This window comes from Arvicola amphibius, chromosome 12, assembly GCF_903992535.2.
Source record: "Arvicola amphibius chromosome 12, mArvAmp1.2, whole genome shotgun sequence".
NCBI lineage: Eukaryota > Metazoa > Chordata > Mammalia > Rodentia > Cricetidae > Arvicola > Arvicola amphibius.
Genome location: NC_052058.2, coordinates 120557145 through 120679040, shown reverse-complemented (window position 1 = coordinate 120679040; position 121896 = coordinate 120557145). Strand labels below are relative to the sequence as shown.

Below are 121896 nucleotides of genomic sequence, written 5' to 3'. Positions count from 1 at the left end.
GACAGCACCCTGCAAGATTTACCCACACCATACTCCAACTGCCTGCTCAGATCTGCCCACAGAAGCACACGGTAGACAGACAAGCGTGCTGTCTGAGAGAGCTCACCCACCCCCTGTCCATCACAGGTGTGCACACCTGTTTGACTGCACACCCCACTCATAGCACCCCCTCCACAGCTATCCCTGAGTACGGGTGCCAGATTTAGGGACTTCTTTCCTATTCAAGCACAGAGAGGCTAAGTAGCTTGCTGCAGGTCACCCAGCTCTAAAGAGGTTCTGTCAAGAATGAAGAACATAGAGGATGTCCCTGAAGTCTCCAGTGGCCTGCTATGGTGTCCCAAAGAACATTGTGTATCTTCACTCATCATATATCACCTCTAATTTCACACATATGGGCACATAAAGCTAAGAGTGTGCAGGGGGTTAGCGTCTGGTGCTTGGTACATTTATAGAGGCAAGGCAGATCCATTCATCACCCTGCAGCCTTCTTCAGTCCTGACTTCTCCTTCGTCCCAATTCCAGCTGCATCCCTAGAGCCACGAGGGAACACCATCACCTACAGATGGTGGTTCCAGGTAGCTTCTGGGTCCATCTGCAGCTGCGGGCTCTCGGGAGCATCCTGGGATAAGCCGAGTTAGTGCCTGAGAGGCCCTCATCTTGATGTACCCACCCAGGTGCTGAGCAGCTGAGCCCATGGAGGACAGCTGTCGGTGCTGGCACCAGGACTGAGTGGCTATGCACACTCAACAGTTTACAGGGCTGTTATTATGTGGAGGTCTCCAGCCTCTGGTGAGGGACCTCTGCGCTATTGACAAGCATCTGAGAGGCTCTGAGGGAGCCAGGAGGCTGCCCAAGGTCACTCTGCCCTCCATGTTCCAGGCTTTCTTGAAAACTGGTGTGTTCCTTTCCAAGACCCCTCGTAGGGCTCCCAGCAGCCAAGGGCTGATGTAAGGCACCTGCTTGGAGCTAGCAGTCTTGGCTAGATGCCACTATAGGGCTCTATAAGACTGCCATGTCCCCTCTCTGAGCTTCATTGCTTTTTCCATGCAGAGCCTGGGCCCCTAGAGCTCTGGCTCATGAATTGGCGAGACCTGCTGGACTATAGTTGGAAAAGCCCTGCAGGACTTATGGTGCGGGCATGGAGTGAGCATGGCACAGCCTTCTACTTCCCCAGCACTGGATCCTCCCACGGGCTTCAGTACCTCTACCTAGGCAGACACTTTGAGAACTCAGGTGTAACCTAAATACAAAAGTCTGTCTCTGAGGCCTTTGACCAAGCTGTTGTTACTCTGCCAGGAACCTTCTTATTCAACAGCTTTAACTGAGCACTTATTAGGTTCTTGGAAACCCTGCTTTGACTTGGGGATACAGAACTACCCGAGAATCCAAGCCTTGGTCTGCAAGAAGCAGATGTAAATAAACAAGGCCATACTGGTTGGATCATACCTTGAAGAAAAGGGGGCGTTTTAGAAAAGCATCTCATATGGCGCTCAGAGCTGAGACTCCAGCGATGAGGAGGAGCTGAGGGAAGAGTCTGCAGGAGGAAAAGGATAGGGAGGACACAGCTGAGGTGGAGGGTGAGGGGAGATGAGGTGAGCCTGCAGAAAATGCTTCTCTCCCAGGCCCTAGCGCTGCAGGCTGTACTGAGCACTGAGGCCCAGGTTTGGCTTCTCTCCTGCTTCTGATGGGAAGGTGAGGAAGCAGGGGCGTGGGGAGTAATGTGATCTGATTTATGGTTTGGAAGGATTGCTCTGGCTGCAGCAGGCAAGCAGCCCAGATTGGAGGGGCTTGGAGGAAGGAGGGGGAGAGCAGGGGGAGGGGACTGCAGTGGTCTAGGCTGGGGTGAGGCAGCTTGTAAAATGTTCTCTGCTCAGAGCCCAGTGCTTGGTTAGTTCACTTCCTGGAGATACCTGCTCTGACTGTCCACCCCTTCTTCTCTTTGATGGGGACCACTGGGCCCACCACCACCTCCCACCCCAGCATTAGCCTGCTCAGGGCCTGGCCTGCAGGGGAACCTTGGAGTTACAGATTTCAAGCTGTACACATGATGCTGTTCACACATGTCTCCACAAGCAGGCATACACAAGGGCTGGCAGGGCAAGGATAGACCATCGGGGTGGGGTCTGGGAGAACCTGGAGCCTGAGAATGGCAGAAGAGTCTCCTTCATCAGGCTGTGTGGTCAGTAGTGACCATGGATAATAACAACCTTAGCATACCCTGCAGTCTGCTCCCTCCTCAGGAATGGCCAGGAGGCGGAGAAAGGAACAAAGCCAAAGCCAGCATCCTATTGTGGCCTGCTTTGTTCTAAGAAGGCTCATGGACCAAGGCTGAGGCCTGCCAGTATCAAGGATGCCCTACAGAATGTTCTCCATCTTTCTTCTGTCCATCTAAGTGCTTATACTTGCAAAAGGGAGCAAAAAGGGGCAGAAACAGTTCTGGAAAGTGGCACGGAGTGGGTGTGGGGAGACCCAAGGCGGGATCAAGCTTTGGAACGTTGGAGGTTTCCGGCCACAGAGGCAGAGCCTCCTGGAAGCCAAGAGGGGCGGGGAGACACACCAAGAGAATCTGAGGAGACCAAAAGTTGAGACAGACCAGATCATCGGGAGGGAGGCAGAAGAGAGAGACAAGCAGAGTGGAGGATCAAGAGGCTAGTGATTTGCCCATAGACAGACACTAGCCAGTCTGAGAACCCCTGCCCCCCCCCCAGTCCTATCTATCCCAGTCATTCTGACCTTTACTAGTTTGAGTGCTGGGAAGCCCAGCTGGATGCAGGCAGCCTGGCTTTTGGGGGCCCTAGTGGTCCCTCAGCTTTTGGGTTTTGGCCATGGAGCCCGGGGTCCTGGGAGGGACTGGGAGGGAGGCTGGGGAGGTGCCCTGGAGGAAGAGCGAAAGCGGGAGTCACTGATGTTGAAGGTGAGTGTTGGGCTTGGGATGAAGGGTTGCAGAGATGGGCCAAAAAAATATATTGGGGCTTAGATGGGGCAAGGGGTTCAGAGAAAGAGCTGAGAGAGTAGGTGAGGAGACTGATGTGTGTTCTCTGTCCCACAATTTACAGGAGGCCCTGGGGCTGCCCATTGGGATGGGAAGTAATGACAGTCTTGCTGGAAATTCTGAAGGCGAAGAGGTCTTGGGGACCAAGGAGACCCAAGGGGAAGAAGAGGAAGAGGAAACCACATCACCTATTTCCAGTTCCAACCCTTTCCCTAGCCCTTCTCCCACACCAGAGGACACCATCAATTACATCTGTGAGTATCCAGAAGCCAGGATGGCCTGTCTGCCAATCACTGACCCATATGTCTCTCAGACATATCAAGGGAGCCCCAGGTCTCCCCCCATACATGCCTGTCAAGACCCCAAACCACTGAATCTCATCTATATAGTCAAGATTACCTCACCCATTCCATCTTTGGGAGTCGGAGGGCCATGTCCTCCCTTTTCCTTAGGACCCCTGATGGTGCCTCCAGTTGACTATGACTATCCTGTCCCTTCACAGTGAGCCGCTTGTCTGGCCTGGATGCAGGCCTACACCAATTGCATATTCGTCTGCACACTTTGGACACCCGTGTGGTCCAGCTGACCCAGGGACTGCGGCAGCTGCGAGATGCTACAAGTGATTCCCACGACTCCGTGCAAGCCCTAAAGGAGGCACAGGTCCGGGCTGAGCAGGAGCACGGCCGCCTGGAGGGTGAGTCTCAGCAGCACCAAGAGTGCATAGGTGGGAGGAGGCGCCCCAGGGAGGTCTGAACACCTGGGGACCAAGGGTGTCAGGAAACTAGAGGTTTCTCACAGAACTGGGATGTGCTGGCACATCTGTAGCTGGATTATAAAGTGGGTGAGACACTCCTCGCTTCAACCTGTGCCGCACCCTTGAAGCTCCACCCACTCACTGTCTGGTACCGCCACACCCCGGCCACGCCTCTCTAAGGCCACTTCGTTAGACGCTGCCGCTCTAATAAGACTGCCCTCTGACCCCACCCTTTTATAAACCCACAAAACGCTTGGGTCCTGCCCCTGACAGCATGGCCAGGCTTCATTGGTCTCTGAAGTTCTAATCCCTCCCATTATCCACGCCCTCTCTGCCCTCAATGCTCTGCCTCCCCTAATTAGCCACGCCCCTACCACCCTTGTCTTAGCTTCACTTTTTACTCTGACTCCGCCCTCTTCAGCCCCTAAGGCTCTGACCCCGCCCCCTGCAGCCCTGGCTCTGCTTCATTGGTCTGTCTTACCCCAGAGTTTTGCCCCCGCCCCCAGCATGCCTGCCTCTACCTCATTGGCCATCGCAGTCCAACTCTTATTTACCTGGCCCCTCCCTCCACCCTCAGGCACCAATCAACTACTTTGGCTCCTCCCTTTACCTACAGGCCCCTCCCTCCCCGCCTCTCGAAACCTTGGTTCCGCCTCATTGATCATCCAGAGCTTCGCTCTGGCCCCGCCCCCTCTTGCCCCAATGTTCTGACTCCGCCTCACCATGCACACAGGCTGTCTGAAGGGCATGCGCCTGGGCCACAAGTGCTTCCTGCTCTCGCGGGACTTCGAGACCCAGGCGGCCGCGCAGGCGCGGTGCAAAGCGCGGGGCGGGAACCTAGCGCAGCCGGCAGACCGCCAGCAAATGGATGCACTAGGCCGGTACTTGCGCGCTTCGCTCGCCCCCTACAACTGGCCGGTGTGGCTGGGCGTGAACGACCGGCGCTCGGAAGGGCTCTACCTTTTCGAGAACGGCCAGCGCGTGTCCTTCTTCGCCTGGCACCGCGCGCCCAGCCCGGAGCCTGGCGCCCATCCTAGCGCGGCATCACATCCACTCAGCCCGGATCAGCCCAATGGCGGCGTCCTGGAGAACTGCGTGGCGCAGGCCTCAGACGACGGTTCCTGGTGGGACCATGACTGTGAGCGGCGCCTCTACTTCGTCTGCGAGTACCCTTTCTAGAGAGCCAGTCCTTGCCTCAGAGCTCTTAAGACACATTCTGCTCCGTGTACCCTGCTGTCTGGAGTCGCTCAGAAGTTTACAATAACCATGAATAAATTTTAATAAGAAAAGGCTTTATATTTTAGATATTGGCACCCAGGGTGGTTGAGGCCAGGTGTGCCCTTGAGAGAACTCCAAAGATGCAGCCCCTAGCCATATCAGCCCTGAGCTTATAAAGGCAAACTCCACAAGATTACATGTAGTCTGCCTACGTGTAGGGCAGGGGCTTATTTGCAGTCGTCCTGGTCATCTTTTGAGTAGACTAAGCAAGTTTGATTACAAAAGCAGAAATAGCAGTCTTACTATCTTGCTAGAACAGCACATTTTACATGATCGGTCACTTTAAGAAGAGTCTCACATCTGGGGTCGGGATAAGGGAAGTGGGCTGACAGGAGCTCATCGTGTTAGAGGCACTCTTTGCTTTTGGTCTCTCAAACAGAGTAAGTCAAAACTTTTCAATGTAATGTTCACCACACCTACGTCGTGCGCCCTTAGCCCCACGCTTTATGCCTTGCGCTTTGCACCCTATATAGTGCACCATGCATCTTGAACCTTCCTTGGGCCCCCCAAGTGCCACCAATCCTGGATGGTTGGGCTCCCCTGAGACATAGCCTATGCAACGTCCCCATGTCCCCATCTGTCCTCGAAGCTTCAAGCTGTCCTTGAAGCTAAACTCAGTGCCAATAAACCCTTCTATAATATAATTTGAGGGACTATGGTGACATCTGACCTTTATTTTGCTGGGGGAAATGAGGAAGCACCAGACCCTGACTTTGGATACTTGTACTTGTCTTTTTCAAATACAGAATGTTGGGGAGCACATGCGCATAGGAACACGTAGTTGTGCACAGATGTTTGGTGTACTCGTGCACCCTGAGCCCTGCCATTGCTCAGCAGAGAGATAAGGAAAAATGAAGGTGTGCTCTAGGTCCTACCCTTTAATCTTGTTTTGTGTTGACCAGGGTTCTCAGACCTGCTTTCCCTGGGCATCGGTTCATCAAGCTCATTCCAGAGAGTAGAGACATCCACTCCAACCTTACGTCTCACAACTTCCAGAGCTGTGGTCAGACACTGGGAACACTCGGGTTCCCTCAGTTACTTCCTATCTGGGAAGCTAGGTCAGTCTTCCCCTCTTGAAGCCCAGGTCTCAGGCAGGTCCTCTAGCAAGCCCCACCTTCTCCTTCCATGTGGTGTTGGCCTACATTTCCCAATATGCCTGAGGACCATAGATCAGCTGTCTTCATCGAAAACTGAACTCTCTCCATCCACCGGGCTTGCCCCATGCACCTAGGGAAATGTAGTCCAGTCCAACAAGAGTTCAAACAAACAAACAAAAAATTGGGAAACTTGTGAATTTTCATTGACAGATGGTAACAATTTTTTAAAAGTGAAATTGCTTCATATTAAATATATACATATGTGTAGGAAATGGTTAGAAAATTTGGGTGTCAACTATTGATCCCAAAGATTTGAGGAGAAAAACCACCATCCTAAATCATGGCTAAATTAATAAAAGTAAACACGCAATTAAAGCAAGTCTTTATTTGTGTACACCAGCTGCCTCCCCCTAAGGTAGGATTCAAGAGTTCAGGCATTGACTGTGAGAAAGGACAAGGTTTTTAATAGCTGAGGGGTTTTCAAATGTGGGTTCTGGTGGGCAAAATGGGTGGGGTTACAGGAACAGAACATAGCATGAAGGTTAGTCATAATGACCTAAAACAAAGGCAGGTTGCAAGGGGCAAAGTGGGCCTAACAAGGTAGTCATGGCAACAGTGGAAACAAAGGTAGGGTTACAAGATGGCTATGAAAAATCTTTTGAAACAAAGACATGGTTGCCATTTCCTGGAACTGGCAGTACAGAACCACTTGTAGATAGGGTTACAGGGAGGGCATAGCCCAATCCGTGAAAAACAGAGTTCAGTCGTAAACAGGAACACACCCTATAAAATGGATCTTAAACCTAAGATGGAGGCAGGCTGTTTCTTTGCAACACTACTGAGTAGGATATTAAAAACACACACGAAAATTCTTTGCAGCCAGAAGCGGAGGCTGACACCTGCAATCCAAGCTTTTGGGAAGACAGGAGGCGGGGCCTAGGGTTTTGGGGCAGCCTGATTATAGAGTGAACCCCTGTCTGAACAACAAAAAACAAAACAAAAACAAAACAACAACAACAACAAAAATACCGCAAAACCCAAAGCAAACTGAAGAGGGCTAGGAAGATGCTCAGTCAGCAAAGTTTGTTCTGGAAACGTGAGGACCTGAGCTTTTATCCTCAGCACCATGAAGGGCCAGGCCCAGCAGAGAGCCTGCAACCCCAGAGCCAGGAAACAGAGAGAGACAGGTGGAGCAGGGAGATTTGGCGCTCCACTGGCCAGCCAGCCTTCCCAGCCATGTTCAGTGACCCTGTCTGAAAGTGCTAGGAGGAGAAGTGACGAAGGAAGTCACTTGATGTCCACCTGAGATGGGATGGGGGCAACAGTCTTTTAAAATATTTTTCACCTGCTAGTGGGAGTTAAACCCAGAGCCCCATACACGCTAGGCAAGCACACTACCGCTAAACTTGACTCCAGCCCTCAAAAATTTTATTTTGCTTGGAAAGTAATTGCTTATACTACACCACAACAGTTTAAAAAGTGACAAGAAACTAAGATACATCTTTTTATTTAAAAAATTTTTCAGGGCCAAGGTGTAGAGAGGAAGAAACAGAGAAGGAGGGAGCAAGACCCAATAGAGTAGAGCTGGCCACGATCAACTGTGTGAAGCCTTGCTCTTCTGAGATCAAAGGCAGTCTCTATGGTTTTTTTGTTTGTTTGTTTTTGTTTTTTCGAGACAGGGTTTCCCTGTAGTTTCTAGAGCCTGTCCTGGAACTAGCTCTTGTAGACCAGGCTGGCCTCGAACTCAGAGATCCGCCTGCCTCTGCCTCCCGAGTATTGGGATTAAAGGCGTGCGCCACCACCGCCTGGCAAGGCAGTCTCTATGTCTTCTGAAGTTTACAGGAACAAGGGCCTGAGGGAGCTGAAGCGTAAAATAAAGATCCATCCCATTGTTTTGAAGTTTTGGAGTGAAGGGTGATGTGGGATTTCCTTCTGTATATGTACTGCTTTTATTGGTTGATGAATAAAACTGTATAGGCCACAATGTCTTAGCAGAGTAAAGTCAGGCAGGAAATCAGAGTGCAGAGAGGGGGAGGGCAGAGTCAAAGAGATGCCATGTAGTTTCCAAAGGAGAAAGAAGAAAGATGCCGCTGGAAACTTTCCAGAAAACCACAGCTTCATGGTGATACATAGATTATTAGAAATGCAAGATGTAAGAGCTAGGTAGGACTATACTTAAGCTACTGGCTGAACAGTGTTGTAATTAATAAAGTTTCTGTGTGCTTATTAGGGTCTGAGTGGCTGGGAAACGAACAAGCAGTCTCTGTTTACAGATGGGTTTAAGATGCCAGCAGTATATTCTGTTTGGAGAGGCCCTCGAGTTTAGCAGCAGTAGGAGTGGTGAGGATGACTCTGAAGGGGCCTTTCCCTTAGGGGAGAGGAGTAGGGGGGTCACTGATCTGGGAACGAGAAAAGAATCAGGTTCCCAATATTAAAAGATGATGGGTTGGAGTGGTCAGATGGCCAAGGTAAAGAATGGTTGGTGAAACCTACAGTTCACAACCACAGACAATCTAGATAACAATGAGGACCCTAAGAGAGACATACATGGGTTTAATATACATGGGAAGTAGAAAAAGACAAGATCTCCTGAGTAAACTGGGAGCTTGGAGACCATGGGAGAGGGATGAAAGGGAGGGGGAGAAAGGGAGGGGAGCAGAGAAAAATGGTTGGTGACTATCTGGAGCATAGAGTGCAGGTAGGTGAGCAGGAGACTATTCAGGTGAGTGGGGAGATGTAAAGGCTGAGAAACTCAAACAAAGAAATGGAGAGAGGCCGTTTGGGGAGGACCCTCAGCCTAGGAGAGCGAGGGGCAGAAGCTTTACCCAGTCTAGGTGAAGTTCTTGTGAATACATAGTAAGAAGGTTTTGGGTCAATGATTGGTTTGCTTGACCTTCCATGAGGAGTAGGGATGATAAGGGATATGGAAATGCCAAGGGATCTTAAGAGCTTTGGATAAAGTCTGAGGAATTTGAGAAGTAAACTCAGGCCATTGCATAGTTGAAGGGAAAGTGGAACTTCAAAGTAAGGGATGATTTCTCAAAAGAGATCTGAGACTATTTTCCTTTTTTTTTTTTTTTTTTTTTTTTTTTTTTTGGTTTTTCGAGACAGGGTTTCTCTGCAGCTTTTTTAGAGCCTGTCCTGGAACTAGCTCTTGTAGACCAGGCTGGCCTCGAATTCACAGAGATCCGCCTGCCTCTGCCTCCCGAGTGCTGGGATTAAAGGGAGATCTGAGACTATTTGAGCCCTTTTGTTGGTGGTAGGGAATGTTTCCAGTCACCCTGAAAAAGAGCCCACCAGAACCAGGAAGTATCAGATTCTTCTGACAGTGGGCACGTGGGTAAAATTGAGTTGCCAGTCTATCCCTGGGTGAGATCCCCTGACAGATCTTGCAAGAGGCAGTGATGGCCTTTAAGAAGGACAAGTCTAGTCAGGTGTGGTGGCATGCGCCTTTAATCCCAGAGCTTAGTAGGCAGAGGCAGGAGGATCTCTGTGAGTTTGAGGCCAGCCTGATCTACAAAGTGAGTTCCAGGATAGCTAGGGCTACACAAAGAAATCCTATCTCAAAGGATGAGGAGGAAGGAGGAGGAGGAAGAGGAGGAAGAAGAGGACAAATCCTTGAGAAGGAGCTGTAGATGGGCCTCAGTGAAGTGAGAAGTGAGACAAAGCCGGGCTATCAGGGTGAAGAGCTGGTGCACACAGTGTAGGATTTGCTGAGTGTCTGAGGATGATAGTGAAGACGTTAGCTGTAAAGGATGCCACAGGGAATGTGAGAGGGAGCCACGCCTCCACAAGCTGTAGCTCTGGTCACCTCATTGGCTCAGTTATTTCCCTGGAGATGACGGAGTTGTCCACTGGTGTGTTTGGCAGTGCACAATTTCTATGGCCTTCAGCATGGCCATGAGCTGGTTATTGGTCCTCCCTTTGTTGTTAGCAGTCCATGCTCCTTCCAGATGGCTGTGTGTGACAGAGGGATATGAAAGGCATACATGAAGTCTGCGAAGAGATTTAGAGAGTGTCCCTTTGCTAGTTCAAGGCATGGGTAAGAACTAGGAGCTGGAGAGATGGCACCAGCTGTGCTGTCCAGAGGTCCTGAGTTTTAAGTCCCTAAGCAACCACATGGTAGCCCACAATCATCTGTAATGAGATCTGGTTCCCTCTTCTGGCCTGCAGGCACACATGGAGGCAGAACACTGTATGTATAATAAATAAATACATCTAAAAAAGAACTAGTAGTTCCGTCTGTTGGTTTGTGGCTGAGTTGGGAGGGCTCAATAAGGTGGTTCCTTAAGCACCTTGGGTGTCCCAGATGATGGCGCATCCTGCCTTTTGGAACCCCTGCATAGGAAGTAGCTGTCATCTGTGTATCAGGTGTAGGTAGTCTGCGGTGCAAGGCCCTCATGTATGTTGTGGGATGACGTAGTAGCTATTCTAAGGTCTCAGTGCAAGAATGAGATGAGCAGTATCCCGGTATTGACGAGTGGAGGAGCTTTGAAATGTTGAGAGGTGGGCATGGCTGAAAGGTAAGTGTGGCATCCTTTATTGATGCTACCTGAAGGGAGAGAACTTGGGAAGAGGGTAGTGTTTGGAAACCTTGTACATTATGAGATAGGATAGGTGGTGAGAAGAGAAGATAGAGGTAGGTGACCTGAAGGTTAACTTGTGTGCGTGTGTGCGTGTGTGTGTGTTTGAGACAGGGTTTCACCATGTAGTCCTGCCTATCTTGGAACTCACTCTGTAGACCAAGCTGGCCTTGAACTCACAGAGATCTCCCTGCCTCTGTTTCCCAAGAGCTGGGATTAAAGGTGTGCGCCACCACGGCCCAGCATGGTTAACATCTTTGATTCACAAATAAAGAGTTTGGCCATGGTCAGAGCACACAGGAAAGGTGTCCATCATTAGACAATATGATCTAGTTGTTTTGATAAATATGCAATGGGCACAAAAGAAGGTTCCCAGTTGGCGATCCAGGACCCTGAGCACATATCCCTCCGATATCTGGAATGTGTGGAGCCAGGGCCTGGAGGAGGGGCCTGTTGAAGCTTGCAGAAAGGCTTGCCAGTGGGTGAAAGGATGGACTCATGTGGAGGCCAAGAGCCATGTCATATATAGGGGTGATCAGGAAGGGAGAAAGGGAGTCAAAGAGCATAAGGAAACAGCCACTCTAGAAAGGATATAAGGACTAAGAGTGACTGGATTACGTCTTTTCTATCTGGGCTGATGGCCTTAAGAGTTGGAATAATAGTCCCACATAAGCAACGTGAGGGTAGACATCTGGACCTTAGAGGGTGAGACCCTATGTCTGCAGACGGACAGGAAGTTGAGTAGAGAAGATGTGTCAGCCTAGCTAATTTGTAGGGATGGATACAGAGAAGATCATCTAGGTATTGTATAAGCTTGGAATTAAGAAAAGGCTTGAGTGTAGAGAATCTCTCTTTATTCCCCTGATTATTTACAGTACTTGTAAAGATTCCAAAAACTACTGGGATCCAGAGTGCCACTAGGCAGCCATTTGGATTGGGATAGTGAGGCCAGATCCAACTGTAAAACCAAATAAGTTTGGGATCCTTTAGGTTGGATGCCAGGTGAAGGGTTTGAGGTTTTCTAAAAGGCAGCACAAGGGGAAATGGACCACCCCGTTCCAATGGATGACTGGCTTATGGTTTGGAGGTTTAGTCCATTATTGTCATGGCAGGAAGCATGGTGTAGACATGGCGCTGGAGAGGTAGCTGGGAGTTCTACATCTGGATCCACAGGCAGCAGGAAGAGACAGTGAGCTGCTGGGCCTGGCTTGAGCTGCTGGAACCTCAAAGCCCCCAGTGGCATACACACATCTTCTGCAACAAAGCCACACTTACTCTAACAAGGCTACACCTCTGATAATGCCACTCCCTATGAGTGTCATTTTAACTCAAACCAACACACACACACAGAGAGAGAGACAGAGAGAGAGAGAGAGAGACAGAGAGAGAGAGAGAGAGAGAGAGAGGAGAGAGAGGAGAATGGTACCACAGTTTGTGGTTGAGGGCATTCCCAAGACTCAGAGAGGTCTAAGAGAAGACCTATGAATAAGTGGATCATCACCATACTTGGTGGACAGTCAGAGAAGACTCAGCTCCTGGTACCAGGTCTTTTAAGTGATGCTAGAAGGCAGGAAACTGAACTCAGGGATGAAGTCTCATCCAGAGAAAAGGTCAAGAACAGGGTTAGTAAAGGCCAGCCGTAGCCTTAAAGACTACTCAAGGGGACTGGAGAGATGGCTCAGTGGTTAAGAGTGCTGGCTGCTCTTCCAGAGGTCTTGAGTTCAATTCCCAGCAACCACATGGTGGCTTACTACCATCTGTAATGAGATCTGTCACCCTCTTCTGGTGTGCAGGCATACATGCAGGCAGAATGTCGTATACATAATAAATAAATAAATTAATTAATAAATCTTTAAAAAAAAAAAAGACTACTCAAGGAATCATATACACCAACCGAGGGGGAAACTTACCAAATTGCCACTGGTTGGTGGGGTGCTGAGCAATTGGTGAGCCTGTCTCTGGTGGACGGGAGATGAAGGAGAGGGTTTCTCAGATCCCAAGGGGGAGCACAGACACAGAAAGAGCCTTATCCAAGTCATGAAACTAATGGAAAGGTTTTCCAGCACATGGGTGTCTTAGGAACTGGGAGCCAAGAAACCGCAAAGTCGAAGACCTCACACAAGAGATCTGTTGGGGGGTAGCACAGAACGGTGTCTGCCTCCGAGTGAGAGCAGCGGGCAAGCTTTCTAGGAGAGCATGGGCAGCGAGCTAGCTAATGGGAAAGTACAGCGCAAATGGAAGTGTTGTTTGGCCTTCAACCCTAAGTTATGGGAGTGGGAATTTCCAAGCCACGGAGTTGGGGGCAGGTCAGGGGGGTTTTCTACCGGCCTGTTACCCTACCTTTGCTTCCAAAGAACAGAGGCAGGCCTGATTACTCAACCCACAAGCCTGGTATTTGCACAACACTTTATCTCTTGACGGTCTTCTAATTTGATCTGTACACACACACACACACACACACACACACACAGAGAGAGAGGGGGGGGGGCGTTCTCCCCCAGAAGTTAAGGTCCTGTATATTCCTTAGTCTCTCTCACCTTAATTTCTGATTCAGGGTCATTCACTGATTGGCTAGGGTGGCTGACCCTAGTCAGCCCCTAGATCTGCCCATTCCTTCCTCCTCAGCATGGGATTACATGCCACCATCCACAGCTTGTGGATGTGAGTGTTGGAGGCTTTCCTCACGGAACCCTCAGCCTGCAGTGCCCTTGGTGGGTTTGTCAGGGGAACTTCCCTTACCAGCTGAGGGTGCAGTTCGGGGTCAGCATTAGTTTAGTAGTAACTGCCTGAAGCCTCCTTTACAGAAGCTGCCTCTTGTTTCTTTTTCTGTTTCCTTAAAATCAAGTTTCCCTACATAGCTGGGGCTGTCCTGGAACTTTCTGTCTAACCCAGACAGGTCTGTACCTTGAATGTCCTCCTTCCTTGGCTTCGCTCTCCTGGGGTGACAAGCATGCCCCACTGCACCACACTACATAGCCTCTTTCAGTCTGGAATGCCTCCATGTTTGGGATACTGACATTTTGGAAGAGCATCCCCTCCCCCCTTTAAAAAGTCCCTCCACTCAGTCTGAGAGTGCCTCTTGACAAAGGCTTTACCACACAGTCTCTTGTAAGTTAGCAGCGTCTCTCTGAAGATGCCACAGTTGGGCACAGCCAGTGTCCAGTCACCTGCTATGCACCATAACATTGTTTTGAGGTTGTTTGTTTGTTCGATTAGATTGCTGTGTAAGGAACGGAAATTTATTTTAGCTCTTGGATTCAGAGGCGTTGGTCTATGATCAGCTGACTCCATTAATTCGGATCTGAAGTGAATCAGAACACTGTGGTGTGTATTGGCTGGAGATGTGGCTCAGCTGGCCAAGTGTTTATTCAGCATGCACTGAGCCCTGGGTTCTGCCCCCACCACTGCATAAACGGGATGTGATGCTGCATGCTTTTAATGCCAGCACTCCAGAGGTGGAGATAGGAGCAGGAGCTCAACGTCATCCTTACAGACATAGTGAGCTTGAGTCCAGCATAGGCTATGAGACCCTGTCTAAAATATAAAGAAAGAAAAGGAAAAGAAGAGGCTAGAGAGATGGTTCAGCAGCTCAGAGTACTCTCTCAGCTCCGAGGACCCGAGTTCAGACCCCAGCACCCACATGGTGGCTCAAGGGTAACTATAGCTTCAGGGAAAACAAACAACATCCCTTTCTGGCCTCTTTGGGTATGTCACCCATATGTGGTACATGTGTGTGCATGCACGCACACGCACACACACAATCAAAAAACAAATCAATCTTAAAAGAGAAACAAGGGAAGGAAGGGTCAAGAGTGGAGCTTAGTGGTAGACTACCTGGCATGTGCCAGATTCTGGGTTGGGTTTCTAGAACCAAAGACTAGAAGGGAACCAAGTAAGCTGTCATTATTTGAATGTGACATAACTATGCACTCACTGTCAATCAACCCGAACAAAAACTAGGACAAACATGCAGAGATCAGAGAGTCTCGAGAACAAGAGTAGCACATGGAGTCTCCGCAAGGGGCTGGGGACACAGCTCAGGAGGGGAGCGTGCTCGCTACACCACATGTGAAGGCCTGACTTTGCATCCCCAGAACCCAACTATTTGGAAAGCTAGCATGCCTATCCATGTCTGTAACTCCGGTGCTGATGGAAGTGGACACAGGAGATGTCCCTGGCCTTGCTGGCCAGCCAGGCTAGCCCCAAATCTTCAACAACAGTAAGAAATCCCATCTTGACAGAATGACCTGACATCTTCCTCTGGGGTCTGCATGCAGCACAGAAACACACACACACACACACACACACACACACACACACAAAAGTTCATTAAGGAGATAACAAAATCATTTTATTTCTTTACAATGTCAATAAGCAATTATAAAATGTTAAAGTAACATTCACAATCCCAACAAAAGCAAGATTTAAAAAGGAAGAAAACATGAAATGTCATGTAGCAAACTTGATCTGGCCCAAGGAATCTTCAAAAGGCTGGGAACGAAAGCCAACATGCTGTGTGCTGCCCTGCCTTGAGTGATGAGGGGGGGGGGATATGTCACCACATCCAGCCCCTCAAGGGGGATTCTAGGCAGGGCTCTACCACTGAGCCACACCCCTGCCCCTCAAGGGGATTCTAGACAGGGCTCTACCACTAAGCCACAGAGACATTTCTGCTCCTGTATTTAACCTTCACCCATGTCTCTGTGCTGCGGTCTGCAGGAATCATGCAGTGAGACTGCAGCTGATGAGGCAGAAGGCTGACCCACAAGAATGAATGCATTCTGATGGAGGCAAACCCAGTTCGCAAGGCGCTAGGCCCACCACCTTTTGCATACCGACTGATTCTCACAGTGGATCTCTGGTGAAGCCATGAGCACTCTTCCTGGGTGCAAGATTCAGCAGAGTATGACTTCCTGGACACAACTCTTTCCTGTGTAGTGGTATATCGGGTCATCCCCCCCACCAACTCTGTGCGATCTCCAGTGGGAAATTTAGTCACATAGTCTAATAACTTTGGTTCCCACAATCAAATCTCTGCTTCGTTCCCTAGATACATCAGAAACCACCTCCCTGCAACCACCTTCCATTTGGCAGGATAGACAGTCAGGAAAAGAGTCAGATATGAAGGATATAGATCACATTGGGACCTTCAAAGATAAAGTGTGTGCAAGCTCAAAGAATTGCCTTTGTTTTGTGTGTGTGTATAAACTGAAAACTTTACAGGAGACCAGCAGGAGAGGAATAAAGAAGCTGACACAGAACAGTACATAGTGAAGAGTTCATTTTCACCCTCAGATCTGAGTACCGTGTGACTCTTCTGAACCCCGAGGGGACACTGAGGCTGGCACCCAAAGGTCCCCGACATCCCTGTACGTAATCTCAATAAATCTCATTGGTTCATCACGATGGACTTTGGTGGCATCCGTTCTTTGGTCTGTCATCAGTTCCCTATTTAGGGTGAATAGATGTTTGTTTATATGTCCCCAGGAATAATGTCGCACATTATTAACAGGGACTAGTAGGGAAAGGAAAGCATTCAGTAGGAGTGGGAGGACAGGAGAAAGAAAGAGGGATGGATATGATTAAACATTACATTATTATAAACATGAAAGAACGTGTCATAATAAAACTTACTATTGGGTGTAAGTACTATCTGCTAATTTAAAAACTTAAAAAAGCAAAATAAAGAAGAATCAGGAAGAAACTAAACAACACGACAAAATAGTCCATTTTAGGGAGTTTCCTGAGTCTTCTGAAAGCCTTCATAAGTGTGGATCATGATATTTATGTGGGAATCCTGCAGCCTCGAGTACTGAGTACTGAGAACAGGGACATTTCAGCTGAACAACCACAACCTCACACCACTGTCACCCCAGGAAGCTCTAGGCTGCCTGTAACTCCAGCTGCAGGTGCTCTGATGCCCTCTTCTGACCTCTGTAGACAATGCACTCGCGTGCACACACCCCACACAGACACAGTCACAGCAACAGAGAACAAGAGAGACAGTACAATGGTTACGAGTTACTGGCTGCTCTTCCAGAGGGCTCCAGTTTGACCCCAAGCCAACATGGCAGCTTACAGCCATCTATAACTTCAGTTCCAGGGGCTCCAACCCCCCTCTTCTGGTTTCTGTGAGGGCACTGTGTGCACACAGCACACAGACACACAAGGGGAAAGGCATCCTGGCAGTTGGGAGCCAAGAAATATCACAGACACAGCACAGCAAACCTCACACAAGTGGTTTACTGGTAAAAACACAGGAGGGAGGCTGCCTCTGCTTGGGAGAGAAGCGGCGAAGAACTGAGTAGGAGGCAGGCTTTACATAGGGTTTCTTGGGGGCGTGGGCAGAGATTTTCAGAGTGGCCTGGCATTGGTGGGATTTTGTGGCCTGATCTTGGGCCTTGTACTCTATAGGGTGGAGCTTGTTTGCCCGCATCTTGAGGGCTGTGTCCCCCTGCTAGAGTGTTCTGGGGAGCAGGGCCCTAGCAGGTTGGGAGGTTCTCAGGGGTGGGGGGTGTGGAGTTAGCTACTCCCATGCCTTAAGGGGCTTACAGGCAAAACCACCATGATTTTTTTTTTAATTTATTTACTCATAAAAGAATTTTTTTTTTATTTTAAGAAAGGGCAAAGGACTCTGACCTCCTTGGACACTGGAGAATGCCCTTTGAAAGAATTGTGCTCTAGGGATACGCAAGCAAAAGCCACACTTCATTCAGGAACATCAAAGTTATACACAGAGGAAGATCTGTAGATTTAAATCTCAGGAGGAGAAAACAAGGTCCAAAAGGAAATTAGCAATGGTTCAAGAGCGAGGAAAAGAATCAGAGGATAAGTGCAAGACAAGTTGAGAGGAGATATTGAATAGGCACGAAGGGGGAGACGGATTCTCGGGGAGAAACCAGTTCTGTGGTGTGGGGCAGCCATTGTTGATCCTGTTCACATGCCTTCCTTCCTGTCTTCAATCGCTCTTTCCTTGGGACAGGGCCTCATGTAGTTCAGGCTAGCCTCAACCTCACTATGTGACTGTGGTTAGCCTTGAACCACCTCTGAAGTGCTGGGATTAGGTGGTGCCTAATATATGTGCACCAAAGCTGAAAGGGAGAGTGGATGGGGAAAATGGTTTTTTACCTAGTGAGCCTTGGAGACAAGGCTGCTATGGGGGCAGCTCCTGGAATTCAGGTCACAGGGTGATTCCAGTATGGTTTGACCCCACAGGTTCTTTCCCAGGGTTCTCTTACTTCCCACAGTTCCCATGTTTTCCTCAAGTCCCAGGGTCCACTCCTAGGGTTCTCTCATTTCCCAAAGTTCCTATTCCCTTGACTCCCTCAGTTCCCACTGTCCCCACCCCCTCAGTTCCCACTGTTTCCACCCCTTTAGTTAACAACTCCTCAGTTCCCACTGTTCCCACCCTTTCAGTTCCCACCCCCTCAGTTCCTACTGTCTCCACCCCCTCAGTTCCCACTGTCTCCACCCCCTCAGTTCCCACTGTTCCCACCCCCTCAGTTTCCACTGTTCCCACCCCCTCAGTTTCCACTGTTCCCACCCCCTCAGTTTCTAGTTTCCACTCCCTCAATTCCCACTGTCCCCACCCCCTCAGTTCCCACTGTTCCCACTCCCTCAGTTCTCACTGTTCCCACCCTTCAGTTCCCACTGTCCCTACCCCCTCAGTTTCCACTGTCCCCACCCCCTCAGTTCCCACTGTTCCCACTCCCTCAGTTCCTACTCCCTCAGTTTCCACTGTTCCCACCCTTCAGTTCCTACTGTCCCACTCCCTCAGTTCCCACTGTTCCCACCCCTTCAGTTCCCACCCCCTCAGTTCCCACTGTTCCCACTCCCTGGGATCCCACTGTCCCCACCCCCCTCAGTTTCCACTGTCCCATCCCCTCAGTTCCCACTGTCCCCACCCCCTCAGTTCCCACTGTTCCCACTCCCTGGGATCCCATGGGTCCCTTCAGCTTAGCCACCCTGTTAGTCTTGGAAGGCAGAGTAGGATTCTGAGCAGGCTTCCTGATGACTCCTCTCTGTGGTTGCAGAAGTCACAGGGACCTTCCTGGGTCTGCTGCCCTTTGGCAGTGGCCTGAAACATCTCTAACGAGATCCCCATAAGAAGATGACTCCTTTGTCAGACAATGATGTTCAAAGGTGCTCACTGCGTCCTGAGTCCCAGGCCCCAGGCAGCCGTCTGTGTGCCTGTAAGCTGTGGAGTGAGCGCCTGGACCCTCTTGTCACAGAGGAGGGTAGTTAGCAGAGAGATTAAGTCACTTGCTTACTGAGGGTCACATAGCAAGGAGGGTGTGACTCCATTAATACATTGAATCAAGTTCATAGGACACCTGTCAGGTAGATGGTGGACAATCAGGGGAGGAGCCAATATCTTAGGGTGGTGCTGATATTTGTGAGAAAGGGCCTGACAGCTAGAGGAGGAGTTAGTATCCTGGGGCGGGGTTGGTTCACCCAGCAGGCCCATTGCTGGGCTTGAGGGCTTGACTTCTCTCACTCTCCTTTCTCGCAAGCACTGACCTAGCACACAGTAGGTACACAGACCTTGTCCTGTGGAGGGAGGCTTTGCCCTTTAACACCTCCTGTGCATCTCTCCCAGAAAGTGGCAGGGGAGGCAGAGCCCCCAGTCTGGGCTGTTTTTATCTTCTCAGCCAGAGAAGACAGTCACAAGCTCTTGGTCCCCTGACATCTCCCCACCCAGTGTGGAACCTGCTCTGAGAACAGGTGCACGGCTATGGCTGTTCCCTCGGAGCCTGCCTGTGTTTTCTCATCCTGTGTCTGAGCAGAGGCTGGGTCTGGAAGGACAGGCAGGGATGCGGGGGGTGGGAGGGACAGGGTTGGGGTGGGATTCGTCTCACGGTTTGGGGGGGTTGTGTGAGGTCTGTGAGCAGAGAGAACTGGAGGATGAAAAGGTGCCTCTAGGGCCCACGAGTGGGTGATCAGAACAGGAAGAGACAGGGCTGGATCTAGGGGCAGAGGAGGCAGACTTTGGGTGGAGAGCCCAGAGCAGTTGATAGGCAGAGAGCAGGTTAGTGCAGGGCTAAGGTGGGAGCTGACTGCAGGCTCAATTCTACACCCCATCTCCTTCCTTGCCCCCTCCCCCACTTCCACAGCAACCCCAAGACAAAGCCTGGTTTAACCTGCTACCCACTTCCTCTTCTTCAAAACCACTATTGCACCCACCTACCATAGCCTACCCAATGCCCTCCAGGCCTCCCCTTTTTAGGCACCTACATGGGGCAGAGAATACAGGCAGGCAAAACACTTATAAATAACAAAATCAAAATTTAAACTTAAAAATTGCATTTATTTATCTTCTGGGAGTGTGTGTGTAAAAGTACGTGGTGTTTGTGTGTCAGACGGAGGACAACTGTGGTTTCCCAGGATCCAGTTCAGACTGTTAGGTTCTGGAACAACTATCTTCACCTGCTAAGCTGTCTTGCCTCCCTCCCTCCCTCCCTCCCTTCCTTCCTTCCTTCCTTCCTTCCTTCCTTCCTTCCTTCCTTCCTTCCTTCCTTCCTTCCTGTCTGTCTCCTTCCCTCCCTCCCTCCCTCCCTCCCTCCCTCCCTCCCTCCCTCCTTTCCTTCCTTCCCTCCTTCCCTCCCTCCCTTCCCTCCCTCCCTCCCTCCCTCCCTCCCTCCTTCCTTCCTTCCTTCCTTCCTTCCTTCCTTCCTTCCTTCCTTCTTTCCTTCCTTTTTAAGACAGGGTCTTATATAGCTCAGGCTGGGCTCAAAGTTGCTATATAAGTGAGGATGACCTTGAACTTCTGATCCTCCTGTCTGCACCTCCCAAGTTCTGGAATTGCAGGCCTGTGTCACTAAGCCCTGGGACCCAGGGCTTCCTGCTAATTAGGCCAGTGCTCCACCAACTGTGTTCACCCAAGGTCTTGTGTAGTCTAGGTGTTAAGATAATAGTATCCGGAGCTAAGGAGGTAACTCAGAAGTTAAGAGCATAGGTTGCTCTTCCAGAGGACCCAGGTTCAGTTCCAAGCTCCCACATGGTGGCTTACAAACTTCTGTAACTCCGGTTCTAGGGGATCTGCCACATTTTCTTGCCTCCACAGGCATTGCACACACATGGTGCATAGACATACATGCAGACCAAATGCCCGTGTGTGTGTGTGTGTGTGTGTGTGTGTGTGTGTGTGTGTGTGAGTGAGTATGTGGCTTGTTCTAGGTACTACAGTGCAGGAGAAAGGGAAGTGATGACCAGGAGGCTGCTGAGGTGGGTAGAATCACAACACACAGACCCTGAGGGGCTCTGACCCTACCTGGGGATACTCAGATAAACAAGGCATTCCTTCCATTCTCAGAGTGGGGAACTGAGGCCCAGACTCAGTCTTACCGGGTGGCCTCTCTGGTTTCCAGCCAGGTCTGAGTCCCTGTTTTGAGAACTCACCACCCATTTAAACTTTGGATCAAGAGAAGACCGACCAACAGCTGCTGCTTGGGTGCCTGGAGACACCCCACACCCACTGACCAATAACATTGTCCTGGAGATACCCTACACCCACTGACCAGTGACAATGACCGGGAGACACCCACACCCACTCAATGGTGACACTGACCTGGAGACCCCCACACCCACTGACCGGTGACATTGACCGGGAGACACCCCACACCCACTGACAGATAAGCTCAGGGCATGAGGGGATCTAGAGTAAATGGTAATAGAACCTGAGTCTAAATCCTGAGCTGACACACCCAAGAGTTAGAGGACTGAGGGATGGGACGAGGTCCAAGTCCTGAATCCCCCTCATGGCCTTGGTGAGGCTTTTCATACTGGCAGTCTGGGACGTGGACCTTGAAGTGCCTGTGTTCTTCAGAATGGAGGGAGGTGGTAGGGGTGAAGGGGAGGGTCTGGGGAGTGAGGGTCAGACAGCAGGGGGCGTATTGAAAAGGGGAAGGACTCAGGGACTGAGACTTCTCACAGGAACAATGGAAAACATAAGACCATTAGGACAGGGGAGGGTGCAGACAGAGGTCAGCCCTGCATATCAGGACAAACTGAGGGGTCATTGTAGGGCAGGGTGAGCTGGGTCAGGGTGATGAAGGCATGATTTGTCAAGATGACCTCGTGGGAGGTCACAGGAACAAAGGAAGAGAAGATGACACCGGGATCTGGGGGTGCTGGAACGGTCCCTGAGGTGCAGGTCTGAGAGGCTTGGGACAGTGTGCTCTGATGTGGAGGCTTTGTTTGTTCCTCCAGCCCCACACAGCCATGGAGGACCCTGTGGAGATGCAGCAGCCAGCATTTCTGGGGACTCTATACCTGCCCTGAGTGATTCTCTTTCTCCTTTACTCTCTGGTGGCAGCTGTCTCTTACCTCCTGGACACGGTTAATCACAGCCTGCTGGCCAAGGCCAGAGAATCCCTTCTTCTTGTTCTTCTGTCTGCAGCCTGTTTTGGTCACCAGCTCATAGCTGGCATCATCTTCTTCGGGCTCCTACCTCTCAGCTTCATCTGGTCCCACACATGCCGGCCTCTGAGCCACCTGGATCCACATCTGGCCTTCTTGACTTTCAGTGCCAGTGACTGACTGCTGACTCATGTGGCCGGTGACCACTGTACCTCCTTGTTCCAACCATCGGGCACTGGGTCATTATATAGTTCGCCAAATTGTTATCTGGGCTGGTGAGTTCTGAATCCTTCTACTGGGCCTGCTGGCTGGAAGAGCCCTGGGAACTTTGAGGAACTGAAATAGCTAGAGTGACCCTTTCAACAGGACAACTCTGGAACCCTCCAGGCACGGCCAGGACTCCTCGGCCTGGAACCCTGCACTGGATCAGCTAGTTTCTGGGTTTGGGGTGCTACTGGGGGTGATCAGAAGCAGCTGCAGCTGGCCAGGGTCTGCTGAGTTCTCCGGGGGCACTGCAGCCAGCTTGTCCATCTCTTGGTTTCCCTTCCACTTTTGCTGCTGCTCAAGTCCCTGGACATGTGGGGGTCCGGCCTGCAGTTGGGGGATGTGTGGGTGTTGCTGAGCCCTCTGGGGCTCACTCTGCTGTGATCGACTTGCTTCCTCAACCCATTGCTCTATGTGTGTGGGGACAAGGAAATCCAGAGATGGCTGAGCCAGATCTTGAGGTTCCCTCAAGGGGAAGGAGAAGAGGAGGCAGCAGAGGAACCCAGAAACTGGGGGTGGAGGCTGAGAGGCTCTGGAGCAGCCCGAGGAAGAAGGGTACAGTCTGGGGTGGAGGACTCCTGTCCTCTGAAAATGTGGGGTGGGCTGAAATGAAGGCACATGAAGTGGGGTGAGGAGAGAGACTTAGAAAAGAGGGACAGAGACCCAGAAAAAGAGAGACCTGGGGGGTGCATAGAGCACCCAGGTAGAGGTGAGCAGCTGGTACTGTAGAGTCACAGGGAATGTGGCAGACAGAGGTCCTGACAGGGAGCGGGGTGACAGACAGGGCAAGCTTACAGGGTAAAGACAGAAACCAGGAGGCTCCCATGAGGCACATAGATAGATCGATGTGAGGGAGAAAGGGAGAGAAAGGGCAGGCAGGTGTGAGGGAGACAGGGAGGGGGGCAGGCACTTGTGAGGGAGATAGGGGGCAGGCAGGTATGAGGGAGACAGGGAGGGGAGGACAGGCAGGTGTGAGGGAGACAGGGAGGGGGGACAGGCAGGTGTGAGGGAGACAGGGAGGGGGGACAGGCAGGTGTGAGGGAGACAGGGAGGGGGGCAGGCACTTGTGAGGGAGATAGGGGGCAGGCAGGTATGAGGGAGACAGGGAGGGGAGGACAGGCAGGTGTGAGGGAGACAGGGAGGGGGGACAGGCAGGTGTGAGGGAGACAGGGAGGGGGGACAGGCAGGTGTGAGGGAGACAGGAAGGGGGGAGAGGCAGGTGTGAGGGAGACAGGGAGGGGGCAGGCAGGTGTGAGGGAGACAGGGAGGGGGCAGGCAGGTGTGAGGGAGACAGGGAGGGGGCAGGCAGGTGTGAGGGAGACAGGGAGGGGAGGCAGGCAGGTGTGAGGAAGACAGGGAGAGGGGGCAGGCAGGTGTGAGGGAGACAGGGAGAGGGGGAGAGGCAGGTGTGAGGGAGACAGGGAGAGGGGGGCAGGCAGGTGTGAGGGAGACAGGGAGAGGGGGGCAGGCAGGTGTGAAGGAGACAGGGAGGGGAGGCAGGCAGGTGTGAGGGAGACAGGGAATGGGGAGCAGGCAGGTGTGAGGGAGACAGGGGGTCAGGCAGGTGTGAGGGAGACAGGGGGGCAGGCAGGTGTGAGGGAGACGAGGGGGGGGGCAGGCAGGCAGACTGGCAGATAAGGCAGGTGTGAGGTAGCCAGCTGCCCTGTCCTGGACATGAACACAGGAACAGAGTCCTGGTCACCAGCCACCCTTGCTGACCCAGGACTGAGCAGTTCGTGAGCCGCAAAGCCCAGTACTGGTGCTGGGACAGTCGCTCACACTATCCATGAACCTCGACCTTCGCCACTACACGGTTAGGAGAGAGACTGGCAGCTCTGGACCTCTGGAGGAGCTACTTTCTGGCCAGGTGTCAACTACCTTTCTTCTGGGTCTCCTCTAACTACACCTCCCTTTGGGGTCCAACCCAAGGCTTTGAGCAGGATAGGGAAGAGCCCAGTCTCTGAGTCACACCCAGCCTCTCACTGAGAGACTCTAGGCAGGGGCTCTCCCACTGAGCCATGTACCAGCTCGCTGGGGGATCCTAAAAAGTGTTCTCCCTCACCATCTCTCAAACCCGAAGGGTACCACCTAGCTCTAGTTTGTTTGTTTGTTTTTAAAGACAAAGTCTCATTCCGTAGCCCAGGTTGGCCTCAAACACATGGTGATCCTTCTGTCTCGGCCCCCTGCCAGCATTGGCATGACTAGAACACACCACCATCACATCGGCTGCCCTGACCTTTGGCACTGTCAGATGAGGCAGGGTAGGAAGAGGGAAGGAAATTCAGTGGATGAGCATGGAAAAGGAGAGGAAGCTTCACCAGACCAGAGTCTGGCTGAGTTGTCAGCGAGAGTCAAGTACTGCAGCCTGATCAGAGTTTTCAGGCCAGCGTGACCGCTCAATAGCTAACAAAAGACACCGTCAATTCTGCGACCCTGCATCCCGTCCCCAGGGGCTGCACCAATTCTGCGACCCTGCATCCCGTCCCCAGGGGCTGCACAGAGGAAGGAGAAACTGACTCCCACACCACACCACTTCCTCCCATCCAAAAACAAACACACCTTCCTCTCCCAAAAGAACCAAAACCAAAGCCTATTGGTTCCGATGGCTGCCTGCAAAGAAACACAAAGGTTCAGACAGCTGCGAACCCCTGGGAGTCGGCAGGCAGCGTTGGTGGCTATGCTTCTTTCCTGAAGTCGGAAGTGTTGGAAGGATTTGTGGCCATGCTTCTTTCATAGCCTCAAACAGCAAACTTTAAAGAATTTTAAAAGCAGTTTTCTGGGAATCTCACAAACAACACTATAAACTTTGCATGCAAAGTGAACCATCACCTAGCTCCCCTGTGTGCTGCAGTTTCATCTTCAGAGGAGTAATCTTTTCCGATGAACCCCGGAAAGATCTTGTGATTTTTCAAGAAAGGGGAAAAAAATAAGTTCTGAACAAAGTAATGTCAGAAACTTCCAAAAAATAAACTAAGTTGAATACATGACCAGAGCTCAGACACTTGGGGGTGACAATGTCCCCTAGGCATTTGTCTGTGTCCGGATCTTTTCTTGGCTCAGAAGCTAAGAGCTGCTCTTCCAGGGACTGTGGCAGCTCACAACCACCTGTGACTTAGGTCTGGGGAGGGGGCCTGTTCCCTCTTCTCTCTCCATGGGCACTGAGAGAGAAAAATGATATTTAAAAATTTTTTTTGACTGGGCGGTAGTAGTGCACACCTTTAATCCTAGCACTCAGAAGGCAGAGGCAGAAAGATCTCTGTAAGTTTAAGGCCAGCCTGGTCTACAGAGTGAGTTCCAGGACAAGCTTCAAAGTTACAGAGAAACCCTGTCTCAAAAATAAATAAATAAATAAATAAATAAAATAAATTGGTATGTGCTTATGATGGGTATGCACTGGTGTGACTGCAGGTCTGCATGTGACATGACATGCGTTGGAGGTCAGAAGCCAACCTGAAGATACTGATCTCTGCCTTCCACCTTAATTGAGACAGGGTGCTCTGATGGTTTGGATGAGAATGGCCTCCAAAGGTTCATATATTTGAATGCTTAGTCACCAGGACTGGCACTATCTGAGAATTAGGAGGAAGAGGAGGCATGATCTTATTGGAGGAAGTCACTTGGGATGGGTTTTGAGGTTTCAAAAGCCCACAGCAGGCCCAATGAGCCCCTCTCTGCCTGCTGCCTCTGCCTGTGGATCAGGATGGAAGCTCTCAGCTGCTTCTCCAGCACCACAGCTGCCTATATTCCCCGCCACGATGAGCATGGGCCAAACCTATGAAACTGGTGTGTTTGTGTTGTCACCGGGTGTACCAGAGTAACTGCCCTCCGAGTGTCTGGGGGTTCTCCTGTGTGTACCTTCCCTCTGAGCTCTGATCCCAGCTTCATGCTTCCACACCTGGCTTCATGTGGGTTTTGGAATGTCAGACAAAGGTCCTCATTTTACCTAGCAAGCACTTTTAATCCACTGAGCCACGTCCTCAACCCTACACTTTTTTAGAGATTTACTTTTAACATTTTGTGTGTGTGTTTTGTCTGTACTATGCCATGCACATCACATGTGTGCAGTGACCACAGAAGCATCAAATCCCAACACCGAAGTCACAGAAGATTGCTGTGTTTCCTGGGAATCCTACCCAGGCCGTTTGCTCTTAACCTCTGGGCCATCTCTTCAGTCCTAAGAACTTAATTCCAACTCTGTTTCACACTGACTCACGAGGCTGGAGGGATGACTCAGTGGTTAGGAATGTCATGCCTAAATCCGCAAAAAGTCCCCGCTAAAGCCAACAAGGAGACCGAGTCCCGTTTGTAAAAGCAAAAAGCCTTTATTTTAATCTTAATTTAATTTTAAAATAAATTCTATATTTTCTCTGGTATACACAGGGACAGCGCAGAGACAACTGTCTAAGTCACTGTTTCAGCGCTGTGACCCATGGCTAAGGCAAACTCCGTCTCTCCGCATGGCCAACGTATTGGAACAAACGGAGAGCCCGGAGCTCAATTAAAACAGGGTTTTATAGTAGTAAAGGTGGGGGTGAGGGGTCTCTGAGGACTCTCAGGACTCTTGATTGATTGACGTTTGTCTAGGGACGCCCTGGTGAATGTGTTTTGGCAGGTGTCTACAGCGGTTAGAATGCCAGGTATTTCCTTTGAATGGTCTGTCCTTGGGTGGAGGTCAAGTAATCACAGCTTGTGGTTCCTCCTGTAACCAGGCATTGCCTCAGGGTAAACTACTGAGACTCAGGGCTCCTATTAAATTTACCTGTGGCTGAGTCCTACTCTGGCAGGTGATAATGGCTGGAAGTAAGAACTTCCTTTGGGTGATCTGCCCAGACTCAGCTTCTCAGGACTGCCCCGCAGGAGCCCCTGCTGCTTTTGCAGAGGACCTAAGCTATGAGCTTGTTTCCCCGGCACTGGGTCTAGCAGTTGGCAGCCCATTCCTCCAGCTTCAGGGAATCTGACACCCTCCTTTGGCCTCCATGGAAACCCCCCATACATGCATTTACACACACAACACTCCACATGCGTGTAATTTAAGAATAAAAGCCAGGAGTGGCGGCTCAGCCTTCTATCCCAGGAGGGGTGGGCAGATCTGTGACTCTGAGGCTAGTCTAGTCTTATGTAGGAAGTTCCAGCTACACTGACTCAGAGATAACCGATTAATTAAATTATAATCTTTGAACCACACAATGCAATCCTGATACATAGCAAATATTTATTTTTAGAAATAAAATAGTGATAATTAAAAAAAAAAGAGTTCCATCTTTATCCGAGTCAAGGTCTCTTAAGGAATTTCTTAGTTCCCAGCAACCACACGGAGGCCCGCAACTATCTGTAATGTGATCTGGCGCACTTGTCTGGCCTGTAGACACACATGCAGGCAGAAGACTGTAGGCATAAAAACTAGCAAACTTTTTAAAAAATGATATCTCAGGCAGCAGAGCTACCTCTGGGAAGCACTCAGTTTCCTCCCAATAACAACAGCCTCAGAACCCCGACTGTCCATCCACAGCACCCTGGGGAGCATTCAGAGCAGAATTGACAAAGCCCTCCATGGCTCTTCACCCAGCCAACCTGAGACACATCCATCTCCACTGGACCGCGGTTGAGGAAATGCTAAATTGATAGCTCCTGGAGGACACAGAAACCTCATAAACGGTCAAGCCCTGGGGGGGGGGGGAGGGATATGGAGGACGTAAAGGTTGACTTGGTTAAGCTGTTGAAAAACCACTGGCAGTCAAGCCCACCTGGGGATTGAGGTGAGGGGGCGAGGCAGGAAGGAATGCTTTTTCAGAGGAGGATGCGCAAAACAGATGTTGTGAAGGGCCCCGTGTGGGGCATGGCATGTGAAAAGCCACGGGGCTACGGATATAGCAGAGGCGCCTGGTGGGGGAGGTGCTGGATGGTCTTAGGTTGGAGACAGGCCACTCGACTAACAGGAGGTGGTGGAGGTTTGGGAAGAGCCTAGGAGAGAGACCAGACATGAGGCCCAGTCGGCTCTCTAAACTCAAATCCCTGTGGCCAATTAGAATCTGGGACGATAGTCCGACATCGCCACCATGTGGCTATTTCTGATTCTGCAGTCACTGTATTTGAGGACAGAGTGCTGTTACAGGCTCTAGTCAACAGAGAGCGCAATCGTCAGTTTGGCTTGGTCCCAAGAGCTTGACCGTCACTAGAATTGCGCGTCTTGAGCTAAACAGAATCACAAATCTGTTTGTGGTTAGAAATTTCTAGTCCTTATCCTGAAACCCAGTGAATACCGTGTTCAGAAGCCACTGCCTCGGACACTGGGTGGAAATGAATTTGCTTGGACAGGTGTGTTCCTCAGGGCATTTACGTGGAGAGGTTGGAGAAGCTGGCAGGAAGGAGATTGTGGGCTAACAGATCCCCTATTTGGGTTCTGAACACTCATATAAGAAAGGGATTTGATTGCAGGTGGTAACTGTTGAATAGGAGTTTGCTAAGAAAAGAAAAGAGAAGAGTCAGTATTCTTTAAGATAACTAAGAGGAATTATGTCCACCTAGACTCTTGCTGCAGTCACTTCTGCTCACACCTCTGATCGTCAGTAATCCTTAGCGTGGTCTTCTGTTAAACAGATTTTCACCTCTGGTTGGCAGGAGTCCTCAAAGAGATGTGATAAGTTTTAAGTCCTGAACAAGTTGTTTGGTTCCAGGTAGAGAATCAGACCCTGGAAGTTCTCTGTGCTCTCACCCTCAGAGCGGAAAAGCCCTCCAGATACCCATGTGTCCTTAAAGACTCACTTCCCAAAACCTAGATCAGATGCTGGACCCCGTCCTCCAACTAGAGAGCACAGGTCATTGTCACTCCTGCCTCAGTTCCCAGAACTTCCCCTTTAGACCCAGGGGTCCAGGATCCAGCACTATTCCTTCAGACCTAGGGTTCCAAGCCCAGCCTCCTCCCTCAGACACAGAGGTCCAGGGCCCAGCCTCCTCCCTCAGACACAGAGGTCCAGGGCCCAGCCTCCTCCCTCAGACACAGAGGTCCAGGGCCCAGCCTCCTCCCTCAGACTCAGAGGTCCAGGGCCCAGCCTCCTCCCTCAGACACAGAGGTCCAGGGCCCAGCCTCCTCCCTCAGACACAGAGGTCCAGGGCCCAGCCTCCTCCCTCAGATTCAGAGGTCCAGGGCCCAGCCTCCTCCCTCAGACACAGAGGTCCAGGGCCCAGCCTCCTCCCTCAGACACAGAGGTCCAGGGCCCAGCCTCCTCCCTCAGACACAGAGGTCCAGGGTCCAGCCTCCTCCCTCAGACACAGAGGTCCAGGGTCCAGCCTCCTCCCTCAGACACAAAGGTCCAGGGTCCAGCCTCCTCCCTCAGATCTAGGGGCCAGGTCTCTTCTTGTTCCTACTGAGATTTTGGCTGATTATCCAGTCCCTGGACCTGTGGGGAGCAGGGTTGTGGGGAGCAGAACTTAGGAAGTAGGGAGCCTTGATCTGATGCTGTTACATTTATTAGATCTCAGAGGCCAGAGTGATGGTAGAACAGGTAGAGGCCAGGTTGGTGGGCTGTGGAGCCATGCCTTCTCACTGCTGAGCCTAGAGCAGAGACAGAAGTGTGATGGAGACACGTGGCAACTACGTACAGAAAAGCTACAAGGGCAAACGCAGAGACACGAGACACAGACCCTCCTGCACTCTGCCGTCCCCTCACCTTGTTGAAGAAGTAGATGGAGGCTAGGATGGTGAACACGGCCATGGCCAAAGTCACATTCTGGGGGAGGAGGAGGAGGTCAGAAGTCAGCTCCCTTCCCTCCCTGTCCCCACTCCTGCCCCAGTCCCTTCACCTGTCCTCACTTCCTGCAAGTTCATAGCCATGGGTCCTAACCACACAGCGACTTGACCTCCCTCCCCCAGGCCTCTGAGTCAGACAGGAAAGAGGCCTCAAGAATGGGAGGGGGTTGTCGGGGAGACCAGAATGGTGACCATGGTGACCAGGGAAGGGCATTTTGAGTAGAAGAGACATTCACACTGGGGACTGGGGAGAAGGGGATGTGGGCATGGACTGTCACATGTGGTATCTAAATCCAGCATCAAGACCTAAGAGATTGGAGAGTCCAGAACTGGATCTCCACACTGAGTTCTGTTTTCTTCCCTTGAGTGTGCTGGGGATGGGAGAACTGTGAGCAGGGGAGGAACAGATTGACTCTGGTATCTTGAGGCAGGAGAATGCCTGAAGTGTAGAGAACAGGCCTGATGGTCTAGGAAACATGGGATCCTCATGTCAGAGGTTAGACCAGGATTTGGTCTCCAGTTTGTGAGGATGGCGGAGCATCATGGCAGTGTGAAGCATGGTGGTGATGGTGGCGGCGGATCCTCGCGTCTGGACCACAGACAGCCAGGCACTTTGACTCTGACCACACAGCGCTCTTTGTAGCCTTTAGAACGGCTCCCCAGGATATTGTAGATACAAAGGAGCGGGCAGATGAACACACGTGTTGAACTGCCATCACCGTCACAAACATTGCTAGCTGTGCACAGAGGGGCGAGCCACTGGAGGGGCCCAGGCCTTTGCAGTGATGCCTGCGTGTGGACACCGAGGAGGGAAACCTCCTGTGTGGGCTTGAATCCCAGCTCTGTAGTAGGATGACCTCGGGTGAGTCATTTAAAGATGTCTGACCCAAGATGTCTGACCCTAGGGCGGGGTGGTGGCGCACGCTTTTAAACCCGCCACTTGGGAGGCAGAGGCAGGCAGATCTTTGTGAGTACAAGGCAGCCTGGTCTACAAAGTGAGTTCCAGGACAGCCACAGCCAGAACTGTTACACAGAAAAACCCTGTCTGAAAAAAAAAAAAGATGTCTGAGTTTGTATTCTAAAGAAAACATATCCTCCACAAGGGGCGAGGGAGGTGCCCAGTGGGTAAAATACTTATCACGTAAGCCTGAAGGCCTGGGTTCAATTCCCTAGCACTCCTATAAAAAAGCCAGGCGTGGCACATGTGCCTGTTACCTTAGCACTGCAGAGGTGGAGACAGGAGGATCCCTGGCGCTTGCTAGCCAAATCAGTGAGCTCCAGGCTCAGTGACAGCCGCCAGAATCGGTGGAAGGCAATTAAGGAAGACATTTGGCATTGACCTCTGGCCTCTATACGCAGAAGAAACTTGTGTTTGTGGTGCAGGTGCCTTCTCTAGTCCAGGGTGGGAAGAAGGCTCGAGAGGCTCACGAAGCTCAAGGTATCTTTGCAGATTCACAAGTCACATAAGCAGTAGCTGGGAGCCGGAGGGAGGACAGTCCTAAGAGCAGCTGCCTGCGAGGTGCCTGCACAGAGGACCCCAGTGACACAGCTTCCTTGCATCATCCCTCAGTTGCTTCTGAGTCTCCCCACCAGTTCACCATGCTGGACCCGGAGTACTTTCTTGGGTCCACTGTTGCTCTTTCTGTCTGGATTGGAGTTCAAAGTCACCTTCAGCTACATGGTGTGTAGAGAGTCCAAAGGTGCCTGAGATACGAGACCCTGTTACTAAGTGAATACGCCAATACATAAAATAGAAACTAAGGGCTGTCGAGATAGCTCAGTGGGTGGCCTGTTGACAAGTCTGATGGCCTGAGTTCAACTCCCGGAACTCACAGGGCAGAAGGACAGAACTGACAAGTTCTCCTCTGACCTTTGTGTATATGCTATGGCATGTGGGTTCCCCACCCCATGAGTGTAATACATTTCAATGAAGAAAAAGAATAAACACACATATGTACTCAAAAAGAGAGAGAAGCAGGGGACGCCAGGTTATGGAATCCAGTGGTCCTCCTTCTTAGCTGTTGGTGGATGCGTGGCCTGAGGATGCCGCGATTTCCAGCGAGTCTCACAAACTGTGGACCTGGGACCTCCAGAGCAGCTGGGGATCACAGGTACTCTGCGGCTGGCTGTTATCTGAGCACTTGGGAAGCTCAAGTTGGAGTGTTGCGAGTTCTAGCCAGTCCAGGCTGCAGAGAAAGTTCAAGGCTAGCCTGGGCAATGCAGTACAATTCTATCTACAACATTTAAAAGCGGGGTCAGGTGTTGTGGATAGAGATGTAGTCCAGCAATTCAGCACTGGCTCAGCCTGTGTCAAATGATAGCAGTATTGAACAAGAGGACCTGGGTTCAGTTTCCAGAACTCACAGGGTGCCTTGGGACCATCTGTAATTCCAGTTCCAGAGGATCCAATGCCCTCTTCTGGCCCCGGTGGGCATGCGTGCACATACATACAGGCACATACCATAAAAATAAGTAAAATCATGGCCCGAGGTAGTGATGATACACACCTTTAATCTCAGCACTTGAGAGGCAGAGATTTGTGAGTTTGGTCTACATAGTGAGTTTTAGGACAGCCAGAACTACATAGTGAGACCCTGTCTCAAATCACCACTTCAAAAAAAAAATCTCAAAAATTAAACAGCTAGACTCTCTCTACGCCAAGCCTTCCCAATTCTTGACCCATAAAACCCATGAGCAATAACAACTCATTGCCTTAAGATACTGAGCTTGGGGCCAGGGAGGTGGCGCACTGGCCTCACAAGCACAAGGTTCTGAGTTCTACTCCCCAGTACCCGTGTTAAAGATCCTGGCACAGTGGCTTGTGACTGTAATCCCAGAGCTTGTGAGGTTGAGACTGGAGGGTTCCTGGAGCTCAGTCTAGCGTGAATCAGCGTGCTCCAGGGTAAGTGAGAGGCCCTGAGGGTTTGAGGGACCCCTGACATCTGGCCTCCACACGCATGTACTCCTGCACACACATGAACACAAACTGCTGAATTTGGGGGTCATTTGTTGTGTGGTTGCAAACACAACTTCTCAACAGTTTCTTTCTCAAACAGGTTCTCTGAAGTGCTTTGAGCTCATCAGATCTGCGCTGGGCGATGAAGGCACACAGAACAAAGTAACTTGGTAATGGTGAGATTTGAACCTGGTCTGTCTGCCTCTGGCTTGGGTATTGTGCTACAGAGCCCTGTTGGTTTTAACCATTTTTATGGGGTGTGGGAAGAAATTGGAATCTTCAAGAAGTCCAAGGAAGTCTCAGAGACTCCTAACATTTTAGAAAAGGAATGGGGAGACATGGGGAAGCAGGGGTGGGGTGGGGTTCCCTGTAACTACCTCTCAGCCTTGCCACTTCCTAGATGGTTCCTCAGGCTGTGCCTCAGTTTACCCATCAGCACAGCAGGGATGCTGGTGGTCGTATGGATACCTCCTGGGGGGTCTGTGAAGATGAACCAGGTTAATCCCAGGACTCCCCAGCCTGGAGCAGTGCTGGGGAGCATGCTGGGGCCTGCACTGCTGGCAGGGGGCTGAGTCTGAGGCTAATGAGCAGGTGAGGCCACAGCACAGACGGAGGCTGAGCTCAGCGTCTGCTCTCTGTGGAAATGGCCGAGCCTGGGTCTCAGTGCCACACTGCTGGACCCTTACTGCTGCTGCTGCTGCTGCTGCTACCACCCCAGACCCTGCTGGAGGGGCCCCTGCTGTTTGTGGCTCTGGTGCGCAGCCTCCCACCCCACCTGACTCACTCTCTACCTCCCAGACCAACCCTGACCTGGTTCTCCAACATCTCCAGGTGTTCCGTCATGGCGACCGGGCCCCACTGGCCTCCTACCCCACAGACCCACACAAGGAAGCTGCTTCCACCTTGTGGCCTCGAGGCCTGGGCCAGCTGACCAAGGTGAGGAGGGAGAGAGGGTGAGGAAGAGGGTTGGGAAATAGGTGATGACGGTCTGCTGAGACTTGCATCTGTTCCCAGGAGGGGATCCGCCAGCAGCTGGAGCTTGGCCGATTCCTGAGGAGGCGGTACAAGGCCTTCCTGAGCCCAGAGTTCCGGCGTGAAGAGGTACTTTGCTGACCTTTAACCCCAAAGCCCCCTTTGGCCTTCACCTCTTGTTTTTGGTTTCTATCAATCTGACTTGCACACCCATGGGCTTTTGAGTCAGTAAGGAATCCACACTAACCTCTGACCTCAAACAGTGTGACCACTGACCCGACCTCAGCCTTTGTTTTGATTCCCAACTATTCCATCCTGACCTTCTGACCTTTGAACCTGATTCAGTCTTTGATCCTTGTTTTGCCTTCCTGATGTTTCTTAGGAGGTGGGGTTTCTTGGGAGGGTCCTAGGCCTACATATACTGGTTAAGTTTTTTTTTTTTTCTGGCCTGACAAGCCTCTCTGCCAATGCATAATCCAAATCAGACCAAATCAAACCGAATTAGAAGCAGCCCAGGTTTAATGGATGCCAGTTCCTCCCGGGGGGCCCTCTGGGAAAACACGGAGTAGGGGACGGAGAACCTGGGAGACCATGTGTTCGTCCTCTGGGGGGGGGGGCAGTTTAAATAGCCTATGGGAGTGGTCTTGACCCTCCCTGGGGACCGGTCACCGTTTGGCAGGCTTTCTTGGAGTCGGAGCCTGGACTGAGGCAACTCCCAGGGAAAGGGGCTTGAAATGGAACTTTCCACCCAACATTCCAGACTTTTTATCCGATAAGGATGTTAGGGCCTGTGGTAATGTTTCCAACCAAACTATACCTGGCAAGTCCTCCATCACTGAGCAACGCCCCCAGTTCCAACCTCCAGCCTTTGACCTCTGCCCTCATCACATCTGACCTTCCTTCCTTTTGTCTCCCGAGTCCTCCTGGCCTGACTCTGACTCCTCTGAGGGGTGTTATTCAGTTCCCACCGTCAGCATCTTGACCTTTCACTTCCAAGCCCCCCCCTCCCGTCTGATCTTCCTTAACTCTCCACACCTCGGTAGACCCATCCAGTCTAACACATCACCCATCTCTGACCCGTGATCCCAACTTCCAAAGTTTAGGGCCAGACACTTGAGTTTTGACCCTCAATGCCTGACCTTTAACCTAACCTACATCAAACCGAATTTGAAGCTTTCGATTTGGGACACTGCTGACCCTCGGCCTGCACCTTTCTACTGCCCTGATCCACCCCAGGTGTACATCCGCAGCACAGACTTCGACCGGACACTGGAGAGTGCACAGGCCAACCTGGCCGGGCTGTTCCCCGAGGCTGCCCCTGGAAGTCCCGAGGCTGACTGGAAGCCCATTCCAGTGCACACAGTGCCCGTGTCTGAGGACAAGGTCAGGGGGGCTGGATCTGATGGGAGAAACAGAAGGATCTTGAGGTCAAGGTCATTCTGGGAACCTTAGACACTTTGTCAAAATGAAAAGTTTAACAAGAGGACTTGGGATGTGGGTCAGTGGCAGGATCCCCAATGAGGAGGGACTGGGGGTGCGGCTCAGTGGTAAAGCACCCATGTAGAACCTCCCAGTGAGGAGTGGAGGCTGTGGTTGAGAGGTAGAGGGATTGCCTGGCTTGTCCAAGGTCCTGGGTTCCATAACCAGCACCACACATATACAAAAAGGGATGAAAGCAAGACAACACTGAGCTGGACCCACTTTTGGGCTTCCCAGCCCAGAACAGCTATTAGTAAAACTGCCCCTGGTGGGTCCAGAGGGGTAAGCTGCCGCCCCTGGCCAGCTTAGCTGGATAAAGGGGAAGCTGGGAGAGGCATGGCCAACTGTGAGACCCCAGACTGCCGCCGTCTCCTCTGAGCCTCAGTCTCCCCCAGTTGCTGAGGTTTCCCATGCGCAGCTGTCCTCGATACCATGAGCTGCTGCGGGAGTCCACAGAGGCAGCTGACTACCAGGAGGCCCTGGAGGGCTGGACGGTGAGTGTTGCAGTGGGCTTGGGTGTCAAGCAAGGATTGGTCAGGGCTCACCCAACTCTGCATCTCCATCCAGGACTTCCTGACCCGCCTGGGCAACTTCACTGGGTTGTCACTGGTTGGAGAACCACTCCGCAGGGCGTGGAAAGTTCTGGACACACTGATCTGTCAGGTGAGTCCTCTTCCTCTCCCAGCCTAGTTGCTCATTATGACAAGTGACTTAGCCTGTGTACCCTGGCTTCTCCTTCTGCATGGTGACAGGCTGGTAGGTTGGTGGCATAGTATAATACACCCCCTTTCCTGGTACCGTTTTATTGGGTCCATCTGGAATCCCAAATGTCAGATTCCAAGGCATCTCTTGGTAAGGTCTCTGCTCTGGTACCTGCTCTGGCCCACACTGTGGTGAGCTGGCCTTTGAGGGGTTTGAATGAGGGTCAGGGTCTACAGGACTGGCTGTCAGGAAAGCGCTTGAGTTTGGACTGCCCGCACCTACACGAGAAACCTGGATGCAGCAGCTCACACCTAAATCCTGGTACTGAGGCCTTGACAGGAGGATCCCTGGGGCTCAGTGGCTAGTCAGCCTGGCCTACTTGTTGAGTTCCAGGCCAGTGAGACCCTCAAATTAGGTTGACCAGTCCTGAGAAACATCTGCAGGTAACCTCTAACCTATACACACACACACATATGCACATGTGGGCACACACATGCATTGCACACAAGCACATACAAAACAAATGGGGGTGTGTATGACTGGGGACTCCCTCTCCAGGTCCTCTCTCCTTCTCTCCCCAGCGTGCCCATGGCCTCACCCTTCCATCCTGGGCCTCCCCAGATGTCCTGAGGACTTTGTCACAGATTTCAGCTCTGGATATTAGGGCACATGTGGGCCCACCCAGGGCAGCTGAAAAGGCCCAGCTGACAGGGGGTGAGGTGTGGGGCCTATGGGGCTGGGGGACCTGGTCTTCAGGTGGGGAGGGGGGGCATATAAGCATTCTGCTCCTGTCCATCAGGGATTCTGCTGGATGCCATCCTCAGCAATTTCTCCCGGGCCCAGCGCCTGGGGTTGCCCCTCAAGATGGTCATGTACTCAGCTGTGAGTTCTTGGGAAGGACAGGCATTGCGGCTACATGGGTGGCAGGGGTGGTGGTGGTAAGACCATGTAGTCTAAGCCCACTGCCTCGGGTGACCTTTATCACCTGTAGTCTTAGGGGACTGCATCACTAGGAACAGTAAGGGTGGGGGAGGGGGTCAGAGGAACAAGACTGTTGAATAGCACTGCCCAGGCACATCTGCATGTCTGGACAGTCATTACAGAAAGCCCATGGTGTGTGGACAGGAGTACTCTGGAATTATTTCTGAGGTCCTAATTCATCCCCCTCAATGGAATTATCTGCAGCACGACAGCACCCTGCTGGCCCTCCAGGGGGCCTTAGGCCTCTACGATGGGAACACCCCACCTTATGCTGCCTGCATGGCCTTTGAATTCCGGGGGAGCTCCAGAGACCCTGAGGAGGAGGATGGAGAGTGAGGATGGGTGACGGCTTGGCGTGGGGTGGGATGGACGCTCGGGGAGAACGGATGCTACTGACCTCTCCACCCCCAGGAATGTCACTGTCTCTCTCATCTACCGAAATGACACTTCCCGCCCGCCCCTGCCGCTCAGGGTCCCTGGGTGCCCAGCCCCCTGTCCACTTGGGCGCTTCCAGCAACTGACTGCTCCGGCCAGGCCTCCAGCTCACGGGGCCCCCTGCCATGGTTCCTATGAGCCTACCAGCCCCCCAGGTGACAGCCCTCTGCACAGGGGTGGGAGTGGGGAATTCCCAAGGCCTGGGATTCACAACCCCCATGTTCTTCCTGCAGCCACGGTGCCCCTGCTGGCTGGAGCTGTGGCTGTGTTGGCTGTGCTGAGCCTGGGCCTGGGCCTGCTGGCCTGGAGGCCCAGCTGCCTGAGGGCCCTGGGAGGGGCTGTATGAGGGGGGAATGGATAGACACAAAAGCACCCCTTCAGCTGACACTGGATCCCAACACGTGTGCTCACCTGCTTCTCTGACTTGTCACTTACTGTGCTCGCGCGTGTGGGGATGAAGGCTGGGTGGGCCCCAGGCCCTGTGCAGACTAGGACCCTCATCTCTCTGCAGTCAGGGGTTTATACATACAGGTGGCAGGCAATAAGCATGGGTGCAGGTGAGAGCCTACAGCCTGAGAACACACAGGACTGGAATGTCCTTAAGCACCTCTACTCCCAGCAACTACTGCTGGTGGCAGAACAGATGGGGCTGTCTCAGGGTCACCTAGTACCCCAATTATGAATCAGATGGAGATAGGGGTTTCCCAGGGTATTGGCTAAGGTAACCAGTATCGTCTGAAAGCCTCACCCATCACTATCCTAAGCTCTCCCTGAAGTGGCTAAGTTCCTCAAGGACCTGTTGATGATCCTATACCCCACTCCCTAGCAACCACGCCATTGGCATCACCTGGAACCCCACACCCATTGTCTTGTATATGCACTGCCACAACTGACATGGGGAAAGTCAAAGGGTGTTCCTCATCTTGAGGCCAGGTTTCTATCTGGGGGAGGTACAAGACCCAAGGTCCTGAGGAAGCTAAGGAGCATACCCTGGAAACCCAGGACAGCCTGAGCTAGAGGGTCTGGTTCACAAGAACCAACATAAACTCAAATCAGACGCAGGCTACAGGGTAGGGAGGGCTAAGGCCAGCCGGAGGCTGTGACTGGCCCCCACCAGCCCACCTTTCCTCAGCAGACCGCTGGAGCATCCTCTGGAAACAGGCCAGAGGTGGGCAAGCAAGCCTGTGCCTCACCTGCCCTGGACCCAGGTCGTCAACCCGATCCTACCCGCGCCGGGACCAAGTCAAACAGCACACCCCACAGAGGGCCATGAACCAGCCATTTAATAGGAACTCACGAAGGCAGAAGCTCCAGGGCTGCCTACCTCGCCCCTCCACTAAATCCAGACCTACATTGGCCAGGGGCCACGTGTGCAGCCAGGGACACCAGACCCAGCTGGAAGGTGCTTCAAAAGGGAAAAGCATGGCTAAAAGAAAACGGGGACAGGGTCCCCAAAGCAAAGTCTTTACAAAAGGGGGCTCTCCTCTCCCCAAAACCAAAGTGTCACATAAGCTCAAAATAAAATATAAAGTAAAAATGCTGCATTAGAAAAGTTTACAATGTTAAGCCTTTAAAATAGGGAGACTGGCCCTAAAGTGTCAAACACCCAGTAAAGTCCATGAAGTGTGGCCTCTACCTAAAATATTATGTAAGTGTTGCATTGAAAAAGTAAAAAATTCAAGATGGCCTGTATGTAGTGCTTTGGGGCTCATGTGGAGGCAGAGGGGTGGGGACCCTGAAGTGGCCACCCACCTCAGCATGACATTATGCTCCAACCCAAGGGGTTTAACTTCAGGGCCATAAGCACCCTAGATTCACAGCAAATGGCCACTTCCCACATGGACTGTGTGGCTGGGGACACGCACACCCTTCTTTGGGGACCACTGAACTTGGCACTAAGTGCTGGAGGGACAGACGTGGGGAAGGTGTGTGCCAGGCTTTCTTTCCTAGTGGCCTAGGTTGCAAGCTGCCTCTGTGAAATTAACCTTCCCACCTTCAACCCTAGGGTACAAGTGTGCTCCTGAAGCCAGTCCAGGTCTAGTCGTGCCTCACAGGTGGCTCTTCCCCACAGGCCTGGTCGGAGTAGGGAGGTGGTGGGGGCTGTTCCTCAGCCAGCCCATAGTTGGGGTGGCCACGACTGCGCTTGGCTTCTTTGATGTACAGTTCCAGGAGTACCTTGGTAGGCTGCCTGTCCACTTGCTCCCGGGGCACGCCGTGGCTGAGCAGCCAGCTTAAGAGGTCCTTTCGAGTTGGGTTGGGCCCCAGCATGAGCTTGGTGCGGCCTGGCTGGCTCTGGCGCCAAAGCAGGCCCACGTCAGCAATGGTCTGGATCTCCATCACAGCTTCTAGCACTGTCATGCCACGCACCAGCAGACTGACCAGTGAGAGCCGCAGCTCAGAGGGTGCTGCAGTGAGCAGGCGCCGCTGCAGGCCCTGAGTGAAGGCCACATCCTCTGGGGCCAAGTCCACAGGCCCCTCTGGGTCAAGGTAGATCCACTCAATCATACCCAGCTCACGCACCAGCTGGATGCCTTCCTCCATGGTGGTCCAAGGCCTAAAGGGCAGCTCAGTGGCCTCAAAATGCAGGGAGGATTCCCAGCGCTGGCGCCAGGCCTGCAGCAGCCAGCTCAGCAGTGTCTGGCAGCCGCTCCCTCGCAGGGCCTTGCAGCGGTAGTTAAAGATGGCATCATGCGTGAGGTCACCCAGCAATCCCAGCTCCCCGGAATTCAGGGACAGGGCAGGGCCTCCCTGGTCATACACCCGCAGGATCCAGGTTACCATGAGCTCATTGGGGTTTTGCTTGAAACGCCGTGAGATAGCCAACAGCTCCGTGTACGTGTAGTAGCGGTCCCCCCGACCTATCTGGGTGGGTACGAGCACTCTCTCCGCCATGGCCCTACAGCCTCAAGGCTAGGACAGCAAGGGGCTAGAAGCAATGTTGCTGCAGAGCTGCAAAAAGACACAGGGCATGGTAGTGGTGACAAAGGTCACGTTCCCACCTAGCATCCCCCTAAAACAGAAACCCCTCAGACCCCCAGATGTCAAAGGTCCCGGAGGCTAGCAACATGTCATCAGGGTGGTCAGAGCCCAGTGCTGTACATCATGGGGGTTACCAAGAGCAGTATGGCAGGATGCCTCATAGCAACCTGGTCCTACTTCTTTACCCATTCCTATTGTCTGAATGGAGCTCATGTGATTAGCATTAAGTCTCCTACCCCTATTCCAGACAGCCCTGCTGTTCTTACCTGGGGAAGCAGGCTGTCTGCAGGAACCACCTGTAAGCAGGGAGAGGGGAAAGAAGTTGGTAAGGTGCAGGAAGACCATGATACTCCCCATTCACTCCTCCTTGGAGTCAGGGACCCCTCAGACCCACAGGTGTCAAAGGTCCTGGGGAGCTCCGTGTCCTCAGGGTGATCAGAGCCCAGTGCTGGACATCACAGGGGTTCCCGACCACAGACACCAACAGCATTTATTTCTTACAACACAGTGTCTCCAGTGCTAAGGAAGCACGAGCAGAGTCTGACCTGAGCTGTCGGTACCTGCTGTCCTAAGACCTTTACCCCACCTCAGACAACCCTTCTGCTTACCTGTAGGGAAGCCTGGCTGTCTGGAGGAACTACCCGTCTGCTAGCAGGATGAAGAGGGGAAAGAGGCTGGTGAGAAGCATGAAAGTACAACTTCCCCATCTACTCCCTTTGTAGCCAGGACCCTTCAGACCCCTGGGTGTCAAAGGTCCCTGAGGGCCACCATGTCTTCAGGGTAGTCAGAGCCCAGTGCTGGACATCACAGGGGTTCTGGTAATATGAACACTCTCTCTCTGAGGTCTGAAGGCCACTTGATGTCCCAAGGAGGACATAGTAGCCTCTACCCCCACAAAGCAGAGGGTTACTGACGCATGCTACCATAGTCCATCTTAATTATTTTTATGTGTAACCCAGACTAGATTTGAACTCAGGATCCTCCTGCCCCAGCCACCTGGAACGTTGAGATTATAAGCAGGTGCTACAAGTATCCCTCACTGTCCACCCTGACCCTATTCGGTGCCTTCCAGCTGCTCTACTGGAAAAAGACTGACACTTTGTCCTTGGGAATGTGGGACAAAGGAGACAGGCTGGTCCTGGTCTCATGGCTCAATTTCAGGCCTGTCTGAATTTCCCAGGATGTGGTGAACGTGTGTCTCAATGGCTCCTGTCTTTCCTGTAGGCTCACTTCCCCCACACCAACTCCTCAACCTGCCTGATCTTGAGGCCAGTATCACTGTTCCATACTGCAACTTGGGGAAGCAATGACTGTGCTGCCAGAGTATTCTGTGGAGGAGAAATGCCACCTGCGTATTGCTAGGACCCTGGTGGGATTTGGGGAACTCGGTTTCCTCAAATACTGTGGCCTTCTCCCCTATCCAACAGCCCAGGCTGGCTGAGAACCCGTGGCCATCCTGCTCTGCCGTGCCTCAAGCACTCACAGTTTTAGACCGTGTCTAAATTTTGTGTAGAAATGAGCCGTCCAAAGATGTAGCCACATAATCAAGAATGAAAAATTTAGTCCCAGCAACTTCTATTTCAGATGCTTCTAAGCCCCACATGGTTGTGGGGTGGACAATGGCACATTTCTGTCTTGTTGGCTCCATTCTGACTTAGTGGAACATGAAACAAGAAATTCTCCTACAGCTGAGAACTTGTTCTTTTTCAGATTAACACACATTTCTGTCTTCTGATTATTATTTTAATAATGACTCCTATGCAAATTCAAGGTTCTTTTTCTAAAAAGTATAATCTTCTTTATATACACATGATTTGCTAGGACTTAAAGGATGCTCAAAAGTACACTGTATTCAGTCCAAAATCCAGAGGGCAGACGACAATGCGGACAGGCATTTTGTTCCCTCTACTGAGTTTGAAAATTGGGTCCTTTCTGCACCTTACCCAGCCCTCACTCCTAGAAGGAGGAAATACTGCCACCTGCCCTTGATGTGTCGGCTCCATCTAAAACACCCAAATTTACGTGAGATGGCTCACTGACCGGTAGACCAGTATGGAGTTATGAACAGCGGGGCTGGGATCTTTACTGAGAGTTTTGATATGTAACATCCCCATAATTATGGAAAGTCACCTAAGAGAAAAGATATACTCTTTTATGTGTAGACAGATCAAAAAGTGAAGGTTCTCACCACGAGATGATGGTGGATGGTTACTTGGCTTCAAGATACACCTGTAATACAGAAAGGACTTGGTGAGGGTATGTGCTGGGACAGGGCACAGGTGTAGAACATCAAAACCAGAGCCCCTCAGACCCTCCAGGTGTCAAAGATCCTGGAGGGGCACTGTGTCCTCAAGGATGTTCGGAGCCCAGTGCTAAACATCATGGGAGCCTCAGACCTTCTGTAATGTCAAGGCTACTTGCCTTCTGGGATGGTGGCCAAGCTATAAACACAAAATCCACTAGTTGCTCCAACTTCCCCAGTGACAGAGGTCCATAGATTCCCTATGGACCCACAGCATGAAGAGGACTCCTTTGTCTTGACTGTATCTGCTAGTAACAGTGAAAACCAAAACCTGTAAAGACACAAATCCCTCCAAAGTACCTGGTAGGAGAAATGAAAACAAACAAACAAACAAACAAACAAACAAAAAACCCAACCACACACACACACAAAACCAAAACAGAACACTTTAAAGATATAAATGAGGGGCTGGAGAGATGGCTCAGAGGTTAAGAGCATTGCCTGCTCTTCCAAAGGTTCTGAGTTCAATTCCCAGCAACCACATGGTGGCTCACAACCATCTGTAATGGGGTATGGTGCCCTCTTCTGGCCCGCAGGCATACACGCAGACAGAATATTGTATACATAATAAAAAATAAATATAAAAAAATAAAAAATAAAGATATAAATGATATAAACAAGGACTTTACTCAGCCAGATTTGAACAACCCCAAGAAAGGCACGTGGCAAATGCCGTCGAAATGAACAAAGAGAACAGCAGGATCCCAGGAGGAAAGAGTGATTAAAGTGTGATAATGGCACTGACCAGCAGGCAGAAAAAGGCTGTTTTAGAGGGGAACGTGTGGTTAAAATATTTTGGGTGAAATATATCATTTACTTTCGAAATTCGAGTAGCTGGGATGACATGCTTGCACCATCAGGACCAACACAGTATTAGTATTCTTGCAGGTGAAAAAAAGGCCTGACTTCCTTTCTCCTGTCTACTCCTACCTGCTGCTCCGAAGCAATCCAGGCCTCCACGTGCACTCACTTCCGCCTTGGTAACTCCGTATCTTGTATCCGCCCCTACACCCCATCCTCCTCCAGCCCTTACGTGTTCTATGTTGCACAAAAATGTCAAAATCCCTCACGGGGGAGGGGCAGTGGTAGAGATTTCCCACGGAGAGAACCTGCAGGTAGCACGGGGCTGTCATTGGGAGGAAAATTCTATGTCACACACACCCCCTCCCTGTCACCTAAAACGGGTAAGATGGCGGACAAGACCCGCGACGTGAGCAGCAGAAATGGCGTAGCCCGGCTAAGGCGCAGACAAAGGAAGGCCGGCCCCGGCAGCCCCAGCTCCACGCACCTGGCGGAAGGCACCGTCCCGGAAAGTGTCCGCATCCCAACACCCTGGCCCCAACCCGAGCGCCCCCGCGGCCCCAAGCAGCACCCTTGAGCCCGTCCAAGCGACAGGCACGCCCACGACCGGGCCACGGAGACCTCAGGCCACGCGCTTCCCAGCGCGCAAAGCTGCACCGCGCACCGCGTGGCGCCGAGGCCAACCTCGAGAAGACTCACCGAGACAGAGGTCACGTCCCACGCGCTCTCCGCAAGCGCGCGCCGGGGCCGCGAGTCCCACTTTATAGCGCGCGCCGCCTGTCAGTCCCGCCCACCGCGCCCGCAAGGCCCCGCCCCTAGCGTCCCAGGCTCCGCCCCGAGGGAGCCTTCAATGGAGTCTTTGCTGGGACCGCGCTTTGCTGGTGGAAGAAAGGCCGCGCGTCCGTGGCCGCTGGAGCATGACTGATTAGGAGATAAGATTTGTTGGAGACTTATCTGGACAGCTCTTCTGTCACTCTCGACAGGCAGTTCTGAGGCAGCCCCCAAGGAGGGGCGGGACGAGAAAGGCCCCCTAGGGGCAGGCGGGGCCAGGCGCGGAAGCCACGGGCTTGCCAGCGCGGCTGGGGGGCGGGGGGAAGGGCCCGCCCAGCAGTGGTCGCCGCCGCAGCGCGGGAGGCGGGCCCAGGCACAGACTGACGGATTTGTAGGGAAGCACGGGCGTGGTGCAGTTAGAGGCGCCTGTGCTCTGTGATGGGCGGGGAACTGGGACGCTGGGGCGGAGTGGCGGGCGTTCTCTGTGCCTGAAACAGGGTGGCTGGGACTGGGCTGCTGGGTCTGAGGGAGGAGAGCTGGGGCCTAGACCCTGGGATCTCACTGAGACTGAGATACCGACTCCTGGGTCTGCGGGAGAAGCTAGGGGCGGGGCAGGAGGGGGACACTTGGCCCTAGAGAGAAGGGTCAGGGTTCTCAATTATTGGTTGGGCAGGAGTGTCTCAACCACAAAATAATAGAATATTTTTTTTTTTTTACAAAGTCTACCTCATACAAGTTCACACAGTACACTTGGGCATGGATTTTTCTTTTCTTTTTTTTACTCTATGAACATACACATTGGGCAATGTTTTTTCTTTCTCCTTTTCTTCTTCATTTTGCTCTCCAAATAGTCTTTCATTTTCAGTGCCTTTGGAGCTGTTATGTTCTTTAAGTCATAGCTTCATGAGACCTGAATGTCCTTTGTTCAGCTGGCCCCTGCTCATTAGGGCTTTTTCTTTCTTCCATAGAGGAGATTAGTCCTGGAACCTAGAAGTCTGAAGTAAATGAAAAGGACTTGATTCTTCTCTTAGGTATGACTGCTGGATCACAGCAGAGGAAAGGCAATGTTCTCAACAAGGAGTGTCTCTCTGTGCCTTACCTTTCCCCTCACTGTGGTCTTCCTGATCTCTGTGGAACTGCCACAGGACCCTTGGCATGTGCCATTCTCTCTGCATTTCAAGCTGCTCCAATCTACATGACTTCCCTGTTACAGAATATTTGTTTACACTGTGAAGATGTGTCTTTGCCAAGGCGTCTTCTGATTGGTTTAATAAAGAGCTGAATGGCCAATAACTAGCCAATGGCCAATAGGAAGAGGTTAGGCAGGACTTCCAGAGACAGGACTCCAGGAAGAAGAAAGGCAGAGTCCTGGGAGGTGCAAAATGTGAGAGAGGTAATGCCAAGTGGCAGGACAGGCCAAGCTTTTATAATTAATAATGTTTCTTTGTCATTATTTGGGAGCTGAATGGTGGGACAGAGAAAGACTCATTGCATTCCTTCCCCAATCACCTTTGCTCATCTGCTGTCTTAGCAAAGAATTCTCAGATTGCCTCAACCCCAGGTAATCTGCCTGTGCGTGGATTATCTTGATTAGGTTAATTGATGGGAAGGCCCACCCATAATGGGGGACCATGGGCTGTATAAATGGAGAGAGCTGTGTACTAGTGTTCGCATCCCTCTGCTTCCTGACCAGCTGCCTCCTCAAGCTCCTGCCTGCCTCTTTGGCCCACCCCTATACCATGCGACGGACTGTACTTTAACTGTGAACCCTTTCCCTTAACATTGCTTTAATTAGGGTGTTTTATCATAGCAACAGAAAAATAAGACCTTTCTTTTTCCTCATAGCGTGGATCCCCTCACCTCTCATCTGTTTCCTTGTGGGCACATATTTTGCATTCCTCTGTACAGGATTGGATTGTGTTTATTTGATCACTTTTGTAGATCCAGTGTAAGGTATGTAGTTGCAGCTTGTCTTTATTTAAAAATGGGCACCTTTGCTGGGGATGTGACCCAGTTGGTAGAGTGCCCGCTCACTTTTTAAGAAGTGTTGATTTCTATCCCAGCAGTATGTAAACCAGGCATGATTGTGCCCACCTGTAATGCCAGCCCAAGATTCAGAACTTAGGTTCTGAATTCAAACCAGCCTGGAATACATGAGGAAGTGTCTACACTGTTTTGAAACTAAAATGTATTTATTTTAGATTTATATGTGTGTCTGTGTACCACAAGTGTGCCTAGTGCCTTAGAGGTCAGAAGAGCCTTGCCACGTGAGTTTTGGGAATCAAGTCCTGGTCCTCTGCAAAAGCGAGTGCTCTTCACAGCTTAGTCATCTGTCCAGCTCTTTGTGACTTTTTGATAACTCAATTGTGCTGTTCTTTTTTAAAATATATTTTTATTTTTGTGTATGTGTGTCCATATGTTGGGGGGATATATGTGTATATGTGAGTTCAGTACCTGCAGAGGCCAAAAGAGGGCAACAGATTCCCCCTAGAACTGGAGTTACAGGCTGTTGTGAGCCACCCAACATGGATGCTGGGAAAGCAAGCAAACACTTAACTACTAAGCCATCTCTCCAACCCTTTGATTGTGCAGTTCTTGGATGTGAACTTTGTAGATAATATCCTGTGTTGATGTCCGAATGTTGGACCTATGTGGTAGACCATTGCCTCTACTCTACATACAAGGAAACTGAGTCCCAAGTCAGCCTTGCTGTGAGTCAGAGCTAGTAAGCGATGGCGTCGAGACCTATGAGAATAAGAAAAGGGGAGCCTCGTTCTCCTGTGCAGGAGGTAGGTCAACCCTTCCCTGTTCAGCAGATGACTGTTGGCTCCACACCTCCCTCCCAAGCCCTCCCCTGAGCAGCTTGTGTTGAGGGCTTGGGAGGAAGAGTAGGGTAGGGGAGAAACTGCAGGAGGGGATGGGATGTGAGCTGAGGACTTGAATAGGGTTTTCTCGGAAAAGGTGAGTTATTAATTATAAAACTACAAGTTGGAGCTATGCAGCAGTGAGCCTTTAATCCTAGCGTTCAGGAGGCAGAGGCAGGCCCATCTCTGAGTTCCAGGCCAGCCTGATCAGCATAGTAAGATCCTGTCTCAAAATCAAAGCCACAACAGAAATCAAAAGAACTAAAGGTTGAAGTTAAACATTTAAACATTAAGCACCATGTGGCGGCGCACACCTCCCCGCCCCCCACACCAGACAGGGTTTTTCTGTAGCTTTGGAGCCTGCCCTGGAACTTGCTCTGTAGACCAGGCTGGCCTGAGATCTGGCGGTGGCACACACCTTTAATCCCAGCACTCGGGAGGAAGAGATAGGCAGATCTCTGCAAGTTCTAGGCCAGACTGGTCTATAGAGTGAGTTCCAGGACAACCAGCAATACACAGAGAAACCCTGTCTTGAAAAAACAAACAAAAAAGCACTGTGTGTGTGCCAAGGACCCTCACCTCAGTCTTTTTGCTGGCCTTTGACAGTTTACCCGAGTCCCTTTTCTGTCCCTCTACTTAAGAGTAGCCCACAATGGATAAGGTAGGGGCAGAGAAATATGACAGTTGCACTTCAGCATACAAAGTCAAGTAATGAAATATTGTGGGCAGAAAATATTTTTCTTTAAAATATAAGTTATTTCTCTGGTTTGAGGGGAGCGAGAAGTTACATAACTCATGAGTATAGGGATGGAGGCCAGCTTGTCAGGCAGCTGGCAGCCATGAGAGTAGATCATTGATATCCTCTCAGTGTCCTGTCCTAAGACCATATGGCCTGGACTGCCAGGACGGACCAGAAGTTCATGTAGTTCAGATAGGAGAAGAGACCTGAGAAAGAGGGCAGAGAAGACACAGGTCAGTAGGCTAGCCGTCACTGTATCCCACACAATCCTTCCTCAGCCCCTGCCCCATCCCTAATCCCATAATCAACTCCACCCTCATGTTGTTCCCAACCCACCCCAAGCCTACAGGAATGCCCAGTCCTGGCTCCAAGTCAAGTCCCACCCTTCCTGGCCCTGTGTGCAACCTGAGCCCCACTCCTAACAATCCCCTCATCTGCACCACTGAGGCCACCCCCCCCCCCCCCCCCGCCAGTCAGACCAGTCATGAAGAAGAAGAAGACATCGATCCAGGCCAGGTAGAAGCTGATCCCCAGCATGTAGGTCATGCCTTCCTGTAAGAACTTTTGGGCTTGCATCAGGTAGAACAGGACCCCCAGAATGATGCTGATCCCTGTGTGGCATAGACCAGGACCACATGTGAGCCCCCTGTGGGCTTAATCACATGGCTGTGGCTCTCTCGCTATGGTGCTGGTTTCTTTAAACTCCCTGTGCAGCTGAAGGTGACCAGGACCTCTTCCTGTCTCCGACGTGGGTCAGCACACTTGGTGTGTGCAGTTCAGGATGAACTTTGTGCACTCTAGGCAAGTGCTCTACCAACTGAGCTACACCTCCTCTGCCTCTGCCCCTTCCCTTAGAGCAGCCTCTAATGGACCTGAGCCTCTAATGGATCTGTGCAGTGGGCATAACCGCTGACACATCTTGGAGGGCCATCGTGGAGATATGTGATTATCGGTTATATCCTGACCCATGAAAAACCTTGAGGACTGGGATGATTCTCATGACTACTGGCGCCTTAGTGTTGGGATTCTGGGGCCACAGAGAGAGAATTCGACCATTTTGGGTAATTTGAATTGACAGGAAATGAAGATACTTTGTGAAAAGGGAGAAAAAACCCCACCTTTTTAGATTTAATAGAACTGGGGCATTTTTTTGCGTTATTGAAAATAATGTAAGAAGTGCCCTATATTTAGTTAAAGGACAGGAAAGGGTTATCTGACTGAAATGCCTTGTTTTAAACTGAGGCGTTCTCTGCCTACTGTGGCTTATATTGAAACAATTATATTTAAGATTTATTTTCTTTTTTAAGTATAGGTATGTTTGTGGGGAGGGAGTTGTTCACAACTGGATGCAGTGCCCTCAGGGACCAGAAGAGGACACTAGCTCCTCCTAGAGGGGGCATTACAGGTGGTTGTGATCTGCCACGTGGGTTCTGGGAACAACACTCTGGTCTTCTGCAAGAACACCATGTGCTCTTAACCAGCTCTTTCCAGTCTCAACAGTTATATTTAGACCACTGGAGGTGTAATGCCTTCATCCCAGCAAGGGAGAGACTGAAGCAGGTAGGTGGCCGGGATTTCTGGGCAGCCCAGCTAGAAACAGACACATTGATGATTTAGCACATGCTACCCCACAAAGCAGACACCTGCTAGCGACCAGCAGACAGGAATTGCATGTTCTCTGTTCTCAGCAGTGCTGTTCCTCTCCAAAAATGTTTTGTGACATGACTGGAAGTTGTGGTCAGTTACTGCCAAGGACAGGAGGACAGCATCGGTTGTCACCAAATTGAAATACCCTCAACCTTTTACAGTCTGGGCACATGTATACACACATGTGGAAACAGATGTTCTGACCAGCATGTCAGTTTTGAAGCATCTGGGAGAGGGTGACTATAGGAAGGGTGCACAAGCTAGCTTCAAGTTCTGACCCTCTATCTCTCTCACCATCCTCACATCTCAGCCTCCTGCATGCCAGCATTTCAGACCTGGAAAGGAGACCACATAGAGCACCTGTTTGCCTGTGCCTGGAAACTTAGATGTGTCAGTAACCCATGTGCCTCAGATGGGCCCTAGAAACTTGTCTGGAGGTTTTACCAGGCGATTTTCAGTTATTTATATGACCTTGACCAAGGGTAATGAGGGGTGAGGGAGGAAAGGGACACTTGCTCAACTCGTAAGATCAGACACACCAACCTTGGGACTCAGTGCAGTGACAAAGATAACGGAGTTAACGTTTTCTAATCGAACACTCACTACATCATCACATGACAGAAAATTTTATCTTCAGTGGGCTGAGATGTGTCTCAGTTGGTAGAGTGCTCGCCTAGCATGCACAAAGTCCTGGGTTCCATCTCCAGAGCCACATAAACTTGGTGTGCCAGCACACGTCTGTTATCCCAGCACCGGGGAGGTAGGAACAGGTGGAGTTCACAGACATACTGGACATACTTGACTGCGTATATATGTCAATCAAGGTCAGCCTCAGCTACTTGAGACCCAGTTTAAAAAAAGAAAAAGAAAAATGTATCCCCACTCAAGATATGAGAGAAGTATGACTGGGAGAGATGAAGTAGTTTGAAGGAAATGCTGTTGGGAAGGCGGGCAGCAGCGCACATGGAGCTGTGTGTAGAGGTAGAGTCCAGGCAGTGCTGGGTGAGGCTGGGGGCACGATGTCCTTGGATGGGGTGGAAGAAGGTGATGGAGCTGGAACTGCCTGGCATAGGTTTCAGGGGACATTCACAGCTCGTAGGTTAGAGTGTGGTTTGAGAAGAAGGTGAAGCCAGAGAGGGGTTGGGACTCAGGGTGAGGTAAAACTTACTAAATGGACGTGGCTGGGCTGACCTGGAGACAGTCATGGAGGGTAATAGGCCTTGCAGCCAAGTTGGGTGTTGAGATTTGTGAAGAGGCTGAGGATAGATAGTAAGGAGTGTGGTTTGGGAAAAGATGGATTCAGGATGAGGTGGAGAGGGAACCGGTGTCAGGGAGGAGGGCTGGGCGTTTAGATTTGCTGGCTTTGAGATGGGTGTTAGAGATGAGGCTGGTTTCAGGCCTGGACACAACATGGTGACTGGGAATTTGTAAGGCGGTAGGGCTAGGCCTGAGGGGGAAGGTGAGGATGGAATGGGCTGAGTATAGAGTAAATGTGACTGTCCTTCATGGTGGGCATTCGTGGGAAGCCTCGTAGTAACATGCCTGTCATGAGGCTGCAGATGAAGAGCGAGAAGTCCATCAAGGGCATGTTGGTGCTGGGGAAGAATATGGTGCTGATGAGACCCATGCAGACACAGAAGCTCATGACACCAGAGATGAGAAGGCAGGCCCAGGCCAGGTCCAGCAGGTCTGGGAAAAGAGAATCAAGAGCATCAAGCCCGTGCTGAGGAAATGGCTTAGCAGTTAAGTGTGCTCACTGCTCTTCTGGAGAATCTGAGTTCACACTAGGTAGCTTACAACCACCTGTAACTTTAGTTTCAGGGAATATGATGACATCTTCTGGCTTCTGTGAGCACCTGCACTAATGTACGCATTCCCACACACAGACAAATAAATAAAGATTTAAAATAGGTGGTCATGGTGGGGCATGCCTCTAATCCCAGCTCTTGGGAAGCAGAAGAAGGCAGATCTCTGTGAATTTGAGGCTAGCCTGGTTTACACAGTGAGAACCTGTCTCCAGTAAATAAATCTTAAAAAAAAATTAAGGTGCAGAGTGATTGAGGAAGTGCCTGACATTAACCTCTGACCTCCACACACACTCACATTGACACATGCAGACACAGACGACCAACCAGCAGACAGAAAGACAGACAGACAGACATGCACACATTCTCTCTCTCTCTCTCTCTCTCTCTCTCTCTCTCTCTCTCTCTCTCTCTCTCTCTCTCTCTCTCTCTCTCTCTCTCTCTCTCTCTCTCTCTCTCCTTGAGGCCAGAGGAGGGCGTTAGATTCCCTGGAACTGCAGTTACCCAGGATTGAATTAAGGATCATCAAAACTAATGCGTTGCTTTGCTGCAACCAATGCTGCTTCAGTGAAGGTGAAGTAAACTCTTCCAAGTTGCTTTTTGCCGTAAGCAAAGACATGTATTTTGAGATCTGTATTTTGTTTACAGCCATCTTAAGCTCACAAGTAAGATATTCACTTTTGCAGGCAAGTTCCGGACCTAGGACATTAGCCTAGTGAGACCTGCAGGCACCAGACTTTTTAGAAAACATTGCAGTCAACAATCACAAATGCTCAGTATTTACTTATCAGCTAGGGATGTCTCCAGGCCTGAATTCCAACAGGCCTGACACATCTCCCCTCCCCCTTGCCCGATTGCTATATAACAGCTTCTGAGGATATAATAAACGGCAGTTTGATCAGAAATACTGTCTTGCCGTCATTTCTCGTGTCTCTTGTGTCCTCCATTCCTCTCCCCTAGGTTTATCAGGGACCACCGTTCGCATCCCTCAGGTCGGGATAGCTTTTGGTCATAATCTTTTATCACAGTAATTGAAAACCCTTACTAAGATGGTTCCTGAGAAAAGACACCTGGAAGTGGTCTTCTGGCCTTCACGCACATGCTCACAGGCACCCTTGCACCTGCATGCTTACACATGCACACACAAACCAACACTGAACTCTAAAAAGTGGGGATTAGATGCATCAGGTGAAGTTCTCTGGGACAAAGAGGAGACCTGAATCTCGGGAGGGGTGAGGACAGGGCCAACCTTACAAGCATCCTTATCATATTCATTCATGCAGGAGATGTCAGGGCAGCGCATGAAGAAGATGGTGTCAATGGGGATGGTCCTGGAACTATTGGTGCTTCCTGTGGGCGACAGAGGCACTTGGAAGTGGATCCAGGGCTGCCACAAGGCGATGAGGTTGAGCATCAGCATACCGGCCACAGTCAGTACCAGGCTAAGGTACCGGGTGATCTTCTTGGCTTCGAGCAACAGTTTCCAGCCCATGGGCACCAGTGACCAGCGTTTGCTTTGTGTTCTGCGACAAATCGTGTGACCAGCATCAGCAGGAGAGTCCATCTACACCACCCAACCACCCCACACAGAAGACAGAGACAAGAGGATCTGAGTTCAAGGTCAGCTTGGTCTACTAGAGAGATCCTATTCCAACAAAACAAAACGCCATATCTCATCTGCCTGTATCTGTCCAAATCCCTTGCGTTTCGCTCAGGTAACCCTCTAACACCCGCTACCCCTCCAGTTTCAAATGCAGTTATACAAGTCCAGACTTGAATGCGGCCCCCTCTGCACCCCTCCTCTACTCACCTGCTGGAGCCCAATGTAGTAAAATTGCTTGACAATTTGAAGGAACTGCCAATAGTACTCTGACTGGACAGAGAGTGGTGTTGCACTTCCCCCGAATAGTCCTGGGAGTCCCAGACGAAGGACTCAAAGCTCCTGATGCTGGCCTCTGGACTGTGTGTTAGAGATGGGGGGACGTCCACACTGGGCCTGGTTTGTTTTCTTTTGAGGTCGTGTGGCGGGGTCAAGGAGAGGCGGCTGTCAGTTTGTAAGCTGTGGATTTCTGACTGGACACTGCACAGAGTATGCGAACTTAGGACGTCAAGTCGGCGATTATGGTAAAGGGAAGAGCCCTCTCTGGAACTAAGCCAGCGATTGTAGGCAACAGATTGTATCTCTTGTGTATTGGACTGGAAACCCTGAGAACGGGTCTCTTGAGTGCTGAGCCTTCGAGGGGAAGAAGACTGGACACTGAGCCTCCGAGGAAGAAAGACAGATGCTGGCGGTTCTTGGATGCTCACCCTTCGGGTCACAGGTATGGATGTTGATGGTTCCTGGATGTTGGATCCTCGAGTGTGGATGATGGACACAGGTGCTTGTATGTTGACCTGATGACCTTGGGTGGCATCTGGGAGGCTGGAGGTCACTTTCAGAGAGTCTTGGGTTTCATTTTGTGTGCTGTCAGGAGCTACTCTCCCCTTGCTCTGGAGGCCAGAGGAGTTCTGGTCCATGTGGAGAAGCAGTATGGGGTCAGGCCCTGAATGTACTCAATTTGCATCAGCCTCTGCTTCCAGGCACTCCCATGGCATCCTGGATACCTGTAGGTCTGACTCTAAAGTTACCTGCCCCTTTGTCTGTGGTTCCTGCTGTCTGTCTCTTTGTTTCCAGACAGCATTCAGGGATTTGGGCTAGGCAGCAGCTGGGGGCGGGGTGAGTTCTATGACAGTTGGAGAGGTTCCAAGAGGCTGCGGCTGGCCATGGCCTCAGACTCCACCGCAGACCTTCGTAAGTGACCTGGGTGTTAGGGCTGGGTCAGTGGGACTGGATGGAGTCTGGATTGGGTAGGACAGGGTGCTGCTGGGTTAGTGAAGGTCTGGGCTAGGTCTGGCTAGGATCAGGACTAGGCAGGACTGAGAGTCAGGGCTGGGTCAGCAGCCTGTTTGAGATGAGTCTAGTTTCTAGAAGATCTGAACTTACAATTCCTTCCACCTACTTGCGTCTTCCCCTCAGTTCCCGAGCTTGCCCTGAGCCAGTTCCTCCCTCTTCTCCCCTTTGTGTTTCACTTGTTCCCTTTTCTTTCCTGTCTCTCTTGCCCTTCATCCTCCTCTGAAACCTCACAAAAAACATAGTCTGCCCCTTGCTCCTCCTCAAGACTTCAGATCTGGTGTTGGGGGCAGGAAGACCCAGCCACAGCTTAGTAAGGATTAAGGGAGGCAGGCAGGCAGGCAGGCATCCTACACAGGGAGAGGGACTTTTGAAATCCTCTTCCTCCAGGTGGGTATGATGGTGCATGGCTGCAGTTCCAGCAATCAGAGTCAGGAGGATTGCACTGAGTTTGATATCCTGGGCTACTGAGTCAGAGGCTATCTCAAAATAATAACAACAAAAACAACAACAGAAAGCATTCTGCTCTTTCCCTTTACTTTATTTTGATGAACTTTAGAGGAAAAACTACTCACAAATTTTTATATGTTTATTATACAAACACCCATATTATTAGATTTTATTTTTACATCTGTTTGTTTCAAGATTTATTTATACTTTCTTTCTCTAAAATTTAATTATTTATTTATGTACATTGTTGTTTTGCTTGTATGTATGTCTGTGTGAACTGGAGTTATAGACAGCTGTGAGCTGCCATGTGGGTGCTGGGAATTGAACCCCGGGTCATTTGGAAGAGCAGTCAGTCCTCTTAACCGCTGAGCCATCTCTCCAGACCCCATTTATATTTTCTTATGAGTATACATAAATGCCTGTGTGTTTCTACGTGTGCCATGTGCTTGCAGTGCCCGTAGAGGCCAGAAGAGAGTGTCAGACTCTCTGGTCTGGACTGATCGGCAGTTGTGAGCCTCCAGTTGTGGGTGCTGAGAGGTGAGGCCCTGTCCATTGCAAGAGCAGTAAGTGCCCTTAACTGCCGAGCTGACTCTCCAGCTCCACATCTATCTGTTTATTTGTGTGTGTGAGAACCACAGGGAGCATGTGGAAGGCAGAGGACAACTTCTAAGAGTCAATTTTCTCCTTCTACCATGTGGATTGTAGGGACTGGGCTCAGGTCATAGCCTTGCTGGGAAAAGCTTCCACCCGTTGAGCCCTACCTTGTTGGCCCCTCATTGGTTTGTTTATTATCCTGCTATCTAGCCCTGGCTGGCCTAAACCTACTAGGTAGTCCAGGTTTGCTTCAAGTTTATAATAATTCTCCTGCATCAACTTCTCAAGTGCTGAGATCACAGATGGCACCACCATGCCTAGCCTGATCACATTTCAGTCATTATGTAATATTGAGAACCCAGCTGCTATTCTTTTGTTTGCTTGTTGTTTTGAGACAGAGTCTCTCTACATAGTCCTGGCTGGCCTGGAACTCACTCTGCAGACCAGAATTCACAGGGATCTGCCTGCCTCCGCCTCCTGAGTATTGGGATTAAAGGTGTACGCCACTATGCCTGGCCTTAGTAGACGTTAATTTTTTATTTTTAAAGGTCAGAGGTGAATTTTGAGACATGTCTGACTATACTTTGCTTTCCAGTTCTAAGGGGTTATAACTGCAGCTTTGAGCAACTTTGAGCCAGGCTTGGTGATACTGGTGTGAGGCAGAGGCAGGCAGACCGCTCTGAGTTCAAGGCCAGCCTGCTACACACAGTGAGTTCTGTCTCCACACCAAAATCTAAGAGAAAGCTGCATTCCAAAATGGCATGAAATATGGTATATTCCATTTTTGAGATTTTTTTTGATTTTTCAAGATAGGGTTTCTCTGTAGCTTTGGGCCTGTTCTGGAACTTGCTCTGTAGAGCAGGCTGGCCTCCAACTCACAGAGATCCACCTACCTCTGCCTCCCAAGTGCTGGAATTAAAGGCATGTGCCGCCACCACCACCCGGCGAAATTTTTTTTTTTTTTTTGGCTACTGGAACCAAATTTCAAAAGGAAACAATGGTGGTTTAAATCAGAAGCACTTGCTGGACTGACTGGCACACTCCTTTACTATCAGGACTAAATATGCTGAAGCAGGAAGATCCCCAGGATGTGAAAGTCAGTCTGGTCTACACAGTGAGTTCCAGGTCAATATTGAAATCCTATCTAAGAACAAACAAACAAACAAACAAAACAAACAAAATAAAACAAAACAAAATCCAGGTCAATAAGATGGCTCAGCAGGTAGAGGCACTTGGTGCCAACTCTGAGGACCTGAGTTTGTTTGAGGATTTAAACCCTTATGCTGGAAAGAGAGAGCTGACTCCCCTAGGTTCTGGCACTCATGTTCCCTTCCTAGCTACAGAAACAAACAAACAAACACACAAAAAACCCTCAGGCCAAAACCACAAAGCCAAGGCTGGGCCTGTAGCTCAGTAGAGTGTTCATTTAGCATAAAGCCCTGGTTCCACCCCACCTGGCACAAACTAGGCACTGCTGTCATCCCTGCACTGGGGAGGTAGAGACAGATCAGAAGTATAAGATATCCTAAGGTACATGTTGTGGTTAGCCCAGCCTGGCTTATGTGAAATTCTTCTCAAGGAATAGCAACCAGAAAATGCTACATACACCCTCCACAACCCCATTAAGAGTTCATCTTAGCAGCTGGATGTAGTGGTGCTCACCATTGATCCCAGAACTTAGGAGGCAGAGGCAGGTGGATCTTTGTGAGTTCCAGGTCAGACTGGTCTACAGAGTAAATTCAGGCCAGTCAGACTTATAGAGGGAAATTCAGTCTCAGAAAATTAAAACATCAAGAGTTCAGCCTGGGTTCTATTCTAGAAAAGGAGGAATGCATAGCCTTTGCCGCCTACTTCTGCATGCCTGCTGCACCTGCTGTGTGTTTCAGACCCACCCCTCCTGTTAGACATCTGGATTGTTTCTGCTCGCATGGCATTGATCACATTTGATCTGGGTGTATGCATGTGGGATCCACTCTGAGAAAGCTGGGCCAACCTTCCAGACCAGCTGAGGAGCTGGTGATCAGTTAGCTACCAAGCTCTTCTCTGAGTCCTAGGACTCTTGTACCCAAGTTCTTCTGAAAACCACACTGTTCTCTGCTATAAGAGACAGCAGTTGCCATTGCTCATGCACACATTCATGTTGTAAAACGGGCGTGGGTTCACGTGGGTCCGTGGAAAAAGACTCAGGGCACCTTAAGGATGATTTTAGCCTTTCCAGTTGCAGGGGGACTGAGATGTTCTCCCTTAGCCAGGGGCCTTTTTTATTCTCCAATTTACAACTTTAGCAAGTTGATTTCCATATTCCCAAAACATCCTAACTGAGCTTCCAAAGGGACAATGCCAAATGCAAATTCTCGATTAAGGAATTATCATCACAGTGTGCTAGATTTTTCCCAACCAAGTTTTGCATAGGCTTGGTACCCTTGGGTGTAGTGGGAGGCCGCTTGTTTGTTTCCCAGCGGCCCAGACTGGCCTATTAGCTCTAATTTCTTATCTGCTAACTCTTACATAACCCATTTAATTTAACCCATTTCTATTAATCTGTGCATCGCCACGAGGCTGTGGCTTACCAGGTAAAGTTCAGGTATCTGTCTCAGACAGATTTTTATTAACCAGTGGTATTCATAGCATACAGAGGGGAATCCCATATCACCTCCCCTTTTCTGTTTAAATAAGAAGGAAGGTTTTAACTTTAACATAGAAAAATCACATACAACAAACAGGTATTATCATAACAAAGGAAAAACTATATAACTATCAATTCTTCAACTCCATCAAAGATCGCAGAAGGATATAATATTACCTAAGTAAACCGGAAGTGTATCGTAGGCAACTTCCAAAACTCTAGGATTGACAGAGACATCTTGCTGCCTGGGCAATCACTCAAAGTTGTTTTGTACCGTTGGGGCATCCATCTTCAGCCTACAGGCCCATAGTATCCTGCAGACTTTTCTATGAAGCAGGAAATTTCAAAGATAGATCTATCTATATTGGCAGTTTGTCAGTCACTTTCTTCTGTGTCCTGCAGAATGTCTGCCCCTTTCATGAACTCCAAAGGATGGTCTTACCTTTAGGCAAGTTCAGCAGTCATTTCTTTGTGGGTCCTGCATGTCCAGTTCACCCAGCATACCATCAAGCAGTCCAGGCAAGAGCAGTTTCTTGCCCAAATGGCTAACAAACTCCATAAGGAGCCTCTTCGATGCCCATCTTCCTCTTGAATTTATTGGAGCTGCCAGGAGCAGATGTGTCTCACTGTCATGAAAAGTCCTAAGTTCTTAAAACATTTTAAATGCCATATTCAGTAGTCTTTGAAAGGTTTAAAGAATGCCTATCCATCTGAAATACATTTCTGTACATCTAGAAAATATAACTAACATGGCTACAAGCTTGACTGCCATAGATAATTATCTATTAACCTGTATTTCTTTTTTTAATAAATCTTTTTAAAAGTATTTATTTATTTATATTTATTATGTATACAATATTCTGCTTGCAGGCCAGAAGAGGGCAACAGACATCATTACAGATGGTTGTGAGCCACCATGTGGTTGCTGGGAATTGAACTCACAAACTCAGGACCTTTGGAAGAGCAGGCAATGCTCTTAACCTCTGAGTCATCTCTCCAGCCCTAACCTGTATTTCTTAATTATACATCATATTTTAAATGAACTTCACAATCACAATACCACAATACCTTAATCAATATATATACATATATACATACAACTATATATATATACATACAAATATATATATATAACAAAATTGACCTTAAATTTGTATCAATAAACCAAGATCCATACCAATGCAAAGTACCCATCTTTATAGCACTTGGAAAACTCTCAGACCATGATTCACATATGTTCAATAGAAGATGCTGAAGACAAAGGACAGATTAAGGCTACATGCCTGCATTCCAGAGCCATTGAAGCTGAGGAGTTCTCCCTACACATTCATCCATTCCTGAGTTTGTTCGTGTACTTGTTCATTTATGTGTCCATTTGTTCATGTGTGCATTCATTCATTCTTGCATCCATTCATACATTCATTTATTACTCCTTTTACTTAACAAGCACCACAGCTTCTCTGCTAATTGATAGGAGTACACGGGAGAGCAAAACAGATTTCTTTCTCACCGTCATGGAACACTGCTGCAGAGGCTTGGTGAGGGAAAAGCAATTAGCAAGTGATGAATCACAATGCCAGCGAAGGAGATGTACCTTGCACCAAGGAAGCATCTAGCAGGCTGTCTGACCGGAACTGAGAGTTCTGGGGACTAACAGTTCCGGGCTAAGCTCAGGGAAGGAGATGGGAAGAAGAGAAACTGAAGGGTGGAAATGTGCGCAAGGAGGGCTGGGGCGGCAGCTCACTCGGTGGAGTGCAGGCAGGGCATGCCCAGAGCTCCATGTCCCCAGCACTACATGAGCCGGAATTGTTGGTGCACACCTGTTAGCCCAGTACTTGGGTGGTGGAGGACAGAGGCTCAGGGTAGTCCTTGGCTTTTTAGTGAGTTAGAAACCAGTTTGGGCTATATGAAACCTTGTCTCAAAACAAAAGCAAAACCCAAGTCCAAACCAATGAAGGTGTCCCAAGAAGAGGCACACTGCAGTGAGGCCCCGGGTAGGCAGCTCTTAGAGGTAGGAAAAGCCCCTTGGAGAGGACTTGGTGAATGTGTGGTGGCCCAGCATTGAGTTGGGGTTAGCAGCGGGCTGGTAACGTGTCAAAAGAGGCCAGTATACATGGAAGGAGTTAAAGCGGTGTTGGAGATGAGCTGGGAACAGTTCCCATGGGGAGGTGGTTGTAGGTGGGAGGTAGAAGTGAAAATGGGAATGAGGCTAGAGGTTGGTATGTAGCAAGGTGGTGGAGAAAGATCCAGGTCCCCAAAACTTTCTCCCTCCCCAGCTAACTTGCTCTGTTCCTGGGAGGAGGACCGAAAGTTGGTCCTTCGTGGCTGGTCCTTCATCTTCATCTTCCTGGCAACCTTGTTGGTGTTCAGCGTGGTGGATGGGCGGATGGCGTATGTGCACGGTCCTTACACTGGCTTCATCGGCCTCTGGATTGACTGCAGGAGGCATAAGTGTGCCAACGTGGGCCAAGTCACTGGTCAGTGCATAGGTTGTGGGTCCTATTGATTGGGTGCCAGAGGTGACTGCGGGTTGGGCCAGTGGCACTCTCCTGGGCTCGCGTGGGGGCATTATTATTGTTGGTTGTTGGAGGGTGACTCTGTGAGTGGCAGCAGAGTTAGTTTAGAATTTCCAGGGAGTGATTTTGGTGATGTGAGTGGAGCTAATGTTTTTCCATTTTCATTTTTTGGGGGTGCTGAAGCTAGAACCCAGGTGAAAAGTTTCTGCACCCTGATAAGCCTCTCCACCGACACAGCAGTCCAAATCAGACCAAATCAAATGGAATTAGGAAAAGCCCAGATTTAATGGGTAAAAACACTCCCGGATGATCTTCCAGCCCCCCAGAGAAAAGACAGAAAAGAAAGACTGAAAAACCACGTGTCTGTTTTCTGGGGGTCAGTTTAAATACCCTGTGGGAGTGGTCTTGAGCATCTCTGGGGGAGAGATCATCATTTGACAGTCTTTTTGAGATGCACCAGGGTTTGGAGAGAGATGGGGAGGGGTCTTGGGGTGGAGCTTCCTCCAGAACACTCCAGACTCTTTAGGTATATGAATGCCAGGAGCTGGGGTAGAGCTTCCACCTGAACACCAGGGCCTTGCACACACTCCACAGGGCCCTACTGCTAAGCCATGCCCCCTTGCACACACTCCACAGGGCTCTCCTACTGAGCCATGCCCCCCTGCACACACTTCACAGGGCTCTCCTACTGAGCCCCCACGCACACACTCCACAGGGCTCTCCTACTGAGCCCCCTGCACACACTCCACAGGGCTTTCCTACTGAGCCCCCATGCACACACTCCACAGGGCCCTACTGCTAAGCCATGCATGCCCCCATGCACACACTCCACAGGGCTCTCCTACTGAGCCCCCTGCGCACACTCTGCAGGGCTCTCCTACCGAAAGGTTCCAGACAGGTGCTGAACTACTTCCATCCTCTGCCTTGTTTGAGACAGGGTTTCATGTAGCTCTGGCTAGCCTCCAGCTCAATGGGTAGCTGTGGAAACCTTGGATTTCTGATTTTCCTCTCAAGTGCTGCGATTCCAGACAAGTGCCACCAATACCCAGTTTACCCCAGTGCTGTGGATGGCATGCAGGGCTTCAAACATGCTAGGCAAGCATTCTAATCAATGAAGCTATATCCCCAGGACCTTAGACTTCTTTTACTTTGTATTTTGAGACAGATAAGGTCTAGGCCTCACTAAATTGCTCAGGAAGGCCTTGAAATGGCACTCCTCCCAGCCACTGGAATACCGAGGAAGACAGTGTGTGCCACCGGACACTGTATTGGCAGGATTTTGCAGATTTTTTTGGCTACTCATGGTGTGAGAGGGGATGTTGAGAGAAAGCATACGTGAGTGTGTGTACACATGACTACACGTGTGTGTATGCGTTTGTATGTGTGCGCGTGTGTGTGTGTGCATGCATGTGCGTGTGTGTGTGTTGGGGGTAACTGTAGTTATCTCTCCAACTCTCCTCCCCAGTTTACATTCACATGAGCAAGGGCTTCATATTCCTGGCCCTGGCCCTGTGCCTCATCCTCCTGCCCACCATGTTCCTATCCTTTCGACCAGTCTGCCGCCGCTTGAACAAGATCGACTTTCTCTTCAGTTTCTTCAGCATCGCCATCGGTAAGTGTCGGAAAGGACAGGGCTGCTTGGGGAGCCCCACCACCCTAGAGCCTTCTTCCTAGAGCTGTGGCTAGGCTTTCAATTATGTTGCTTTCTCTATAGCTCAGTTTGGCTTTAATCTCACTCTGTAGTCATGATGGCCTTGAATATATCATTTTCCTGCCTCAGCATCCTGAAGAGCTAGGATTAAGGGCTTATGCACACCAGTTCTGGCTGATGGCTTTGTTTCCCATTTTCCCGTTCCCTCTCTCCGAGTATGTTTCAATTTGTCCTGTGGTGTGTGTGTGTGTGTGTGTGTGTGTGTGTGTGTGTCTATTTAGTGTGGCAGATCAGGGAGGTTGTCTCTGTCTTTTCCTCTTCCCGGGAGGGGGTTCCCCTGTCTAGCCTCCTGTCCTTCTCTGGCCCCACCCCAGTGCAGGGCTCCTGATTCTCCTCAGCCTGACGCTCTTTGCCATCAACTGTGATAGGCTGCGCCCGAGGCCACAGGTATCCTACCTGCTGGCCTTCTACCTGTGCTGGTGCGCCAGCGTCTTGATGCTGTGGGCCGGTGAGGGCGGGGCCTCGGATGGAAGGGCGGGGCTTGGGCAGGGCAGGGGCGGAGCCCAGGAAAGGGGGTCAGCCTCCAGGGCCAGGGTGGGGGCCCGAGGTGGGGCTCAGAGTCGAGTGCCCACCGGGTCCCTTCCCACAGGAACTCTGTCCTTCTTCAACCAAGTGCGAATGTGGAGCTACACTACGCCTGTCATGGAGCGAAGGGTCAGCTACTTCCGCTGGGCCTCGAGACAACAATTGCCGCCGCAGCCCAATTCGGACCAGAATGAGTCTGCTGCAAGCAGCTTTGAGGACTACCATGGGGCTCCCTCACGGGGGGACTCCGCAACTTCTCAGGACACTGAGGAGTCCCCGCAGCCAGATTCCTCCACCTCTGTCCCTGTGACTCCGTCACCGTCAGACCTCCCTTGAGGTCCCACGCTTCTCCTGAGAGCAGGCAGCACCCTCGGGAGACAGGTGGCAAGCTCCGCTCCCCTGCGCTAGGACCCACCCCTTGCAGTCTGAGTCTTGGCAAGGAACCCACCCTGGAAGTCTTCCAATGCTCAAGGCTGCGGCTATGTCCCTCTGAGCAGACACTGGTCCATGGTCCCAAGCAGCCGGAGCAGTGTGGCCCCGCCCCCAAACTGGGCGATGATCCCCCCCCCACAGGCCACGCCCCAAAGGCATTCTCCATCTTTTGGTCCAGCCCCACTCAAGTAGTCCCCTTCAGGGGCCCCAGGTGGATACTCTGCAGCCCATCCTTTGGGGAGGGTTTTACGCCCTTCTGTGGACAGACCCCTCCCCAGGAAGTCAAGGCTTGATATAACATCCCGCCGCCCCCTTCCTGGCTTCCCATACTCTATAAAACCAGGTCGACATCCCAAATTTTCAGTGTCCGATTGCTTGTTATCTCTCCAGATAGGGCCGACCTTCCTGACGTCTAACTTCACCTTTGAGATCTGAGTCTTCCTCACCAGAGTGGACTCATGTGGCATCCCTGACTTGGTCTGAGCCTTTTGTCGGCATTTGTCTCAGCCCCATTCCTTTGACCACCTGTGTATGTACCCACCCGTCCCTTTCCACAAGCTGAGATCCACGGGGAGGTCCTGACTCAGCTGGTTGACTTGGTACCCAACTTCGGAAGGCCAGAGAATGTTCAGACCTTGAACTCATTTGCTGCATGGTGGGTTTTATTGGGGGCAGGGTACAGTGTGTCAGTTAGTGTTTTGCTTTATAACTTCGTTTATCCAGGGGACGAAACCAATAAGTTTGGTGTAGATGCCCGGTTTCTCTGCTATGCCACATGGTGTAGGGCCCCATGATGTGACACCTTGAAGCATGCCATCACAGATGAGCGGGCCCCCTGAGTCACCCTGAAAGGAGAGGGACAGGAGTGAGGAAGGTCCTGCTTGACAGTCTGGGACCAACTCCAGCTCGTAGGGGTCCTGTTCTTGCAGGGACATGGAGTTAGAGGGGGACAGGACAGTCCCTGATGCCAAGTCAAAGAGAAGTAGTACCAGCCACAGGATTCTCCCCTCCCAGAGCTCATCACTTCCATAGGGAAGGGCGAGAAGCACCTGCCTGGATGTGGAGATGAAGGATCTTGTTCCCTCTTTCAGCCCGTTCAGCACACTGCAGGGAGAGGGTCACTCACCACACAAGTGTCTTTTCCATTTTTCAAGTCTCCTGCACACAGCATCAAGTCAGTCACTGTATCGAAGTGGGCTTTGGCACACTCCTCATTAGGCAAGAGATCGAGGTACACACACTGGAGATCATCTGGGAATTCGACTATGGAGGGGGGGCAAGAGCGTGGTCAGCAGACCCCAGCCCCGTTCTCGGCTCCTCCTTCAGACCCAGGTGTCCCTCCTCAGGCTGTGTGGTTTGGCCCAGACTTACACTTGCTGGGTTCAATGCTACCCCAGCCTGAGGCAAGGCAGCTGCTCCCCAGCTTGGGTTCCTGGGTGGGCAGGCTGAGGACCTTCACATAATCTGTGATTTCAGCGGGCTGGGCAAGGTGCAGCAGCATCAGGTCACTGCTGTAGTCCCTCTCAAGGTACTTGGTGGTGTTCTTCAGGAGGTCCAGGTTGAAGTCAGGGTGAATGACGCTTTCCTTGACAAACAGGTGCTGAGCTAAGGGTTCATCCTCATATAGGTTGTTGCGGCCCAGCCAAACCTGGTACTTGCTGGGAGCAGGGAGAGCGATGGAAGGCAGGAGAGACAGAAAGGCACAGAAAGACAGAGGGAGGGAGGGAGGGAGGGAAGGAGGGAGGGAGAGAGAGAGAGAGAGCGCACAGGGAAGAGGGGGGCAGGGAGAGGAGGAAGGCTTGAGAACAGCTCAGCTGCAGCTGTGACTGGGCTGAGCTTCCCAGGCAGGCAAAGCCTGGCCCACAGCCCAAGGCTCTCCCCAGCCCCCCCCCCACCCCCACCCCAGCACCCTGTCCTCCCTCTGTACTCACTCAGTTACCCTCACCCAGTTCCAGCTCAAACCAGCCCTTCTCTGTGTGTCCTGAGTGGGCAGAAGGTCCTAAGGGCCAAGCTGGCCTGGGGACAGTGAGGACTCAGGGATATCCCTTCCTAGCCTCGGGGAGCCCCTTGGGCCTGTTCTCCAGTATGGTCGGTAGGAGGGCAAGTGAGACCCAGACCCAGACTCAGAGAAGGCTGGGCAGAGACCTGGAGGGGGAGTCACATAGTGGCAGATGGCCAGCCACAGACACTCAGCTCTGAGTATGACAGGGACACATGGACAATAAGACAGAAAAGAAAGAAATAGGAATCAACTGCAAGCCTGGAGGAGCACAGGGAGACCCCGGAGGTCATGGAGAGAGGGGTCTAGCCCAGCTCTGCCTCTCTTTCAACCTTCAGCTGGTCCCATCCTCCTGCCCTTCAGTACCCCAGCCTAGCCTGGAGTCCCATTCTCTGGCTGCCACCCTGCTTCCCTGTCCCCGCCCTGCTCACTCATTGTAGCAGTGGGCAGCGGTGAGCACCCACTCGGGGTGCACCAGGATGCCCCCACACTGGAATTTGGAGTAGTGGTAGACGGCTGCCATCCAGGGCTGAGAATTCTTCGCACAGTTAAATCCTCCGATGACCCGAGATTGGATGGGAGGTGCAGCACCTGCAGCAGAGCAGTGGGGGTGGGGCTGGCTCAGGGAGGGAGATCTCTGCTCTGGGGACCGAAGTAACCTAGCTCCTGGAGTCCGGAACAAGAATCGGGGATGGTTCAGGTGACTTAGAATTTTGGGCTCAGGGCCGGCAGGCGATGGCTCAGAGAGAGAGGTGGGGGCAGGGGGATTCCAGAATCCAGCGCCTCTTAGTCCAATGAGAGTGGAATCAGAGGCCAAGAAGGTTTGGCATTTAGAGTTTCCAAGACTTGAGACGAAGTCAGGGCCTGGGATGGGTTTTTGGGGTTCTGAGAAGGATGAGATCTCAGGGAAATAGGCCTGAGTTGATAAATGAACCCAGGAAAGGGACTCCAAGGTGATTTTGGGGTTCCTGGATTGGGCATGAAGTGCCCAGCTGGGCTGGGAGATAAGGGGGGGTTTCCAGGTCAAAAGAGTAGGGTTAAGGCTCCTGTTAGTAGTAGGCTCCTGTTAGGTTTGCGGTGGGGGTGGAGCTCCCTGAGAAAAGTGTTTGAGATGAGACAAGTAGTAAGAGAGAGAAAGACGGGGTGACGTGGGGGAAGGGCTCTGCTCTCATGGAGAGGGTGGGATTAGTGGTCTGGGGTTCTCGGAGGCAGCCATGGGGTAGGAGTGAAAAAGGATTTAAAACAGGTCAGGCCACCACGGAATGGGGGGGTGGACCCACTTGGTTCGGAGTACTAGGTTCCGGTGCTGGGGTCTTTGGGAAGTCCTGGGCAGAGTAGGCACTGGAGCTGTGCAGGGGGACTCAGTCGGGAGGGGATAGGAGCTGCACAGGAGCCGGAAGTCAACAAGGAGCCAGTGGGTGAGGGTGCGAGGCATGCCAGAGGGAAGGGAGGCCAGGCATGGTGGCTCTTATCTGTAATCTCAGCACACAGAAGGCTGAGGCAGAGGACTGCTGCGGGCTTGAGACCAGCCTGGGTACATAATGAGACCTTATTCCCAAGAGTTGGGGAGATGACTTGGTTGCTGCAGTACTGGAGGCTCTGAGCTCATCTCCCTGAACCTAGATAAAAAGTCAAGTGTGATGAGGTGCATCTGTAACCTCAGAGATGGGGAGGTAGAAACAGCAGGACCCCCAGGCTTACTGGCCAGCCAGCCTAGCCAAGTCAGGGAGCACTCCGTTCAGTGAGGGATCCTGCCTCAAAAATAAGGCGCTAATTGATGAGTAAGACACTGGATGTCTGTTTCTGGCTCTCACCACCCAACGCCTCTCCAAATCAGACCAAACACAAAAATCCAGTGAGAAGGGACATGGCCCACGCCAGAATGGGAGACCTATCTGATGTCACAAGCCAAGACTGTTGGTTAAAAACTGAGGGACTTGAGAAGATGGGGGAGCCAGTTGTCAGGATTGGAGGGTACAGCTGAAGACTGACAGCTGCTGGACAGCCAAAGTCTCTAGGTGTGGGCTTTGGGGAAACCCCTAACTCAGAATTTGGACTACTAGGCTCTAGAAAAACAGCAAACTAGAGGGGCAACCAAGGTCCCAAAGTCTGTAAGGGACTGGGTTCCTTGGCAAGACTGAAGAGGCCAGAAATTGTCAGATGGCTAAAGAAGAGGAGAAAGTTCTGGAAAATGGGAGGGAACAGGGGCCTGATATGGGAATGAGGACTGTGAGGGACTTGGCAGTGTGCAGGGGCAGGGAGGGGGGCAGATGTGCTTTGGGGTGCAGCTGGGGTGAGGGAAAAGGGGAAGGGATTTCCAGGGCTAAAGGCAGCATGAGAATCAGGGCTCTGACCCCTCCCGCTCCCCTTCCACTGTCTCACCAGTCCCTCCCAGGGACAGGGCTAGGAACAGGATCAGGAACCACATGGTGACAGGTGTCCAGGAGCCGAAGGTGGTGAGCTTGGAGCTGAGAAGCCTCCTCAGAGAGCCTTTAAAAACCCTTAGTCTCCCCCCAGCCCCGCCCCTGCCCTGTTGGCAGCCAGATGCTGGCAAAGGCCCTGCCCTTGCTGATGGAGGTGGATGCCCCACTCCCACCCTCGCAGCTGTGGGAGGGGAGGGACTCATTGCACCTGCTGTCCTGCAGGCCCTAGGTCACCCTGGATACCTTCCCAGGGCTGAGATTGGGTGGGGCGGGGCCTGCTGTTCTGGAGCTGTGTGTGATCTGAGGACCACAGCCAGAATGGCAAGGTCAGGTGGTGGGGAAGGGGTGCAGTAGGAGGGTGCAGGAGCAAGTGACCCCTATCACACAGCTCCAAGGAAGGTCCCAGCACACCCTCAGAAACCAGCAGTTAAAATAAACCCCTTGTAGCCAAGAAGGCTCCAAGCTCCCTGCAAATACAAATCTTGGTTTTGAGAATGTCAGGTTCTTACTTTCTTAGACTTGGAATCTAGATCACTGATTTTATTGTTCCTGTTAGAAGTCTGGGAGCAGTCATGGTGGTGCACATCTTTAATCCCAGCACTTGGGAGACAGAGGCAGGTGCACTTCTGTGAGTTCAAGACCAGCCTAGTCTAAATAGTGAGTTCCAGGATAGTCAGGGATATATATGATATATATATATATATATATATATATATATATATATATATATATATAGTTGTCTCAATACAAATCAATAAAATAAAATAAAAAGTTAGAATGCACATTATCATAGCACATTCTTTGATCCAAGAATATGAGAATTTAGGCTATCCCAGGGGAGTGTTACCCACCCCAGTAGTGTTGGGGTCTCAATGACCTTTCTAGTCCTTGTACCCTAGACAAGATCATGTCCCTCAAAGTCCCAAATATCTGAACTAACAGCTTTCCCCAATCAAGATTATCACCACAGACCCTGGTGTGGTGGTGCACATACTTGGGAAGTGGAGGCAGGAAAATTAGCAGTTCAAGGTCAGCTCAGCCACTTTGGCAAGGTCTGTGACCCTAAAAGAAGTGTGTGTGTGTGTGTGTGTGTGTGTGTGTGTGAGTTGGCTGGAACTGGGAATGTAGGTCAGTAGGGGGGTGATTGCCTAGCATGCATGAAGCCCTGGGTTTAAGTCACAGTTCTGTGTAAAACCAGGTGTGGGAATGCATACCTGTAAAACCAGCATGGGGGATGTGGAGGCAGGAGGATCAGGCCATCCTTGCCTAACATGAAACAATAATTAAGTAAGTAAAAATATTCTGAGACTGGTGAGATGGCTCAGTGGATAAGGTGTCTGCTACCAAGCTTGACAGCTTTTAAATTCAATCCCAAAAGTAGAAGAAAGTCATTTCTCAGAATATGTCCTTTGACCTCCACACACATACAATAAAATACATGCAATAAAAATATTATTAGAAGTTGCAATGACAACCCCTCACTCAATCTAATCTGTCTATTTCAATGACCAAGATTAAGGGCTTCAACATTCAGTGATCCCAATAATAACATTTTGGGGTCTCTGAATCAGAAACTGGACTCCCATAGCCTTGATGGTAAAGTCATAAGTTTCAAACTTGAGACCTGGATACGATCAGCAAGGCAGCTCACAGTATCCAAGCCTGCACTGTATGTCACCAACATGGCCAAGGTATCCGAGCCTACACTGTATGCCATCAACGAGGCCGAGGGAGAGGGAGTGCTGGTCTTGTTGCCTTGACCACCAGAAAGCCTAGAACTAACTAACCAAAAGCTCTTGGAAATCTAGTGTGTTGGGTCTTCTCACTGGAATGTGCAGTTCAAGAGTGTGGACAGAGTGGCAGACACTGCTCTGATCTCTTAAGATGAATGATTCATTTAATCTTCACAGACACCCTAGGAGACAAGTGTTATGGTGACCCATTTCACAGATGGTAAAACCAAGAATGAGTGAGGTCAGGCCCCTGATCCAATCAACATCCCACATCTGGTCCAAATGAGTAAAGTCATACCTGAAGTGTTGTTCTGTCACCTAGGGAAAGGGACTCTGGGTGCCATGGAACTGTAGACTTTGTATCCTAGCCCCCCACCCATTTCCCATCATACTGTAAAGAGAGAAAGTCACATCCGAAAGGGAAGGTTGAATCAACACTATTTTTTTGAGACAGGGTTTCTGTGTATAGTCACTCTGTAGACCAGGCTGGCCTTGGACTTAGAGATCCACCTGCCTCTGCCTCCCTAGTGCTGGGAAAACACTGTTTTCTTGGTGTTAAGCAGGTGACCTCGGGGGAGGGGGAGGCCCTGGCTAACTGTGTATGTCAGTGTATGGAGGGGCTCAGCTCTGTCTCAGGTAGGAATGGGGCGGCTGGCCAGCTATGGCATTCTTGGTGAGGGTCCTAGGCAGTCGGTCAGTGAGGACCTAGTGGGTGGTCCCAACGAGTCAGTTCCTTTTCATGTTTTCCCGGATCCACTCCAAGTAGCTGCAGACTTTGGTGTAGACGCCAGGCTTGGTGGTAGTATCACAGGGGACGTCACCCCAGGACACGATGCCCTGCAGGGCACCCCTGCAGACCAGAGGTCCTCCGGAATCGCCCTGTGGGGGCATAGGAAGGCTTTCCTCAGTATTTCATCCATGTAGTGAGAGGATGAACACATCAACTTCGCAAGTGCTTGGGTTACAGGTGTGCACGGCCATGCATGGTGCACACGGTGCTGCAGCTGGAGCCGAAGCTTTGTGCATGCTAGATTACCAACAGAGTCACTCCCCACCACTGTCAACCTTATTCCCACTAACCACTGTTACCCATCTCAATGAAGCCCCAAACCAACCTCACCCTAGGAAACTCCAACATTACCCCAAACCCATCCAAGCCTACTCTGACTCAACACAACCCAAGAGAGCCAACCCCTGCCCCCAGCTCTGTTTTGCACTATCCAGCCCCATGGATGGCACTAAGCTCAAGTTAGATTCCATCCACTCCATACATCTTCCCCATTCAAAATCAAACTGAACCTGTGCTCACCAAACTCAATCCAATCCCAATCTTTGCACTTTTCTCACCCCTCCCCTGAACTCACACCATCCCATGCCAACCCCAATATACTTCCCATCCTGAGTCAAAACAAATTCACTTCCCTTCTTAGATCCGTTCTGTGCTTCCCCAAACCATCTACTCCTCCCCATGTCCACATGTCTAACCCCCTTTCCAGTCTCACCATGATTCTAACTGCTCCTGGAACTCCATCCCATACCTAAACTAAGCATTGTCTCTGGTCCAAGGCAAAGAAAATTAAAGCAATCCTGCTTGTCTTATTCTGTCTTAATCAGCTTCAGCTGCCAATTTGACACAGTCTAGGATCATCTGAGGGGTCTCAACTGAGAGGGTGCCATGTTGAGCACATCTGTAGGAAGTTGTCTTCATTGTTGGTCAATGTAGGAGGATCCAGCTCACTGTGAGTGGCACCATCCCCTAGGCAAACGGGACTTGGCTGTAGGCCATGGCTCAGCAATTAAGATCACTGACTGCTCTTGCATAGGACCCAGCATCCACAAGGCAGTTCACAACTGTTTGTAATTTCTTTTTTTTTTTTTGAAAATATTTATTTATTATGTATACAATATTCTGTCTCTATGTCTGCAGGCCAGAAGAGGGCACCAGACCTCATTACAGATGGTTGTGAGCCACCATGTGGTTGCTGGGAATTGAACTCAGGACCTTAGGAAGAGCAGGCAGTGCTCTTAACCACTGAGCCATCTATCCAGCCCCCTGTTTGTAATTTCTATCCCAAGGCACCCTTCTGGTTTCCATGTGCACTACACTATGTGGTGCACAGACATACAACAACAGAAGAAGAAGAAGAAGAAGAAGAAGAAGAAGAAGAAGAAGAAGAAGAAGAAGAAGAAGAAGAGGAGGAGGAGGAGGAGGAGGAGGAGGAGGAGGAGGAGGAGGAGGAGGAGGAGGAGGAGGAGGAGGAGGAGGAGGAGGAGGAAGAAGAAGAAGAAGAAGAAGAAGAAGAAGAAGAAGAAGAAGAAGAAGAAGAAAGCCAGCTGAACAAGAGCCAGTGATCAAGCCAGTAAGCAGCATCCTTCCATGGATTCTGCTTTAGCTTCACATCTGATTGCTGCCCTGCCTTCCCTCAGTGATGGACTGTGAGTTTGTAAGCTAAAGAAACTCTTTCCTTCCCAGGTTGCTTTTGGTCAGAGTATTTTGCTATGGTAACAGGAAAGCAAACTAGGATACTTCCTACCTCCCCTTCTTCTCCCCATCTTTCCACCCCCCTCCTCTACCCCTGTGCATCTTTACCCCACTTGGTTCTGACCTCACAGGAGTCCGTGCCACCGCCCTCGACACCAGCACACACCATGGTGGGCAACACTCGACCTGGGTAGTCCTTGTTGCAAGATGCCTCGGAGATAATACTGATGTTGGCACAATGCAACGTATCCGGGAGTCTCACTGAGAAGGACAGGTGGCTTTGAGTTTAATCTCTCCTTTGGTCCCTGAGCCTCCACCCAAGAACCCTGGAGGACAGTGTTGCTGGGATTCCTAGATCCAGCCCCATTCTTCCACGCACCTTGTGGCTTGTGACTCCCTGTGGTTCCAGGCTTGTTGTCTGACAATAGGCCCCAGCCTGACACCACACAGTCCTCGCCGGGAAATGGGCAACGTGTGGGCAGAGGCACAGGACGCACCTGCCGTGATAGCCGGGCAGGCTGGAGAAGTCGCAGCAACATAATGTCATGCCGATGGGTGCGAGCCTCATAGCCCGGATGTGGGATGATTCGAGCGACGGACCGCACTTGCTCTGGGCCATCGCGCTTGCGAAGGTTGTGCTCGCCCAGCCGGACTCTGATGAAGCTGGGTGGGCCAGCAGTTACCGGAAAGGAGTAGACAAAGGGGTCAAAGAGTTGACAACCTGCGATTATCTGACCCGTTGAAAATCCTCAACAATCTCTTTTCCTTTTCTCGAGTTTTGGAAGCCAAAATGGTTCCAGCCATGACCCCTCAAGAACCCACAAGTTTCAGGGTGCATGCCTTTAACCCTAACACTTGGGAGGAAGAGGAAGGAACATTTTTGTAAGTTTTGGACCAGCTTGGTCTACACAGTGAGTTCTAGATCAACCTGGGCTACGCAGTGGGACTTTCTTCTCTCTCAAACAAAACAAAACAAAACAAAAACAAAAACCAGACAAACTAAGCAGGAGTCCCAAGTCAGGCACACACGCACAACTCAGTGCCAGATCTTCCCCTTCCTTCTTCAGAATAGAAAATTCCCACCCGCTTGACCTCTCTCCCATCAAGGGCCCCAAAGATGGGACCTCTGCAGCCTTCTCTTTGCCCTTTAGAGGGGTAGAATCCATACCCCTTCCCACCAGGGCCTTCGCCTCGAGGTTCCCCATCCCTTAAGAACCAAGAACTTAGGTTACTTCCCCACCCAAGCCCAGCAGTCCATATACCCCAAACCTAGAAGCTTCAGGTCATAGCCACCCACAGGACCCGCCATACCCTGCCTTTGTACCCCAAACCTAAAAGCTTCAGGTCATAGCCACCCACAGGACCCGCCATACCCTGCCTTTGTACTCTAAACCTAGAAGCTTCAGGTCATAGGCACCCACAGGACCCGCCATACCCTGCCTTTGTACCCCAAACCTAGAAGCTTCAGGTCATAGGCACCCACAGGACCCGCCATACCCTGCCTTTGTACCGGGTTTGGCAGTGGGCAGCAGTCAACACCCAGTGTGGGGAGATGAGGAAGGCACCACAATTGAAACGGCCACGCTCGAAGAGGGCCACTTGCCATGGCTGTGAATGGGGCACACACTCCTCGCCCTCTAGTACCTTGTCACCGTCCTGAGCTGTGGAGAGACACAGAAGATCTCTGCATGAGCCCCTCCTTTGCAGCATCCCTACCTGCAACTCTCGCTATCTTCACTTCCTGCTTCACCCAGACCCTCCTCCTTTTGTTCGTTAAGAAATCCCTCTTTGGGTCTGGAGAGATGGCTCAGCGGTTAAGAGCATTGCCTGCTCTTCCAAAGGTCTTGAGTTCAATTCCCAGCAACCACATGGTGGCTCACAACCATCTGTAATGAGGTCTGCTGCCCTCTTCTGGCCTTTAGGCATACACGCAGACAGAATAATAAATAAATAAATACTTTTTTTTTTTTTTTTAAAAAAAGAGAATCTTAAAAAAAAAAAAGGAAATCCCTCCTTTAATCCCAGCACTCCAGAGGCAGAAGCAGGCAGATCGTTGAGTTCGAGACCACCCTGGTCTACAGAGTGAGTTCCAGGACAGCCACGGAAACACACAGAAACCCTGTCTCAGAAAATAAAAAAAGGAAAAAAGAAAAAAAAAAAGAAATTCCTGCTTAGGGCTGGAGGTGGCTCCCTGGGTAAAGTGCTTGCTGCATGAGGACCCGAGTTTGGATACTCAACACCACATAAAAGCCAGGTGTGGTAGCCATTCCAGCAGCCCCAGTGCTGGAGTTGGGCAGGGGAGACAGGCTGGTCCCAGGGCTTGCTGACTAGCTAGTGTAAGGGTGAGATCTGTGAGACACAAAGAAGAGAAAAGATGGAGGGCTATAGAGTTGGCTCAGTAGTGAAGAGCTCATGCTGCTTTTGCAGAGAACCTAAGTTCAAATTCTAGCACCAACATGGATGCCCACAACTGCCTACAACTCCAGTTCCGGGAGACTTTCTTCTGGCTTCTGGGGACACCTTCTCTCTCTCTCTCTCTCTCTCTCTCTCTCTCTCTCTCTCATACACACACACACACACACACACACACACACACACACACACGTAAAGAAAATAACTAAAGCAAAAAGAAATACGTAAGGAGAAGGGATGGAGAAAGACACTCAGTGTTAACCTCTGCTTCTCCACACATTGCACAGGTGAGTATACATGCATATTACACACACACACACACACAACACACACACACATACACACACATCTCCTCACACTGCACAGGTGAGAGTATACATGCATATTACAAACACACACACGCACAGACACACACATCTTGAAGCTGTGCATCTGGTTTTGACAGTTGCTGTCTGTACTTGCCATGAGGCGTTGACTCCTGTGTTTGCATGTCCATGTATGCATAGGCGCACACATGTGCGTGTAGACCAGAGAACAATCTCCAGTGCCATTCCTCAGGCATGCACACCTTGATTACGAGACTGGATTATTTTCACTGAACCTGGGGCTCTCTGACTTTGCTAGGCTGGCTGGCCAGCGAGCCTCAGGAACCCACTGTGTCTTCCCTCACCCAGTGCTGCCTTACATACATGGCTTGTGACACAGGTTCTGAGGCTCAAGCTCAGGTCGCCACACTTGCATAGCAAGTAGCTCACGGACCGAGCTGTCTTCCCAGTCAGACGTTGATCTCTTGGTGCTTGTTTTCCATGAAGATAAGAGGGGCCTATGGGTGCCTTTGTGGGTGCCCATGTATGTGTGTGCTTGTACCTGTGTGTTTTAAGGCAGGGTCTCACTCTGTTGCATAGCCTGGCTTGAAACTTACATTGTAACCATGGTGGTCTGAACACATGGCAGCACTCTCTCTTAATTAAGTCTTTCAGGTCCTGGGATTATAGTCATGCGCATTTGTTACTTTAAACAAAGGACACCCATTTATTTTGGGGGATGTCCATGTGGCTGTTCAGGTTCCTGACACAGGTATGGCCAAAGTATGGCAGACATATGCCAGACCTAGTTACAACAGCCAACATCAAAACCACGATGTAAAGGCTGGAAACACGACTCAGCTGGTAAGTCCTGGCCTTGTGAGAGAGAAGGCCCACTCTCAGTCCATAGGATCCAGGTAAAAAGTCAGGCACGGTGGGGCATGCTTGTCACTCCAGTGCCTGGAGTCAGTGGGATCCCTGGAGCTCTCCGGTCAGCCAGCACGGCCTAACAGCATTTGAAAAGTTCTGTGTTAAAGAATTAAAGTGGGACTGGAGAGATTCACTAGTTAAGAGCACTGACTACTCTTCCAGAGGACCCAGTTTTAATTTCCATTTAATTTCCACGGCTTTCACGACTCTAGTTCCAGGAGATTTGATGGCCCCTTTTGATCAGGCACCAGGCACGCACAAGGTGCACATAAATGAATGCAGACAAAACACTCCTCCATGTAAAATCATAAAATAAAACAAGGTGGCCCATGCCTGAGGAATGAGCCGATATTGACCTCTGGTATCCACAATCAGGGGCTCACAGTGTAAAGATGTTCATACCTACAAGTCATTCTGTAGAACTCAGAGACCCACCTGCAGGGTCATTACTCAGACATGGACAGGCCCCACCAACCTAGACCACATTCAGAAGCCACCAGATGTAGCACTGAGATTTCATGGTCAAAGCAGGAGAGACAGAGGAGACGGGATCACTGGTGTCTAAGGTCAGTCTCTGAAGTTCACAAGGGGAGACCCGGCTCATGCTTCTGAATGGCAAGACACACATGCACACACATACACACACACACGAGAGAGAGAGAGAGAGAGAGAGAGAGAGAGAGAGAGAGAGAGAGACAGAGAGAGACAGAGAGACAGACAGACAGAGACAGAGAGACAGAGACAGAGACAGAAAGACAGAGAGAGAGACAGACACACACACACACAGAAAGATAGAGAGAGAGAGAGAGAGAGAGAGAGAGAGAGAGAGAGAGAGAGAACGGCACCACATATAATGACATAATTTGAGACATTTGAAGCTACAGTTCCTTATGCTGAGCCACGTGGCCGCCCCACTCCTCCAAGGTCAAGACCATGACAGACACCCAACTCTTGGCTGTGTTACAACCAAGCCAAATGTCCACACTTCACCCTCTGTCCTCCAAGGTCAGGAACAGGGCCAAAGGGCCTGGGAGGCTGTGGGAATGCGGATGTGGCAGGAGAGGGGCTTAGCAGAGGAAGGGTGAGGTGGCCTTGAGGAGGACAGCACTGGCTGAGCAGCTGGGCATCGGGCTGCTCCCGGCCAGTCCCAGCTGGAGGAGGACAGCAGGGGCAGAGCACAGGGAGAGCCCAAGGGGAGACTTGCCTGCCACGGGGCAGGGCTGAGAGCCCTGGGCAGAGGTCATGTGGGGAGCAGGAGGATTGTTAATGGACACCCCTTCCAATTTCTCCAGGGCAGGAAGCATCAGGTTACACAGAAAATTTCCACAAGATGTAGTAGAGGTTGGTCTGGGGTTGGCCTGTCACCCAGGGTGACCTTGGTTTGGTGGCCACCCCTGCTTCCAACCTGCTCCCTGGTAAGTGAAGGCAGTAGTGGTTCTTTCCTTCCACTGTGTGGGTCTCAAGCTCAGCTCTCAGACTTGACAGCATTCCCATGGGTGCCAGCTCACCAGACCCGAGCTCATCTGGGGGATGGATTTTCTCACTGAATGTAGAGTTTACAGATTGGTGGGACTGGATGGTAGCCAGCCCATGGATCCCCATCTCCACTCACAGCTCTGGGATTTTATAGGCATACTCCTGGTTTTTCATGTGGGTACTGGGGATCTTAACTCAGATCCTCATGATTCCACAGAAAGCACTTTATCCACGGGGCCATTTCGGCATGCCCTCTGCCTTACGTGGTCATTATGTGCGAATGCTCTGTGCCCTGCCTGGAGTGTCCAAATTGTCCCGTCATGCTCACACCTCATGGAACCTTACACTGAGTTTTTATAGAGGACAGTTGCCTCCATCCTATGGGTGGGAAACCAGGGTTGCAGAGTTGGGGAACTGGTATCCACAGGATTCAAATCTAGATCCTCTTCATGTCTTAACCAGCCTGATTGTTTGTCCTACGTGATGTAGTTAGGACTTCATGGTGACCGTCACAGGTCGAAAGTACTCGAGCCCCACAGAAGTAAGACAGTTTCCCCAAGGCTACACAGCAATAAGGAATGTCTTGGAACTCAGGTACAAGGATTCAGGTGGCTCAGCACCTCCAGACCTTCTGATGACTCATTCGGGGACATTTGGCAGGTGACTCAGGTGGGGTGTCTCTGGGTAAAGTATGGACTAGCAGGTCCTAGGTTGCAGAAACTCTGGGGAAGGGGGCACCCCCATTTCATCAGACCAGCACCAACTCTGGTGTCCCTCACCTGCAGACACGAGCAAGACGAAAGCAAGGAGAAACCACATTGTGGAGGAGGGTCCTGGGCTTGGAGACCTGGTGGCAGGGAGGACGACAAAAACTGGGGTAAGGCTGGATCCATCTGTCCCCATCACTATTCCTGCAGAGAGAAATGCCTCCCTGTGTGTGACATACTTTTCTCTGTCTTTTGTGATAGTGTCTTCCTATATATCCTAGGCTGGCCTCAAACTCATGGTCCTCCAGCTTCAGCCTCCCGACTGTCAAGATGACAGATATATGGCACTATGCTAGCCTAAGAAACTACTTTACCTCCCTGTCCCCCATCTCCTGCAGCATCCACCCGTGCTCTTCCCTGCCTCCCATCTCCTGCAACATTTACCCGTGCTCTTTCCTGCGTTTCATCTCCTGCAGCATGTCCACCTATGCTCTTCCCTGTATCCCATCTCCCCCAGCGTCCACCCGTGCTCCTTCCTGGTGCCTATCTCGGTGGGGTCCTCTGTTCCTTTCAGCATTGAAGACCCCAGCATTATCCAATAACCCCTGGCTCTCTCATCCCCATGGCTCCAGATCAGTACTCTATCCGGGTTCCCATGGGAACTCTCGGGTCCCCTTAAGTCTAGTACGCCTGTAGTCTGTGCCGTACCCTGTACACAAAGCTCTAGAGAGCTAAGCTCCCTTCCTCCTTCCCTCCACTCTTCCCTTCTTTCTTTCTTTCCTCTGGGGTTCCAAGGCCTGACCTATGCAGGCTACCTGCACCAAGCCATGCCCCTTGATCCTCACTGGTGAATTCTAGGAATGCACACCACTAAGCCACATACCCACCTCTTCTTTTACTATTCATTCGGAGACAGGGTTTCGCTAAGTTTCGCAGGCTAGTCTTGAATTCTCCATTCTCACACCTTAGCCTCTCAAGAGATGAATGACAGGAATTCACTAGCACTCCTAGCCTGACAGGATTTTTCTACACCAGATCTGAGGGCTGTTCTCTCCTGTTCACAGACTCCCACGGACTTCTGATAGCCCCCAAATAAAGTCCCATATCCTCAGCAGTCCTTTGAGGGACCGAAATGTCTGCTCCTCTTCCAGCCTGCCAGGCTGGGTTTTGGGGACCCTTCCTAGGCTCAGGCAGTGCTGGACTTTGGTCCTGTAGTTTTCACCCTGGCTCTGCTCAGCATATCCACCTTCAACCTTGAATAACCCTTCCCCTGACTCTCTGTGGTGTCTCCTTATCAGACTGAGAACTCATTTGGAGCAGACCCCACTCACTGACCCTGGATTCCTAGGTACCACCAAGTGTTAGGATCTGGAGAGACCTCCAGGAGCTTGGGGGAGTGAATTAAAGTCTTTCTCATCTTGTATGTTGCTGTTTACTTTTTCAGCTCAGCCTGACTCTTCTAAGACACTGTAATCCAGAGGGGATGTCATTAAGATCCTGTGGCATCCATCTTGCCCCTGCATGGTAGCACTGACTGCAGATACTGGGACCCGGCTGCTCCCACTCCTCATCTAAGAGGAAGATGGAGTTCAGGTCAGACCCTCCTGTCCCCAGCTCTGCTCAGTCTGGGACCTAGCACTGGGGACACCTCAGGGAAGTTGTTCTGAACTGACTTGACCTATGGTAACTGCTGACCATGTCCTTGGCTCTATGACAAGTGTTTCTAGGGACGTCCTCTCAAGTCCCTCCACCCCCTATCCCCCTTCATTCCAGGCTCTCTCTCTAGAAGCTTTGAGACATTTTCTTGGTTCAGATTCAACTTGAAGCTACAGGAAAAGGACACAGAAGACCCAATGCCCTTGACAACTGGTCCTTCAGGGTTGTCTGTGCCTCCCAGAGACCAAGGCACTTTCAGGGTCCCCTCTCCACCCTCACTCACTTTCAGGGTCCCCTCTCCACCCCCACTCACGTTCAGGGTCCCTTCTCCACCCCCACCCTCTTCCAAGCTCTTTCTTCAAAGATCTCACCCCCTCCAGGTCCTCCAGTGACATCCGAAGCAGCTAGGATGCCAGAAGGGGACCAGACATCTGAAAGCCTGCATTTATAAGCTCCTGGCCCAGCCTGGGTCTGGGTGGGGTTGGGTAGAGTGGAGTGAGAGGCAGTGGAAGGTGAGGTTTACAGGCTGGACGCCCTGGTGGAAGGTGCAATGCCAGACTAGGTTGGTCTAATGAGCATTTATTAGTCTGAAGTCATTGTCCGAGTCTGTAAGGAGGATTCCATCCAGGGGCAGCTCCCTCAAGGGAAGGGGCAGGAGGGCAAGTGCCAAAACCTGGAAGACAGTGGAATGTGGAGCTGGGATCTGGAGTGGAGTTGTGAAAGCCATGCTTCTGGGGTCTGGGAGAGAGTTTTGAACTTGGATTCTGTTTTGTTGTCTAACACAGGTCTTGCCAAGCAGCTCAGGCTGATCTGAGTTTGGGCTTGAGATCTATCAGCCTCAGTCTCCCAAAGGCTGGGATGATAGGTGTGTGCCACCATGCTGCGCTGGAGCTTGGGTCTGGATTTATGTTAGCTTATGGACTGAAGCGGTCTCGAATTCAGTTGTCATGCCCTGAAGTGTACAGTGTGAAAATTAATCTTATATTTTTATTCATTAAAACATATTAAATTTGCACACATGTGCACCATGTATCAACTGTGTCTTTCTAAGTTTACCTTGTTGCTTTTATTTTGTGTATGGATGCACGTGTGAGCTCGTGTACCAGTGCAGTGCACACATGCTAGCTGAGGTGCTCAACACATCATAGCCCATGGAGGTCAGAGGCCGTAGGTTCCCAGAAGCGAGAGTTACAGGAGGTCGTGTGGGTTGCTACCTGACATGGGTGCTGGGAACCACGCTTAAGTTCTGTGGGAGCAGACTAGGTTCTCAACTGCTGAGCTGTCTCTGCAGCCCCTCTACCTTGTTTTTTGAGCAGATTCTCTCAGTTGGACTTGGAGCTCCCTGGTAGACCGAGGCTGGTGTGGCAGCCAGCTCCAGAGACCCACCATTCCTGTCTCCCCGTGGAGCACAAGCTCAAGCTGGATTCTCACGCAGGTTCTGTGGATTAAACTCAGGTCCTCAGGCTTGTGTGACAAGAACTTTGTTCACTGAGCTGTGTCCCCACCCTAGAGAGTGTACTTTGAAGTCTGAGGTCCCGTGCCTGGAGTCATCTGTGTCCTGGGCTCAGAGCTGTGACTAACGTCTGAGGCTTAGGCTTCTGTTCTGCATAGTTTCCCTCTTCTGGTGTCATCTCTTCCTCCTCTGGCCCTTGATTCTGTCCCTACTGCCACATAAACCAGGTATGATAGCACATGCCTGCAACCCCAGCCCTTGTGGGCCTGAGGTCGGAGGATCAGGAGTTCAGGATTTGTTTGCCCACACAGTGATCTTGAGGCTCACCTGGGATACCCAAGACTTGCCTCAAACAATAACAGCAGCAGAAACAAAACAAAGAAACAACAGAGCCTGCTCAGAGCCAGGCCTACTGTCATAAGGCTGTTGATTACAATCCAAGCACTTAGGAAGTGGAGACAGGAAGGTGGAGGTTTGAAGTAGCCTGGGCTATCTAGCCTGAGGGAGGGTAAAATCCAAACAAGACATCTGGCCTGGGGACAGCCTGGCTTCCAGTTCTGGATTGCTACAGTGTTGGCTGTGGAGCATGGACTCAGTGCTTAGTGCTCATCAAGGCTCTGTGTCTCAGTTCTGGGTTCCCAGGCGTTAATCTTGACTCTGAATTCTGCAGCTGTAGACTGGAACCATCACAGAGATGATCCAACGCTTCTGGAATCTGTGGCTGGCTCCTGGTGTCTCAGATCCCCAGAGGGCCTTGAGCAATAGCCTAGAACCTCGATAATGAGAAGGTCCCTCAAGCAGGAGGGACAGTGCTGAGGTCACACAGCCAAGCACGGCATCAGTTACAAGTTCTGTCCCTCCCTAGGTCTGGGAAGCTGTTGACTTTATGGGACAAACCTGCGTGGCTAGCTCAGCCTCTGGAGCTACTGAACAGAGAGATCTTCAGAAGTCGACTTTCAGATTCTAGGACATTTTGTCTACCCATGTTCTCAGAAACCCTGGAACCTAAGGTCTTAAAACTGTCCAGAATCACAGGCCTCCAGACACTCTGGAGTCCTGGAGCTTTGAATCCCCCAGTTTAAGTCCCGTCCTAGACCTGCAGACACCCTGGCCCCCCACGGCTAAACTAGTCTAGAAGTTCCCTGTATCCACGTGTCTACGTCACTTAGAGATGAGCTGGGGTTTCCGTGGGACTTGGGCTGCCGCCCAGTGCTGTGCGCAGACCATCGTGTCCTTGTCATCCCGGGCGCTGGCTCCTGGGCTTCTCTCCTTAATAGAGTGAAGCTCAGATGGGGGCAAAGGATATACGGAAAGCCAAGTGTTCCTATTCCCAGCCTCTAGCAACCTCTGGTCTTGGAGCACCCTACCCTGGTGGTGGGGTGTGGGGCAGGGCTGTGAGGGTGGGTGAGGGAGCTCTTTGAGGGGGCAGCGACTTGAACTAAACTTCCCGCCATGATACATGCTACTGTGAGCATGCCCAGGCAGGTGCTGACCTTGGCTCTAAGGCGCACAGAGGGACAACCTAGGCACTCTCACACCCTGCCAAGTGCAGTCTGGGGCGTGGGCTTTGGGAATGTGTCTGCCTGCCTGCCTCCTAGCAGTGACTTCATCTGCGTGTCCTTCCTGCCTCAGGCTGGTTGCAACCATCCTCTTGGGTGTCTTGGCTGACCCAGAAGACCTTGGGGATCAGGCTGGGTGCGTTCTTCTTCCTGGCTCCCTCGGATGCCTCCTCTTTCTCCTCCCCTTTTCACCTCCATCTCTTCCTCATCTTCCTCTCCCTCCCCTGCCCCTTCTCACTCTTCCATTTGTCTCCCTCTTTTCTCTGCTTCCCATCCTTTCTTTCCTGTTCATCTCTCGAGGAGATTTTCTTTGATAAGCAACCATGGCCCTAACTTACAGCCTCCTGCAGCCGCCTGCTTCCTGGTACCCCCTCCCACAATGTCTCCAGGACCCTGAAACTCTCTGTCCGTACTGTTAGGTCTCAAACCCAGGACCCATGCTAACTGAGGTACCTAACACATCATAACTGATGTTGGCTGCCAGGTTCCCCCAGCATCTCTCAGTCCCTGCTGTTACAGGATCCTCGTGGCTGGTACCAGTCCCTACCCTAAACTCCTCCAGCCCAGAGACTGGGATGGACTTTCCCTTCCCCCAACTGCTCTTCCTTTTATAATCTCGGCCATTTTGGCTACCAGCTCATTTTTGACCCCATGGCCATTTGGCCTTTAGGTCTTTTGACCTCCTGGCTTCCTGGCCTCTTTGTTCGTGGCTCCGCCTCTTTCTCACATGACCCAGTTTGGTCCTACTGGTTGTGCCCCCTCTGGATGGATATGTTCTCCCTCATAGTTACAATAAACTTTCTCCTCCGCCATCCCTAGGGCAGCCACATCCTCCGCCATTTTATTTCTTCTTCCGTTCACTCATATCTCTTCTCTGTAGTTCACCCACCCAGCCCTTTCCTGGTGGCCTCTGCCTCTGCCAGGTCCCACATTTCTTCCCTCAGACTGGCTTCAGCTCACAATCTAACCTTTTACTGGTTTGTTACCATACCCCTCACTGCCTTCTCTCTCTGCAGTCTGTCTACACGGTCATCTGCATGGTCCCACACCCTCCTGGCTCTCAGACCTTCCCTGATGTTTCCATTATCCCTGGGCATGGACTCCGCCTCTCAGCCTGGAGTTTCAGGTTTTCAAGGGGTCTTTGTTGGAGACAGTGCCCATGAGTCCTGGTGCCCAGGGACAGAAGATGTCTCAGTTGAGGGAACCTAACCATTCTTTGTTGGTGCAGTTGTCAATGAATTCAGAGACTCAAACTGAATTCACAGAACCTGGCTCAGACCCCATTTTATTTACTTATTTTCTTGTCAATGGTATGTCTGTGTTTATGTGTGCATGTGCGTGTGTGTGCATGTGTGTGCGCATGCATGTGTGTATGTACATGTGTGCGTGTGTGCATGCATGTGTGTGCATATGTGTTTGTATGTATGTGTATGTGTGTGCATGCATGCATGCTTGTGTGCCTATGAACAGAGGCTAGAGGTTGACCAGTGCCTTTAGCCTTCTTCATTGTATTTTTTGATACAGGGTGTCTCCCTGAACCCAGAGTTTACCTGGCCATTTAGAGTGGCTGGCCAGTGAGCCTCAGAAATCCTCCTGACCAGGTCTCCTTAGTGTTTTGGTTCCATGTGTGTCTCACTTTTATGTGGGTGCTGGGGATGAAATTCAGGGCCTCACAGTTGTGCCACAAGTACTTTGCCAACTAAGTCATCTCTCCAGCCCCCATTTGGTGGCAGGGTCTCAGGTATCCCAGGTTGAACTTGCTACATAGTCAAGGTTGACCCTGAACTTCTTTCTCAATCCTCTTGCTCCAGCCTCCCAGGGCTGGGCTTACAGGCGTGTATCACCAGCCCTGATTTATGCCCAGTTGGGGATTGAATTTGGGACTTTGTGCATCCTAGGTGAGTGCTCTACTGACCCAGCAGCACCCTGAACCTTTGTTTATTAGTCATTAATTTGGATGCCCTGTCACACCTGTCTCTCGTCTGAGTCTCTTTTAAGAAACATTTGTTGCGTGGAGGGGGGGCCCTTTGTTCCGTCCAGGCTGCCTGACTAGCTTACACCCAAAATAACCACACAGAAACTGTATTTATTAAATTATTGCTTGGCCCGTTAGTTCTAGTTTTTTACTGGTTAATTCTTACATCTTAATTTAACCTATTTCTATTAATCTGTATATTGCCACTTGACTGTGGCTTACTGGCAAGATTCTAACCAGCATCTGTCTTAAGCAGTAGATCCATGGCGTCTGCCACTTTGCCCTTCTTCCCAGAATTCAGTTCTGTCTACTCTGCCTATCTAAGTTCTGCCCTATCAGGCCCAAAGCAGTTTCTTTATTCATCAGCCAATGAAAGCAACACATGAGCAGAAGAACCTCCTACACCATTTCCCCTTTTCTGTTTAAACAAAAGGAAGGCTTTAACTTTAACATAGTAAAATTACATATAAATCAAGATTTATACCAATGCAAATTATTCATCTCTATATCATATCCCCCTTTAAATGTAAAAGAACATTTATAAACAATATTTGGGAATATGGGCATAGTTTTTTCTCTCCAAACTGTTTTTTTGCTGTATGGGGGCACTGTTAATCAGGTCTTTTATGGTGTATTAATCAGAGCAGTACTCGTTCTGGCTCCCACATGAAGTTTTTTTTTTTTTTTTTCTGAAACACAGGTTACTTTTTCAAGTTCTTGTAGTAAATGACGGTGGTTAGATTCATTGCACACAAATAGGCTGTACATGAGAAAGACTGTCCCATTCTCCAAGACACAGATGTTGGGGGCTAAGAGTCTTGTCACAAGGTCACAAGACTATTCAGTGAAAGTACAGCTGACAGATTCATAGACAAATCTACAGGAGTATGATCTGGTGGGAACTCCATCTACAGAGCTCTGGAACTCAGTCTACAGAGCTCTGGGAGCACCTATCTTTTGGATAGTCACTGTCAATTCTGTAGAAATTCTGTGAAGCCATGGCTCTTCTCCCTTCAATAATGGGTTTACCCTGAAATATCCCAGCAGTGTATAAATTATTCATTGAGATAACTTCTTCCTGTATGGGCAATGAGGTGATCATATCCCACACTGTGGGGCTCTGGAGTGAAAGCATTTACTCAGCCAAACCTTTTTTATTATGGTCAAAGCTGTAGAAAGTTAGTCCCCCACAATTATCCTTATCCACAGGACTTTCACAAAGAAAGGAGCCTTGCAAAATATGTGGTCACACAAGAACCTTTAACAGGGACAGGCATTGAGTAGGGGAGACAACATGTCTGCTCTTACTGATAGACAGACCTGGGTGGCCCTGAATGCTCTAGCAGCAGACTCAGGGAGGTGGAATCTACCGGCCTTTGCTCTATTCTAACAAGCTATTCTGTATCTACCCGACACCTTGGTTTCAATTAACACAAGATCATAGCCTAGGAGACTGTTTATTCCTTTACCTCTAGAGATACAGGGAAAAGACTTGAATCACTAAACCACTCCCAAAGAAAGAAATTCCTTCTCACCTGGGTGCCAGAAGGCACCCTGCTGGGGCTAGACACAGTAAATTCCCTTTAATGCAGCTTGGAAGATGCCAATGCAAATCAAGCACTCTCACCTTCTCCGCACTGGTTACTATGGTTACTATGGTTCCCGACCACCTGGAGGAAGCGGAAGTGCTCAGAAAGCAAGAGCCCTGCTGTGCTTTTCTCTACAGTTATTAATCACAAACTTATAGCCTAATTAGTCACACTTAAGAAATGTAGTCAGTGCACGAAAACGACTTCTTTGAATTTTGTATTAATTTAAAGTTTCATTCTTAATTAATCCTCCTGGTATCCATAGGGGAGCCTCACAGTCACACCTCCCCCTCTGAGACATGAGGCTTCCTCTTTGTCAGATTTACTTGTTTTCGTGATCCTATGTGTTAGGAATATTTCCTAATGTGAGCTCCCTGCTGACTCAAAATTCCCAATCAAGCCAAATCAAAACAAGCCAAATTAAGAAATATCCAGGTTTAATGGGAGTTCTGCACTCTCGGGTGGCGAGGGGGAAACCAGGAAGCTGCGGAAACGCGATCCCCAGGAGGAAGAAAGGGAGACCATGTGTTCCTCTTTCAGGAGATCACTTAAGTACCCTAGGGAGTGGTCCTGAGGGGTCAGGATCTGGCCTGCTGTGATTTGGAGTTCAGACCAGGCCTAGAGGCTGGAATAGATGCGAGGGGCTGGGACCTATGCTAACAACTTGACACTATGAAATGCATGTTTGGTACCATTGTTACTGCCTATGGAATTGCTAACTATATCTGTGTGGTTTTATAAACTGAAAGCCTTGTGGGGAGTGTCCCTTCTTTTTTACCCAAAGAATAAAAACATGAAGAGGAAATGTGCTTTTTTTTTTTTTTTTTTTGGTTTTTCGAGACAGAGTTTCTCTGTGGCTTTGGAGCCTGTCCTGGAACTAGCTCTTGTAGACCAGGCTGGCCTCGAACTCACAGAGATCCGTCTGCCTCTGCCTCCTGACTGCTGAGGAAATGTGCTTTAATCAATTTGTTCAACTCTCAGACCCCCTACCTGGCTTGAGTGAGAAGGAAACATGGAGCATGCAACAAACCCGCTTAGGAGTTTATTAGAGGAGGTGCATACAGGCCTGGGGAATCAGTGTGCAGAGAGAGAGGAGAAGATGGCGCATCCAGCTTTTTAAAAGCTGCCTAGCACATGCACACAGGGGGTTGACATGGCTACATCATATGCAGAAGATGCAGATGACAGGCTCACGCGTACACACAAGGGTTTAGCTGAGTCATAGTAGATTTGACCACGCATGTGTGCATGTGGTTCACATGGGGCCCTTTAACATTCAGGCAATTGCCTGAGGGCTTGTCTGCATGTGCATGGCTCCAGAACCAGGAAGTGCAGTCTTATTTGTGGCTGAGTAATTACACCCCCCTTATTATTTTAGCCAATTTTCACTTGCTGTAGATGTCCTGTTCTGAACCCTAAAGGAGTGCTGAGGCTGGTATTCAGTAGCCTCCAACAGATTCTGGTTCCAGGGTATGAAGCAGGGCTGCTTGATTGTCTTAGGCTGGGGTGATGGGAAGGCATAGAACCTCACTGGGGTTGAGTGACGTAATGTCTGTGGAGCATGTGTGCCAATCTTAAAATCAGGCTAATGCTTAGAGACTAGTTAGCAAGCAAAACAAAACAAAACAAAATAACAACAACAACAAAACCACTTAGCTGTGTGGTTCAGGCATGGGCTCTGGAGCAAGGTGGGCTGAGTTGAATTCCTGCCCATACACATGCTGCTGTGTGCCTTTGGGCACATCCTCTTAGTCTTTCTGGGCCGTTCTCTCCATTCATGAGGCAGGAATGGTAAGTGTGTGTGTGTCTCTCTCTAGCAGTGTTGGTGGGTGGATTCCCTGCCAGCTGGGAGTCAGTGTTGAGTTACAGAGGCCAGGGAAGCAGATAGTGTCAAGGAAGAGGACTTTTTTTTTTTTTTTTTTTTTTTTGAGACAGGGCTTCTCTGTGTAGCCCTGGCTGTCCTCAAGCTCAGTTTGTAGACCAAACTGGGTGGAACTCAGAGGCCTGCCTGTCTCTGACTCCCAAGTGCTGGGATTAAAGGCATGTGCCACTGTGGAAGCCAGCCATGATAAACTAAGATTGGGCAGGTCACCCAAAGGAAGTTCTTTACTTCTAACCATTAGCACCTACTAGACTAGAACTCAGCCATTTAAAAAATGTTGCAAGATCCCTCACAGAGCAGCCATGAGCCTGGTGGGTCCCAAGCTGCTCGCAATGGGTCCCTGGGAGAGTGGCTTGCAGCGGGGCGGACTGGTCCCACCATGCAGCAACGGGGTGTGAGCAGCAGATCCTTGACTGGAAGAGCCGCCAGTCCGGGTGGGGTCCAGCCATGCTGTGCTGGGCTGGTCCTGGCTCCCAGCGAGTCCCTTGAAGGTGCAGTTTCCCAGTGGCGAGCAGTGAGCGGGCACGTGGGTGGTGTTGTTCTTCTTTTCTGGTGTGGTGGGGTGTATGGCGGAGCCGGAGGAAGGGAGACCCAGGACGCGACCACGTGCGTGGGAGGATTATTTATTAAGGGAAGGGGGTGCTCCACAGTGCGGGTCAAGGGAGGGAGGAAAAGAAAAAGGAGGATAGAGAGAAAGAGAGAGAGAGAACAAGAGAGAGAGAGAGCAAGAGAGAGAGAGAGGGAGGGAGGGGGAGAGAGAGAGAGAGAGGGAGGGCACGTGTGCACACGCAAAAGGGGGCAGTGAGAAGAGAGAGAGGGAAGAGATTTAGGATGACTCCAAGAGACCAGAGGTCGCTGGGAGTGGGCGTGGAAAGGGGCGGGGACCAAAAGAATAACATTCCCGGGTATTTCTTACAATAAAAAGCAAAAAATTAGACATCACAGTTTGAAGGAATTGGGGCGGCGAATTCTCAAGACTGCTTCCGGCTGATTGTGGGCGTCGTCTTTGGGGGGGAACCCGAGAGAAGGCTGGGTGTCGGTCACATCCTGGCATAGCTGGTCTCTTTGCTTCTGACTGGTGTCTGTAATGTCTGGTGTCTCTAAGGTATTGGCAGAACAAAGAACAAAGTTAAATGAAGGAAAAAAATTTTTTTTTTTTGGACCAGGGAATTGAGCGGGTATCTGACCTGTTTACGATGGATTTTTTAATTTGACTCCCTGGAACTCACAAGAACTCCTTGGGTTTGTGAAAACAGAAGTTTTAAGAGATAAATTTGTTTTGAAATTTGTTTGGTGAGGTGACCTGGTAAAACCTCAACCTGGTAAAAACCTCTCAGCTGTCAAACTGTCAGAGATCTTTGAGAAGGATAAGATTTTACTTAAGTTACCGATTAAAAAATGACAGAGAACTTACTTGGTTGGCACCCAGAGCTACTCTTTTTGGGTCCTCCATGGTCGCTGAAGGTTGTGTTTGACCTTTGTTATTTAGCGCAGTCCTGCCAGGCTCCAGAAGACTCTGTGCGCTAAGAAATCTGTAGGAAGACAGGCCTACCTTGACCTGAGCAGCTAGGCTGTCAATTCCAGTGATTCTGTCCACGTCTGGAGGTCTTTGGATGAAAGGCAGTTTTGCCTAATGGTCAGTGCTTGGCAGTTGAAGCAAACTGCAGGACGTTGTTTCGTGCGCGTCTCTCTTCTTTGGAGGGAGCAGAGAGCTGCTGCTAGGAGCCAACCTGTCTCTTTTTGCTATGAAAAGTTTTTAATAATTAAATATTTAAATATCACATTTCCCAGATCTCTGAACAGTTGAGGGCTGGATTAAATATATAGCTGCAGTATACTGGCTCTTAACAGGTAAGATCCAGACTTGTAAAAAGGCAGAAAGAAACTGCTGGCAATGGAAGGTTAATGTCAGAATTGACAATGGTAGAGAACAGCTTAAGGCATTTTTGTAAGAGACTTAAAAGTACATACCAGTTTAAAATATGAGATTTAGGATTTTGTAATCTGAAATGAGATGTAATGAACAATTATTATACATAGAGTGAACAGGAATTGAGCAACGTGGATGACTCTGATGGGCCCTATCAGAGACATACCATTTGCACAAAACACATGTAGCAGAGTTAACAGGAGAATTTTAGTGAAGACCTGGTGAAGAGGCAGGGTGAAATTGGGAGAGCTTGGTCACCTGACCTGGCTCTCAGCCAAGATGGCGACGAGTCACCTGATCCACCTGGCCCTCAGCCAAGATGGCGGCAGCCACGTGTTGTGGGGAAAAAAGTTACAATTTTTGAGCTGTAAGGACTTTAAGTTTAATGAGAGGGACCTAAAGGCATGATCTGCTCTGTTGCTGAGCCGCCATGACATAACAGAAGCCACAGAGGGGAGGGACAAAAGGCTGAAACCGAACGGCTTGGACTGCTTGGCTCCCATAGCTAGACCGTGAACACGCCCGCAAAAAAACCGTAGCACTTCAAACCTGAAGAACCGTTTCTGGCAGGTGAAATGCATGCAGATGGAATGAACATTCAGGCACGTGACCCAGCGTCCCGGTGCCACGCGCGGAATGTTATGCTTGGCTGGCTGAACCCACAAGTGTACGAGAACCGTTTCTCAGACAGGAGGGGTACAGCAAGGCCAAGCCTCCGTCCTGGACGGGAGATCACACCGTAGTGATCACGTGGAGAGTCAGAAGCAGGGAAGGAAGAAAAGAAAAGAAAAGAGAGCCGGGAGCCCCGGGCCCCGGGTGCGAGCGGAGTGAGAGGCTTTCTTGCCGTCTCAATCACGGTCAGAGCTGGGAACGCAAGCCGGATTGAAGGCCGGAGAAGGGGATCAGAGAAGTCCCCCCGACCCTAGAAACAGCCAACAGGCCGCCGAGCGCTCAGTGGCGACCAGTGGGTAGACCAGGGTCGTTTGACCAGCTGGAAGGGAACTAACTCACGGTTGAAGCCGGTGTTGGATGAAGAGCTGCGCACAGGCAGGTGTTGAGATGTGAAGCAGGTGGTTTAGTCCATAGGGCCTCCAGTCCTCAGGTCTCAGGTCTCCAGTTCTTCAGCCGGTCCGGCACGGTCTGGGGGAACCAGGCTGGCGCCAAGCCCGGAGCCCCAGTCCCGAAATCCTGGGGGACACAGCCGTCCCGGGTTTCGGCACAATGTTGTTCTTCTTTTCTGGCGTGGTGGGGTGTATCGCGGAGCCGGAGGAAGGGAGACCCAGGACGCGACCACGTGCGTGGGAGGATTATTTATTAAGGGAAGGGGGTGCTCCACAGTGCGGGTCAAGGGAGGGAGGAAAAGAAAAAGGAGGATAGAGAGAAAGAGAGAGAGAGAACAAGAGAGAGAGAGAGAGAGAGAGAGCAAGAGAGAGAGAGAGCAAGAGAGAGAGAGAGGGAGGGAGGGGGAGAGAGAGAGAGAGAGGGAGGGCACGTGTGCACACGCAAAAGGGGGCAGTGAGAAGAGAGAGAGGGAAGAGATTTAGGATGACTCCAAGAGACCAGAGGTCGCTGGGAGTGGGCGTGGAAAGGGGCGGGGACCAAAAGAATAACAGGTGGGAGACACGTGGGCAGACACATTTTGTGGAATAGAATTGGATATTTATTACTTGAGGAGAGAGGAAGAAAGAGAAGAGAAGAGGAGAGAGAGAAGGGCCCGAGAGAGAGAGACACGCCGCCCGCCAAGAGGGGACAGTGAGAGAATCTAAGAAGTGGGGGAGGGCAGGGGTCGCCGGGAGTGGGCATGGCTTGTCTCTTAAAGAGATGAAAACCATAACAGGCCATCGATAAATTTAATAAGAGGCCTGAGTCTCAGTAGTTTACCCTGAGGCAATACCTGGTTGTAGGAAGGACCATGAACTGAGATTACCCAGCACCACCCAAGAACAGACCATCCAAACGAAATGCCTAACATTCCAACCGCTGTAGATAGGATCACCTGACAGTACATACTCACCAGGACACCCCTAGACAAATGTCAGCCAATCAAGGGTACTAAATCTCAGAAACCCCTCACCCCCACATGTACTACTATAAAAACCCTAGCAACCACATGGTGTCTCATAACCATCTGTAATGTGCTCTGGTGCCCTCTTCTGGCCTGCAGGCATACACACAGACAGAATATTGTATACATAATAAATAAATATTTTTCAAAAAGACTTATTTAAAAAAACCTATTCTAATTGAGCTTGGGGTTCTCTGGTTATTCCAATACGTTGGACATGTGGAGAGACCGAGTTTACAAACTTGATTAAAATAAAGGCTCTTTGCTTTTACACATGGGACTCTGTCTCCTTGTTGGCTTTTGAGGGGACTTTGTGGATTTGGGCATAACACTATCACCCCTGGTTGTTTCTTTTTAATCTTACAGGTTGACACCTTTCCTATATCCATAAAGTCCTTTGACCACAACCCTGTTTGCAGTTGAAGCAGGGAACGAGTGAATGAGTGTGGGAGGCAGCGTCACAGAGTGAAGACCACAGTGGGCAGAGTCCAAGTTTCCCAAGGCTGTGCTTGTACTTGGAGAGACCAGCCACTAGGTGACACCAGGGTGACTTCACAGGGATTGTCTTCCGGTAGCAGAACAGAGGCAGGAGGGAGCCTCCTCCACCTTGTGTCTGAGGAGCAAGGGCATAGAAATTGTTCTGGGTCTGGGAAGAGGCTGAAGTCTGGACACACAGTTCTAGGGAGGAGGGCTCTGGTCTAAGGGATGAGGGTTTGGGTGTGTACCCTTGGGACTGAGGGAGAGGATTCAGGGCCTGGGGTTTGGGTCTGGACTCTCGTGTAAAGGAGATCTGGAGTCTGCACTACAGGGTTCCGGGAAGAAGGGTAATCTTGAACAAAAACATGAAGAGTGTTTGAGGGTTTCCCCCAGGATCTGAGCATTGGTCTCTTGTCTTCTCCAGCACTTCCCCAGCAGTCGGTGCCCAGGCTCCCAGGCTCAGTGCCCAGGATGCTGAACCTGCCTCTCTAGCAGGCTGAACAGCAGCACCCAGTATGGAGAGAGGTTTGAGGTGGTTGGGGTTCAAGTCGCCAAGGTCCACAAGGTCACTTTCCAGTCTGGACATGTGGCACACAGGCCACAATCCTCAAAATTGTGTCATCATCCACGAGAACAGGGTCCTCCTCATCCCTCCCTCTTGTCATGGTCTATTCTACAGGCAGTTATGGCTTTTGTCCCTTCCTCTCTGTCCTGGCTGGCTTTATGTCAATTTGACACAAGCTGTCATCTGAGAGGAGGGAACCTCAATTGAGAAAATTCCTCAGTAAGATCTGGCTGTATGTAAGCTTGTAGGGTATTTTCTTAATTAGTGACTGATGGGGAAGGGTTTAGCCCCTTGTGGGTGGTACTATCCCTGGGCTGGTGGTCCTGTGTTCTATAAGAAAGCAGCTGATCAAGCCAAGGGGAGCAAGCCAGTAAGCAGCATCCATCCAGGGGCCTCTGTATCAGTTCCTGCCTCCAGGTTTCTTGCTTGCTTCAGTTCCTGCCCGACTTCCTTTGATGATAAGCTACAACATGGAAGTGTAAGCCAAATAACTCATTTACTCCTTAGCATGCTTTTGGTCATGGTCACCCTTACTAAGACACCCTCCGTTATTTTCTCACCCCCGCTTTTCCTTTTGACAGGGTCTTAGGGCTCAGGTTGACCTTGAACTCATGATATAGCCAAGGATAGACTTGAATTTCTGATCCTTCTGCCTCTGTCTCCAAAGTGCTAGTATCAATGCCTGCAGTGGTTTGAACCAGGACTTCATACATGCTAGGCGAGTGCTCTACCAAATGAGCCACACCCGCAGCATCCTGTCTTTCTGGAACCTTGCCTCTATTTCTTCCATTTGCCTCATTTCTATACGTCCCTAAAGAGAAGGCACGGGGGTGGCACAGGACTGAGGACCTCTCTGGTTGGTGGGTCCAGACAGGTGGTCATAGGGAGCCAGTCAGGGAGACCATCCGTGTGTCGAGATACTAAATGAAGGCTTGTTCCCAGAGTTTATGTTTGTCAGTCAAACTTAGTGACACACAATGGCATATGTGGTGGATGGAATGAGAATGGCCCCCGTGAGCCCATAAATTTATATCCTTAGTCTTCTGTTGATGAACTGCTTAGAAAGATTAGGAGGTGTGGCCTTGCTGGAGTAGGTGTGTTGCTGGGGGTGGGTTCTAAGGTTTCAGAAGAAGCCCACACCAGACCCAGTCTCTCTTTGTATCTCTGTCTCTGTTTCTGTCTCTGTCTCTCTCTGTCTCTGTCTCTCTCTCCCTGTCCTGCTTGCATGTTACCATGCTCCCTACCGTGAAGATAATGGAGTACGCCTCTGAAACTGTAGGCAAACCACAATTAAATTCTTTCTTTTATAAGAGTCGTCTTGGTCACGGTGTCCCTTCACAACAATAGACTAGTGACCAAGATAGACGTTGGTACCAGGGAGCAGGGTATTGCTGTGACAATTTGGAATTCAACTTAAATATTTCTGGTCATCAAATGCCCCGTCTCACTTTTAAGGCACAATCACCAGGACCTTGTGCTGGATTCCCCCTTGGCTCTCCAGTCCCTGTGATTACTCAAAAAGACTTCATCTGAGATGCACAGAACTTTGTGTGGCAGATGGGAGAGTTTATTGCAGAGAGACACAAGGGTGAGTGTGGATAATGTTGTGGTCTACACTTAGGCAGGCCTCACCCTATCCCGAAGCCCCTAGAACAGACAGTGTTTCCTGCCGTTCTCTGTCTTGTCCGTATGACTAACAGGCCCAGTTGGAGGGGGCAGCGGAGCTTCCTCATTCTTGCTCAGCCTCTTGTTAGGGTATTATCTAACAGGGGTTCAGCTCCTGGGCTAGCTCAGGACATCACGTCCTATCCTGGAACCACAGCTGTGACTCAGACTGTTCTACTGAGCAGTAATTAAAGTCCAGCAGCCCATGCACCTGGGTTTCATAGGCTGTTGGCTGTGAGGGAGGGGTCCAGCCCCACCCAGTGTCCTCCAAACAACAGTGTGATCTGAGCTGGGGCTCAACAACAGCTTCTGCCCCAAAGTCTGTCACCCAAGGGAAGGCTCCCCAAACCCATTAGTGGGACCACCAGCAGTACCCACAAAACCCGCACATCCTGCCAGCCTTCGGGGATGTTGATACCACAGTTCCACTCTCCCCAGGAGAACCAGAGTTCACTAACCTCAGCCCGACTCCCAGAGTGCCTCTTGCCATCCTGTGACCCCATGTGCCCAGCCATGCCCTGCTTCCCTAGCTGTGACACACACCCTATGGTCTCCTGTGTGGAGTGTTTGGTGTCCCTCTACCCTGCGGACCTAGGGTGGGATTTCTTCATGCACAAGGGTGTGAGGAAAAAGTAATGGAGTCACCACCATGTCCCCATGAGATCAGGGTCTGTCCCTATACCTGCACTTTCTCCTGCAGGCCACTCCCTGCTCAGCCTGTCACAGGATGTCCCTCTTCTTCTTCACCTCACCTTTTCCCTCCTCTTCCTCAGTCTGTCTCTTCCTTCATTTCCTGGACAGTAGATTTCCCAGGAGGCCTGGGGGCTCAACCATGAGAGAGCCCTCACTTGAGTCCCTTCTGGGGACAATGTTGGATGCCGCAGACTTCCCAGCCTGAGAGGTCCCAGTACCCTGGAGCCTTGGGCATCAGCAGCAGTTCGTACTGACAGTGTGGCTGGAGATGTGAACCTGGATTTGGGCATCCAGGGCTCTGCTGACACTGGAGAAGGACAACATGTCAGTCATGTGACCCAGCTGAGTACCGAGCAGAGGCCAGTGAGCACGCCGCACACCAGGCTTGGCCAGCTGCTGTGGCCACATCTTCATACTGGGCACGCCCTCACACACCAGCGTCCGCAGGAGCCATGGACTTCACAGTCTACTTGGGAGCTCGTCTCTGGATCTCTGTGTGCTCGCTGCCATGGTCTTCACCCATGACTCACCTCAGTGCCACATCGTCAGTGACTGTGAGTCCTACTGTTAATTTGGTTTGTGGTCACCAACACCCACAAAGGGAATAAGCTTCCCCACTCTGTGGTCCTCCTTCCTTGCCCTGTGACATGGAGTGACCTCCTTCCTCTGCTCAGGATGTCCTTAGGCATCCCAGTGTCTCCAGAACAATGAGGCACCTCGTTTGGGTTTTTCACCTTGTGCCCCTGTCCTGTCTCCTGGGTGACCCCTTTCCTCCATCTCTGAAACACACACATGCCAGGCCACCACCACCTCCTTCTGCTTGAGTGGCTTCTAGACCTGCCATGTTCTCCAGATGGGAGAAGCACATGGAACCTGCTGAGACTTGCTGGCTCTCGCCTGCCTCAGCTCTTTCTTCCCGCTAAAGGCATGAATCCATACCCAGCACCTGAGTCGGGAGGCTCAGGAGGGTTTGGGTTCTGTTGGCTGAGTCCTAGACCCCAAGGTACCTAGAGCCCAGAAAAGGGGGACAGTGCAGAACTTAAGGTGGTGGATGTCAGTTTACTAAGGAAGATACAGGGACCTCATGGGTTGCCCCCCATGGTGACCTCAATCCACGTCTTGTAAAGCTTCAGCTCGGTGAACATGCTAGGTCATCCAGGCCAGGCACAGGGGTTACCATCCCATGATGGAGTACCTTAGCACCCCATCACAGATGACTGGGCCTCCAGAGTCTCCCTAAGGGAAGAAGAGTGAGGTGGAGTGAGAGAAGACACCCTACTTTCTGTCTGGGGTGCCTCATCTCTTGCACATGACCACCAGCAGATTACTGACTGCCACCTCCCAGTTAAGTCTTCCAGAAAAAAGCAGTATAGCATTTCAGAGGGAATGTAACCCGGAGCCCCGAGGAAGCGAGGAGGGTCCTCATATCAGTAGGGGGGTCAGAAGGTAGGGCCCCAGGAAGAGATCAACACTTCCACCCTGAGGTCACTTGGTAGCCCCCTTCCCTTGAACTTTTCTTAGAATAGACACTCCTGGCCGAGGCAATGGGGAGAAACGGAGAGAGAGCTGTTAAGCAGGGCCAGGGAAAGGCCAGCTCTGACATCAGAAGGCCTGCGTGGAGGAAGTACAGTGAGAGATGAGGCAAAAGCCTGTGAGGAAGACGGTGGGGTGAGACCAGCTGAGGGTAAGACTTGGAGTCTCCACCCAGCTCAACCCTGAGATACTCCCTTCCACTTCTGCCTTCCTGCAGCCTGAGCCCACGGACACCAGAGGGCGCTTGTGAGCAGAGTCAGCATCTCCCTGCTCTATGGTTCAACTGAGACCCTGCAAGAAGCCAGCCCCTGTCAGCTCTTATCCCTGTCCACACTCTGTCTGCTGACATTTACCTAGTCATAAGCCCCCAGGCTGTCCCTCTCCCTTTGGGACCTGGCATTTTCTTTCCTCTCTGCTCCACCCCTGATACTATAGGGTACCCCCCACAGGCATTGCCTCATCTCACCTGGTACACAACACCCCCTCCTACCACAGGTGTCCCTCTTGCTGTTGTCCCAGGTCTCCTGTCTGCCCCATGGCCCCACTACCTTGTGATATCCTACCCCATCGTCTCTGAGTTGTGCTTCCTGTTCATGGCTTCCCCTCTTTGTGCAGCTGGGTTCTCCACATCAACACCTCCTTCCTGGAGTGAGCATGGGGATTCAGGAGGCCCCTCAGAGGGTAGGCTTTTTGGTGGAACTGCTCCAAGTTCTGCTGGGGACTCCTGAGTCATCACCTATGCTGGGGGCAGGCCTTTTGGTGATACAGTTGCCTTTGATAGACTCATGCTCCTGAGGTTAATCCCACTAGCTGTGAACTCAGCAAGATGGGTGGAATAGTGTGTGTCTTCTCTGTTTGTGAGTAGAAACAGTTGCCGCAGGAGAGCAATGCAACATCCCACCCCTCTTGGTGCTCTGTGTGGGAGGGGCTGCTCTTAGCTTCTGTTGACTGCCCAAGGTGGTCACAGGCACCTGGGAGATACCAGAGAAAAGGTATTTATAGGTGAGACCCCTGGATGTAGGAGACTGTAACCCCGCCGGCAGGGTCAGCTATTCAGGGTCCTCTGAAGGGGCACTAACCTGCAAGACATGGGCTGGAGAAGAGGAAGGAGACCAAGCAAGATTCTATTGTCAAGGTCTCCGTTTATTGGGGTGAACTTTACAGCTTATATACCCCTTGAATGGGGTGGAGGTAGGGGCAGGCAGGAACTCTGCCGGGGTAACTGAAGGTCATCAGCCAGCACCTGGTGTAAGCCGAAGCATGTGATTCATCATTAGCATTGGAGTAAGGGGTGGGTTCTCTTAACAGAATGTCCTCAACATAGTTGGGATGAGGGGTGGGTTCTCCGTAAACATCCTTAGGGCAATGACCTCTGCTATCCCTGTAAGGACGATGGTCCCTGACAAATCTATCCTTAGGAAAATGGTCCCTGACAAGACTGTGCCTTGGGGAGGAAGGGACAGGACTGAAGCAGGGAGACGACACACTGGAGAGCTGATGGGGAGGCGCTGGCTGGGCCTCAGCCTATAATCGAATTCCTTTACTCTTGTCCTCCCAGAGCCTAGCAAAGGGGACTGCTTACCATGTAAGTATCTTTGCCACCTTCCCAGTGCCCGGCACACAGCATGAGTTCTGTTACCCTCTGCAAATTAGCTGCCTTACAGAGCATCATTGGATATGAGGTAGAGGTCCACACTCTGCAGCATCCCTGCATTTACAGCTGCAGGCCAAGAGAACACAGCCATGACAGGTGCACAGTAGCCTGGCAACCCAGTCTCTTCCAGAACTGTGCCTCCTGCTCCAGGCTTGACGGACTGGCTCAGGCATACACTTATCTGGCCTGATGCTGCCCCAGCCAGATGCCAGGCAGAGGCTTCCCAGCTCAGACTCCTCAGTGGGCAGGCTCAGCACCCTCACGACTCTGTGATGTTGACTGGCTCACTCAGCTGCAGCAGTATCGGGTTGTGGCTGTTGTCATCGTCGGGACTGAGAGATCTGGTCTTTAGGAGGCTCATGTTGTAGAGTGGGGGGTGGACGGAGTGGCTGACAGGACGTACTGACCAGTGTCTTCATTATCATACAGGCTGATGACCCATCCCTGCCATGCTGATGGGAGGGAGGGAGCAAGAGTGAGGCAGAAGGAGGGGCCAGGGAATCTGGGCAAAGGGAGGACGGAAGGAGAAAGGGATGGGGAAGGAGAGAGTGAAAAACAGAGACAGCAAGGAAATGCTGGAAGGGGAGAGATGGAAAGACAGAGCCTCCAGGCTCTGGAAATAGCTTGGGGGCAGGGGGAGGGTAAAGAGCTTACTGCACTAGCATGAGGACCTGACTTTGGACCATCAGAACCTACATGGAAATCAGATTGAGTGGCACACACCTGCAGCCCTTATGCTGAGGCCACAGACACAGGATGATCCCTAGAGCTGCCTGACAGTCAGCCATGCTGAATGCCTGAGCCCCTATTTAAAAAAAAAACAGACATGGAGGATGGCTGGAGAGGTGATGACTTAGTGGTTAAGAGTCCTGGCTGCTCTTCCAGAAGACCTGGGTTTGATTCCCAGCACTAACATGGTGCCTCACAACTGTCTGTAACTCTAGTTCCAGGTCAACTTCAGGTCTCCAGGCACCAGGTACATACATGGTGCACAGACATATAGGAATACATACAGGCAAAACACTCATATATAATTTTTTTATTAAGGCAACTTAAAAAGATGGGCCAGTGAGATAGCTCAGCTGTAGCAGCCCTTGCAGCTAAGCCACACGATCTGAGCTCAATCCCAGGACCCACGTGGTGAAGAGAGGGAACTGACGACCGCAGGCTGTCTTATGACCTCCAATTGTGTGCAACGACATGTATGCTCACACATACATACACTCACACACACACAACAAATAAATGCGATAAAAAAGGTTAAGAAGCATAAGCCGGAGAGCAAGAGGGGGAGTCAGCTGACACCTGTCTTTGGCCCCCACATGCAGATGCACACTCATGCATGCACACCAACAGCACACACACATACACCACACACATGTGATTAAAACAAGAGAGCTACAAAGGTGTAGGAGGAAAGGGGCAGAGAAGAGTGAGAAGGGAAAACACGCAGGAGCAGCGAGGACATGGGGTGAGAAGAGAGGAAGTGATTGGGGAGAGATGAGAGGCAGAGAAAAATAGACAATGTGGCAAGGGAAGCAGGGAGTAAAGAGAAAATGAGAACTAGAACAGAGAGGGAAAAAACCTGAGAGCCACCCAGCTGCACCAGGGCTGGCCAGAAATTCGCTGGTCTGTGGGGTGTTGCCACAGCTCGAGGTCTGACCGGTTTCCGATCAGCACCCTACCCACACTTTGTACTCTCCCAGATATAGCTCATCCCAGCCTCTCTCTTTGTGCCCCCAGAGTGGACAGGTTGGTCTGGGGAAACTGAGGACTTCTCTCACAGTGCGCGCTGGGGACAACTCTTCCTGTCTACTAGATTCCTCTTATGCCTATTATCCAGTGTGGCCCGCAGAAGTGGAGGCGGGAGAGCGAGACCCAGACCCAGAGAAGGTTGCCCAGAGATCTGGAGGGGGAGACACTTGATGACAGAAAGAGACACCCAGAGGAGGACAGAGAGAGGAGACACACAGACATGGAGACAGGGAAAGAGGAGAGACCGAAACCCAAACACAATCCCACGTAGTCAACAGAGAATAGTGTGTCAAGGGGCAGTGAGACAGGAAACCCAGAGAGACATGGGGACAGACCCAGGTGGTCATGAAGTGATGGTGGGCCAGTCTCAGCTCTGCCGCCTCAGGCCTCCTGGAACATCGTTCATCCCTCAGACCCCTCACAAGGCCATCCAAAGAGGAGGGTGGTGTGTTCCTCCTTAAAGAATAGAAGCCCCCGCCACAGCTCTTCTCCTACTAATGTGTTTGGGAGATGGATTTCAGGGCTTCTAGCATGCCAGGCTCTGGCCACAGCCCCATCCCAGCCCGTCCTACCGGCTGATGCAGTGGGCCGCTGTGAACACCCACTGGGGGTGCAAAAAATGATGCATAGCCACCTGCCAGGGTTGCCAATGTCTCTCACTCTCCCAGCCTCTGATGATCCTGGACTCAGTGAGAGACCGGGCACCTGTGGAAAGAAGTGCTGGGTAGAGCCCAGGGTTGGCATGGAAAAGGGAAGCTGCCCTGTGGATGTGAAGGGACTTGGGAGAGGACCAGGACTGAGGGCATGGGGTCAGGATTAAGGTGTTAGAATGAACTGGTGTGAGAGGCAGATGGGCCTGGGGAGACAGACATTCTGCCCTGAGCACGAAGCTGACCTCAGCAGACTGGGAGACAACAGATGACATCGGTGTCTGCAGCTGCATGGGCTCCAGGGAATTTGGGGTGGGCAGGGGTATGGGACAGGTGAGGGTGAAGGCCTTGGGTCCTCAGGGACAAAGAGTTCCTGAAATGGAGATGGGCTCGCATGGGTGATGTCTGCTTGTTGGGAGAGAATCCTGTGTAGTGTTGAGGGAGCAGACTGGGAAGGATGTGGCCCCAGAAGGCAGTTCTAAAAGAGCCCAGGCTTCAACCTTCCCCATCCCACTGATGGAAGTTCAGGCGGAGACAGAATAAGGAGAAAACAATTCCAGATTGCAGGAGGTGGGGGGCTATTTGTGGTCTTCGACTAGATCTCTTTATCCACGTGACCAAACTGGATGTGTTGTGGGACCTGTATCCCCAGCAGCATAGCTTGGGGACAGAAGTCAAGGTGGAGGATGTCCCTCAGTGACAGACAGCGAAGACCCAGGATTTGCTCCTGAGGCAAGGGATAGACTAAGACAAAGAGAAATCCAGGGGTTCAGGGTCGATTCAGGAAAAAAAGGAGTGGGAAGGTCTGTGCAGCATGGAGGGGCGGAGATAGGGTGTCATGGTGGCACCCCAAGAAATAAGGAGCCCAGTCCCTGATCTAAAACAGGCTGTGTGTTGGAAGGTAAAGCTGGGCTGCTGAAGGGGTAGAAGGTGGAGGTGTCTGGTCCCATCCCCTGCCCATGTACCCCTCCCTCAGCTTCTCACCGTCTTTCTCCACAGACAGGATGAGGCACAGAAAAAGGAGTCGCATGGTGGCGGGTGTAGAGGGATAGGTGGTGGACTGGGAGCTGAGGATCTCGGGCCTTATAAAGTCTTCCTTCTCCCACGTCCCCTCCCACCCTACAGGCATGAAGAGGATGTCAGAATCCCACCCCTAAACCTGTAGGCTGGGCTCCTTCTGCATGAAGGACGGTGCCTGGCGTGAGAACCCACGTCACCTGCTCTGTTGGCGCTGGCTCACACTGGCTGAATTCCTGTGGTCTGAGACCTGGCTGTGAAAGGGATCACGGCAGGGATGCTGGATCACAGAAGCAGAGAGATTCCGGAGAGGGTGACAAGAGCAGTGGTGTGACAGGGGCTCCAACAAAGTCTCCTCACCTCACCCAAGTCATCCTTTGCCCCGAGTCTCAGTGACCAGTGCCTTCTAGGCTGTGAGCTCATGGGAACCCTATGGCACTCTGACCCAGAGACTGAATACAACACCTCTGAACATTTGTTTAGTTTTATATTATTTGTGTGTATGATGTGGTGTGGTGTGATTGTGGTGGTGGTGGCAGCAGCAGGAGGTGGTGTGCTGTGTGTGTGTGTGTGTGTGTGAATGTGTTTACTTCTGTGTATGGGCATGGAGACCAGGAGAGGACTGCACCTTCCTCTCTGTCTCTCTCTCCTTACTCCCTTGAGACCAGGTCTCTCAGTGAACCAGGAGCTCAGCTGGTAACCAGCGAGCCCCATGAGCCTCCTGTCTCCACCCTCAACCTTGATAGGACACTGCTGTCTTTGTTGCTTTGGTTTGGGTTTTAGAGACAGGGTTTCTCTGTGATGCCCTGGCTGTCCTGGAACTCGCTCTATAGACCAGGCTGGCCCCAAACTTACAGATCCACTTTCCTTTGCCTCCCAAGTGCTGAGATTAAAGGCGTGCACGACCACCACCCAGGAAACAGTGTCTGTTTTTAAAAAGGGTTCTGGGGATTGAACTCAGAACTTCTGCTTGCAAGCCAAGCACGTTTCTGACCCAGCCCCACTCTCCAGCTTCTAATGTAGCTGAAACAGTTTCAGTGCTCAGAAGTCTCTGACCCCCAACACTCCCAACTGCAGAATCTCCTTCCCTTGTCCTGATGCTACTTCTAGGGATAAATGCTGCTGTTCACAGATGCACCAAGCCAGTACTCTCCAATCAGGAGACAGGACTCGCCATGACCGAGCCCCTAGCGTGTCCAAGCCAACCTTCATGTAAAGGATTGGGGTTTGCTGACCTTCCTAAGCACCGTCTGTTCCCATAATCTCTCCATGGATTGCCATCTCCTCTAGGCCAAGAGCAGCATGTCAGAAAACCCAGATTCTTCTCCTCAGTACACCACTCAGACCCAGATTTTGAATTTGGTTGGATTCAAATGGCATTGATGTCTCACAGAGAAGAACCAGAACCAACCCTGGTCGCCTCCTGGCTTAACTCTCGCCAACTTCTCCCTAGTCCCTTCTCTCATCAGAAGGTTTCATGGCACACTGTTGAGGCGCCCTGAAGACAGGGGAGGCCTGAGCAAAGAGCGGGGGAAGACAGGAGTGCGCTGTGGCTCTTCCAGCCAGGCCGCCACTCCCGCCCTTCCCCAGGCTGCCCTTCAAGGATGTTTGTCCAGCAGGCAGCCTTGTGAGATGACATCTCCCGAGATCAGCTCTGCTTGCTGTCCTGGTAATAAATGCGTTGTCCCTCTTGGCGCCAGCGTCTCTACTGCTTAGGACAATAACCATAAGGTCTGAGGTGGTGGCTTTGTCTTCAGCCTAGGCTAACAAAGATAGCGTGTCCACAGAAACAAACACCGATGAGCAGCAGATGAAGAAGCGTGGAGGCTGTGGTCTGAAAGTGTCCTGGGTGTCCTCCTCCATGAATGACGCTGCTCTGCCTCCAGTCAATCTGAACTGGTGTGAGATGGGGCCCAAAGACACAGGGACCAGATGGAAACTCAGCTCCACTCCTCCTCTGTATGGGCTTCTGGTTTCCTCTCTCTGGCTCCTCCCCTTGGTCGCTTATTCCCTGTTACTCCCATATTTATGTTTGCCCTGTCTTTTAAGTGTTGTACTGCTGCTTCTTCCATATCAAACCGAAATGTCCCATGTAAGCTCTCCTGATGACTCCTGATTACAATAGCTCTTTTTTTTTTTTACACATCTGTAAAAAAGACCCTTTAGACGCTGTGAAGAAACTGGCTGCGGGGACTCTTTCGCCGCAGGCCAGCCACAGTCCTTTAAACTGGTTCTCTGTTTTTTCCTGTTCTCCTTCAGTGCTTCTGCTAACTCACTTTGGCGTAATGGTCCCGGCAGTGGGACTAGTCACAGACTCAGCACTGCAGTCTCTTCCTCTTCCTGGCCCACTCCGCATCCCCCGCCTCCACCCCACCTTCCCAGGCAGCCTCTAGGTTCCCCCCTGTAACCACAGCATCTACTCACAGCGCTCACAATTAGTTTTGAAAAGTCTCTCCAGAAATTCATGATGGCAATCATGATCCATCATGGTTGATTAACATCAGCCTGCTAAGTGACCAGAGGATTCCCCCTATTCAACAGACCCTGATCCACCCTCTACTGTCAAGCCCCCTCACAAGAAACAGCTAAGAAAGGATCTATGTAGCTGGGCGATGATGGCGCACACCTTTAATTCCAGCACTCTAGAGGCAGAGGCTGGCGGATCTCTGTGAGTTTGGGGCCAGCCTGGTCTATAAGAGCTAGTTACTATGTTCATAGTAGCTTTGTTTGTCATAGCCAGAACCTAGAAACAACCTAAATACCCCTCAACCTAAGAATGGATAAGGAAAATGTGGTACATTTACACAATGGAGTACTACACAGCCAAAGAAAATCTTGAATTTTGCAGGTAAATGGATGGAGCTAGAAAACATCATTTTGAGTGAGGTAACCCAGACCTAGAAAAACAATTATCACATGTACTCACTCATAGGTGGTTCTTAAACATAAAGCAAAGAAAACCAGCCTACAATCCACAATCCCAGAGAACCTAGACAACAATGAGGACACTAAGAGAGACGTACATAGATCTAATCTACATGGGAAGTAGAAAAAGACAAAACCTCCTGAGTAAATTGGGAGCATGGGGACCTTGGGAGAGAGTTGAGGGGGGGAGAGGCAGGGAGGAGAGCAGAGAAAAATGTAGAGCTCAATAAAAATCAATTAAAAAAAGAGCTAGTTGCAAGACAGACTCCAAAGTTACAGAGAAATTCGGTCTCGAAAAATCAAAAAGAAAGAAAGAAAGAGAGAGAGAAAGAGGGAGGGAGGGAGGGAGGGAAGAATGAGGGAGAGAGAGAGGGAGGAAGGAAGGAAGAAAAAAAGAAGAAGAAGAAGAAGAAGAGGAGGAGGAGGAGGAGGAGGAAGAAGAGGAGGAGGAGGAGTAAGAGGAAGAGGTAGAGGAAGAGGAAAAGGAAGAGGTAGAGGAAGAGGAAGAAAAAGAAAGGGTCTATGCTACGAGGTGCCCTTACTTGGTCATACTAGAAGAAAGTATCTGTTGGGACAACCTGCAAACCATGGTCAAACAGCTTTAAAAAAGGAGGGGCTGCTGGACTATACATTGCAAGAGTTCCTCATTCCTAAGCCCTTTACCCCACCCATAGAAAGGGTCACAACCAGCGCTCTCCCAGGCAGACCTCTCAGTTTCTCATGGAAAAGAGGCTGCCCCTTGCAATGTGTGCTAATAAACAGTGCTATCTGTTGACAGTCAGACTCCTGTCTCTTTCCTGCCTCCTGTCTTTTAAGCTGCCTCGGGTCACACATGCTCATAACATCAGAGCCTGAGAATCTCAACCAAAGCCCAATACACAGGGTAGTAACCCAAGGTCCTGAACATGCATGCAGGACAAGCAGGTGCTTCTTCATTGTTGTCATGGACACTGTGTTAGGCGAGGTCCAACTGTAGGTACCTGGGTGGGATTTTTAAGAATCACAAAAGAGATGCCCGTGTGTGTATTATTGTGGTGGGGGAGATGCTTAGTTGGTAAAATGCCTGTGGTAAAGCCATGAAGACCTGAGTTTCCATTGCCAGAAGCCCTGGCAGGCTCCAGATAGTCAGGAAGAGACCCTGTCCCATAATAATGTAAAGGGTTGAGGAAATTGCTCAGTGTAAGAACATCTGTCTACTATTCCCCTTTGAGAGGCAGGGATGTGCCTCTGTGGTAGAGCACCTGCCTAGAATACCCCAGTGAGGGGCTGGGGTGTGGTTCAGCCGTAGAGCCCTGACCAGAATCCCCCAGTAAGCCGGGTGGTGGTGGCGCACGGCTTTAATCCCAGCACTCGGGAGGCAGAGGCAGGCGGATCTCTGTGAGTTCGAGGCCAGCCTGGTCTACAAGAGCTAGTTCCAGGACAGGCTCTAAAAAAGCTGCAGAGAAACCCTGTCTTGAAAAACAAAACAAAACAAAACAAACAAACAAACAAAAAAAAAAACAGAATCCCCCAGTAAGAGGCTGGGAGTGTGGCTCAGTGGTAGAGTGCTTCCATATCACATGAAAACCCCTAGATTCAATCCTTACAACCGCAAAAATAAAAATTTAAACACAGACATAGCTAGACACACATATAAGCACACACACACACACACACACACACACACTAAAAAGCTGAACTCCTAAGTACATAGGGGACCCCATGGAAGGACACCCAGTCTTTGTTTCTGTGGACACGCTATCTTTGTTAGCCTAGGCTGAAGACAAAGCCGCCACCTCAGACTTTATGGTTATTGTCCTAAGCAGTAGAGACACTGGCACCAAGAGGGACAACGCATTTATTACCAGGACAGCAAGCAGAGCTGATCTCGGGAGATGTCATCTCACAAGGCTGCCTGCTGGACAAACATCCTTGAAGGGCAGCCTGGGGAAGGGCGGGAGTGGCGGCCTGGCTGGAAGAGCCACAGTGCACTTCTGCCCCCCCCCCCCCCCGCTCTTTGCTCAGGCCTCCCCTGTCTTCAGGGCGCCTCAACAGTGTGCAATGAAACCCTCTGATGGCTTCATTCCATCTCCTTGGTAACCAAGGCTGCAGGCCCAGCTCCTGACAGTATCCACAGCAGCCTGTTGTCAGTTCAGAGGAAAAGCAGGCTTAGAGTCTGTGGGGCTTGGCTGAGCTGAGGACCCTGGGTGGGACTGGAAAACTGCAAGGCTGGACTCTGACAGAGGAGGAGGCTGAGGTCAGGCTCTGGGTGAGGAGGGTGTGGGTCCTGCCCCTGAGGCTCCTGAGGAGACACACTGGAGAGACATCAGCTCTTCAACAAGGGGATGGGGATCTCACAAGGGGTCCAGGATTGCTCCATCCTTGAAAGAAAGAACTGGAAGCCAAGCGACCTCATTCCTGTTGTGTGACTGGGAGTTCCATGATCCTTTTGGGCAGAAACAATTGGTCCAAGCTCTCAGGGAAGAATCAGGATCCCCAGGTGTCCAAAGAGACAGAGAAGCAGGTTCTTCTGCCCCTTCCGTGGTTTCTCCTTCTTCCCAACCCTCCACAGGGTGCTCCAGAGATGGTGCCATGAGCCATCTGGGTTTGGAGGCTTATCCCACTTCACCCAGGAACCAGACTGTTAGCTGAACGACCACCGCCATGACATCGTGTTCCCGCGAGTAGCCCTCACCCATTTCCCAGGCCAGTGAGCTCCCTTGTCCCCTTTCTAGGAAGAGTTTATGAGATGCCAGCTAGAATCTGGGTGAGATAAGCAAGCTGGGACCCAAGGAAACCTGGTGGAAAGGGGCTTGAGGAAGCCCAGGCTTTCACAGCAGTGGCTCCATGGCTTTTGGGGGGAAGCAGGAAGAGACTGCCTTAGGGGCATCATCCACTTCCATTGGCCTTCTGGTCTCTCAGAATTGTTGTGCTGTGCAGATACCTCGGGTCTCAGCCATGTCTAGAATAAGGGCTAGTCAGGGTGCCTGGCACATAGCATCATGTGTGCAGGAAGGGAGGTGGAGGTGGCAACTCTTCTGTGGTCCTAGTTGAGAGGGACTAGCATGAGGTGACCAGCATGGGGTCCATTGGAGCATCAGGATGTGCTGGCATTTGGGTTCCTCTGACCACTTCAGGTGCTGAGTTGGTGGAGGACAGAGGGTAGGGATTGGAGAGAAGGGACTAGAGAGCAGTTGGGGAGAGTTAAGCCAGGTGGCGACCAGGTTTGGTTCTGGTTCTTCTCTGTGAAACATCAATGCCATTTGAATCCAACCAAATTCAAAATCTGGGTCCAGACGGTGCTTAGGAAGGTCAGCAAACCCCAATCCTTTACATGAAGGTTGGCTTGGACACGCTAGGGGCTCGGTCATGGCGAGTCCTGTCTCCTGATTGGAGAGTACTGGCTTGGTGCATCTGTGAACAGCAGCATTTATCCCTAGAAGTAGCATCAGGACAAGGGAAGGAGATTCTGCAGTTGGGAGTGTTGGGGGTCAGAGACTTCTGAGCACTGAAACTGTTTCAGCTACATTAGAAGCTGGAGAGTGGGGCTGGGTCAGAAACGTGCTTGGCTTGCAAGCAGAAGTTCTGAGTTCAATCCCCAGAACCATTTTTAAAAACAGACACTGTTTCCTGGGTGGTGGTCGTGCACGCCTTTAATCTCAGCACTTGGGAGGCAAAGGAAAGTGGATCTGTAAGTTTGGGGCCAGCCTGGTCTATAGAGCGAGTTCCAGGACAGCCAGGGCATCACAGAGAAACCCTGTCTCTAAAACCCAAACCAAAGCAACAAAGACAGCAGTGTCCTATCAAGGTTGAGGGTGGAGACAGGAGGCTCATGGGGCTCGCTGGTTACCAGCTGAGCTCCTGGTTCACTGAGAGACCTGGTCTCAAGGGAGTAAGGAGAGAGAGACAGAGAGGAAGGTGCAGTCCTCTCCTGGTCTCCATGCCCATACACAGAAGCAAACACACACACACACACACACACACACACACACACACACACACACACACACACACACAGAGAGACACACACAGAAAGAGAGAGAGAGAGAGAGCACACCAAATCACACCTACAAATAATATAAAAACTAAACAAATGTTCAGAGGTGTTGGAGAGTTGGTCTCTGGGCTGAGAACTGAACAGTGAACTGTACACATCCGCCATAGATGCTTGTTCCCCATATCTTGCTCAACCTGCTTTCTTATTAACCTCACAACCATCTCTTCACACATGGTACCATCTACTGATGTGGGATTTCCCTCTGTATGTGTGAATACCATTGGTTAATAAAGAAACTGTCTTGGGCATGTGTAGGGTATAGAGGCAGGCCGGGAAAACTAAACGGAATGCTGGGAAAAAGGAGGTGGAGGCTGTGAGAAGCTGTGTAGCTTCACTGGAGCAGGAGGGAACTTTACCCCGTAAGCCACAGTCACACAGCAATTCACAGATTACTGGAAATAGATTAAATTAATATGTAAGAGTTAGCCAATGAGAAGCTAGAGCTAATGAGCCAAGCAGTGATTTAATTAACACAGTATCTGTGTGGTTATTTCGGGGCTGAGCAGCCAGGCACCAACAAGCAGCCCCTCCTTTCAACAATCTACCGCTAACTGAATCTTGGTCACACCAATCAATGACCAAGAAACTGCTCAGCTGACTTCCCTAAAATCCGTTTGATGGGGGCATTTTCTTGAGTGATGTTACCTTTCCTCAGCTGACTCCAGCCTGTATCAAGCTGACAAAAAGGCCATCCAGTGCAAGGGCGTTTGTGTTCGTAGGGCCCTTGTGACAGAAAGGGAGACATCCGTAGATCATGGCCCTGTGATTCCGCAAGTCCTCTTTGGCATTTCTGCATGATGAACTCCCTCTCTCTCTGTTTGTGTTTCTCTCACTCCTGTTCACTTCCTCCCTGTGTTCATCATCGCCCCTCAAATGTAACTTATGTCCCCCTATAGTGAGTAACCTTCCACCTGGGGCACCTGGCTTTCAGGCAGATCTAGAGATAAACATATTTCCTATCCCAGCTCCTTGTTATGTCCTCAATGACTTCTGCCTTCCAACTCTATGCCTGGGCTTTGCCTGGAATCTGGTCTACTGCATCAGTCTATGAATGTTGAATCTCTAGGCCCTGAATTTCTTCTTATGGATTTTATGGGTGCAAAATGGTTTAATCTTTACTGTCTTTATCTAGTTCTGTGACTATGTCTGATTTAAATAGTATTTTAGATATTATCTTTAGAAATTATCTTTACAACAGTTTCTCTCTCGGCTCCGCACTCCTGTTCCGGTGCCAGCGTCCTCGGAATGGCCTGGCAAAACAAAGACCCACCCGCCCCAGGGCCGCCGCAGTTCTCAAGGGAGCCGAGCCAAGCAGGCGTGCCGCCAGGGGCCCTGTGGGCAAGAGGCTGCAGCAGGAGCTGATGACCCTCATGATGTCTGGTGACAAAGAGATTTCCACCTTCCCTGAATCAGACAACCTGTTCAAATGGGTAGGGAACCATCCATGGAGCAGCCGGCACAGTATATGAAGACCTGAGGTAAAACTCTCACTCAGTTCCCTAGTGGCTACCCTTACAGTGCACCCACAGTGAAGTTCCTCATGCCCTGCTACCACCCCAACGTAGACACCAGGACAACATCTGCCTGGACATCCTCCAGGATAAGTGGTCCGCGCTATATGATGTCAGAACCATTTTGCTGTCTATCCAGAGCCTGCTAGATAGCCCATTGAACACTCATGCTGCTGAGCTCTGGAAAACCCCCACAGCATTTAAGAAGTATCTGAAAGAAACTTATTCAAAGCAGGTCTCCAGTCAAGATTCCTTGTTGTAGGAGGGGATCTCTTTGTTTCATCCCAGCGCCCAGCTAGCTTACACCCGAAATAAGCACACAGAAATTTTATTAATTAAATTACTGCCTGGCCCATTATCTCTAATTTACCATTGGCCAACTCTTACATCTTAATTCAACCTATTTCTACCAATCTGTATAACACCATGAGGTCGTGGCTTACCGGGAAAGATTCTAACCAGCGTCAGTCTCAGGCAGGAGCCTCATGGCGTCTGCCACACTGCCCTTCTTCCCAGCATTCAGTTCTGTCTACTCCACCTACCTAAGTTCAAAAGGCCAAGGCAGTTTCTTTATTCAACCAATGAAAGCAACAGACAGACAGAAGAACTTCCTACACCAATCCCTGACACGAGATGTCCAGCTTCTCTTTGTGTCTTCTTTTTTCTTAGATGTTCTGTCCTTTCCTTGATTTTATGCTGTGGTGTTCTTTTTGTTTTATTTTTTTAACTTAAGTCTGCTTTAGCCCTTACAATGTATATTAAATAAATATAAAAAGAAAATATCTCTACAATTGTATATAGTCTTACACATCTTGAATAAATAACTCATCGGCTCTTGTTTAAAATAACTAACTCTCATTAAAGACTTATTATATGCTCCCCTTCTTGTTTAACATTTAAAACAAGGCCCATTTCACAGATTAAGAAAATGGAAGCATGGGATAAGTCAACAAATTCTCCAATGACACGTTAAGTCCAATGGAGAAGGGCATTCTCTGGGTCTGGACCCTTGGGTCTGGGAAAAAGGGGCTGGGATCTTTGGCTCTTGTGCCCGTGGGAAGAGGAATGCTGTTGAAGACAGAGAAGCAGGGTGGTGTAGAGAAGACAAGGCCCCGCCCCCTCACACAGACACCCCCCCACAGGTACAGAGATGGAGCTCAAGGCACCACTGCCAAGAACTGTCAAGCAGTTTAGACAACAGGCAGAGGGTGGAGGGACACAGTGAGTCCCGAGACACAGCTGATCCCAGAAGTGAAGAGTCTGGGGCTGAGTCCCCAGTTTACACCACAGGCAGGCACGCACAGGCCTCCTTCCTGCCCTCCTCATCTGGGAATGTTCACTGAGGCCACTATGCTCTGCTGGCCCAACCTCTGCTAACTGCTCCTCTGCAGGGTGGGGCAAGGCTCGTACAGAGCCAGACCAGACTGGAGACCAGAATGGGTGGGCATCCAGGAGTGGGTTCTGCTTAACACCAGGCCCAGTAATGTGTAGTTCTTTCCTTTGGACTAGACTTGCCCACATCTGTCTTAGATAGAGTAGTTGTGGTCACCCAGAGGAGACTCTCAGAAGAGAGAACCACTAACATTCTCATGTGGAAGGTGCCGGAGAGACACACTTGTGCCCTGGCTATCAGGCTGGAAGGAACTGGGGTCTCCCTAAAAGCTGCACGGTGGGAGAAAACAAGGCTGAAGTCTGGTACTAGATGGAGGGGCGTCTCCTGGAAAGAGAGTTCAGACAGTTCTGAGTCTGTCGGCACCTGGCGGGAGAGGCTGCAGCTGAGGATCATGGAAGGAGCAACCACACCTTGACCAGTACTGCCCAGTTATGCTCGTCTCTTGCCTTTTTAAATTTATATTTAAACCGTTGGGTCAGGAACCTGAAGGTGAAATTTGGGGCAGAGATGTCACTGGATCTCTTTGTTTTTCTTCCTGAGGTGACACACTGAACAGATATCCTCTGTTTTCTCTATTCTCTGTCTAATAGATCTATGGAAGATGAGCGGCTAAGCCTCTCTTGTTAGAGCTATCATAGTCCAGGCTGTGACCCTAACAACTCCTTTGAAGCACAATTAATAAAAACTCAGGGTCAGAAATTGGGGTTCAACCTGAAGATCTGAAAAGCAAAACCCTCAGTCACTGGCTCTTACCTCGACCTCAGTCTGAAATGGCGATCCTGTCTCCTGGAATCTCAGAATGAGACTGCATCTGAGTGCTGTCTCTCTTATATTTCTCTCTAAGGCTGGGAACAAAGGCGTGTACCACTGGGATTAAAGGCACACACCATGCAATTTCTATGGCAACTAGTGTGGCTACTGGGATTAAAGGTGTATGTTATCATAACCCGGTCTGTAAGGCTGACCAGAGACTGTTCTTCCCTCCGATCTTCAGGCAGTCTTTATTTATTAAAATACATTTGAAATGCCACTACATCCCTTTAATGTTCCCCAAGCCTCCCCTGAGCCTCCACGAAGCTCCATCAGATATAAAACATTGATTAACTGGGGGTTCAGACTCTTCAGTGGTGTAACTGGCTGTAAGTTGCCCAGAGGGCTCTTCAGTGGTCCAGTCACAGTGGCCTATAAATTCCATAGGCAACACTAAAGCAGCTAGACACTGCAGGAAGCTGGAGTGACTCCATGCGACAAAGGACACAGCATCAGAAACAGTAGCTTAGGGCTGGAGAGACAGCCCAGCGGTTAAGCACATTGGCTGCTCTTCCAGAGGTTCTGAGTTCAATTACAGCACCCACGTGGTGATTCACAACCATCTGTAACAGAGTCTGATGCCTTCTTCTGTCATGCAAACAGAACACTAGCTTGACAGTGGTGGATCCCGAGACAGACACACTTGTGCTTCCGTTTGTCCTCCTGCCTGAAGTGAGCTGGTTCTGCAGATGCTGGGTGGTGATGTTGATGGCCAAGTTGAACCTGTTCTGTGGCTAGCCCACTTTGATGAACCTAGGTACCAAACACTGTCCCAAGGGCCTCACGAGGAGGTGATGGCTACACATCTCTACACACACCGCTCGGTGCCAGATGCATTGAGCTGTCACCCAGTCCACACACAGAAGCCTCAGCACCCAAGGCTGATTTTGTCCGGGCAGATGGGCCGTCAAGGGCATAGTAAGTGCTCTTAGGAGAAAGAGATGGTCTGGAGAAACGGCTTGGTGGTGAAGAGAACTTGCTGGTCTTTCAGAGGAATCAGCGTCAGTTTCCAGTCACAGTAGGTGAGTTACAACCACCAGTCACTCCACTTCTGGGAGCTCCGACTTTCTCTTCTGGGCATGGGCACATATACACACAGACCACATACAGACACATATACACAAAGACACACACAGACACACAAACACACACAGACACAGATACAGACACATATACACAAAGACACACACAGACATACAGACACATATACACAAAGACACACACAGACATACAGACACACAGACACACAGATACACAGATACAGATACATACACACAGAGAGACACACAGACATACAGGCACATGCACAGACAAACACACAAACACACAGATACATACACACACAGAGACACACAGACATGCAGACAGATGCACACAGACACACAGACACACACAGACACACAGATACAGACATATACACACAGAGAGACACACAGACATACAGACACATACACAGACAGACAAACACACAGACACACAGATACAGACACACACACACAGACACACAGACATGCAGACAGACGCACACAGACACACAGACACACACATACAGACACATATACACAAAGACACACACAGACATATAGAAACACACAGACACACAGATACACAGATACAGATACATACACACAGAGAGACACACACAGACATACAGACACATAGACAGACAAACACACAGACACACAGATACAGACACAGATACACACACAGAGACACACAGACATGCAGGCAGATGCACACAGACACACACAGACACACAGATACAGACACATACACACAGAGAGACACACAGACATACAGACACACAGATACAAACACATACACACAGAGACAGGCCCATACACCCAGACATATAAATAAGGACACATATACATACAGAGACACACACAGACACACACAGAGAGACACACACAGATAGACAGACACGCACACAGAGATACACACAGACACACACAGATACACACATAGAACAGACACATGCAGGCATACACACAGATATAGGCATGCACAGAAACACACACACACAACAGAGACAGGAGAGAGGAGATGGAGAAGAGATTAGAAGATGCAGAGAAACAAGATCCAGAGGCAAGGTGAGGTGGGGAGAGACAGACAGATGGACAGAGGGACAGAGACACAAAACATGGAGAAGTAAGGGAAGAAGACAGGAAGATACAAAGGAGAGATTGAAAAAGGAGAGAGAGGAAGGACAGAGATGGACAGAGGGACAGAGAAGAAGCTTCTAAAGGAGAGAGGAAGGAGGAGGGGAGACATGGAGAGAGCTTTTATGGTTCGAATGACATCTTTGGAGCCAGACCCCAAAGGTTTCTGCCTTTATTTCTACGTTGACCTAGTCAGTCTGTGCCCCCATTTGTCCTTCCACACCTCCTAGGAACCTCCAGTCAGGACAAGTTACAAGAATAGCATCCACCCCACACTTCCCAAGTAACCTTGAAGCCACCATCTAAAGGGTTTCTTAGTCCTCACCCATGGTCATCGCTTGCTGGCAGCTCTCACCAGGGCACTGGAGCGTTTTGGAGCAGTTCTGGATCTGGCCGCTAGATGCCAGCGTCTCCCTCCAAGTTGGGACAACTGGACCTGAGACTATCTCCAGTGTGATTCTGAGAGCCAGAGAAAGGGACTCACACCTCTGATGAAGAGCAGCAGGGGGACCAAGGGACAGGGAGTTAGAGGGACAGTGAAAGTCAGAGACAACAGGACAGATTGAGAGAGCATCTGAACTGGGACCAGGGATGCAAAGTCACAAAGAAACCTCAGGGTGAATTAATGACAGACATGAACAGAGGTGTGTGTGGCCAGCACATGCTAATGACAGACGTGAACAAAGGTGTGTGTGGCCAGCACATGCTAATGACAGACGTGAACAGAGGTGTGTGTGTGACCAGCACATGTTAATGACAGACGTGAACAGAGGTGTGTGTGTGTGACCAGCACATGTTAATGACAGACGTGAACAGAGGTGTGTGTGGTCAACACGTGTCAATGACAGACGTGAACAGAGGTATGTGTGGCCAGCACATGTTAATGACAGACGTGAACAGAGGTGTGTGCGGCTAACACGTTCAGGGTTCTGCCTCTGCCTGGATGATATTCTGAGTATTTGATCATCACAGACACATTTTAATAACAGCCACATCTGGCAGGTCTTATTAAGACTCCCATTTCACTGAGAGAAAAACAGAAGCACAGAGACACTGATTAACTTATCTGAGGCCACACGCCTAGGACGTGTGCCGTGAAAGCCCAAGGGACTGAGAAAAGGCCTCGTCAGCAAAGTGAGTGCTATGTGAGCAGGAGGTCCTGCATTTCACCACCATGGCGCGTATAAAATGCTGGGCTTCAGGACTGGAGCCATGCATGGCTCAGCAGTTGAGAGTACTCGCTGCCTTTACACCACCATGGCGCGTGTAAAATGCTGGGCTTCAGGACTGGAGCCATGCATGGCTCAGCAGTTGAGAGTACTCGCTGCTTTTACAAAGGACCTGAGTTTTGTTCTCAGCACTCACACTGAGCAGTTCACAACTGCCTGTAACCAGGATCCAGTTCTTCCTCTGGCCTTTGTGCATACCAGCACTCACACTCACAAGTCCGGGTTCACACACACAAGTAAAACAAAAACAATTTTTTTTAATTAAGAAAAAAGTTACATGAGGTAAAATTCACTTTTGGGAGCCTTCCAGTCCTGCAAATTTTGATATGTGTAGTCTTGGGTGTGCTGCATACAGAGATCATAGGGTAGCCTCAGGTTTTTGTGTGTGTGTGCACGCACGCACATGTGTGCATGTGTTTGCATGTGTGTGGGTGTGCTGATGTTGGGGAATCATCTTTGTTCTTCCACCTTATTCACTGAGGCAGAGTCCCTCAAACCCACAAATCTTACAGCCAGCTTGCCCCGAGGACTCCTTGTCTCTACCTTTTGAGGCCGGACTTAGAGGTGACCACCAGACCCTCTCCTGACTGAGCACTCTCCCTAGCCATTGCCACCATCACAATCTAGGATTTCCCACCATCCCCCAAACTCTTCCATGCCCCCTCTCAGATTAGCTAAGTCCCCAGGAACTCCTGGCTTGCTTTTTTTGGCCCTAAAGTCAGATTTTATCTGTTTTTGTTTAGAGACAGGCTCTCAGTCTATAACCCGAACTGACTTCAAACCTGAAATCCTCCTGCTTCAGTCTCCCAGCTTGGGATTTTAGACCTGTCCACCAGATCCAGTTCTGATGATTTCTATTTATTTCCCCAAGCAGGGTCTTGGATAGCCCAGGCTGCTGGTCTCAGACTCGCTATGTAGCTGTAGATGGCTTTCAGTTTCTGCTTTTCCTGCCTTAAGACTACCATGTCAGCTGCTTGTTCCCTTTTTTATGGGGTAGGATTTTGTTGTCTGGATGGGCCAGCTTAAGTCAGTTTGTGGGACATTTGTCTTTTTTGGACATCAAAATTTCCCCTCACTCCTGATCTCCCTTGTTCTTTAACTTTGTGTAGGGATTGACAGCGTATCAACACTCCACCTCAGCTTATCAGACAGCTGACTTTCCTACGCTTGCTTCCTACTCTGGAGTGCCTCTCACCATGGTGAAGATGAGGGTCAGTGTTTTCCATTGCTTATCCAAGGTCCCCAGCTGCTTGCATAATAGGTACTCGAGATATATTTGTGGAATGAATTAAGGTTTTCTAACATGGGCCATTGTGACACAATCCAGCTGTGTCCCTCAGTCTGGGCATCTCTGTCAAGACACTGCCTGGGTTTGTCTTTCTTCTTCTCTTTCCCTTCCCTCCCCTGCTCTTCCTCCTCCTTCCTCTCTCACCCCTTCTTCCTTTCTCCCTACTCTTCTCTTGTCTGTCTTCCTCCTTCTCGGCTCCCTTCCTCCATCTCTGGGGGATTCTGTCCCTTCTTTCTCTACACAGGTCTGTGTACCTACTTGTCTGAACGTGTTTGGGGTCCCTCATGGAGTCTGTGGTCTGATGCCAACAGTAAAATGGTGAGCAGAGCTGAGGTCTAAACTCTGAAGTCACCCATCCTGGTCTCATCTGCTCTGGACCAGGGTCTGGGGTTGAGATCATCAGGACTGTGGGGGCCAGAGGTTGGCGAACATTTAGTTAAGGTCCAGAAAGTAATGATTTTAGGTTTTGTGGGCTAGACAGTTTCTGCTACAATTACTAAGTTCTGCTGTCTGGCACAAAAACAGCTCCCCAGGGAGGATTAGGAGGACAGGTGACTCACGGGTTTTCTCTTTCTCTCTTTGCTTCCCTGCTTCCTCCCTGGGTCTCATTTAGCCCAGACTAGCCTCGAAATCACCTGTAGCTGATGATGACCTTGAATATATGATCCTCCTGCCTCTATTTCCTAGTGCTGGGGTCATAGCATGCACCACTATGCCTGGCTTCCTTCCTTCCTTCCCTCCCTCCCTCCCTCCCCCGCCTCATCTCCCTAGGTGACCTGAGAAGCCTAGGCTCCAGAATCTGAATTTGGGGCTGGACTTTGACTTTGAAGATAAGAGCCTTTAGAGGCAGGCCCCTGGACTGTGCTGCGACTGTGGCAAGTGTCAATTTGGTATACAAATGACCAGAAACACCAGGGCTGATGGAAGGGGGGGCTTATGCCTGAGTAGGAACTAACTGAGGAGATGATCAAGGTCCTGGGAAGTCAAAGCCAGTCTAGCAGGCTCCAGCCGACTCCCCCTGAAGGCCCTACCTTCTTGAGGCACACACATAGGGTGATGAGGTCCTTTTATATATTTTTGCTTCTAACACAGCTAATTTTAACAAATCAAATTACGAGGAGTCTCCATCTACTCCAGAGAAGAGGCCATGCTGTAGACAACAGCTAGAGATAAGGTGACCAAGAAAGACAACAGCTACATCTTAGTGGCTTGGTCTCTGTCAGGGGTCAAAACTCACAAAAGCTGTATCCCTGAATTGTCACTACTTGTATAACTTGGGGGAGCACTCTTGTGAATCCTGTAAGTTGCAGGAAGTTTTCAAGATCTGTAAGTTGTATCTACTTCCTGAGTCTCATGAGCCCCACTATCTCCTTTCAAGAGGGAGCAGCTTGATTCAGAGGAAATCACTACAAGACACAAAGGACCACTGACCCCTATGACATTAATAGAGACACATTGACCTTCCCTCCCCGACCTGGACTTCGTTCTGTTCCTTAGGGGTTGAGCATTGATAGCCAACTCATTGAGGTCTGTCATTGTCCCATGGGAATGAACATGCCATGTATCTTTTCTTCAGGTAAAGATGTACCAAACCTTCATATATGGGGGGCTAGAGAGATGGTTCAACAGGTACCATCTTGTTATATAAGCATGAGGACCTGAGTTCGAATCCCCAGCACCCATGTAAACAGCTAGTGGTGGTTACCTGTAACCACAGAACTGTGGAAGACAAAGACAGGAGGATCTCTGGGGTTCACTGGTTGACAACCTGGCTCTGGGTTTAGCAAGAGACCCTGTCTCAAGAGACACTTGATCTCTTTCTCTGGCTTCTGTACACCCCCACACATGCTAGCGTACATAAAACACAACACATACACATATAACTTTATACATGAGCCTCAAGGCACCAGCAATCATCATCATAATTAGATTTAGAAGCCTCACACCATGCGTGGTCACTCTCCACTCTCCCCTTCTTCCAGTTCTGGCTTCTGTTTCTGTGGAGTTACCCATTCTGGAAACTCCATGACAACCTACTTATAAAATACATGGAATTTTGTGGCTGAAAAACTGTTTTAAAGATTGATTTAATGTTTAATTATGTTTGATATGTTCACTTTGTGTACACATGTGTGTGTACACATAAGCAGGTGCCAGAAGAGGGCGTAATATCCCCTGGAGTGGGGTGACAGGCAGTTGTAAGCCACCATGTGAGTGTTGGGAATTGAACCCAGGACCTCTGGAAGAGCAGCCAGTACTCTTAACCACTGAGCCATCTCTCCAGCCCTGAAGGCATTCTTCTAAAGATGAACGACTTAGTAATTATTTCTCAGCTTTTTTCTTCTCAACTGTGTGATGATTGCTACACATTTCTCTTGGAAAACATAGCAGAATCTAAAGTAAGCACATATTTCTTTACTATTCACACAAAAATAATTTCTGATTTCTATTATGTTTCTCATTTGAGCTGTGTTTTTCCCCCAGTCATGACTGTGTAGTGATTTCCTGGTTATCACTTTGCTATGACTTCTAGTGTAATTACTTTGAGGCCAGACAATGTGCAGTGTATATTATAGAGTTGATTTTGTTGAGATTCGCTTCTTGGGTGTCTTGGTATTTGGCTCATTTCTGTAAATATTGTTTGTGGTTTCTTTAATTGAGGGATAATTTTTTCATTGAGGAATCCACAGTGTAGTGCTCAGATTTCAAATGAATAGTGAACAAGACTTGGCAAATGCCTGCATCTGGGAAACTCTCACCACTGGAATGCAAAGCCGACTCCTGTAAAATTTTCAACCAATACTACGTGTTCTCCTGTGGCTCTTCCCAGTGTATCCGATACCTTCTGCTGCTGTGATAAACACCCCAACAAAAAGCAAGGTAGGAGAGGGTTTATTTGGTTGACATTTTAAAGTCACAGTCCTTCATTTTGGGGAAGTCGAGGCAGGAGCTCAAGCAGTTAGTAGCATTGCTTCAATTGTCAAGAACAAACAAGATACATGCACCCTTGCTTGCTTTCTCTGTCAGCTTACTCCTCTCTTACTCAGTTTGGTTCAGGACCTCCTGCCTAAGGAATGGCGCCACCTACAGTGTGCTGGGTCCTCCTACATCTATTAACAATCAGGAAATCCCTATAGACATGCCCACCGGTGAACCTGATTTACATAATTGTGTATTAAGACTCTTTCTGGCTAGAGAAATGGCTCTGTAGCGAGAGCCGTGTGTATCTCTTGCAGAGGACCCAAGGTAGGCTCTCAGTACCCACATCAGGCTGCTCATAACCATCTGTTACTCCAGCTCTGGGGATCCTATGTCTCCTTCTGGCTGGCCAAAGCAGACAAAACTGAAGTTAAAACTAAGCAGCACGCTTTCTTCTCCTCTCATCCTGTCCACTATCCTAGGCATCAACGATGAGTTGCGCTGGTCCTAGGACCCCATGTAAATGGATTCATACAGTATATAACAGTTTGTATGTAGCAGTATGGCTTCCTGTGCACAGGGGATTCAGACGTAACCATAGCTATACCACTGCAGTTCTGTTTCTTTTAATCACCGAGAGCCATCTTTTCACATACAGGTCACCACGCCGTTCACTAACTGGTAGACATCTGCTTTATTTCCAACATGATCCCTAAGCAAAACAGTTGTGTGGGAGGGGCAGGGGGTGACAGGGTCTCATGTAACCCAGACTGGCCTTAAACTAGGTAAGTAACTAAGAACTGCCTTGAACTCCTGATTTTCCTACCGCGACCTCCCAAATGCTTGGAATCACAGTAATATAACCCCACAGCCAGTTTATGCCGTGCTGTGGATGGAACCCAGGGCCCACACATGCTAGGTAAGTACTCAACTGAGTTGCCTTCCCTGATCCTAAGCAAGGTTTCTGTTCTTGATTTTCCCCACGGATCTTAGATAAACAGCTAGGGTGGAACTGCTGACCATCAAGCAGATACGTGTGTAAGAATCTGCCAGAGGGCCAGGGAGAAGGCTTGGTGGGGAAATCACTTGCTATGCATTCACTGATGGTCTGAGTTTGAATCCCCAGCACCCGCAGGAAAGCCAGACATAGTAGTGCCCATATCTGTAATTCCAGCACTCCCATGGTGAGATGGGAGGTGGAGAGAGGAGAATGCCCAGAAGCCGACTTGCTGAAGAGAGCAGAAAACAAGAGACTGTCTCAAGGTGGAAGGCAGGGACCAACACTCAACACATGTTCTGTGATACACGCATACCCACAGTATCACACAGCACACACATACACACACAAAACAAAAAACAAAGAATCTGCTAGACTGCCTTCTAAATTGGTATGCTTTTTAAACCCTCTCTAAACTTCCTGCTCTTTGTGTAATTGACACTTGAGCTGGTCACATTCCGCGGTGTCAGCCATCTCGGCAGTTGTGCATGAGAGAGGTTTTATGTTCTGTAGACAGGGATGCACTGTTCTCCAGACGCTAAGAAAGCAAAGTGTGCCGATTACACTGTTTGAATCATTTGTATACCTCCTGATTTCTATCTTGGCTGTTCTATCATTTACTCTGAGTCACTGTAAAAATATTCTGTGACAGGGAACTTGTTGATGCTACTTTAGCAAATTATTCCATATTTTGTGTATCTGAGAATCTGTTCAATGATACATAACTTTTTTTGGTAGTTGGGTGTGGTAGTGCATACCTGCTGTCCCAGGTCTTGGAAGGCACAGGCATG

General features: G+C 50.4%; 6 protein-coding genes, 4 non-coding genes and 3 pseudogenes across 15 annotated transcripts; 4 read left to right on the top strand and 9 right to left on the bottom strand.

The window, feature by feature from the left end:
• Window positions 1–2607: 2607 nt before the first annotated feature.
• Window positions 2608–5668, top strand: Clec11a (C-type lectin domain containing 11A). Its single transcript, XM_038313946.1, has 4 exons — window positions 2608–2914; window positions 3057–3246; window positions 3495–3686; window positions 4480–5668. The coding sequence occupies exons 1-4, from the start codon at window positions 2768–2770 to the stop codon at window positions 4923–4925; spliced, it is 975 nt and encodes a 324-aa protein (XP_038169874.1). The 5' UTR covers window positions 2608–2767; the 3' UTR covers window positions 4926–5668.
• A 16256-nt stretch (window positions 5669–21924) lies between these two features.
• Window positions 21925–22958, top strand: LOC119802929 (annotated as a pseudogene).
• Window positions 22959–33672: 10714 nt separating this feature from the next.
• Acp4 (acid phosphatase 4) lies at window positions 33673–37944 on the top strand. The gene is made up of 11 exons (XM_038313356.1): window positions 33673–33783; window positions 33861–33965; window positions 34044–34130; window positions 35238–35384; window positions 35876–35974; window positions 36048–36143; window positions 36764–36896; window positions 36982–37064; window positions 37368–37495; window positions 37575–37753; window positions 37832–37944. The coding sequence occupies exons 1-11, from the start codon at window positions 33673–33675 to the stop codon at window positions 37942–37944; spliced, it is 1281 nt and encodes a 426-aa protein (XP_038169284.1).
• Window positions 37945–38860: 916 nt separating this feature from the next.
• Window positions 38861–44510, bottom strand: LOC119802628 (Friend virus susceptibility protein 1). 5 transcript variants are annotated; one of them, XM_038313667.2, is made up of 6 exons: window positions 44380–44510; window positions 43810–43988; window positions 42766–42806; window positions 41186–41225; window positions 40844–40873; window positions 38861–40547 (listed from the first exon to the last, which is right to left on the bottom strand). In XM_038313667.2, exon 6 carries the CDS (start codon window positions 40488–40490, stop codon window positions 39636–39638), a length of 855 nt encoding a protein of 284 aa, XP_038169595.1. In that variant the 5' UTR covers window positions 40491–40547; window positions 40844–40873; window positions 41186–41225; window positions 42766–42806; window positions 43810–43988; window positions 44380–44510; the 3' UTR covers window positions 38861–39635. The 5 variants fall into 5 exon arrangements, with proteins under 5 accessions (XP_038169595.1, XP_038169594.1, XP_038169598.1 ...); XM_038313666.2 differs by having other exon boundaries at window positions 41186–41222; XM_038313670.2 differs by having other exon boundaries at window positions 41186–41222; window positions 43810–44005; window positions 44380–44401.
• Window positions 40618–40710, bottom strand: LOC119803144. Its single transcript, XR_005283557.1, has one exon. It is a non-coding gene; the product is annotated as a small nucleolar RNA SNORD88 (small nucleolar RNA).
• Window positions 40955–41044, bottom strand: LOC119803140. The gene has a single exon (XR_005283554.1). It is a non-coding gene; the product is annotated as a small nucleolar RNA SNORD88 (small nucleolar RNA).
• Window positions 41303–41393, bottom strand: LOC119803141. The gene has a single exon (XR_005283555.1). It is a non-coding gene; the product is annotated as a small nucleolar RNA SNORD88 (small nucleolar RNA).
• Window positions 42876–42968, bottom strand: LOC119803143. The gene has a single exon (XR_005283556.1). It is a non-coding gene; the product is annotated as a small nucleolar RNA SNORD88 (small nucleolar RNA).
• A 3682-nt stretch (window positions 44511–48192) lies between the features above and the next one.
• Window positions 48193–54023, bottom strand: LOC119802454. Of its 2 annotated transcripts, XM_038313381.1 has the most exons (5): window positions 53317–54023; window positions 52761–53029; window positions 51244–51390; window positions 48534–48665; window positions 48193–48260 (listed from the first exon to the last, which is right to left on the bottom strand). In XM_038313381.1, the coding sequence occupies exons 1-5, from the start codon at window positions 54021–54023 to the stop codon at window positions 48193–48195; spliced, it is 1323 nt and encodes a 440-aa protein (XP_038169309.1). The 2 variants fall into 2 exon arrangements, with proteins under 2 accessions (XP_038169309.1, XP_038169310.1); XM_038313382.1 differs by lacking the exon at window positions 48534–48665.
• A 9913-nt stretch (window positions 54024–63936) lies between these two features.
• Klk1 (kallikrein 1) lies at window positions 63937–67680 on the bottom strand. Its single transcript, XM_038314136.1, has 5 exons — window positions 67632–67680; window positions 65681–65840; window positions 64622–64908; window positions 64377–64513; window positions 63937–64095 (listed from the first exon to the last, which is right to left on the bottom strand). The coding sequence occupies exons 1-5, from the start codon at window positions 67675–67677 to the stop codon at window positions 63937–63939; spliced, it is 789 nt and encodes a 262-aa protein (XP_038170064.1). The 5' UTR covers window positions 67678–67680.
• A 2451-nt stretch (window positions 67681–70131) lies between these two features.
• On the bottom strand, window positions 70132–77829 carry Klk15 (kallikrein related peptidase 15). Its single transcript, XM_038313917.1, has 5 exons — window positions 77790–77829; window positions 73398–73548; window positions 72267–72550; window positions 72012–72148; window positions 70132–70284 (listed from the first exon to the last, which is right to left on the bottom strand). Exons 1-5 carry the CDS (start codon window positions 77827–77829, stop codon window positions 70132–70134), a joined length of 765 nt encoding a protein of 254 aa, XP_038169845.1.
• An 18479-nt stretch (window positions 77830–96308) lies between these two features.
• On the bottom strand, window positions 96309–99201 carry LOC121676949 (annotated as a pseudogene).
• Window positions 99202–110041: 10840 nt separating this feature from the next.
• Window positions 110042–110569, top strand: LOC119802927 (annotated as a pseudogene).
• The last annotated feature ends 11327 nt before the right edge of the window (window positions 110570–121896 follow it).

Coding starts and splice junctions, on each gene's coding strand:
- Clec11a (XM_038313946.1), top strand. CDS start 2,768: ATGCAGGCAGCCTGGCTTTTGGGGGCCCTAGTGGTCCCTCAGCTTTTG. Junction 2,915..3,056: donor GGGAGTCACTGATGTTGAAG/GTGAGTGTTGGG, acceptor CACAATTTACAG/GAGGCCCTGGGGCTGCCCAT. Junction 3,247..3,494: donor GGACACCATCAATTACATCT/GTGAGTATCCAG, acceptor GTCCCTTCACAG/TGAGCCGCTTGTCTGGCCTG.
- Klk1 (XM_038314136.1), bottom strand. CDS start 67,677: ATGTGGTTCCTGATCCTGTTCCTAGCCCTGTCCCTGGGAGGGACTG. Junction 65,841..67,631: donor CCTGTCCCTGGGAGGGACTG/GTGAGACAGTGG, acceptor GCTCTGCTGCAG/GTGCTGCACCTCCCATCCAA. Junction 64,096..64,376: donor ATGGAAAAGACACTTGTGTG/GTGAGTGACCCT, acceptor CTCTCCTTTCAG/GGTGACTCAGGGGGCCCGCT.
- Klk15 (XM_038313917.1), bottom strand. CDS start 77,829: ATGTGGTTTCTCCTTGCTTTCGTCTTGCTCGTGTCTGCAG. Junction 72,551..73,397: donor GCTGCCCACTGCCAAACCCG/GTACAAAGGCAG, acceptor TGGCCCACCCAG/CTTCATCAGAGTCCGGCTGG. Junction 72,149..72,266: donor AGGGAGTCACAAGCCACAAG/GTGCGTGGAAGA, acceptor TGTCCTTCTCAG/TGAGACTCCCGGATACGTTG.
- LOC119802628 (XM_038313667.2), bottom strand. CDS start 40,490: ATGGCGGAGAGAGTGCTCGTACCCACCCAGATAGGTCGGGGGGACCGC.
- Acp4 (XM_038313356.1), top strand. CDS start 33,673: ATGGCCGAGCCTGGGTCTCAGTGCCACACTGCTGGACCCTTACTGCTG. Junction 33,966..34,043: donor GCCTGGGCCAGCTGACCAAG/GTGAGGAGGGAG, acceptor ATCTGTTCCCAG/GAGGGGATCCGCCAGCAGCT. Junction 37,496..37,574: donor CCTGAGGAGGAGGATGGAGA/GTGAGGATGGGT, acceptor CTCCACCCCCAG/GAATGTCACTGTCTCTCTCA.
- LOC119802454 (XM_038313381.1), bottom strand. CDS start 54,023: ATGGACCAGAACTCCTCTGGCCTCCAGAGCAAGGGGAGAGTAGCTCCT. Junction 53,030..53,316: donor ACTACATTGGGCTCCAGCAG/GTGAGTAGAGGA, acceptor GATTTGTCGCAG/AACACAAAGCAAACGCTGGT. Junction 48,261..48,533: donor CTTCTTCTTCTTCATGACTG/GTCTGACTGGCG, acceptor CCTCTTTCTCAG/GTCTCTTCTCCTATCTGAAC.